The sequence below is a fragment of the Pelobates fuscus genome, unplaced genomic scaffold (assembly GCF_036172605.1).
Source record: "Pelobates fuscus isolate aPelFus1 unplaced genomic scaffold, aPelFus1.pri scaffold_24, whole genome shotgun sequence".
Lineage (NCBI taxonomy): Eukaryota > Metazoa > Chordata > Amphibia > Anura > Pelobatidae > Pelobates > Pelobates fuscus.
In genome coordinates, this window is record NW_026961888.1 from 222259 (window position 1) to 359988 (window position 137730).

The window sequence follows — 137730 nt, forward strand, 5'->3', positions numbered from 1 at the left end:
AATCAGGCTAAGTTAAGTAATGACATGCAATTAGCCGGCATAGATGTATCTGTGCCATGGAGTAATAAAACGAAAAAAAAAAAAAAAAAAAATAGATAATGCTGCTTCTATCTATAACAAGCTCGTGTTGGGATAAAGTCACCCTCACAGGCCAGCAGTATGCATAAGGGCTAGTACTCGTGTTCGCCAAGAGGGACAGTTAATGTCCAGGGTGTAGTAGCAGTTTGTGAGTACGTCTCTCAACAGTCATGCTGTCCCAGGGCCGGTCCGACCCTCAGCCTGTTCCCCGTCTGGGAGAGTGCAGCAGGTCTGTGCCAAGGTGCTGGTCATATCGGGTGTTGGGCATTGCATGATGGGTGACTACCTTCGGGTGGGCCCGCTGCGTCTCCGATTTCTCCGATGTAGGAGCCGCTTTAGAGGCTGTTGGCGGTCCCCGCTGTTTGGTAGGCATGTAAGGGGTACGGAGATGAGTGCACCCGCTTGTCAGCTCTGTGTCGGGACGCTTTGTGCGGCTTCCTCCTCCGCTTCCCCGCTTGTGTAGCGCCAGCTTTCCGCCCTGGCTGTGGTGGTTTGTCCCCGTTCTGTGGAGGGCTTGTTGCAGCCGTGGGTCTTGTTTGGCTCTGTTTAGCTTGTTCCCAGTATTGCTCCCAAAAGCGTTCAAATGCCAGGGCAATGGGATCCCTGGAGTCTGGGACAAACTTGGTCACGTGTTGGCGGCCATCTTTGCCCACTCCAAGCCGCACTCTTGCTGGGCTCATGTTTGGGTGAGACAGCTATACTCTGTGCAAGAGAGCTTAATCACTAGGACCCTGTTACAGGTTAGGAAAGTTTGGATAGACCCCAGCCAAGCTGCAGCGGGTAGGGGCTATAGCACTACTGGTGTCCCAGTGATAGCTAGGAAGCAAGCTTGGCAGAGGTGCCCAGTCAGGGTACCATGCAGTCCATCAAAGTGTGTCCAGGATTGTGTGTCCATGAATGGAGACCCCATGCTGGGGGTCTGTGTATAAATTCTGTGTGCCTTGCCTGAATAAACCAGATCTACTCCCAGCACTGGCGTACATACCGCGGTCGCAGGGGTTGCAGCTGCGACTGGGCCCGGCCCACCAGGGGGCCCGGCCACCTAGCGACTCGGTATGTACGCCAGTGTGGGCAGACTCTTCTACTGGGGGGACAAGGAGCTGGCCACATCAGGGCCCCCGAGGCCGGCCCTGGTGTTACCGGGCGCGCGCGCGCGAGGGAGCACTCTCCCCTGAGCGCTCTCTGATCAGCTCCCTTGCGCGCCCCGCACTTATGCTGCAGCCGGAATATGAAGTTATATTCTGGCTCCGGCATCAGTAAAAATGTGCGAGGGAGCTGGGCAGAGAGCGCTCAGGGGACAGTGTTCCCTCACGAGCCAGCAGGACCGGCCGCCGGGCAGCCCCTGGACTGGACTGGAAAGGGAGGCTGCGGGATTAAATCTGAAAAAAAAAACACACAAAAAACGTGTGTATGTGTGTTAGTGCTACAGTGTGTGTGTGTGTGTGTGTGTTAGTGCACATTTTTGTGCCAGTGTGTGTGTTACTGTGTCTGCTAGTGAGTGTCAGTGAGTGTGTTAGTTTTTGTTTGCGTGTGTTACTGTGTGTTAGTTGTGTGTGTCTGTTATTGAGTGTGTGTCTGTTAGTGAGTGTCAGTGTGTGTGTCTGTGTGTGAGTGAGTGTGTGTGTCTGTTACTGAGTGTGCTAGTTTGTGTGTGTCTGTTAGTGAGTCTGTTAGTGAGTCTAGTGAGTCTTAGGTTAGTGAGTCTAGTGAGTCTTAGGTGTCTTAGTGAGTGTGTGTTTGTCAGTGAGAGTGTGTGTTTTATAAGTGAGTGTGTATGTGTCTCTGTCTGTCACTGAGTGTGTCTTTGGCAGTAAATTTGTGTGTCTGTTAGCTAGTGTGTATGCGTCTGTTCGTGAGAGTGTGTGTGTGTTTTAAACCCCTTAAGCACTTACCTTTCTCCAGCGCCGGACTCCCTTGGCGCTTGGGATCCCTCCGCCCCGACCTGCCTCTCAGCTCCCAATGCGCATGCGTGGCAAGAGCCGCGCGCGCATTCAAACCGCCCATAGAAAAGCATTACTCAATGCTTTCCTATGGACGTCGAGCGTCTTCTCACTGTGATTTTCACAGGGAGAATCGCGGAAGCGCCTCTAGCCGCTGTCAGTGACACAGCCACTAGAGGCTGGATTAACCATCAGTGAAACATAGCAGTTTCTCTGAAACTGCTATGTATTCAGCTGCAGGGTTAAACTAGAGGGCCCTGGAACCCAGACCACTTCATTGAGCTGAAGTGATCTGGGTGTCTAAAGTGGTCCTTTAAGTGTATGTGTATCTGCATACACTTGCGTACATACCGCGGTCGCAGCCCTGCAGCCCTGCAACCCGGAGCCTGCCGCCATCTGTTGCCCGCGCAGAGTAAGTGCGGGGGGAAGGGCACGGATCAATTTTAGCACCGGGGCCCCATGGGTCGTGTGTACGCCACTGACTCCCAGCATTACGTTTAGACAAATGTATTTGTGGAAAGCTGTACTAGCTAATACAACGGGAAAGGGAATCCATGAAGGTGATACCCTGGTGGTCCGCCACACAGATCAACATGTTAGCTCCTAATTTGGTGCTAAAATCAGGACAATTTTTGCTGTCATGTTTTTATCATGATTTGAAATAGCATTGAAATGTTTTTGATGTTTTGGAAAAAAGTCCCTAGAGTGCGGAACTCATTGCTGTTGTTTACTGTGCCAGACCTACACCAGGCTTCATAAAGGATTTCCTGGAGAACACAGTGTGTGTGTTTTAATATAACTGGTCTTAGTTGTTGTTAGAGGGTAAACATAGATATATAACATACAATTATGTAATTATGTAATTTAAAAATTGCCACGACTAAGAGCTCTTCTGCTATGATCTTACTACATCCTACCTGAGCTACCTGTCTGAACAAACGAGGATCAAAATCCCTTTTCTCTGTTTCTTTACGACACGAGCTTCAACCCACCTTGATAACACGGGCCCCTTCCCTTTCTTGCATAAGAGTGAGAAAGAAAACCTTGGAATATATTCTTTTAATAGTTATCACAGTAATGTTTGTGGAGAACATCAGGCTCATCCCAAAGGAGATGTGTCAGCTTTCACCGGCTCTGCTAGATCGTGACAACCCTCGGGACCCATGGAGCTGCTAATGAATTCTTGGTTAGATAGTTTAGTACATTCCACGATAGATGGCATCGACCTCCGTCCTCTTATTTTACCTAAATGTATTCGTTTTATCCATTCGGAAACACAGTGTGAGAGCAGAGTGTGAAAAGATGGAGTAGGGACAGTGGAGGGTGTGTCATAAGACTGTATCCAATCAGAGCGTGGTTAGATCAGCCAATAAGATGCTAGCTGGAGATGTATAATTTGGAGGCTGCTGCGGGCGCGTATTATTGCTTGATCTTCATAGAGAATAGTGACCATGTCTGAAGCCGCCCCAGCTCCCGCCGCCGCACCTGCGGTAGAAAGCGCCTCCAAGAAGAAGCAGCCGGTGTCAAGAAAGCCGCTAAGCCCTCCGGTCCTAGCGTGTCCGAGCTCATTGTCAAAGCTGTGTCCGCTTCTAAAGAGCGCAGCGGGGTGTCCCTGGCAGCTCTGAAGAAGGCTTTGGCTGCTTCTGGTTATGATGTGGAAAAGAATAACAGCCGCCTCAAGCTGGCTCTCAAGGGCTTGGTGACTAAAAGCACTCTCGTCCAGGTCAAAGGAAGCGGAGCTTCCGGCTCCTTCAAGCTCAACAAAAAGCAGGCGGAGAGCAAGGACAAGGCTACCAAGAAAAAGGCACCGGCTAAAGTCAAGAAGCCTGCCCCGAAGAAAGCCACCAAGTCTCCAGCCAAACCTAAGAAGGTAGCTGCAAAGAGCCCGAAAAAGGCCAAAAAGCCGGCCGCCTCCGCTAAAAAGGCCACCAAAAGTCCGAAGAAAGTCAAAGCCGCCAAGCCCAAGAAGGTAGTGAAAAGCCCGGCTAAGAAGACCGTGAAGAGCCCTGCCAAAAAGGCAGCCAAACCCAAAGCCGCAAAGAGTCCTGCAAAGGCTAAAAAGGCAGCTCCCAAAAAGAAATAAGCCTTGCTCGCATTTAATTTTATTTTCCAAACCCCAAAGGCTCTTGTAAGAGCCACCACATTCTCATTTCAGAGCTATATATCAGTGATGGCAACGTGTTTGTTTTGGTGTCATGTCACACATATCGTTCCCCCTCCATCCCTCATTCTAAAGTCAGGAATAACCTAATGAATCCTGTAATCCCAGCATCTAGTGCTCGAAAAGATTACACAGGAATGTATCTTGTCGGTGTGGCTAAGTCCCCGTATACCAGTGCTACACTTGAGCGTTGATTTTTTTTATTTTTTTTGGCTTAGAAATTCCCTCCGTTCTAAGATACTGAGGGTGTTTCTTCATTAAATTGCGAAAGGCCAGTTTTAGTGAGAAACGCATATAATATATAGAATATCACACAGTGTCCTTCCAGACTAGATTTAATGTTATTGCCTTTTTCAGTAAGATAATAAAGCAGAACATATTTTAGGGATTGCGATTTTGTACATGGTGATAATAAAAGGGACTGTCCTCGTCCTCTCTCCACGTGTGAAACGGGCGCTTATTTCGATATTCAAAGAGTGATAAAGCCCAAGAAATGATACCTTGTGCAGTAGCTAAGCCGACTATCAAAGAAACACTAAAGACATGATAAAATGATTATACTTCAAAAGACTTCACGATTGTGAAATCTTTTGAAGCATAAACAGCTTTGGTTTTAAAAGCCAGAACCATTTCGAGCACGGAAGGAGAGGGTTAAGCATATTATTGAGAGGAAAAAAAAAAGTGAAGGGGCGTGTTTAAAACGCCCGCCTCCTTTGCTGCAGGTCCCCATACGGTCCGTCCGAGGAGTATATAAGGAAGAGCTTTGCAAAGCATCTCATATCGTTCGTGCAGAAAGAAGAGCAGAACCATGTCTGGCAGAGGCAAAGGAGGAAAGGGTCTCGGAAAAGGTGGCGCTAAGCGTCACAGGAAGGTTCTTCGTGACAACATCCAGGGCATTACCAAGCCTGCAATTCGTCGCCTTGCTCGCAGGGGAGGCGTGAAGCGTATTTCCGGCCTCATCTATGAGGAGACTCGCGGGGTGCTGAAGGTATTCCTGGAGAACGTCATCCGGGACGCCGTCACTTACACCGAGCATGCCAAGAGGAAGACTGTCACCGCCATGGACGTAGTTTATGCTCTTAAGCGCCAGGGCCGCACTCTCTATGGCTTCGGAGGTTAAAACTCGGGCTTGACTTTACCGCACACCCCATTAACCCAAAGGCCCTTTTCAGGGCCACCCACTTTTTCACTAAAAGACTGAACCTAATCACTTTAACCCCTTCCACACCTGATAAATTGCCTGCTATCTACATAGATACACCGAGAAGGAGATAGTAGTAGAGGCTGCTCCCAAACATCTAGACGGGAAAGGTTGCTAAACACTGTATTTGTAGACCGCATTTTTGAACCATCGGAGGATTTGGAGCCGCCTTCTGTTAATGGTAGGGGATGTAAAAAAATATGAGCAAGTACGTACACACACACTGTCAAGAAAGCTCTGGTTTTGGTGTATTGTTACTGTTGCCTACATTTAATACATGCTTGCAGCCACTTAAATAGAAACATTGTTACTAGCTTTGCATATGCACTCCTGTGTTAACTATGTATTCTCCTCTAAGCGAAAAAGTAGTCTTTTTCCTGCTGCCTCTCCACACGATGGATTCTAAATAGTGAAGTTATTGTAAAATCGCCAGTGAAATAGACCAGCAGAGATGATGGCTACATCGTTGCCTGACGTGAAAATGGGATATGTGGGGACATTTGAGCATTGTAGTGTGTGGGCTCCGTAGCTAGCCCGCTCAAAGTCACAGGCTAAAAGACACGTTTTTATGAATGTGTTGGAGCTCGTTCGAGTGCAGATTTGGTGGCTCTTAAAAGAGCCTTTGTGTTTTGTGTTAGCAGGTTTCAACTTAAGCACGTTCGCCTCGGATCCTACGAGCCAGCTGGATGTCTTTGGGCATGATTGTGACCCTCTTAGCGTGGATGGCGCACAAGTTGGTATCCTCAAAAAGACCAACCAGGTAAGCCTCGCTAGCCTCTTGCAGAGCCATGACAGCAGAGCTCTGGAAGCGCAGATCAGTCTTGAAATCCTGAGCGATCTCACGGACAAGGCGCTGGAAGGGCAGCTTGCGGATGAGCAGCTCGGTGGACTTCTGATAACGGCGGATCTCCCTGAGAGCCACAGTTCCTGGACGGTAACGGTGAGGCTTTTTCACTCCCCCGGTAGCTGGGGCGCTCTTTCTAGCAGCTTTGGTGGCTAGCTGCTTGCGGGGAGCCTTGCCTCCGGTCGACTTACGGGCTGTCTGCTTAGTTCTGGCCATTGTAGCAAAACGAAAGGGAATGAACGCTGCTCGCTGTAGCCTGGGCTTTATAGCCGATACGGCGTTTTCATTGGTTCATCAAGTGGGTGGTATGTTCTGATTGGCTGAAAACAAATAGTAAACCATTTCAAAATACCCGCTCAAATCAACTGCTTCTCATCCCCTCCCCCACATTCAAAATGCCCGCTCAAATCAACTGCTTCATCCCCTCCCCCCTCCTCCATCTATTGAGACCACGCGCCCAAAGAAGGGATCTAAGCCTTTAGTGACCCTTCCTGTCCTGACAGCATTTATTATAGACGCTACTAGTTGAAAGGAATGGCAGTGGGCAGTAATGGACGTATTCCTCCCAACATACTTATTAATAGCTGTATAGGCTTTATCGAGGGGGAGGGGTGCATGGGACATTGACCTCTTACACATGCAGAAAGGCCGCTTCTTTCGATGGGATAGAAGCCACGTCTGATAAAGGACTTTCACTCACAGGACGCTCAGTAGCCATACAAATGAGCTCCAGGAGACAGAGCAGCAGGAAATGTTACAAAGCATCCACTTATTGAAACAATGTTTTCAGCCGAGAGGCCAGGCTATTAAGGCTGCGTTAACTCATCCAGCAGCACAGACAACAGAGCTGTAGCGCCGCTAGGATTTGAACGCTCATAGTAGGTTTCACCCGGCATGTCCTCCAGACAGCGGGAGAGGGGGGAATCCTGAGAGTGAGCGACATGTAGAGATGCCCCGCTTAACAAAAGAGGACCTGTACACTATATACACTTGCCCCAATTGGTATTAATTTGCTGCTGCGTTTATCATAGACATGCATGGCAGCCATTGATTTTAACTAGTTCTATAGCTGGAATGTTGGACAGGATATGGACTGCAAATGGGACTCAGTCAGTGCTGTGACAGAAGCGCCCTAATATTTTAGCTTGCTTATGAGCTCCAAGCGTGGTGTGTGTGTGTGTGTGTATAGATACAAGGAACGGTTTGCGCGCAGCAGAACAATTAATCGGCTCTTTGTGGAGAACGTGGGTGGCTCTTAAAAGAGCCTTTGTGTTTGGTAGGTGAGGGAGGCAGGTGCAGCAGCTGTCCGCTTTACTTGCTCTTGGGCTTGTGGCTCTCGGTCTTCTTGGGCAGCAGCACAGCCTGGATGTTAGGCAGGACACCTCCCTGGGCGATAGTCACTCCTCCCAGCAGTTTGTTGAGCTCTTCATCGTTACGGACAGCGAGCTGGAGATGGCGGGGAATGATGCGGGTCTTTTTGTTGTCTCTAGCGGCATTCCCTGCCAGCTCCAGAATCTCAGCGGTCAGGTACTCCAGCACTGCAGCCAGATAGACGGGGGCACCGGCTCCCACACGCTCTGCATAATTGCCCTTCCTCAGCAAACGGTGGACTCTGCCGACTGGGAACTGAAGTCCCGCTCGGGATGAGCGAGTCTTCGCCTTTGCACGGGTCTTTCCACCTTGCTTTCCGCGGCCAGACATGTTTGTTCTTGATTGAATGCAAGAAGATGAAAACTCCTCCCCTACCACAGGCTATTTATAAACACACTGTGCTCTGTGATTGGATGACTTTACAAGCAGCCAATTAGAGACACGTTATACAGGGAACCAATCTATTGCTGGAGCTAGTGTTAAACAGCCGCTTCCTTACGTCATCTGACTTTAGCAACCAATCGCAGGAAGGGAAGCGGAAGGGCCTCATTTACATGGTCCGCCTATAAATAGAACCGCCGGAGCAAGCAGCTTGCTATTCGCTCGCGAGCTAACAGCGTTAATCATGCCTGATCCAGCAAAGTCCGCACCAGCCCCCAAGAAAGGCTCCAAAAAAGCCGTCACCAAGACTCAGAAGAAAGATGGCAAGAAGCGTAGAAAGAGCAGGAAGGAGAGCTATGCCATCTACGTGTACAAGGTGCTGAAGCAGGTCCATCCCGACACCGGCATCTCCTCCAAGGCAATGGGGATCATGAACTCCTTTGTCAATGATATCTTTGAGCGCATCGCAGGAGAAGCTTCTCGCCTGGCTCACTACAACAAGCGCTCCACCATCACCTCCCGGGAGATCCAGACTGCCGTGCGCCTGCTACTACCCGGAGAGCTGGCAAAGCACGCCGTGTCTGAGGGCACCAAGGCTGTCACAAAGTACACCAGCGCCAAGTAAATGTCCGCCTCCCTGACCACCCGCTAACACAAAGGCTCTTTTAAGAGCCACCCACACTGTCTCTCTCAGAGCTGGCATCACACCCATGCATCAACTCTACAGCTTACTTGCTGCCCACCACAAGCTCACGCAAACGTGTAGCTTTCCTTTCACTTAACCCTTTCCATGCTGTCCTGTAACTCTGAAGATCTCGAGCTGCTCGTGTTTGCACATTTTAGACACTTGTATCACTCACATGCTGATTTAGCCACCTAATGCTCAGTTTGCTCCGCTCTATTACTTTCAAGTCTACCTAGATACCGGACTTGATCTTAGAAGATATTCGTTGGGCGGCTGTATATCTAGTAACTGTAGATTAGGGACAGGCTTCTTATTCAGGGTAGCGCTTGAAGTCGCATTAGGGATATTATAAAAGCTGCTACTGTAGGAGATCTTATACCTAATACTTTACCAAATGGCTACATGGCCAGGGATTTCACTCGATAAGTGTATCCGTTTCTTTCTCTTTTGTTATAGCCTATTGAAACAATGTTTCACTTCATCCTGATACTGTCTATTACTATGTTGCAACTCATGGAAGCCTAGTATGTGGTTCTATCGTCTTTTTGCTCACGCTAGTATTTTACTAGACTTTAAAAGGTCTTTTTGACATATATACCTCAAAACAGCTAGTGTGCAATATCTAGCCTACCTACCCTATGTTCTATCATTTCCACTAGTTATGGGGAATGTGCGCAGGCTTACTTTGGAACATTTAGCAGGCTTTTCCCTTTATTGCACATTGGATATGTACGGATTTATTTTTGTAATTGTCTTTATTTTGTGTAAGTCTTGATATTGGTGACTTCTTTTGGGGTATCCCACCCCTTTAGCTTTATTCTTATTAAAGGTTTAGTTGTATCCATTTGTTCAGCCAACCCCCGACTGAATTAGATACCTGTCCTTAGAAAGTATCTACATTAGTCCACATACGATTGTTCATTACTTTTTGGATACATGGAAATCCTCCTTTTTTTTTTTTTTTTTTTTGATTTGGTGTTTGCCAGTAAAGAACAATTTAGACCATTGAGGCTTCATCTAAATATCAGCATGATGATTTCAGTGTCTGCAGACATGTTGAGCTTATTAAAGACAATCTGATAAGCCTGTTTTGATCTTAAAGACATAAGCATTTTATTTTTTTTGTAACTTGCCTTTTTTTCCTGTTTATTGCGCCAACACATTATACACTTTCTCACCAGATGTGCCTGTATACACTCAAACAGCGTTTTCCAATTGGTTTTCTGCAGGAACCTATGGTCCAGCGAGAACAAAACTGGAGTTCTGTAGTGATTTGCCCATTGGGTAGCCCATACACTTAAAGAAACCTGATGGGCATTGCTGCAGAGGGACTCGGTAAGCACTGTTTAATTGCCCAACGGAATCCCTGTAGCATGAGATGCTGGGAAGTGACTGACTATCATTACCTCCCAGCTTCAAATAGAAAATGCTGCACTGGAGGGAGAGAGACCGCAGTCGGCACTGAGCAGCGATTTAGGCGGCTGCCTAAGGCCTAACTCGCCATCGGGCAGGCATACTGTGTCAGGTACAAGGACCCCACACCTTGCCCGGTATGCTGCTGGTTGCGAGGTCCCTCCACTCTGTCCTGAGAAGCAGAAAGCCAGCACAGTCTGCAGCTCCGCTGACTATGCAGTGTCTCGCGATCTCTGGCCAATCAGACCGTCGCCGCGGGATACCACTTCAATGCTCTGTTTTCTGGATATTGTGAGGCACTGCACAATCTGCAGCTCACACCTGGTGGAGTTGCAGACTGTGCAGTCTCTCAGGGCAAATTGTAGAGAGAGCTTACTGGAGCACCAGGGATCAAAGACACCAGGGGCCACCAGTTGCAATCCCCTCCCTCACTTTCACACCACTGTGCAACCCGCTCCCTTACTGTGTCACCCCGTCTCTCCCTCAGGCACTCTACCACCGTTCAACCTCTACCACCGTGAGGTTGGAGTGCCTCGTGTCGCCTGCTGCGTTCAGATAGCTGGGGTGGTGATTGATGCCACAGTCTGTTCCCCCAGTGGGGACCGGGATAACCCCCACCGGTCCAGAGGGGGGGGGGGGGGGGTAGGAGACCTGTAGAGACGCTTGGTGTGTCTGGCGTCGGGGTGAGCGGCCGTCTCTCCCCGGCTCCAACTTTAGTAGGCCGCACTCGGCGTTTCGGTTTCCCTGCCTCGACGGGTTTCAGAGGGGTGTCCTTCGGTTCCGCAGTGCATTCCCAGCATGGGTAGCACAACCCGGTGAGTCTGCGGTCAGTGTAGCCGTTGAGTTTGACCCAAATTTGGCCCGTCAGGCGAGAGCTCGTGGTGCCCACGTCTGTACTGCTTGGCGGTCAGGCTCCGCCCCCTGGGTACGGATTTTTATTTAGCTTTCGGGTATTCACCTTTTTTCTCTACTCGCTGACACATATCAAAGGTTTGGCTATATCCCTGTATGATCCGATGATTCGCTTTCCAAATGTCTAATTGCCCTGCAAGGGGAATATCATGGCTGAGCTTCAAAATGCCCATTTGGTATAGTAGTCTTTGTGCCCTTAACGTAATCCTCTCGTTTGTTTGTTTTTCCGGTAGGTTTCCGGGGTTATATTGTATTGAACCATTCATTTCTCCTTGACCTTCTCGTATAGATGCATTTCCGATTCTGATACTGCTCGATATGCCTCTGCAGCTCTGCCGGACAATTTGCTAGTTAAAATAGGTGCCCGGTTGTTTGTTGAAACACTTGAATCCACAGACAAAAACAACCTAGACCTCACCACATATAAAACACTTTTGGATAAACGCTCAGAGCTAGCCACCCTTAATGGAACACAAATCAAGAAAAGTCTTCTTCTTACCAGACACCGGTACTATACCCAAGGGGGCAAAGGGGGACGACTATCAGCGCAAGCTCTAAAAACACAAAGACAAACCACATTTATCTCATCCATACAGACTCCACAAGGGACCAAGTCAAATCTGATGGCGGACATCATGCTAGCCTTCCAGGAGTTTTACCACAAACTTTACAACTTGAGGGACTCTCCCCCCAGATGTTACTGACATAAGAGCCTTCCTCAAACAAAGGATCGCCAAGACAATCCCACCCAACGTACAACAAAGACTTGACTCTCCCACAACTAAAGAGGAGTTAGAAGTAGTGATACACTCCCTCCCACTAGGAAAGAGCCCGGGCCCAGATGTCTTCACGGCCAAATACTACAAGAGCTTTTCCATCCAGCTCATACCCCCACTCCTAGACGCACTCAACTCCCTACTTAAAGACAATTCCATACCCCCACAGGCATCGGAAGCCACTATTGCACTCTACCCAAACCAGGTAAAGATTTGACCCAATGTGGGAGTTATTGGCCTATCTCACTTAAAAATATTGATTTAAAAAATGTTCACTAAAACACTAGCTAACCGCCTACGCCTCAAGCTCCCAGAGCTAATTCACCCAGACCAGGCTGGATTTATACAAGGCCGAGAAGCTAAAAAATAATATCACCAAACTCATTAATCTCATGCATCACTCTGAACACACAAACACCCAGACACTGTTACTCTCCAGAGATGCCGAAAAGGCTTTCAACAGGGTGGACTGGTCCCTGATGCTTGCCACCCTGGAACAGATGGGCTTTGGCCCAAACTGGCTAAGGTGGATGGGAGCTATATACTCCAGACCAACGGCTAGGCTACTCGTGAACGGCCAACTCTCACTCCCAGTACCCATCTCCAATAGCACCCCTCTTTGTTTCGTCCTGGTCCTGGAGCCATTCCTCCAGGGAGTTAGAGAAAATCCTAACATCAAGGGTTTCAAATTTGGATGGGCAGAACACAAAATATCAGCATTTGCAGATGACATGCTATTCACGGTCTCCGAACCCAGCTCCTCACTCCCTCATATACTGGAGGAGATGTCTCTCTATAGCAAAGTGTTCACCTTTCATGCCACTCTAGGTAAATGTGAACTCCTCCCACTGAAAGTACTAAACTCGACCAAAACACATCTACAATCAAACTTCCCATTCTCCTGGGGAACAGAGCATATAACATATCTGGGGGTAGCACTACCATCCGTTATCTCACGACTATATGAAACCACCCCCCACCCCCCTGCTAATCCAAGCTAGAACTAAAGATCTTACTAAATGGCACACTTTGCAGTTCAGCTGGTTTTGCAGGATAAATATCCTGAAAATTAGTATTCTCCCAAGAATATTATACTTGCTGCAAGTTCTCCCGATCACTCTACCCACAACCTTCTTTGCTGCCATACAAAAACTATTTACGACATTTATTTGGTCCCACAAACGCCCCAGGCTAGCCTATCAGCTGCTCACAAGATCAAAGACGGAGGGGGGTCTGGGGCTGCCAGATGTGGAACGATACCACAGTGCAGTACTATTGGCCAGGATTTATGACTGGACAGGCAAGAACACGACCAAACAATGGGTAGATGTAGAGAATAACATCTTCCGTGTCCCCATACACACAATACCATGGCACAACTCTGGCCAATCCTTCCTTATGCACAAACAACACCCGACCATTACTCCGACACTGAGAATGTGGTCACACATGAGTCATTGGCGGCGGACATATCACCATACCCATCACCGCTATATCCACTGACTCACAATCCGCTCTTCAAGCCTGGTGAATCGGGAGCGGCATACAGATAATATCATACCACAGCATACCTACCTTCACGAGACCTCCTTGACAATGAGGGAGTTAGGCCCCTGTCGTCCCTACACCCGCAGGGAACTCCCACGACCCTTCAAAAATTTCTCTACGATCAACTCATTCACTTTTTGCGGACCAACAAATACCCCCAACAAGGTCACCGAGCACTGACCAAATTCGAACTTACGTGCACCCAATGCACACTCAAAAAGAAACAGGTCAAAACCACATATGCCTACTACAGGACACTAGCCAACCAATCAACCTACTCTACAAAAAACACTGGGAACAAGAACTGCACTTATCTTTCGCAGATAATGACTGGAAGCAAATATTCCTCCTGACACAAAAATCATCCACCAGCTTAGCGACACAAGAAAGTAACTATAAGAAGATAGCTAGATGGCACTACACCCCATCCAAACTCAAACGGGCATTCCCAGGCACGTCCAATAACTGCTGTAGATGACTAGAGGCCATTGGGGACACGGCTCACATCTGGTGGTCATGCACGGTGAACCAAAAGTTCTGGTCACGGATCTCCAGTCTCATACACCTCATAACGGGAACCACCATACCCTACCCACCTTAAACACTCCTATATCTTATATTGCCTCCCTCCATACCAAGGGACACTAGGACCCTAGACATACATCTGCTCAAAGCAGCAAATCTGCTTATCACCCTCCACTGGAAAAAAAAAATATACATGACCTCCTGGGAACCCTAGTGTAACTTCATGAACACCAGTCAAACAGACCGATAGTGACACCCAGCTGGAGATAATATGAGACCTTGAACTACCAGCGAATCTATTTGAATATCAACACCCTTATTATTTTTGGTCTTCACTTCCCCTCTATGTCGACTACAAGTATTTCTGTTACTGAATGTGAACTTTGTACTAGACATTATGACTAAAGCAGCAATGTTATACACATTTTTGAAGTATCAATTGTTACATTTGCAAGAATTTTAAAATAAACAATTTCTAAAAAAAAAAGGAAAAAGGAAAAAAAGCCGAACAGACACTGCTTGATCCGTTTTAGGTCAGCTTTGGGATTTCTAGGTAGTCTCAGTAAAATCCATCCTGAGTTCTCCTTATAACCGGCAGAAAAAAAAAAAAAAAAAAATATATATATATATATATATATATATATCTGCGAGCGGTTCAACAGAACACTGCTTGCCGAGACTGGGAGCGACTCCTACCGCACTTCTTATGTGCATATTGGGAGGTGCCGCAGGAACTGCTTTGGACTATTATATGGGAGAAGATTACGAGGACCTCATCACAGTGCATTGGGATGGGGGAATGTGCTAAAACTCTGTGACCACATGGAACAGTTGGCTAAGTTGGTAAAAGAGAACCTCCAAGCTGACAAGGGGTGACAGAAAGTATGGTATGACCGGGGTACCCGACTGCGTAGTTTCCGTGTTGGACAAAAGATTAAACCGGTCTGACATGATTAATTACAGGCGGCATGGCAGGGTCCCTACAAGGTGGTGGAGCATATCTGCAATACCACCTATGTGGTAGCCAGCTGTGCAGATGAGAGAGTAAACTGCTCCTTCCACGTTAATATGCTTAAAGAGTACAAAAAAAGGAAGGACGATGTAACTGCAGTGTGCGCCCCAGCTTCTGAGGATCTAGACAGCCTCGCATTACCTGACTTGCTAGAGGGAGACTCCCAAGTTGACCTTATCGCTCAAGTCAAACTAGGAGACAAACTGACTGATAAAGAAATAGTTCAGGCCCACAAATTATTGAAAGCTAAACGAAAGACCTTCTCCCAAGACCCTGGGTACATCACCCTGGCTGTACACAACGTGGAAATCCCAGGACAAGCACCTATGAGGCAACCACCCCTACCACATTCTCGAGGCAGTCCGGTAAGAGATACGGAAGGATATACAGTAAATGCTGTGACTAGGAGTGATTGAGGCTTCAGACTTGGCTTGTAGTCCTAGTACCGAAGCGGGACGGAACAACACTCTTCTGCGTGGACTACAGGCGACTGAACGATCGGACTCTTACCAACTCTTATCCCATGCCCTGGAGGAACTATTTCATCATATAGCATGGGGACAGTATCTCGCCACAACAGACCTATGCAAGGGCTACTAGCAGATTCACCTGGCCGAGGAGGCTATCCCCAAGTCGGCATTCGTCACCCCGCTTGGCCTATTCCAATATCAGGTCATGCCGTTCTAGATGAAGAATGTCCCAGCCACCTTTCAACGTATGGTGGATAGGTTCCTCAATGGCTTCCAGGAATTTGCACGTGCGTACCTGGACAGCATAGCTATCAATTGTGACTCATAGGAGGAAGATTTCCCATGTAGGGAAGGTTATCGGCCGAATTAGAGCAGCTGGCTTAACTCTGAAGCCAGACAAGTGTCACATTGGTATGGCTGAAGTGCGGTATCTGGGACACAGAGTAGCTGGGAGACTTCTGCCCCTACCCGAGTGGCCACCACACACTGGATAACACAGTTCTACTTCACCCTTTACTAAGTCTTGGCTCGTGTTTTTTTTTAAATTCTTTATTTTATTTGTGCATGAAAAATCACATAAAGCACACAATGCCACAACAGCTAGAGCATGCAGAGCGTCATACATAGATTTACATTGGTTAGGCATTAAAACATAGCACAGTTTTATGGATTATTATCGCATGACAAAGAGTTATATCTAATAATATTATCAATAACAGCGTTAAACTAGGTTATCCAGGTTAGATTGTTATCAGCTATATATATCAGAGAATTTACAACATTGAAAACAGGTTAGACTACAATGTTAAACCGGTGAGCTATAAAACCACCTGGTAATCACGTTAATAGAGGTGAGATATCCCCAGCAGTACCTTTCTACATTAGTAAGCATGTTGGTAGCCTGGCTGTAATCAGGCTAAGTTAAGTAATGACATGCAATTAGCCGGCATAGATGTATCTGTGCCATGGAGTAATAAAACGAAAAAAAAAAAAAAAAAAAATAGATAATGCTGCTTCTATCTATAACAAGCTCGTGTTGGGATAAAGTCACCCTCACAGGCCAGCAGTATGCATAAGGGCTAGTACTCGTGTTCGCCAAGAGGGACAGTTAATGTCCAGGGTGTAGTAGCAGTTTGTGAGTACGTCTCTCAACAGTCATGCTGTCCCAGGGCCGGTCCGACCCTCAGCCTGTTCCCCGTCTGGGAGAGTGCAGCAGGTCTGTGCCAAGGTGCTGGTCATATCGGGTGTTGGGCATTGCATGATGGGTGACTACCTTCGGGTGGGCCCGCTGCGTCTCCGATTTCTCCGATGTAGGAGCCGCTTTAGAGGCTGTTGGCGGTCCCCGCTGTTTGGTAGGCATGTAAGGGGTACGGAGATGAGTGCACCCGCTTGTCAGCTCTGTGTCGGGACGCTTTGTGCGGCTTCCTCCTCCGCTTCCCCGCTTGTGTAGCGCCAGCTTTCCGCCCTGGCTGTGGTGGTTTGTCCCCGTTCTGTGGAGGGCTTGTTGCAGCCGTGGGTCTTGTTTGGCTCTGTTTAGCTTGTTCCCAGTATTGCTCCCAAAAGCGTTCAAATGCCAGGGCAATGGGATCCCTGGAGTCTGGGACAAACTTGGTCACGTGTTGGCGGCCATCTTTGCCCACTCCAAGCCGCACTCTTGCTGGGCTCATGTTTGGGTGAGACAGCTATACTCTGTGCAAGAGAGCTTAATCACTAGGACCCTGTTACAGGTTAGGAAAGTTTGGATAGACCCCAGCCAAGCTGCAGCGGGTAGGGGCTATAGCACTACTGGTGTCCCAGTGATAGCTAGGAAGCAAGCTTGGCAGAGGTGCCCAGTCAGGGTACCATGCAGTCCATCAAAGTGTGTCCAGGATTGTGTGTCCATGAATGGAGACCCCATGCTGGGGGTCTGTGTATAAATTCTGTGTGCCTTGCCTGAATAAACCAGATCTACTCCCAGCACTGGCGTACATACCGCGGTCGCAGGGGTTGCAGCTGCGACTGGGCCCGGCCCACCAGGGGGCCCGGCCACCTAGCGACTCGGTATGTACGCCAGTGTGGGCAGACTCTTCTACTGGGGGGACAAGGAGCTGGCCACATCAGGGCCCCCGAGGCCGGCCCTGGTGTTACCGGGCGCGTGCGCGCGAGGGAGCACTCTCCCCTGAGCGCTCTCTGATCAGCTCCCTTGCGCGCCCCGCACTTATGCTGCAGCCGGAATATGAAGTTATATTCTGGCTCCGGCATCAGTAAAAATGTGCGAGGGAGCTGGGCAGAGAGCGCTCAGGGGACAGTGTTCCCTCACGAGCCAGCAGGACCGGCCGCCGGGCAGCCCCTGGACTGGACTGGAAAGGGAGGCTGCGGGATTAAATCTGAAAAAAAAAACACACAAAAAACGTGTGTATGTGTGTTAGTGCTACAGTGTGTGTGTGTGTGTGTGTGTTAGTGCACATTTTTGTGCCAGTGTGTGTGTTACTGTGTCTGCTAGTGAGTGTCAGTGAGTGTGTTAGTTTTTGTTTGCGTGTGTTACTGTGTGTTAGTTGTGTGTGTCTGTTATTGAGTGTGTGTCTGTTAGTGAGTGTCAGTGTGTGTGTCTGTGTGTGAGTGAGTGTGTGTGTCTGTTACTGAGTGTGCTAGTTTGTGTGTGTCTGTTAGTGAGTCTGTTAGTGAGTCTAGTGAGTCTTAGGTTAGTGAGTCTAGTGAGTCTTAGGTGTCTTAGTGAGTGTGTGTTTGTCAGTGAGAGTGTGTGTTTTATAAGTGAGTGTGTATGTGTCTCTGTCTGTCACTGAGTGTGTCTTTGGCAGTAAATTTGTGTGTCTGTTAGCTAGTGTGTATGCGTCTGTTCGTGAGAGTGTGTGTGTGTTTTAAACCCCTTAAGCACTTACCTTTCTCCAGCGCCGGACTCCCTTGGCGCTTGGGATCCCTCCGCCCCGACCTGCCTCTCAGCTCCCAATGCGCATGCGTGGCAAGAGCCGCGCGCGCATTCAAACCGCCCATAGAAAAGCATTACTCAATGCTTTCCTATGGACGTCGAGCGTCTTCTCACTGTGATTTTCACAGGGAGAATCGCGGAAGCGCCTCTAGCCGCTGTCAGTGACACAGCCACTAGAGGCTGGATTAACCATCAGTGAAACATAGCAGTTTCTCTGAAACTGCTATGTATTCAGCTGCAGGGTTAAACTAGAGGGCCCTGGAACCCAGACCACTTCATTGAGCTGAAGTGATCTGGGTGTCTAAAGTGGTCCTTTAAGTGTATGTGTATCTGCATACACTTGCGTACATACCGCGGTCGCAGCCCTGCAGCCCTGCAACCCGGAGCCTGCCGCCATCTGTTGCCCGCGCAGAGTAAGTGCGGGGGGAAGGGCACGGATCAATTTTAGCACCGGGGCCCCATGGGTCGTGTGTACGCCACTGACTCCCAGCATTACGTTTAGACAAATGTATTTGTGGAAAGCTGTACTAGCTAATACAACGGGAAAGGGAATCCATGAAGGTGATACCCTGGTGGTCCGCCACACAGATCAACATGTTAGCTCCTAATTTGGTGCTAAAATCAGGACAATTTTTGCTGTCATGTTTTTATCATGATTTGAAATAGCATTGAAATGTTTTTGATGTTTTGGAAAAAAGTCCCTAGAGTGCGGAACTCATTGCTGTTGTTTACTGTGCCAGACCTACACCAGGCTTCATAAAGGATTTCCTGGAGAACACAGTGTGTGTGTTTTAATATAACTGGTCTTAGTTGTTGTTAGAGGGTAAACATAGATATATAACATACAATTATGTAATTATGTAATTTAAAAATTGCCACGACTAAGAGCTCTTCTGCTATGATCTTACTACATCCTACCTGAGCTACCTGTCTGAACAAACGAGGATCAAAATCCCTTTTCTCTGTTTCTTTACGACACGAGCTTCAACCCACCTTGATAACACGGGCCCCTTCCCTTTCTTGCATAAGAGTGAGAAAGAAAACCTTGGAATATATTCTTTTAATAGTTATCACAGTAATGTTTGTGGAGAACATCAGGCTCATCCCAAAGGAGATGTGTCAGCTTTCACCGGCTCTGCTAGATCGTGACAACCCTCGGGACCCATGGAGCTGCTAATGAATTCTTGGTTAGATAGTTTAGTACATTCCACGATAGATGGCATCGACCTCCGTCCTCTTATTTTACCTAAATGTATTCGTTTTATCCATTCGGAAACACAGTGTGAGAGCAGAGTGTGAAAAGATGGAGTAGGGACAGTGGAGGGTGTGTCATAAGACTGTATCCAATCAGAGCGTGGTTAGATCAGCCAATAAGATGCTAGCTGGAGATGTATAATTTGGAGGCTGCTGCGGGCGCGTATTATTGCTTGATCTTCATAGAGAATAGTGACCATGTCTGAAGCCGCCCCAGCTCCCGCCGCCGCACCTGCGGTAGAAAGCGCCTCCAAGAAGAAGCAGCCCAAGAAAGCAGCCGGTGTCAAGAAAGCCGCTAAGCCCTCCGGTCCTAGCGTGTCCGAGCTCATTGTCAAAGCTGTGTCCGCTTCTAAAGAGCGCAGCGGGGTGTCCCTGGCAGCTCTGAAGAAGGCTTTGGCTGCTTCTGGTTATGATGTGGAAAAGAATAACAGCCGCCTCAAGCTGGCTCTCAAGGGCTTGGTGACTAAAAGCACTCTCGTCCAGGTCAAAGGAAGCGGAGCTTCCGGCTCCTTCAAGCTCAACAAAAAGCAGGCGGAGAGCAAGGACAAGGCTACCAAGAAAAAGGCACCGGCTAAAGTCAAGAAGCCTGCCCCGAAGAAAGCCACCAAGTCTCCAGCCAAACCTAAGAAGGTAGCTGCAAAGAGCCCGAAAAAGGCCAAAAAGCCGGCCGCCTCCGCTAAAAAGGCCACCAAAAGTCCGAAGAAAGTCAAAGCCGCCAAGCCCAAGAAGGTAGTGAAAAGCCCGGCTAAGAAGACCGTGAAGAGCCCTGCCAAAAAGGCAGCCAAACCCAAAGCCGCAAAGAGTCCTGCAAAGGCTAAAAAGGCAGCTCCCAAAAAGAAATAAGCCTTGCTCGCATTTAATTTTATTTTCCAAACCCCAAAGGCTCTTGTAAGAGCCACCACATTCTCATTTCAGAGCTATATATCAGTGATGGCAACGTGTTTGTTTTGGTGTCATGTCACACATATCGTTCCCCCTCCATCCCTCATTCTAAAGTCAGGAATAACCTAATGAATCCTGTAATCCCAGCATCTAGTGCTCGAAAAGATTACACAGGAATGTATCTTGTCGGTGTGGCTAAGTCCCCGTATACCAGTGCTACACTTGAGCGTTGATTTTTTTTATTTTTTTTTGGCTTAGAAATTCCCTCCGTTCTAAGATACTGAGGGTGTTTCTTCATTAAATTGCGAAAGGCCAGTTTTAGTGAGAAACGCATATAATATATAGAATATCACACAGTGTCCTTCCAGACTAGATTTAATGTTATTGCCTTTTTCAGTAAGATAATAAAGCAGAACATATTTTAGGGATTGCGATTTTGTACATGGTGATAATAAAAGGGACTGTCCTCGTCCTCTCTCCACGTGTGAAACGGGCGCTTATTTCGATATTCAAAGAGTGATAAAGCCCAAGAAATGATACCTTGTGCAGTAGCTAAGCCGACTATCAAAGAAACACTAAAGACATGATAAAATGATTATACTTCAAAAGACTTCACGATTGTGAAATCTTTTGAAGCATAAACAGCTTTGGTTTTAAAAGCCAGAACCATTTCGAGCACGGAAGGAGAGGGTTAAGCATATTATTGAGAGGAAAAAAAAAAGTGAAGGGGCGTGTTTAAAACGCCCGCCTCCTTTGCTGCAGGTCCCCATACGGTCCGTCCGAGGAGTATATAAGGAAGAGCTTTGCAAAGCATCTCATATCGTTCGTGCAGAAAGAAGAGCAGAACCATGTCTGGCAGAGGCAAAGGAGGAAAGGGTCTCGGAAAAGGTGGCGCTAAGCGTCACAGGAAGGTTCTTCGTGACAACATCCAGGGCATTACCAAGCCTGCAATTCGTCGCCTTGCTCGCAGGGGAGGCGTGAAGCGTATTTCCGGCCTCATCTATGAGGAGACTCGCGGGGTGCTGAAGGTATTCCTGGAGAACGTCATCCGGGACGCCGTCACTTACACCGAGCATGCCAAGAGGAAGACTGTCACCGCCATGGACGTAGTTTATGCTCTTAAGCGCCAGGGCCGCACTCTCTATGGCTTCGGAGGTTAAAACTCGGGCTTGACTTTACCGCACACCCCATTAACCCAAAGGCCCTTTTCAGGGCCACCCACTTTTTCACTAAAAGACTGAACCTAATCACTTTAACCCCTTCCACACCTGATAAATTGCCTGCTATCTACATAGATACACCGAGAAGGAGATAGTAGTAGAGGCTGCTCCCAAACATCTAGACGGGAAAGGTTGCTAAACACTGTATTTGTAGACCGCATTTTTGAACCATCGGAGGATTTGGAGCCGCCTTCTGTTAATGGTAGGGGATGTAAAAAAATATGAGCAAGTACGTACACACACACTGTCAAGAAAGCTCTGGTTTTGGTGTATTGTTACTGTTGCCTACATTTAATACATGCTTGCAGCCACTTAAATAGAAACATTGTTACTAGCTTTGCATATGCACTCCTGTGTTAACTATGTATTCTCCTCTAAGCGAAAAAGTAGTCTTTTTCCTGCTGCCTCTCCACACGATGGATTCTAAATAGTGAAGTTATTGTAAAATCGCCAGTGAAATAGACCAGCAGAGATGATGGCTACATCGTTGCCTGACGTGAAAATGGGATATGTGGGGACATTTGAGCATTGTAGTGTGTGGGCTCCGTAGCTAGCCCGCTCAAAGTCACAGGCTAAAAGACACGTTTTTATGAATGTGTTGGAGCTCGTTCGAGTGCAGATTTGGTGGCTCTTAAAAGAGCCTTTGTGTTTTGTGTTAGCAGGTTTCAACTTAAGCACGTTCGCCTCGGATCCTACGAGCCAGCTGGATGTCTTTGGGCATGATTGTGACCCTCTTAGCGTGGATGGCGCACAAGTTGGTATCCTCAAAAAGACCAACCAGGTAAGCCTCGCTAGCCTCTTGCAGAGCCATGACAGCAGAGCTCTGGAAGCGCAGATCAGTCTTGAAATCCTGAGCGATCTCACGGACAAGGCGCTGGAAGGGCAGCTTGCGGATGAGCAGCTCGGTGGACTTCTGATAACGGCGGATCTCCCTGAGAGCCACAGTTCCTGGACGGTAACGGTGAGGCTTTTTCACTCCCCCGGTAGCTGGGGCGCTCTTTCTAGCAGCTTTGGTGGCTAGCTGCTTGCGGGGAGCCTTGCCTCCGGTCGACTTACGGGCTGTCTGCTTAGTTCTGGCCATTGTAGCAAAACGAAAGGGAATGAACGCTGCTCGCTGTAGCCTGGGCTTTATAGCCGATACGGCGTTTTCATTGGTTCATCAAGTGGGTGGTATGTTCTGATTGGCTGAAAACAAATAGTAAACCATTTCAAAATACCCGCTCAAATCAACTGCTTCTCATCCCCTCCCCCACATTCAAAATGCCCGCTCAAATCAACTGCTTCATCCCCTCCCCCCTCCTCCATCTATTGAGACCACGCGCCCAAAGAAGGGATCTAAGCCTTTAGTGACCCTTCCTGTCCTGACAGCATTTATTATAGACGCTACTAGTTGAAAGGAATGGCAGTGGGCAGTAATGGACGTATTCCTCCCAACATACTTATTAATAGCTGTATAGGCTTTATCGAGGGGGAGGGGTGCATGGGACATTGACCTCTTACACATGCAGAAAGGCCGCTTCTTTCGATGGGATAGAAGCCACGTCTGATAAAGGACTTTCACTCACAGGACGCTCAGTAGCCATACAAATGAGCTCCAGGAGACAGAGCAGCAGGAAATGTTACAAAGCATCCACTTATTGAAACAATGTTTTCAGCCGAGAGGCCAGGCTATTAAGGCTGCGTTAACTCATCCAGCAGCACAGACAACAGAGCTGTAGCGCCGCTAGGATTTGAACGCTCATAGTAGGTTTCACCCGGCATGTCCTCCAGACAGCGGGAGAGGGGGGAATCCTGAGAGTGAGCGACATGTAGAGATGCCCCGCTTAACAAAAGAGGACCTGTACACTATATACACTTGCCCCAATTGGTATTGATTTGCTGCTGCGTTTATCATAGACATGCATGGCAGCCATTGATTTTAACTAGTTCTATAGCTGGAATGTTGGACAGGATATGGACTGCAAATGGGACTCAGTCAGTGCTGTGACAGAAGCGCCCTAATATTTTAGCTTGCTTATGAGCTGCCAGCGTGGTGTGTGTGTAGATACAGGGAACGGTTTGCGCGCAGCAGAACAATTAATCGGCTCTTTGTGGAGAACGTGGGTGGCTCTTAAAAGAGCCTTTGTGTTTGGTAGGTGAGGGAGGCAGGTGCAGCAGCTGTCCGCTTTACTTGCTCTTGGGCTTGTGGCTCTCGGTCTTCTTGGGCAGCAGCACAGCCTGGATGTTAGGCAGGACACCTCCCTGGGCGATAGTCACTCCTCCCAGCAGTTTGTTGAGCTCTTCATCGTTACGGACAGCGAGCTGGAGATGGCGGGGAATGATGCGGGTCTTTTTGTTGTCTCTAGCGGCATTCCCTGCCAGCTCCAGAATCTCAGCGGTCAGGTACTCCAGCACTGCAGCCAGATAGACGGGGGCACCGGCTCCCACACGCTCTGCATAATTGCCCTTCCTCAGCAAACGGTGGACTCTGCCGACTGGGAACTGAAGTCCCGCTCGGGATGAGCGAGTCTTCGCCTTTGCACGGGTCTTTCCACCTTGCTTTCCGCGGCCAGACATGTTTGTTCTTGATTGAATGCAAGAAGATGAAAACTCCTCCCCTACCACAAGCTATTTATAAACACACTGTGCTCTGTGATTGGATGACTTTACAAGCAGCCAATTAGAGACACGTTATACAGGGAACCAATCTATTGCTGGAGCTAGTGTTAAACAGCCGCTTCCTTACGTCATCTGACTTTAGCAACCAATCGCAGGAAGGGAAGCGGAAGGGCCTCATTTACATGGTCCGCCTATAAATAGAACCGCCGGAGCAAGCAGCTTGCTATTCGCTCGCGAGCTAACAGCGTTAATCATGCCTGATCCAGCAAAGTCCGCACCAGCCCCCAAGAAAGGCTCCAAAAAAGCCGTCACCAAGACTCAGAAGAAAGATGGCAAGAAGCGTAGAAAGAGCAGGAAGGAGAGCTATGCCATCTACGTGTACAAGGTGCTGAAGCAGGTCCATCCCGACACCGGCATCTCCTCCAAGGCAATGGGGATCATGAACTCCTTTGTCAATGATATCTTTGAGCGCATCGCAGGAGAAGCTTCTCGCCTGGCTCACTACAACAAGCGCTCCACCATCACCTCCCGGGAGATCCAGACTGCCGTGCGCCTGCTACTACCCGGAGAGCTGGCAAAGCACGCCGTGTCTGAGGGCACCAAGGCTGTCACAAAGTACACCAGCGCCAAGTAAATGTCCGCCTCCCTGACCACCCGCTAACACAAAGGCTCTTTTAAGAGCCACCCACACTGTCTCTCTCAGAGCTGGCATCACACCCATGCATCAACTCTACAGCTTACTTGCTGCCCACCACAAGCTCACGCAAACGTGTAGCTTTCCTTTCACTTAACCCTTTCCATGCTGTCCTGTAACTCTGAAGATCTCGAGCTGCTCGTGTTTGCACATTTTAGACACTTGTATCACTCACATGCTGATTTAGCCACCTAATGCTCAGTTTGCTCCGCTCTATTACTTTCAAGTCTACCTAGATACCGGACTTGATCTTAGAAGATATTCGTTGGGCGGCTGTATATCTAGTAACTGTAGATTAGGGACAGGCTTCTTATTCAGGGTAGCGTTCGAAGTCGCATTAGGGATATTATAAAAGCTGCTACTGTAGGAGATCTTATACCTAATACTTTACCAAATGGCTACATGGCCAGGGATTTCACTCGATAAGTGTATCCGTTTCTTTCTCTTTTGTTATAGCCTATTGAAACAATGTTTCACTTCATCCTGATACTGTCTATTACTATGTTGCATGTTACATGAGTCATTGGCGGCGGACATATCACCATACCCATCACCGCTATATCCACTGACTCACAATCCGCTCTTCAAGCCTGGTGAATCGGGAGCGGCATACAGATAATATCATACCACAGCATACCTACCTTCACGAGACCTCCTTGACAATGAGGGAGTTAGGCCCCTGTCGTCCCTACACCCGCAGGGAACTCCCACGACCCTTCAAAAATTTCTCTACGATCAACTCATTCACTTTTTGCGGACCAACAAATACCCCCAACAAGGTCACCGAGCACTGACCAAATTCGAACTTACGTGCACCCAATGCACACTCAAAAAGAAACAGGTCAAAACCACATATGCCTACTACAGGACACTAGCCAACCAATCAACCTACTCTACAAAAAACACTGGGAACAAGAACTGCACTTATCTTTCGCAGATAATGACTGGAAGCAAATATTCCTCCTGACACAAAAATCATCCACCAGCTTAGCGACACAAGAAAGTAACTATAAGAAGATAGCTAGATGGCACTACACCCCATCCAAACTCAAACGGGCATTCCCAGGCACGTCCAATAACTGCTGTAGATGACTAGAGGCCATTGGGGACACGGCTCACATCTGGTGGTCATGCACGGTGAACCAAAAGTTCTGGTCACGGATCTCCAGTCTCATACACCTCATAACGGGAACCACCATACCCTACCCACCTTAAACACTCCTATATCTTATATTGCCTCCCTCCATACCAAGGGACACTAGGACCCTAGACATACATCTGCTCAAAGCAGCAAATCTGCTTATCACCCTCCACTGGAAAAAAAAAATATACATGACCTCCTGGGAACCCTAGTGTAACTTCATGAACACCAGTCAAACAGACCGATAGTGACACCCAGCTGGAGATAATATGAGACCTTGAACTACCAGCGAATCTATTTGAATATCAACACCCTTATTATTTTTGGTCTTCACTTCCCCTTTATGTCGACTACAAGTATTTCTGTTACTGAATGTGAACTTTGTACTAGACATTATGACTAAAGCAGCAATGTTATACACATTTTTGAAGTATCAATTGTTACATTTGCAAGAATTTTAAAATAAACAATTTCTAAAAAAAAAAGGAAAAAGGAAAAAAAGCCGAACAGACACTGCTTGATCCGTTTTAGGTCAGCTTTGGGATTTCTAGGTAGTCTCAGTAAAATCCATTCTGAGTTCTCCTTATAACCGGCAGAAAAAAAAAAAAAAAAAATATATATATATATATATATATATATATATATATATATATATATATATATATATATCTGCGAGCGGTTCAACAGAACACTGCTTGCCGAGACTGGGAGCGACTCCTACCGCACTTCTTATGTGCATATTGGGAGGTGCCGCAGGAACTGCTTTGGACTATTATATGGGAGAAGATTACGAGGACCTCATCACAGTGCATTGGGATGGGGGAATGTGCTAAAACTCTGTGACCACATGGAACAGTTGGCTAAGTTGGTAAAAGAGAACCTCCAAGCTGACAAGGGGTGACAGAAAGTATGGTATGACCGGGGTACCCGACTGCGTAGTTTCCGTGTTGGACAAAAGATTAAACCGGTCTGACATGATTAATTACAGGCGGCATGGCAGGGTCCCTACAAGGTGGTGGAGCATATCTGCAATACCACCTATGTGGTAGCCAGCTGTGCAGATGAGAGAGTAAACTGCTCCTTCCACGTTAATATGCTTAAAGAGTACAAAAAAAGGAAGGACGATGTAACTGCAGTGTGCGCCCCAGCTTCTGAGGATCTAGACAGCCTCGCATTAGCTGACTTGCTAGAGGGAGACTCCCAAGTTGACCTTATCGCTCAAGTCAAACTAGGAGACAAACTGACTGATAAAGAAATAGTTCAGGCCCACAAATTATTGAAAGCTAAACGAAAGACCTTCTCCCAAGACCCTGGGTACATCACCCTGGCTGTACACAACGTGGAAATCCCAGGACAAGCACCTATGAGGCAACCACCCCTACCACATTCTCGAGGCAGTCCGGTAAGAGATACGGAAGGATATACAGTAAATGCTGTGACTAGGAGTGATTGAGGCTTCAGACTTGGCTTGTAGTCCTAGTACCGAAGCGGGACGGAACAACACTCTTCTGCGTGGACTACAGGCGACTGAACGATCGGACTCTTACCAACTCTTATCCCATGCCCTGGAGGAACTATTTCATCATATAGCATGGGGACAGTATCTCGCCACAACAGACCTATGCAAGGGCTACTAGCAGATTCACCTGGCCGAGGAGGCTATCCCCAAGTCGGCATTCGTCACCCCGCTTGGCCTATTCCAATATCAGGTCATGCCGTTCTAGATGAAGAATGTCCCAGCCACCTTTCAACGTATGGTGGATAGGTTCCTCAATGGCTTCCAGGAATTTGCACGTGCGTACCTGGACAGCATAGCTATCAATTGTGACTCATAGGAGGAAGATTTCCCATGTAGGGAAGGTTATCGGCCGAATTAGAGCAGCTGGCTTAACTCTGAAGCCAGACAAGTGTCACATTGGTATGGCTGAAGTGCGGTATCTGGGACACAGAGTAGCTGGGAGACTTCTGCCCCTACCCGAGTGGCCACCACACACTGGATAACACAGTTCTACTTCACCCTTTACTAAGTCTTGGCTCGTGTTTTTTTTTAAATTCTTTATTTTATTTGTGCATGAAAAATCACATAAAGCACACAATGCCACAACAGCTAGAGCATGCAGAGCGTCATACATAGATTTACATTGGTTAGGCATTAAAACATAGCACAGTTTTATGGATTATTATCGCATGACAAAGAGTTATATCTAATAATATTATCAATAACAGCGTTAAACTAGGTTATCCAGGTTAGATTGTTATCAGCTATATATATATCAGAGAATTTACAACATTGAAAACAGGTTAGACTACAATGTTAAACCGGTGAGCTATAAAACCACCTGGTAAGCACGTTAATAGAGGTGAGATATCCCCAGCAGTACCTTTCTACATTAGTAAGCATGTTTGTAGCCTGGCTGTAATCAGGCTAAGTTAAGTAATGACATGCAATTAGCCGGCATAGATGTATCTGTGCCATGGAGTAATAAAACGAAAAAAATAAAAAACAAATAGATAATGCTGCTTCTATCTATAACAAGCTCGTGTTGGGATAAAGTCACCCTCACAGGCCAGCAGTATGCATAAGGGCTAGTACTCGTGTTCGCCAAGAGGGACAGTTAATGTCCAGGGTGTAGTAGCAGTTTGTGAGTACGTCTCTCAACAGTCATGCTGTCCCAGGGCCGGTCCGACCCTCAGCCTGTTCCCCGTCTGGGAGAGTGCAGCAGGTCTGTGCCAAGGTGCTGGTCATATCGGGTGTTGGGCAGTGCATGATGGGTGACTACCTTCGGGTGGGCCCGCTGCGTCTCCGATTTCTCCGATGTAGGAGCCGCTTTAGAGGCTGTTGGCGGTCCCCGCTGTTTGGTAGGCATGTAAGGGGTACGGATATGAGTGCACCCGCTTGTCAGCTCTGTGTCGGGACGCTTTGTGCGGCTTCCTCCTCCGCTTCCCCGCTTGTGTAGCGCCAGCTTTCCGCCCTGGCTGTGGTGGTTTGTCCCCGTTCTGTGGAGGGCTTGTTGCAGCCGTGGGTCTTGTTTGGCTCTGTTTAGCTTGTTCCCAGTATTGCTCCCAAAAGCGTTCAAATGCCAGGGCAATGGGATCCCTGGAGTCTGGGACACACTTGGTCACGTGTTGGCGGCCATCTTTGCCCACTCCAAGCCGCACTCTTGCTGGGCTCATGTTTGGGTGAGACAGCTATACTCTGTGCAAGAGAGCTTAATCACTAGGACCCTGTTACAGGTTAGGAAAGTTTGGATAGACCCCAGCCAAGCTGCAGCGGGTAGGGGCTATAGCACTACTGGTGTCCCAGTGATAGCTAGGAAGCAAGCTTGGCAGAGGTGCCCAGTCAGGGTACCATGCAGTCCATCAAAGTGTGTCCAGGATTGTGTGTCCATGAATGGAGACCCCATGCTGGGGGTCTGTGTATAAATTCTGTGTGCCTTGCCTGAATAAACCAGATCTACTCCCAGCACTGGCGTACATACCGCGGTCGCAGGGGTTGCAGCTGCGACTGGGCCCAGCCCACCAGGGGGCCCGGCCACCTAGCGACTCGGTATGTACGCCAGTGTGGGCAGACTCTTCTACTGGGGGGACAAGGAGCTGGCCACATCAGGGCCCCCGAGGCCGGCCCTGGTGTTACCGGGCGCGCGCGCGCGAGGGAGCACTCTCCCCTGAGCGCTCTCTGATCAGCTCCCTTGCGCGCCCCGCACTTATGCTGCAGCCGGAATATGAAGTTATATTCTGGCTCCGGCATCAGTAAAAATGTGCGAGGGAGCTGGGCAGAGAGCGCTCAGGGGACAGTGTTCCCTCACGAGCCAGCAGGACCGGCCGCCGGGCAGCCCCTGGACTGGACTGGAAAGGGAGGCTGCGGGATTTAATCTGAAAAAAAAAGCACACAAAAAACGTGTGTATGTGTGTTAGTGCTACAGTGTGTGTGTGTGTGTGTGTTAGTGCACATTTTTGTGCCAGTGTGTGTGTTACTGTGTCTGCTAGTGAGTGTCAGTGAGTGTGTTAGTTTTTGTTTGCGTGTGTTACTGTGTGTTAGTTGTGTGTGTCTGTTATTGAGTGTGTGTCTGTTAGTGAGTGTCAGTGTGTGTGTCTGTGTGTGAGTGAGTGTGTGTGTCTGTTACTGAGTGTGCTAGTTTGTGTGTGTCTGTTAGTGAGTCTGTTAGTGAGTCTAGTGAGTCTTAGGTTAGTGAGTCTAGTGAGTCTTAGGTGTCTTAGTGAGTGTGTGTTTGTCAGTGAGAGTGTGTGTTTTATAAGTGAGTGTGTATGTGTCTCTGTCTGTCACTGAGTGTGTCTTTGGCAGTAAATTTGTGTGTCTGTTAGCTAGTGTGTATGCGTCTGTTCGTGAGAGTGTGTGTGTGTTTTAAACCCCTTAAGCACTTACCTTTCTCCAGCGCCGGACTCCCTTGGCGCTGGGGATCCCTCCGCCCCGACCTGCCTCTCAGCTCCCAATGCGCATGCGTGGCAAGAGCCGCGCGCGCATTCAAACCGCCCATAGAAAAGCATTACTCAATGTAATGTCGTGTGTACGCCACTGACTCCCAGCATTACGTTTAGACAAATGTATTTGTGGAAAGCTGTACTAGCTAATACAACGGGAAAGGGAATCCATGAAGGTGATACCCTGGTGGTCCGCCACACAGATCAACATGTTAGCTCCTAATTTGGTGCTAAAATCAGGACAATTTTTGCTGTCATGTTTTTATCATGATTTGAAATAGCATTGAAATGTTTTTGATGTTTTGGAAAAAAGTCCCTAGAGTGCGGAACTCATTGCTGTTGTTTACTGTGCCAGACCTACACCAGGCTTCATAAAGGATTTCCTGGAGAACACAGTGTGTGTGTTTTTTTTTTTGAAACTTAAAGTTTATTTGTTTTTGTTTTTGTTTTGTTCACTTTTTCGCAAACATTGTGGGAGGGGGTAGGGTACAGAAAGGAAAAAGGGAAGGGTTCAGGTATAGGGATACATCAGTTGGTTTTATTTCAACTGTACAGGTAGTAATATTTCAACTTATTACAGCATTGTTCAGATCGACAGTGATGAGCATTGGTTTTGGTAGCATGGTTGTGTACTGCGGCGTACTTACGAGGTAATGTTTGTTTCTGGTTTGGTGTTATGTTGCTTTGCTCTGCGTCTTGGGGGGTTTTGTGCGTCTGAGGGCGGCTATGCCTTTACCAGTGTATGTACCTCTCCGGTGATTGCGGTCTAATGCTCGATACTCCTCCACGTATCTCTTTTTCTTTATTTATCAAGTAACTATTCAGTAATTATGTGATTTTGGGGACAGTCTCTCACCACACGGGCGTGTGGGGGTAGTTTGAGTCGGTGTCTCATTGGGTGTTGCTGAGCGTCCTAATTTTTCCCCACGTCTCGTGGGCCGTTCGGACGCTCGGGCGTGTGCCAAGCTGTGCCGTTGCCATTAGTTCATATGACCAGTTTTGATCAACCTGTTTCACCAGCTCGGTTATCGTTGGCGTGGTGGTTTTTTTCCAGAGCCTAGATATTAGTAGGTGGGCAGAAATCAGAGTGTGATATATAGTGATTTTAATATGTTTTGGGATGCCCCCTGGTATCATGAATAATAGGCATTCCTGTGGCTGGTCCAACCTTGTGTCAGGCAGTAATTTTTGGAGTAAATGAGTCACCGCTTCCCACAGTGGGCTTATTTTGTCACAGGACCACCAGACGTGGAGCATCGTGCCCACCGCCCTTCCGCATCTCCAGCATACATTGCTGGTGTGGGGCCATATTTTATGTAGCTTCGCTGGTACTAGGTACCATCGATACATGATTTTGCGTTGCAATTCTAGGTGGGTGGCGCAGGCAGTGAGCCCACGATGTGCCGAGTACGCCCTGTCCCACTCATCATTAGAAAATGTTTGGCCTATTTCCCCGTGCCATTCTCTTTTTATGTGCTCTAGTGTGTGTGTTTGTGCGGAGACTAGTTTTTGATACCCCCAAGACATTGTCTTTTTGAGAGGCGCCGCTCCCACGCATTGCCTTTCAAATATCGTCATTTCTTTACTGTCGCTGATACCTGTTTGGTGTTTCAGTTTGTCTGCTACATATGATTTGAGTTGTAGGTAGGAGAATGTGGTCTTGGTGGGCAGTGTGTATTCCTTCTGGATGTCTAGCAGTGTTTTTAGTTTTCCCCTGTCTATAACTTGGTATATGTGGTGTATACCCCCTTTCTTCCATGTTTCCCATGCGAATGTGGGGATTTCGATGCCTATTGTTTGTATTGGCGTGGCCATAGATAGTTTAGGGCTCGACATCATTTTATGTTTCATTGTGTCCCACATTCTTAACAGGTTCTGTGTGCTGGGTAGTAGGGCCTCACGTGTGTGCTTAGGGCATCTATGTAACCATAATATAGCTTTGAGGTCTTGTTGAGGTGCCCAGTGGGATTCTATTGTTACCCATTGTGGGGTTTGGGTCGGGAGGTTTATTTGTGCTATGTTATGGAGGTATGCTGCTCTACAGTACGCCGTTAGATTTGGCAGGCCCAACCCCCCTTTGCTCACTGGTTGTTGCAACGTTCCCGCTGCTACCCGTACCTTTTTTCCTTCCCATATGAATGTGTTAAGGGAATGTTGCATATTTTTTAGGAACTTTTTCGGGATGGGTATTTGCAATGTACGAAAGAGATATTGAATTTTGGGTATAAGTGTCATTTTTACCGCAGCTATGCGGCCTGTCCAGGATAGAAACTTTCCCTTCCATTTTTGTATGGTGTCCATGATCACTGTTCGGAGACTTTCGTAGTTTAGTTTAAATAGTCGTGCTGGGTTTCTGGGAATCTTAAGTCCCAGAAACGACACGTAGTCGTCCCTCCAGTCCAGTTGAAATGCCATTTTCAGCCTGTCCACTAGGTCACTATCCAAATTTATCCCCAAAGCTTGCGTCTTAGTGACATTTAACTTGTAGTACGAGACTGCCCCATACTCATGTATTTGTGCCATCAGGTTTGGTAAGGATATTAACGGTTGTGTAATTGTTACCAGGATATCATCCGCGAAGAGGTTTAATTTGTACTCTCTCTCTCCCAGGGTTATTCCCCGTATGGATCGGTCTGCTCTTATGGCTGCTGCCAGTGGTTCCAGCGCTAGAATGTATAGTAACGGGGATAAGGGACATCCCTGTCTCGACCCATTAGTTATCGTAATTTGTTTAGACATGAATCCAGCATTCAGTACCCTTGCCGTGGGACGGGAATACAGTGCTTTTACTGCACTCAAAAACCCCTGGGGGAATTTGTATTTGCGGAGCACAGCTTCCAGAAACGGCCAGGCAAGCCGATCAAAAGCTTTTTCGGCATCCAGGGAGAGTAGAACACCCCCTCCCCGGATCCGAAGCAGGCTGTGCACAAGGTCCACTACCTTCCTTGTGTTGTCGGATCCCTGTCTACCCGTGGTGAAGCCCACTTGGTCGTCATGTATCAGTGTGGGGATGATGTGGGTGAGCCTGGTGGCTTGGACTTTAGCATATAACTTGGTGTCAGTATTGAGCAGCGATATCGGTCTAAAGTTTTGGCTACACGTGGGGGATTTCCCTGGCTTGGGCAATGTAACAATATGCGCTTCTAGCATATCTGCGGGGGTTTTCTCTTTCTGCGTGGATACATTAAACAGGTTGGCTAGGTGTGGGGTCAAGGTGCTGGCAAATTTCTTATAGTAGGCGTTCGTGAGGCCATCCGGCCCTGGTGCTTTCCCAGGAGGGAGATGTGTGATGGCCTGCAGAATTTCGGCCTCGGTTATAGGGGCCTGTAGTGTGTTTATTTGTTCCTCTGTTAGTGAGGGTAGGGTTATTTTTTCCAGGTAGCGTTCTATGTTCCCAAGGGTTGGCTGTATGGTGTTTGGATCTTGCCCTAAATTGTACAGGGTCGTATAGTAGTCTGCAAATATGTCGCTGATGTCTTTGGGCGTTACTCTTTTCTCCCCATTGGAGTTTAGTAGGTACGGGATCTTTGTGTTCATGCTTTTTTGTGTTAGTCTTCTGGCTAGAAGTTTGCTCGCCCTATTGCCTTGTGTATATTGCGTCGCCTTGAGTTTTCTAAGGCTAAATCCCATTACTGCCAGGTCGTGTTCCCTAATGTCATTTAGTTGTTCCTTTATTTTCGTCTGTAGCATTGGTGACGGGGTCAGTTGGTTTTGTTTGTTGAGGCTATACAGTGTTTTCAGCCAGCTTTTCATTTTTGCCTGAGATTTCTGTTTCAGTGCGCTAGCTTTCCCTATGATTAATCCTCTGATTACTGGTTTGTGTGCTTGCCAGAGGGTTTCTGGGGAAATGTCTGGGTGTGTGTTCGTCTCAAAATACTGTTTAATGTCTTCCCCTAAACGCTCGCAGAAACGCTCATCATGTAGTATGGACTCATTCAGGCGCCAAGGGCTGCGATGTTTGTAGTCATAGGCATCCTGTAGTTCTAGGGTTATGGGGGCATGATCGGACCACGTGATGGTACCTATGGAGCAGGCCTTAAGCTGATTTAGGAATGAGCCTTTTATGTAAAACCCGTCTATGCGAGAATACGTGTTGTGTGCTTGAGAAAAGAAAGTATAATCTCTCTCTTCCGGGTGTAGCACCCTCCATGCGTCGTATAAGTCATGGTCTCTAAATAGTCGCGTTAGAGGTTTACATTCTCGTGTCAGTGTTGTGGACCTGGGTGTGTGTGGGGGGACCGTGGTGTCCCATCGCGGATCCAGAATGTGGTTCAGATCTCCACATATGGTGGTAACGCCTCTTTGAACCGGTGTGATTTGTGCAATCAGTTTATGCAAAAAATTTCTCTGATTTGTGTTGGGTGCATACATGTTGATTATCGTGTGTTCCAGATTATTAATTTCACACACTAGTATTATATATCTCCCTTGCGGGTCTATAGATTCGTATAACAGCTTAAAGGACACATCTCTACTGATTAAGATAGATACTCCCCTAGTTTTTGATGTGTAGGTGCTATGGTACTGCGTGGGGAATTGTGCCCGTGCTATGGTTATGGTCTGTTTAAGGTGGGTTTCTTGTAGGCATACAACATCGGGGTGTATTTTGTGCAGATCTCTGGTCAGGCAGTGGCGTTTCACCGGGGTATTCAACCCCTTTACATTATGACAGTATATTCTCATGTTCTATTGGGTATACTGGCGGTTGTTTCGTGGGTCATTGGGTGGCAAGATTTGTCTGTAGGTGCTACCTTCTTTAGTGAGTATCCTGATCCTAAGGGCTCGTGTAGCAGTCCCGCTGCTCATTCCCCATGTGACCAACTTTATTCTCTGGAGGTTCCCTGACATAGGTGTATGCTCTCCCTGATTTGCGCTTGTCTTGTGCTTAAGGGTTGACCTGCGGACTGGTCCCTGTTTGGAGGGTGAGGGTTGGAGAGGTGGGTATAGGTAGGGTGCAACAGTAATGCAGTCTTTTTCCATAACATAGGAAGAAAACATTACAACATTTAACATATATACAGTAAAATCAAGATCAGTGTACATTTCCCAATGAAGGGTGAGGCACTAACTAGATAGTGCCGGGTAGGAGCGTGGTAGTCGTGTGCGTGTATAAGAAGTAGAGATCAGTGGGTGAGCTCGCTAGGCCCGATATGTGCTGTCATTCATCACATGACAGCCATGTCCGTGTCGTGTGTTGATTACTTATCGGTAGATGCGGGTGAAGCCTGGGTTCTTTCTTCCCTTACAATGGCAGCCTGCTTCTACCAGTGTGTGCAACTACTTTTTTTTTTTTTTTTTTTGTTTTTTTTTTTTGTTTTGTTTGTAACGTGTCTCTGCCCTATCAATAGGCACTTTTTTACCCACGGGAACTATCTCTCGTTCCCGGTATCGTCTATACGTTGTTTCATCTGTTTGCATGTGTGTGGTGCAGCCTCATGGTATAGCCTTGTGTTATGCGGATGTGTGGTGTAATTATACTTGCGACTCGTTGGATGACCAGTCTTGGTCGGGACCTCGTTTGGTACCGCAACAGAGTCCATATATTTGTCAGTCAGTTCATTTTTTTTGCTTTTTCCACTCCGGTGGCATTCTGGCTCGTGGTGCAGCGTTCTTTCCCTCTGGGTTCGTTGCAATGTTCCAGCTGCGCAGGATTTTCCGACCCTCCTCTGGTGTGCTGGCCGTCGTCACCGTACCGTTTCTCCTTATTAGAAGGCGGATTGGGTATCCCCATCTGTATTGCACATCGTTCTGTCGCAGTGCTTCCGTGATGTCTTTGAATTCTTTTCTCTTTTGAAGTGTGGCCGCTGATAGATCAGTGAATACTTTGATGTGTCTGTATTTCTGTGGCAATTCACGTTCTCCCCTTGTGGCTTGTAGTAGTGCCTCTTTTACATGGAAGTAGTGCAGATGTGTGAGCACATCCCTGGGGGTATCTTGTGGTAGGAACGTTGGCTTTTGGACCCTGTGGTACCTGTCTAAAAGTAGTACCTCTGCGGGCAGGTCTGGTGCTAGTTCTTTAAAGTACCCTATCAGGAACGCATGGAGCTCCTGCTGCTTCACTTCTTCAGAGATGCCTCTTATTCGTAAGTTCTGGCGCCTAGAGCGATCCTCTAGGTCCATTACCTTGCGCTGTGTGAATTCCAATTGTTGCTGTACATGCTGCATCTGGTCAGCCATGTCATTATGTGCTGCAGCTTGGTCTTCCACTCTCTGTTCCACATGTGTTGTCCTGTCTCCCAGTTCTTGCACTTCTTTGCGAAGTTCCCGCAGGGTGCTATGGATTGAGGTGAGAATTTTGCTGGACATGTCGTCCAGACAGCTCTGCAGGAAATCCTGCGTGACAGGCAGGTTTTGCGGCCCAGGAGACGATTGCAGCGGCACTGTGTCATTCCCGCCGTCGCCATCTTGGTCCCGTTCCGTGAGGCCTGAAGTTTTAGGCGTCGATGTACGGGTCTGAAAAAAGTCGGATCGGTCCGTTTTTTCCGTTTGTTTTTTCTGCTTCGTGTTAGCCATGATGTTTCCCAGTAGTCAGGTCTTTTGGAGTCAGCGATAAGCTTTTTTCTTAGCTTTGTTGGGCCGGCGGCTTGCGGAGCTCAGATCAGTGCGACCATCCGCGTTGCTCGCTAGGCCACGCCCCCACAGTGTGTGTGTTTTAATATAACTGGTCTTAGTTGTTGTTAGAGGGTAAACATAGATATATAACATACAATTATGTAATTATGTAATTTAAAAATTGCCACGACTAAGAGCTCTTCTGCTATGATCTTACTACATCCTACCTGAGCTACCTGTCTGAACAAACGAGGATCAAAATCCCTTTTCTCTGTTTCTTTACGACACGAGCTTCAACCCACCTTGATAACACGGGCCCCTTCCCTTTCTTGCATAAGAGTGAGAAAGAAAACCTTGGAATATATTCTTTTAATAGTTATCACAGTAATGTTTGTGGAGAACATCAGGCTCATCCCAAAGGAGATGTGTCAGCTTTCACCGGCTCTGCTAGATCGTGACAACCCTCGGGACCCATGGAGCTGCTAATGAATTCTTGGTTAGATAGTTTAGTACATTCCACGATAGATGGCATCGACCTCCGTCCTCTTATTTTACCTAAATGTATTCGTTTTATCCATTCGGAAACACAGTGTGAGAGCAGAGTGTGAAAAGATGGAGTAGGGACAGTGGAGGGTGTGTCATAAGACTGTATCCAATCAGAGCGTGGTTAGATCAGCCAATAAGATGCTAGCTGGAGATGTATAATTTGGAGGCTGCTGCGGGCGCGTATTATTGCTTGATCTTCATAGAGAATAGTGACCATGTCTGAAGCCGCCCCAGCTCCCGCCGCCGCACCTGCGGTAGAAAGCGCCTCCAAGAAGAAGCAGCCCAAGAAAGCAGCCGGTGTCAAGAAAGCCGCTAAGCCCTCCGGTCCTAGCGTGTCCGAGCTCATTGTCAAAGCTGTGTCCGCTTCTAAAGAGCGCAGCGGGGTGTCCCTGGCAGCTCTGAAGAAGGCTTTGGCTGCTTCTGGTTATGATGTGGAAAAGAATAACAGCCGCCTCAAGCTGGCTCTCAAGGGCTTGGTGACTAAAAGCACTCTCGTCCAGGTCAAAGGAAGCGGAGCTTCCGGCTCCTTCAAGCTCAACAAAAAGCAGGCGGAGAGCAAGGACAAGGCTACCAAGAAAAAGGCACCGGCTAAAGTCAAGAAGCCTGCCCCGAAGAAAGCCACCAAGTCTCCAGCCAAACCTAAGAAGGTAGCTGCAAAGAGCCCGAAAAAGGCCAAAAAGCCGGCCGCCTCCGCTAAAAAGGCCACCAAAAGTCCGAAGAAAGTCAAAGCCGCCAAGCCCAAGAAGGTAGTGAAAAGCCCGGCTAAGAAGACCGTGAAGAGCCCTGCCAAAAAGGCAGCCAAACCCAAAGCCGCAAAGACTCCTGCAAAGGCTAAAAAGGCAGCTCCCAAAAAGAAATAAGCCTTGCTCGCATTTAATTTTATTTTCCAAACCCCAAAGGCTCTTGTAAGAGCCACCACATTCTCATTTCAGAGCTATATATCAGTGATGGCAACGTGTTTGTTTTGGTGTCATGTCACACATATCGTTCCCCCTCCATCCCTCATTCTAAAGTCAGGAATAACCTAATGAATCCTGTAATCCCAGCATCTAGTGCTCGAAAAGATTACACAGGAATGTATCTTGTCGGTGTGGCTAAGTCCCCGTATACCAGTGCTACACTTGAGCGTTGATTTTTTTTATTTTTTTTGGCTTAGAAATTCCCTCCGTTCTAAGATACTGAGGGTGTTTTTTCATTAAATTGCGAAAGGCCAGTTTTAGTGAGAAACGCATATAATATATAGAATATCACACAGTGTCCTTCCAGACTAGATTTAATGTTATTGCCTTTTTCAGTAAGATAATAAAGCAGAACATATTTTAGGGATTGCGATTTTGTACATGGTGATAATAAAAGGGACTGTCCTCGTCCTCTCTCCACGTGTGAAACGGGCGCTTATTTCGATATTCAAAGAGTGATAAAGCCCAAGAAATGATACCTTGTGCAGTAGCTAAGCCGACTATCAAAGAAACACTAAAGACATGATAAAATGATTATACTTCAAAAGACTTCACGATTGTGAAATCTTTTGAAGCATAAACAGCTTTGGTTTTAAAAGCCAGAACCATTTCGAGCACGGAAGGAGAGGGTTAAGCATATTATTGAGAGGAAAAAAAAAAGTGAAGGGGCGTGTTTAAAACGCCCGCCTCCTTTGCTGCAGGTCCCCATACGGTCCGTCCGAGGAGTATATAAGGAAGAGCTTTGCACAGCATCTCATATCGTTCGTGCAGAAAGAAGAGCAGAACCATGTCTGGCAGAGGCAAAGGAGGAAAGGGTCTCGGAAAAGGTGGCGCTAAGCGTCACAGGAAGGTTCTTCGTGACAACATCCAGGGCATTACCAAGCCTGCAATTCGTCGCCTTGCTCGCAGGGGAGGCGTGAAGCGTATTTCCGGCCTCATCTATGAGGAGACTCGCGGGGTGCTGAAGGTATTCCTGGAGAACGTCATCCGGGACGCCGTCACTTACACCGAGCATGCCAAGAGGAAGACTGTCACCGCCATGGACGTAGTTTATGCTCTTAAGCGCCAGGGCCGCACTCTCTATGGCTTCGGAGGTTAAAACTCGGGCTTGACTTTACCGCACACCCCATTAACCCAAAGGCCCTTTTCAGGGCCACCCACTTTTTCACTAAAAGACTGAACCTAATCACTTTAACCCCTTCCACACCTGATAAATTGCCTGCTATCTACATAGATACACCGAGAAGGAGATAGTAGTAGAGGCTGCTCCCAAACATCTAGACGGGAAAGGTTGCTAAACACTGTATTTGTAGACCGCATTTTTGAACCATCGGAGGATTTGGAGCCGCCTTCTGTTAATGGTAGGGGATGTAAAAAAATATGAGCAAGTACGTACACACACACTGTCAAGAAAGCTCTGGTTTTGGTGTATTGTTACTGTTGCCTACATTTAATACATGCTTGCAGCCACTTAAATAGAAACATTGTTACTAGCTTTGCATATGCACTCCTGTGTTAACTATGTATTCTCCTCTAAGCGAAAAAGTAGTCTTTTTCCTGCTGCCTCTCCACACGATGGATTCTAAATAGTGAAGTTATTGTAAAATCGCCAGTGAAATAGACCAGCAGAGATGATGGCTACATCGTTGCCTGACGTGAAAATGGGATATGTGGGGACATTTGAGCATTGTAGTGTGTGGGCTCCGTAGCTAGCCCGCTCAAAGTCACAGGCTAAAAGACACGTTTTTATGAATGTGTTGGAGCTCGTTCGAGTGCAGATTTGGTGGCTCTTAAAAGAGCCTTTGTGTTTTGTGTTAGCAGGTTTCAACTTAAGCACGTTCGCCTCGGATCCTACGAGCCAGCTGGATGTCTTTGGGCATGATTGTGACCCTCTTAGCGTGGATGGCGCACAAGTTGGTATCCTCAAAAAGACCAACCAGGTAAGCCTCGCTAGCCTCTTGCAGAGCCATGACAGCAGAGCTCTGGAAGCGCAGATCAGTCTTGAAATCCTGAGCGATCTCACGGACAAGGCGCTGGAAGGGCAGCTTGCGGATGAGCAGCTCGGTGGACTTCTGATAACGGCGGATCTCCCTGAGAGCCACAGTTCCTGGACGGTAACGGTGAGGCTTTTTCACTCCCCCGGTAGCTGGGGCGCTCTTTCTAGCAGCTTTGGTGGCTAGCTGCTTGCGGGGAGCCTTGCCTCCGGTCGACTTACGGGCTGTCTGCTTAGTTCTGGCCATTGTAGCAAAACGAAAGGGAATGAACGCTGCTCGCTGTAGCCTGGGCTTTATAGCCGATACGGCGTTTTCATTGGTTCATCAAGTGGGTGGTATGTTCTGATTGGCTGAAAACAAATAGTAAACCATTTCAAAATACCCGCTCAAATCAACTGCTTCTCATCCCCTCCCCCACATTCAAAATGCCCGCTCAAATCAACTGCTTCATCCCCTCCCCCCTCCTCCATCTATTGAGACCACGCGCCCAAAGAAGGGATCTAAGCCTTTAGTGACCCTTCCTGTCCTGACAGCATTTATTATAGACGCTACTAGTTGAAAGGAATGGCAGTGGGCAGTAATGGACGTATTCCTCCCAACATACTTATTAATAGCTGTATAGGCTTTATCGAGGGGGAGGGGTGCATGGGACATTGACCTCTTACACATGCAGAAAGGCCGCTTCTTTCGATGGGATAGAAGCCACGTCTGATAAAGGACTTTCACTCACAGGACGCTCAGTAGCCATACAAATGAGCTCCAGGAGACAGAGCAGCAGGAAATGTTACAAAGCATCCACTTATTGAAACAATGTTTTCAGCCGAGAGGCCAGGCTATTAAGGCTGCGTTAACTCATCCAGCAGCACAGACAACAGAGCTGTAGCGCCGCTAGGATTTGAACGCTCATAGTAGGTTTCACCCGGCATGTCCTCCAGACAGCGGGAGAGGGGGGAATCCTGAGAGTGAGCGACATGTAGAGATGCCCCGCTTAACAAAAGAGGACCTGTACACTATATACACTTGCCCCAATTGGTATTGATTTGCTGCTGCGTTTATCATAGACATGCATGGCAGCCATTGATTTTAACTAGTTCTATAGCTGGAATGTTGGACAGGATATGGACTGCAAATGGGACTCAGTCAGTGCTGTGACAGAAGCGCCCTAATATTTTAGCTTGCTTATGAGCTCCAAGCGTGGTGTGTGTGTAGATACAGGGAACGGTTTGCGCGCAGCAGAACAATTAATCGGCTCTTTGTGGAGAACGTGGGTGGCTCTTAAAAGAGCCTTTGTGTTTGGTAGGTGAGGGAGGCAGGTGCAGCAGCTGTCCGCTTTACTTGCTCTTGGGCTTGTGGCTCTCGGTCTTCTTGGGCAGCAGCACAGCCTGGATGTTAGGCAGGACACCTCCCTGGGCGATAGTCACTCCTCCCAGCAGTTTGTTGAGCTCTTCATCGTTACGGACAGCGAGCTGGAGATGGCGGGGAATGATGCGGGTCTTTTTGTTGTCTCTAGCGGCATTCCCTGCCAGCTCCAGAATCTCAGCGGTCAGGTACTCCAGCACTGCAGCCAGATAGACGGGGGCACCGGCTCCCACACGCTCTGCATAATTGCCCTTCCTCAGCAAACGGTGGACTCTGCCGACTGGGAACTGAAGTCCCGCTCGGGATGAGCGAGTCTTCGCCTTTGCACGGGTCTTTCCACCTTGCTTTCCGCGGCCAGACATGTTTGTTCTTGATTGAATGCAAGAAGATGAAAACTCCTCCCCTACCACAAGCTATTTATAAACACACTGTGCTCTGTGATTGGATGACTTTACAAGCAGCCAATTAGAGACACGTTATACAGGGAACCAATCTATTGCTGGAGCTAGTGTTAAACAGCCGCTTCCTTACGTCATCTGACTTTAGCAACCAATCGCAGGAAGGGAAGCGGAAGGGCCTCATTTACATGGTCCGCCTATAAATAGAACCGCCGGAGCAAGCAGCTTGCTATTCGCTCGCGAGCTAACAGCGTTAATCATGCCTGATCCAGCAAAGTCCGCACCAGCCCCCAAGAAAGGCTCCAAAAAAGCCGTCACCAAGACTCAGAAGAAAGATGGCAAGAAGCGTAGAAAGAGCAGGAAGGAGAGCTATGCCATCTACGTGTACAAGGTGCTGAAGCAGGTCCATCCCGACACCGGCATCTCCTCCAAGGCAATGGGGATCATGAACTCCTTTGTCAATGATATCTTTGAGCGCATCGCAGGAGAAGCTTCTCGCCTGGCTCACTACAACAAGCGCTCCACCATCACCTCCCGGGAGATCCAGACTGCCGTGCGCCTGCTACTACCCGGAGAGCTGGCAAAGCACGCCGTGTCTGAGGGCACCAAGGCTGTCACAAAGTACACCAGCGCCAAGTAAATGTCCGCCTCCCTGACCACCCGCTAACACAAAGGCTCTTTTAAGAGCCACCCACACTGTCTCTCTCAGAGCTGGCATCACACCCATGCATCAACTCTACAGCTTACTTGCTGCCCACCACAAGCTCACGCAAACGTGTAGCTTTCCTTTCACTTAACCCTTTCCATGCTGTCCTGTAACTCTGAAGATCTCGAGCTGCTCGTGTTTGCACATTTTAGACACTTGTATCACTCACATGCTGATTTAGCCACCTAATGCTCAGTTTGCTCCGCTCTATTACTTTCAAGTCTACCTAGATACCGGACTTGATCTTAGAAGATATTCGTTGGGCGGCTGTATATCTAGTAACTGTAGATTAGGGACAGGCTTCTTATTCAGGGTAGCGTTCGAAGTCGCATTAGGGATATTATAAAAGCTGCTACTGTAGGAGATCTTATACCTAATACTTTACCAAATGGCTACATGGCCAGGGATTTCACTCGATAAGTGTATCCGTTTCTTTCTCTTTTGTTATAGCCTATTGAAACAATGTTTCACTTCATCCTGATACTGTCTATTACTATGTTGCATGTTACATGAGTCATTGGCGGCGGACATATCACCATACCCATCACCGCTATATCCACTGACTCACAATCCGCTCTTCAAGCCTGGTGAATCGGGAGCGGCATACAGATAATATCATACCACAGCATACCTACCTTCACGAGACCTCCTTGACAATGAGGGAGTTAGGCCCCTGTCGTCCCTACACCCGCAGGGAACTCCCACGACCCTTCAAAAATTTCTCTACGATCAACTCATTCACTTTTTGCGGACCAACAAATACCCCCAACAAGGTCACCGAGCACTGACCAAATTCGAACTTACGTGCACCCAATGCACACTCAAAAAGAAACAGGTCAAAACCACATATGCCTACTACAGGACACTAGCCAACCAATCAACCTACTCTACAAAAAACACTGGGAACAAGAACTGCACTTATCTTTCGCAGATAATGACTGGAAGCAAATATTCCTCCTGACACAAAAATCATCCACCAGCTTAGCGACACAAGAAAGTAACTATAAGAAGATAGCTAGATGGCACTACACCCCATCCAAACTCAAACGGGCATTCCCAGGCACGTCCAATAACTGCTGTAGATGACTAGAGGCCATTGGGGACACGGCTCACATCTGGTGGTCATGCACGGTGAACCAAAAGTTCTGGTCACGGATCTCCAGTCTCATACACCTCATAACGGGAACCACCATACCCTACCCACCTTAAACACTCCTATATCTTATATTGCCTCCCTCCATACCAAGGGACACTAGGACCCTAGACATACATCTGCTCAAAGCAGCAAATCTGCTTATCACCCTCCACTGGAAAAAAAAAATATACATGACCTCCTGGGAACCCTAGTGTAACTTCATGAACACCAGTCAAACAGACCGATAGTGACACCCAGCTGGAGATAATATGAGACCTTGAACTACCAGCGAATCTATTTGAATATCAACACCCTTATTATTTTTGGTCTTCACTTCCCCTCTATGTCGACTACAAGTATTTCTGTTACTGAATGTGAACTTTGTACTAGACATTATGACTAAAGCAGCAATGTTATACACATTTTTGAAGTATCAATTGTTACATTTGCAAGAATTTTAAAATAAACAATTTCTAAAAAAAAAAGGAAAAAGGAAAAAAAGCCGAACAGACACTGCTTGATCCGTTTTAGGTCAGCTTTGGGATTTCTAGGTAGTCTCAGTAAAATCCATTCTGAGTTCTCCTTATAACCGGCAGAAAAAAAAAAAAAATATATATATATATATATATATATATATATATATATATATATATATATATATATATATATATATATCTGCGAGCGGTTCAACAGAACACTGCTTGCCGAGACTGGGAGCGACTCCTACCGCACTTCTTATGTGCATATTGGGAGGTGCCGCAGGAACTGCTTTGGACTATTATATGGGAGAAGATTACGAGGACCTCATCACAGTGCATTGGGATGGGGGAATGTGCTAAAACTCTGTGACCACATGGAACAGTTGGCTAAGTTGGTAAAAGAGAACCTCCAAGCTGACAAGGGGTGACAGAAAGTATGGTATGACCGGGGTACCCGACTGCGTAGTTTCCGTGTTGGACAAAAGATTAAACCGGTCTGACATGATTAATTACAGGCGGCATGGCAGGGTCCCTACAAGGTGGTGGAGCATATCTGCAATACCACCTATGTGGTAGCCAGCTGTGCAGATGAGAGAGTAAACTGCTCCTTCCACGTTAATATGCTTAAAGAGTACAAAAAAAGGAAGGACGATGTAACTGCAGTGTGCGCCCCAGCTTCTGAGGATCTAGACAGCCTCGCATTACCTGACTTGCTAGAGGGAGACTCCCAAGTTGACCTTATCGCTCAAGTCAAACTAGGAGACAAACTGACTGATAAAGAAATAGTTCAGGCCCACAAATTATTGAAAGCTAAACGAAAGACCTTCTCCCAAGACCCTGGGTACATCACCCTGGCTGTACACAACGTGGAAATCCCAGGACAAGCACCTATGAGGCAACCACCCCTACCACATTCTCGAGGCAGTCCGGTAAGAGATACGGAAGGATATACAGTAAATGCTGTGACTAGGAGTGATTGAGGCTTCAGACTTGGCTTGTAGTCCTAGTACCGAAGCGGGACGGAACAACACTCTTCTGCGTGGACTACAGGCGACTGAACGATCGGACTCTTACCAACTCTTATCCCATGCCCTGGAGGAACTATTTCATCATATAGCATGGGGACAGTATCTCGCCACAACAGACCTATGCAAGGGCTACTAGCAGATTCACCTGGCCGAGGAGGCTATCCCCAAGTCGGCATTCGTCACCCCGCTTGGCCTATTCCAATATCAGGTCATGCCGTTCTAGATGAAGAATGTCCCAGCCACCTTTCAACGTATGGTGGATAGGTTCCTCAATGGCTTCCAGGAATTTGCACGTGCGTACCTGGACAGCATAGCTATCAATTGTGACTCATAGGAGGAAGATTTCCCATGTAGGGAAGGTTATCGGCCGAATTAGAGCAGCTGGCTTAACTCTGAAGCCAGACAAGTGTCACATTGGTATGGCTGAAGTGCGGTATCTGGGACACAGAGTAGCTGGGAGACTTCTGCCCCTACCCGAGTGGCCACCACACACTGGATAACACAGTTCTACTTCACCCTTTACTAAGTCTTGGCTCGTGTTTTTTTTTAAATTCTTTATTTTATTTGTGCATGAAAAATCACATAAAGCACACAATGCCACAACAGCTAGAGCATGCAGAGCGTCATACATAGATTTACATTGGTTAGGCATTAAAACATAGCACAGTTTTATGGATTATTATCGCATGACAAAGAGTTATATCTAATAATATTATCAATAACAGCGTTAAACTAGGTTATCCAGGTTAGATTGTTATCAGCTATATATATATCAGAGAATTTACAACATTGAAAACAGGTTAGACTACAATGTTAAACCGGTGAGCTATAAAACCACCTGGTAAGCACGTTAATAGAGGTGAGATATCCCCAGCAGTACCTTTCTACATTAGTAAGCATGTTGGTAGCCTGGCTGTAATCAGGCTAAGTTAAGTAATGACATGCAATTAGCCGGCATAGATGTATCTGTGCCATGGAGTAATAAAACGAAAAAAAAAAAAAACAAATAGATAATGCTGCTTCTATCTATAACAAGCTCGTGTTGGGATAAAGTCACCCTCACAGGCCAGCAGTATGCATAAGGGCTAGTACTCGTGTTCGCCAAGAGGGACAGTTAATGTCCAGGGTGTAGTAGCAGTTTGTGAGTACGTCTCTCAACAGTCATGCTGTCCCAGGGCCGGTCCGACCCTCAGCCTGTTCCCCGTCTGGGAGAGTGCAGCAGGTCTGTGCCAAGGTGCTGGTCATATCGGGTGTTGGGCAGTGCATGATGGGTGACTACCTTCGGGTGGGCCCGCTGCGTCTCCGATTTCTCCGATGTAGGAGCCGCTTTAGAGGCTGTTGGCGGTCCCCGCTGTTTGGTAGGCATGTAAGGGGTACGGATATGAGTGCACCCGCTTGTCAGCTCTGTGTCGGGACGCTTTGTGCGGCTTCCTCCTCCGCTTCCCCGCTTGTGTAGCGCCAGCTTTCCGCCCTGGCTGTGGTGGTTTGTCCCCGTTCTGTGGAGGGCTTGTTGCAGCCGTGGGTCTTGTTTGGCTCTGTTTAGCTTGTTCCCAGTATTGCTCCCAAAAGCGTTCAAATGCCAGGGCAATGGGATCCCTGGAGTCTGGGACACACTTGGTCACGTGTTGGCGGCCATCTTTGCCCACTCCAAGCCGCACTCTTGCTGGGCTCATGTTTGGGTGAGACAGCTATACTCTGTGCAAGAGAGCTTAATCACTAGGACCCTGTTACAGGTTAGGAAAGTTTGGATAGACCCCAGCCAAGCTGCAGCGGGTAGGGGCTATAGCACTACTGGTGTCCCAGTGATAGCTAGGAAGCAAGCTTGGCAGAGGTGCCCAGTCAGGGTACCATGCAGTCCATCAAAGTGTGTCCAGGATTGTGTGTCCATGAATGGAGACCCCATGCTGGGGGTCTGTGTATAAATTCTGTGTGCCTTGCCTGAATAAACCAGATCTACTCCCAGCACTGGCGTACATACCGCGGTCGCAGGGGTTGCAGCTGCGACTGGGCCCAGCCCACCAGGGGGCCCGGCCACCTAGCGACTCGGTATGTACGCCAGTGTGGGCAGACTCTTCTACTGGGGGGACAAGGAGCTGGCCACATCAGGGCCCCCGAGGCCGGCCCTGGTGTTACCGGGCGCGCGCGCGCGAGGGAGCACTCTCCCCTGAGCGCTCTCTGATCAGCTCCCTTGCGCGCCCCGCACTTATGCTGCAGCCGGAATATGAAGTTATATTCTGGCTCCGGCATCAGTAAAAATGTGCGAGGGAGCTGGGCAGAGAGCGCTCAGGGGACAGTGTTCCCTCACGAGCCAGCAGGACCGGCCGCCGGGCAGCCCCTGGACTGGACTGGAAAGGGAGGCTGCGGGATTAAATCTGAAAAAAAAAGCACACAAAAAACGTGTGTATGTGTGTTAGTGCTACAGTGTGTGTGTGTGTGTGTGTTAGTGCACATTTTTGTGCCAGTGTGTGTGTTAATGTGTCTGCTAGTGAGTGTCAGTGAGTGTGTTAGTTTTTGTTTGCGTGTGTTACTGTGTGTTAGTTGTGTGTGTCTGTTATTGAGTGTGTGTCTGTTAGTGAGTGTCAGTGTGTGTGTCTGTGTGTGAGTGAGTGTGTGTGTCTGTTACTGAGTGTGCTAGTTTGTGTGTGTCTGTTAGTGAGTCTGTTAGTGAGTCTAGTGAGTCTTAGGTTAGTGAGTCTAGTGAGTCTTAGGTGTCTTAGTGAGTGTGTGTTTGTCAGTGAGAGTGTGTGTTTTATAAGTGAGTGTGTATGTGTCTCTGTCTGTCACTGAGTGTGTCTTTGGCAGTAAATTTGTGTGTCTGTTAGCTAGTGTGTATGCGTCTGTTCGTGAGAGTGTGTGTGTGTTTTAAACCCCTTAAGCACTTACCTTTCTCCAGCGCCGGACTCCCTTGGCGCTGGGGATCCCTCCGCCCCGACCTGCCTCTCAGCTCCCAATGCGCATGCGTGGCAAGAGCCGCGCGCGCATTCAAACCGCCCATAGAAAAGCATTACTCAATGTAATGTCGTGTGTACGCCACTGACTCCCAGCATTACGTTTAGACAAATGTATTTGTGGAAAGCTGTACTAGCTAATACAACGGGAAAGGGAATCCATGAAGGTGATACCCTGGTGGTCCGCCACACAGATCAACATGTTAGCTCCTAATTTGGTGCTAAAATCAGGACAATTTTTGCTGTCATGTTTTTATCATGATTTGAAATAGCATTGAAATGTTTTTGATGTTTTGGAAAAAAGTCCCTAGAGTGCGGAACTCATTGCTGTTGTTTACTGTGCCAGACCTACACCAGGCTTCATAAAGGATTTCCTGGAGAACACAGTGTGTGTGTTTTTTTTTTTGAAACTTAAAGTTTATTTGTTTTTGTTTTTGTTTTGTTCACTTTTTCGCAAACATTGTGGGAGGGGGTAGGGTACAGAAAGGAAAAAGGGAAGGGTTCAGGTATAGGGATACATCAGTTGGTTTTATTTCAACTGTACAGGTAGTAATATTTCAACTTATTACAGCATTGTTCAGATCGACAGTGATGAGCATTGGTTTTGGTAGCATGGTTGTGTACTGCGGCGTACTTACGAGGTAATGTTTGTTTCTGGTTTGGTGTTATGTTGCTTTGCTCTGCGTCTTGGGGGGTTTTGTGCGTCTGAGGGCGGCTATGCCTTTACCAGTGTATGTACCTCTCCGGTGATTGCGGTCTAATGCTCGATACTCCTCCACGTATCTCTTTTTCTTTATTTATCAAGTAACTATTCAGTAATTATGTGATTTTGGGGACAGTCTCTCACCACACGGGCGTGTGGGGGTAGTTTGAGTCGGTGTCTCATTGGGTGTTGCTGAGCGTCCTAATTTTTCCCCACGTCTCGTGGGCCGTTCGGACGCTCGGGCGTGTGCCAAGCTGTGCCGTTGCCATTAGTTCATATGACCAGTTTTGATCAACCTGTTTCACCAGCTCGGTTATCGTTGGCGTGGTGGTTTTTTTCCAGAGCCTAGATATTAGTAGGTGGGCAGAAATCAGAGTGTGATATATAGTGATTTTAATATGTTTTGGGATGCCCCCTGGTATCATGAATAATAGGCATTCCTGTGGCTGGTCCAACCTTGTGTCAGGCAGTAATTTTTGGAGTAAATGAGTCACCGCTTCCCACAGTGGGCTTATTTTGTCACAGGACCACCAGACGTGGAGCATCGTGCCCACCGCCCTTCCGCATCTCCAGCATACATTGCTGGTGTGGGGCCATATTTTATGTAGCTTCGCTGGTACTAGGTACCATCGATACATGATTTTGCGTTGCAATTCTAGGTGGGTGGCGCAGGCAGTGAGCCCACGATGTGCCGAGTACGCCCTGTCCCACTCATCATTAGAAAATGTTTGGCCTATTTCCCCGTGCCATTCTCTTTTTATGTGCTCTAGTGTGTGTGTTTGTGCGGAGACTAGTTTTTGATACCCCCAAGACATTGTCTTTTTGAGAGGCGCCGCTCCCACGCATTGCCTTTCAAATATCGTCATTTCTTTACTGTCGCTGATACCTGTTTGGTGTTTCAGTTTGTCTGCTACATATGATTTGAGTTGTAGGTAGGAGAATGTGGTCTTGGTGGGCAGTGTGTATTCCTTCTGGATGTCTAGCAGTGTTTTTAGTTTTCCCCTGTCTATAACTTGGTATATGTGGTGTATACCCCCTTTCTTCCATGTTTCCCATGCGAATGTGGGGATTTCGATGCCTATTGTTTGTATTGGCGTGGCCATAGATAGTTTAGGGCTCGACATCATTTTATGTTTCATTGTGTCCCACATTCTTAACAGGTTCTGTGTGCTGGGTAGTAGGGCCTCATGTGTGTGCTTAGGGCATCTATGTAACCATAATATAGCTTTGAGGTCTTGTTGAGGTGCCCAGTGGGATTCTATTGTTACCCATTGTGGGGTTTGGGTCGGGAGGTTTATTTGTGCTATGTTATGGAGGTATGCTGCTCTACAGTACGCCGTTAGATTTGGCAGGCCCAACCCCCCTTTGCTCACTGGTTGTTGCAACGTTCCCGCTGCTACCCGTACCTTTTTTCCTTCCCATATGAATGTGTTAAGGGAATGTTGCATATTTTTTAGGAACTTTTTCGGGATGGGTATTTGCAATGTACGAAAGAGATATTGAATTTTGGGTATAAGTGTCATTTTTACCGCAGCTATGCGGCCTGTCCAGGATAGAAACTTTCCCTTCCATTTTTGTATGGTGTCCATGATCACTGTTCGGAGACTTTCGTAGTTTAGTTTAAATAGTCGTGCTGGGTTTCTGGGAATCTTAAGTCCCAGAAACGACACGTAGTCGTCCCTCCAGTCCAGTTGAAATGCCATTTTCAGCCTGTCCACTAGGTCACTATCCAAATTTATCCCCAAAGCTTGCGTCTTAGTGACATTTAACTTGTAGTACGAGACTGCCCCATACTCATGTATTTGTGCCATCAGGTTTGGTAAGGATATTAACGGTTGTGTAATTGTTACCAGGATATCATCCGCGAAGAGGTTTAATTTGTACTCTCTCTCTCCCAGGGTTATTCCCCGTATGGATCGGTCTGCTCTTATGGCTGCTGCCAGTGGTTCCAGCGCTAGAATGTATAGTAACGGGGATAAGGGACATCCCTGTCTCGACCCATTAGTTATCGTAATTTGTTTAGACATGAATCCAGCATTCAGTACCCTTGCCGTGGGACGGGAATACAGTGCTTTTACTGCACTCAAAAACCCCTGGGGGAATTTGTATTTGCGGAGCACAGCTTCCAGAAACGGCCAGGCAAGCCGATCAAAAGCTTTTTCGGCATCCAGGGAGAGTAGAACACCCCCTCCCCGGATCCGAAGCAGGCTGTGCACAAGGTCCACTACCTTCCTTGTGTTGTCGGATCCCTGTCTACCCGTGGTGAAGCCCACTTGGTCGTCATGTATCAGTGTGGGGATGATGTGGGTGAGCCTGGTGGCTTGGACTTTAGCATATAACTTGGTGTCAGTATTGAGCAGCGATATCGGTCTAAAGTTTTGGCTACACGTGGGGGATTTCCCTGGCTTGGGCAATGTAACAATATGCGCTTCTAGCATATCTGCGGGGGTTTTCTCTTTCTGCGTGGATACATTAAACAGGTTGGCTAGGTGTGGGGTCAAGGTGCTGGCAAATTTCTTATAGTAGGCGTTCGTGAGGCCATCCGGCCCTGGTGCTTTCCCAGGAGGGAGATGTGTGATGGCCTGCAGAATTTCGGCCTCGGTTATAGGGGCCTGTAGTGTGTTTATTTGTTCCTCTGTTAGTGAGGGTAGGGTTATTTTTTCCAGGTAGCGTTCTATGTTCCCAAGGGTTGGCTGTATGGTGTTTGGATCTTGCCCTAAATTGTACAGGGTCGTATAGTAGTCTGCAAATATGTCGCTGATGTCTTTGGGCGTTACTCTTTTCTCCCCATTGGAGTTTAGTAGGTACGGGATCTTTGTGTTCATGCTTTTTTGTGTTAGTCTTCTGGCTAGAAGTTTGCTCGCCCTATTGCCTTGTGTATATTGCGTCGCCTTGAGTTTTCTAAGGCTAAATCCCATTACTGCCAGGTCGTGTTCCCTAATGTCATTTAGTTGTTCCTTTATTTTCGTCTGTAGCATTGGTGACGGGGTCAGTTGGTTTTGTTTGTTGAGGCTATACAGTGTTTTCAGCCAGCTTTTCATTTTTGCCTGAGATTTCTGTTTCAGTGCGCTAGCTTTCCCTATGATTAATCCTCTGATTACTGGTTTGTGTGCTTGCCAGAGGGTTTCTGGGGAAATGTCTGGGTGTGTGTTCGTCTCAAAATACTGTTTAATGTCTTCCCCTAAACGCTCGCAGAAACGCTCATCATGTAGTATGGACTCATTCAGGCGCCAAGGGCTGCGATGTTTGTAGTCATAGGCATCCTGTAGTTCTAGGGTTATGGGGGCATGATCGGACCACGTGATGGTACCTATGGAGCAGGCCTTAAGCTGATTTAGGAATGAGCCTTTTATGTAAAACCCGTCTATGCGAGAATACGTGTTGTGTGCTTGAGAAAAGAAAGTATAATCTCTCTCTTCCGGGTGTAGCACCCTCCATGCGTCGTATAAGTCATGGTCTCTAAATAGTCGCGTTAGAGGTTTACATTCTCGTGTCAGTGTTGTGGACCTGGGTGTGTGTGGGGGGACCGTGGTGTCCCATCGCGGATCCAGAATGTGGTTCAGATCTCCACATATGGTGGTAACGCCTCTTTGAACCGGTGTGATTTGTGCAATCAGTTTATGCAAAAAATTTCTCTGATTTGTGTTGGGTGCATACATGTTGATTATCGTGTGTTCCAGATTATTAATTTCACACACTAGTATTATATATCTCCCTTGCGGGTCTATAGATTCGTATAACAGCTTAAAGGACACATCTCTACTGATTAAGATAGATACTCCCCTAGTTTTTGATGTGTAGGTGCTATGGTACTGCGTGGGGAATTGTGCCCGTGCTATGGTTATGGTCTGTTTAAGGTGGGTTTCTTGTAGGCATACAACATCGGGGTGTATTTTGTGCAGATCTCTGGTCAGGCAGTGGCGTTTCACCGGGGTATTCAACCCCTTTACATTATGACAGTATATTCTCATGTTCTATTGGGTATACTGGCGGTTGTTTCGTGGGTCATTGGGTGGCAAGATTTGTCTGTAGGTGCTACCTTCTTTAGTGAGTATCCTGATCCTAAGGGCTCGTGTAGCAGTCCCGCTGCTCATTCCCCATGTGACCAACTTTATTCTCTGGAGGTTCCCTGACATAGGTGTATGCTCTCCCTGATTTGCGCTTGTCTTGTGCTTAAGGGTTGACCTGCGGACTGGTCCCTGTTTGGAGGGTGAGGGTTGGAGAGGTGGGTATAGGTAGGGTGCAACAGTAATGCAGTCTTTTTCCATAACATAGGAAGAAAACATTACAACATTTAACATATATACAGTAAAATCAAGATCAGTGTACATTTCCCAATGAAGGGTGAGGCACTAACTAGATAGTGCCGGGTAGGAGCGTGGTAGTCGTGTGCGTGTATAAGAAGTAGAGATCAGTGGGTGAGCTCGCTAGGCCCGATATGTGCTGTCATTCATCACATGACAGCCATGTCCGTGTCGTGTGTTGATTACTTATCGGTAGATGCGGGTGAAGCCTGGGTTCTTTCTTCCCTTACAATGGCAGCCTGCTTCTACCAGTGTGTGCAACTACTTTTTTTTTTTTTTTTTTTGTTTTTTTTTTTTGTTTTGTTTGTAACGTGTCTCTGCCCTATCAATAGGCACTTTTTTACCCACGGGAACTATCTCTCGTTCCCGGTATCGTCTATACGTTGTTTCATCTGTTTGCATGTGTGTGGTGCAGCCTCATGGTATAGCCTTGTGTTATGCGGATGTGTGGTGTAATTATACTTGCGACTCGTTGGATGACCAGTCTTGGTCGGGACCTCGTTTGGTACCGCAACAGAGTCCATATATTTGTCAGTCAGTTCATTTTTTTTGCTTTTTCCACTCCGGTGGCATTCTGGCTCGTGGTGCAGCGTTCTTTCCCTCTGGGTTCGTTGCAATGTTCCAGCTGCGCAGGATTTTCCGACCCTCCTCTGGTGTGCTGGCCGTCGTCACCGTACCGTTTCTCCTTATTAGAAGGCGGATTGGGTATCCCCATCTGTATTGCACATCGTTCTGTCGCAGTGCTTCCGTGATGTCTTTGAATTCTTTTCTCTTTTGAAGTGTGGCCGCTGATAGATCAGTGAATACTTTGATGTGTCTGTATTTCTGTGGCAATTCACGTTCTCCCCTTGTGGCTTGTAGTAGTGCCTCTTTTACATGGAAGTAGTGCAGATGTGTGAGCACATCCCTGGGGGTATCTTGTGGTAGGAACGTTGGCTTTTGGACCCTGTGGTACCTGTCTAAAAGTAGTACCTCTGCGGGCAGGTCTGGTGCTAGTTCTTTAAAGTACCCTATCAGGAACGCATGGAGCTCCTGCTGCTTCACTTCTTCAGAGATGCCTCTTATTCGTAAGTTCTGGCGCCTAGAGCGATCCTCTAGGTCCATTACCTTGCGCTGTGTGAATTCCAATTGTTGCTGTACATGCTGCATCTGGTCAGCCATGTCATTATGTGCTGCAGCTTGGTCTTCCACTCTCTGTTCCACATGTGTTGTCCTGTCTCCCAGTTCTTGCACTTCTTTGCGAAGTTCCCGCAGGGTGCTATGGATTGAGGTGAGAATTTTGCTGGACATGTCGTCCAGACAGCTCTGCAGGAAATCCTGCGTGACAGGCAGGTTTTGCGGCCCAGGAGACGATTGCAGCGGCACTGTGTCATTCCCGCCGTCGCCATCTTGGTCCCGTTCCGTGAGGCCTGAAGTTTTAGGCGTCGATGTACGGGTCTGAAAAAAGTCGGATCGGTCCGTTTTTTCCGTTTGTTTTTTCTGCTTCGTGTTAGCCATGATGTTTCCCAGTAGTCAGGTCTTTTGGAGTCAGCGATAAGCTTTTTTCTTAGCTTTGTTGGGCCGGCGGCTTGCGGAGCTCAGATCAGTGCGACCATCCGCGTTGCTCGCTAGGCCACGCCCCCACAGTGTGTGTGTTTTAATATAACTGGTCTTAGTTGTTGTTAGAGGGTAAACATAGATATATAACATACAATTATGTAATTATGTAATTTAAAAATTGCCACGACTAAGAGCTCTTCTGCTATGATCTTACTACATCCTACCTGAGCTACCTGTCTGAACAAACGAGGATCAAAATCCCTTTTCTCTGTTTCTTTACGACACGAGCTTCAACCCACCTTGATAACACGGGCCCCTTCCCTTTCTTGCATAAGAGTGAGAAAGAAAACCTTGGAATATATTCTTTTAATAGTTATCACAGTAATGTTTGTGGAGAACATCAGGCTCATCCCAAAGGAGATGTGTCAGCTTTCACCGGCTCTGCTAGATCGTGACAACCCTCGGGACCCATGGAGCTGCTAATGAATTCTTGGTTAGATAGTTTAGTACATTCCACGATAGATGGCATCGACCTCCGTCCTCTTATTTTACCTAAATGTATTCGTTTTATCCATTCGGAAACACAGTGTGAGAGCAGAGTGTGAAAAGATGGAGTAGGGACAGTGGAGGGTGTGTCATAAGACTGTATCCAATCAGAGCGTGGTTAGATCAGCCAATAAGATGCTAGCTGGAGATGTATAATTTGGAGGCTGCTGCGGGCGCGTATTATTGCTTGATCTTCATAGAGAATAGTGACCATGTCTGAAGCCGCCCCAGCTCCCGCCGCCGCACCTGCGGTAGAAAGCGCCTCCAAGAAGAAGCAGCCCAAGAAAGCAGCCGGTGTCAAGAAAGCCGCTAAGCCCTCCGGTCCTAGCGTGTCCGAGCTCATTGTCAAAGCTGTGTCCGCTTCTAAAGAGCGCAGCGGGGTGTCCCTGGCAGCTCTGAAGAAGGCTTTGGCTGCTTCTGGTTATGATGTGGAAAAGAATAACAGCCGCCTCAAGCTGGCTCTCAAGGGCTTGGTGACTAAAAGCACTCTCGTCCAGGTCAAAGGAAGCGGAGCTTCCGGCTCCTTCAAGCTCAACAAAAAGCAGGCGGAGAGCAAGGACAAGGCTACCAAGAAAAAGGCACCGGCTAAAGTCAAGAAGCCTGCCCCGAAGAAAGCCACCAAGTCTCCAGCCAAACCTAAGAAGGTAGCTGCAAAGAGCCCGAAAAAGGCCAAAAAGCCGGCCGCCTCCGCTAAAAAGGCCACCAAAAGTCCGAAGAAAGTCAAAGCCGCCAAGCCCAAGAAGGTAGTGAAAAGCCCGGCTAAGAAGACCGTGAAGAGCCCTGCCAAAAAGGCAGCCAAACCCAAAGCCGCAAAGACTCCTGCAAAGGCTAAAAAGGCAGCTCCCAAAAAGAAATAAGCCTTGCTCGCATTTAATTTTATTTTCCAAACCCCAAAGGCTCTTGTAAGAGCCACCACATTCTCATTTCAGAGCTATATATCAGTGATGGCAACGTGTTTGTTTTGGTGTCATGTCACACATATCGTTCCCCCTCCATCCCTCATTCTAAAGTCAGGAATAACCTAATGAATCCTGTAATCCCAGCATCTAGTGCTCGAAAAGATTACACAGGAATGTATCTTGTCGGTGTGGCTAAGTCCCCGTATACCAGTGCTACACTTGAGCGTTGATTTTTTTTATTTTTTTTGGCTTAGAAATTCCCTCCGTTCTAAGATACTGAGGGTGTTTTTTCATTAAATTGCGAAAGGCCAGTTTTAGTGAGAAACGCATATAATATATAGAATATCACACAGTGTCCTTCCAGACTAGATTTAATGTTATTGCCTTTTTCAGTAAGATAATAAAGCAGAACATATTTTAGGGATTGCGATTTTGTACATGGTGATAATAAAAGGGACTGTCCTCGTCCTCTCTCCACGTGTGAAACGGGCGCTTATTTCGATATTCAAAGAGTGATAAAGCCCAAGAAATGATACCTTGTGCAGTAGCTAAGCCGACTATCAAAGAAACACTAAAGACATGATAAAATGATTATACTTCAAAAGACTTCACGATTGTGAAATCTTTTGAAGCATAAACAGCTTTGGTTTTAAAAGCCAGAACCATTTCGAGCACGGAAGGAGAGGGTTAAGCATATTATTGAGAGGAAAAAAAAAAGTGAAGGGGCGTGTTTAAAACGCCCGCCTCCTTTGCTGCAGGTCCCCATACGGTCCGTCCGAGGAGTATATAAGGAAGAGCTTTGCACAGCATCTCATATCGTTCGTGCAGAAAGAAGAGCAGAACCATGTCTGGCAGAGGCAAAGGAGGAAAGGGTCTCGGAAAAGGTGGCGCTAAGCGTCACAGGAAGGTTCTTCGTGACAACATCCAGGGCATTACCAAGCCTGCAATTCGTCGCCTTGCTCGCAGGGGAGGCGTGAAGCGTATTTCCGGCCTCATCTATGAGGAGACTCGCGGGGTGCTGAAGGTATTCCTGGAGAACGTCATCCGGGACGCCGTCACTTACACCGAGCATGCCAAGAGGAAGACTGTCACCGCCATGGACGTAGTTTATGCTCTTAAGCGCCAGGGCCGCACTCTCTATGGCTTCGGAGGTTAAAACTCGGGCTTGACTTTACCGCACACCCTATTAACCCAAAGGCCCTTTTCAGGGCCACCCACTTTTTCACTAAAAGACTGAACCTAATCACTTTAACCCCTTCCACACCTGATAAATTGCCTGCTATCTACATAGATACACCGAGAAGGAGATAGTAGTAGAGGCTGCTCCCAAACATCTAGACGGGAAAGGTTGCTAAACACTGTATTTGTAGACCGCATTTTTGAACCATCGGAGGATTTGGAGCCGCCTTCTGTTAATGGTAGGGGATGTAAAAAAATATGAGCAAGTACGTACACACACACTGTCAAGAAAGCTCTGGTTTTGGTGTATTGTTACTGTTGCCTACATTTAATACATGCTTGCAGCCACTTAAATAGAAACATTGTTACTAGCTTTGCATATGCACTCCTGTGTTAACTATGTATTCTCCTCTAAGCGAAAAAGTAGTCTTTTTCCTGCTGCCTCTCCACACGATGGATTCTAAATAGTGAAGTTATTGTAAAATCGCCAGTGAAATAGACCAGCAGAGATGATGGCTACATCGTTGCCTGACGTGAAAATGGGATATGTGGGGACATTTGAGCATTGTAGTGTGTGGGCTCCGTAGCTAGCCCGCTCAAAGTCACAGGCTAAAAGACACGTTTTTATGAATGTGTTGGAGCTCGTTCGAGTGCAGATTTGGTGGCTCTTAAAAGAGCCTTTGTGTTTTGTGTTAGCAGGTTTCAACTTAAGCACGTTCGCCTCGGATCCTACGAGCCAGCTGGATGTCTTTGGGCATGATTGTGACCCTCTTAGCGTGGATGGCGCACAAGTTGGTATCCTCAAAAAGACCAACCAGGTAAGCCTCGCTAGCCTCTTGCAGAGCCATGACAGCAGAGCTCTGGAAGCGCAGATCAGTCTTGAAATCCTGAGCGATCTCACGGACAAGGCGCTGGAAGGGCAGCTTGCGGATGAGCAGCTCGGTGGACTTCTGATAACGGCGGATCTCCCTGAGAGCCACAGTTCCTGGACGGTAACGGTGAGGCTTTTTCACTCCCCCGGTAGCTGGGGCGCTCTTTCTAGCAGCTTTGGTGGCTAGCTGCTTGCGGGGAGCCTTGCCTCCGGTCGACTTACGGGCTGTCTGCTTAGTTCTGGCCATTGTAGCAAAACGAAAGGGAATGAACGCTGCTCGCTGTAGCCTGGGCTTTATAGCCGATACGGCGTTTTCATTGGTTCATCAAGTGGGTGGTATGTTCTGATTGGCTGAAAACAAATAGTAAACCATTTCAAAATACCCGCTCAAATCAACTGCTTCTCATCCCCTCCCCCACATTCAAAATGCCCGCTCAAATCAACTGCTTCATCCCCTCCCCCCTCCTCCATCTATTGAGACCACGCGCCCAAAGAAGGGATCTAAGCCTTTAGTGACCCTTCCTGTCCTGACAGCATTTATTATAGACGCTACTAGTTGAAAGGAATGGCAGTGGGCAGTAATGGACGTATTCCTCCCAACATACTTATTAATAGCTGTATAGGCTTTATCGAGGGGGAGGGGTGCATGGGACATTGACCTCTTACACATGCAGAAAGGCCGCTTCTTTCGATGGGATAGAAGCCACGTCTGATAAAGGACTTTCACTCACAGGACGCTCAGTAGCCATACAAATGAGCTCCAGGAGACAGAGCAGCAGGAAATGTTACAAAGCATCCACTTATTGAAACAATGTTTTCAGCCGAGAGGCCAGGCTATTAAGGCTGCGTTAACTCATCCAGCAGCACAGACAACAGAGCTGTAGCGCCGCTAGGATTTGAACGCTCATAGTAGGTTTCACCCGGCATGTCCTCCAGACAGCGGGAGAGGGGGGAATCCTGAGAGTGAGCGACATGTAGAGATGCCCCGCTTAACAAAAGAGGACCTGTACACTATATACACTTGCCCCAATTGGTATTGATTTGCTGCTGCGTTTATCATAGACATGCATGGCAGCCATTGATTTTAACTAGTTCTATAGCTGGAATGTTGGACAGGATATGGACTGCAAATGGGACTCAGTCAGTGCTGTGACAGAAGCGCCCTAATATTTTAGCTTGCTTATGAGCTGCCAGCGTGGTGTGTGTGTAGATACAGGGAACGGTTTGCGCGCAGCAGAACAATTAATCGGCTCTTTGTGGAGAACGTGGGTGGCTCTTAAAAGAGCCTTTGTGTTTGGTAGGTGAGGGAGGCAGGTGCAGCAGCTGTCCGCTTTACTTGCTCTTGGGCTTGTGGCTCTCGGTCTTCTTGGGCAGCAGCACAGCCTGGATGTTAGGCAGGACACCTCCCTGGGCGATAGTCACTCCTCCCAGCAGTTTGTTGAGCTCTTCATCGTTACGGACAGCGAGCTGGAGATGGCGGGGAATGATGCGGGTCTTTTTGTTGTCTCTAGCGGCATTCCCTGCCAGCTCCAGAATCTCAGCGGTCAGGTACTCCAGCACTGCAGCCAGATAGACGGGGGCACCGGCTCCCACACGCTCTGCATAATTGCCCTTCCTCAGCAAACGGTGGACTCTGCCGACTGGGAACTGAAGTCCCGCTCGGGATGAGCGAGTCTTCGCCTTTGCACGGGTCTTTCCACCTTGCTTTCCGCGGCCAGACATGTTTGTTCTTGATTGAATGCAAGAAGATGAAAACTCCTCCCCTACCACAAGCTATTTATAAACACACTGTGCTCTGTGATTGGATGACTTTACAAGCAGCCAATTAGAGACACGTTATACAGGGAACCAATCTATTGCTGGAGCTAGTGTTAAACAGCCGCTTCCTTACGTCATCTGACTTTAGCAACCAATCGCAGGAAGGGAAGCGGAAGGGCCTCATTTACATGGTCCGCCTATAAATAGAACCGCCGGAGCAAGCAGCTTGCTATTCGCTCGCGAGCTAACAGCGTTAATCATGCCTGATCCAGCAAAGTCCGCACCAGCCCCCAAGAAAGGCTCCAAAAAAGCCGTCACCAAGACTCAGAAGAAAGATGGCAAGAAGCGTAGAAAGAGCAGGAAGGAGAGCTATGCCATCTACGTGTACAAGGTGCTGAAGCAGGTCCATCCCGACACCGGCATCTCCTCCAAGGCAATGGGGATCATGAACTCCTTTGTCAATGATATCTTTGAGCGCATCGCAGGAGAAGCTTCTCGCCTGGCTCACTACAACAAGCGCTCCACCATCACCTCCCGGGAGATCCAGACTGCCGTGCGCCTGCTACTACCCGGAGAGCTGGCAAAGCACGCCGTGTCTGAGGGCACCAAGGCTGTCACAAAGTACACCAGCGCCAAGTAAATGTCCGCCTCCCTGACCACCCGCTAACACAAAGGCTCTTTTAAGAGCCACCCACACTGTCTCTCTCAGAGCTGGCATCACACCCATGCATCAACTCTACAGCTTACTTGCTGCCCACCACAAGCTCACGCAAACGTGTAGCTTTCCTTTCACTTAACCCTTTCCATGCTGTCCTGTAACTCTGAAGATCTCGAGCTGCTCGTGTTTGCACATTTTAGACACTTGTATCACTCACATGCTGATTTAGCCACCTAATGCTCAGTTTGCTCCGCTCTATTACTTTCAAGTCTACCTAGATACCGGACTTGATCTTAGAAGATATTCGTTGGGCGGCTGTATATCTAGTAACTGTAGATTAGGGACAGGCTTCTTATTCAGGGTAGCGTTCGAAGTCGCATTAGGGATATTATAAAAGCTGCTACTGTAGGAGATCTTATACCTAATACTTTACCAAATGGCTACATGGCCAGGGATTTCACTCGATAAGTGTATCCGTTTCTTTCTCTTTTGTTATAGCCTATTGAAACAATGTTTCACTTCATCCTGATACTGTCTATTACTATGTTGCATGTTACATGAGTCATTGGCGGCGGACATATCACCATACCCATCACCGCTATATCCACTGACTCACAATCCGCTCTTCAAGCCTGGTGAATCGGGAGCGGCATACAGATAATATCATACCACAGCATACCTACCTTCACGAGACCTCCTTGACAATGAGGGAGTTAGGCCCCTGTCGTCCCTACACCCGCAGGGAACTCCCACGACCCTTCAAAAATTTCTCTACGATCAACTCATTCACTTTTTGCGGACCAACAAATACCCCCAACAAGGTCACCGAGCACTGACCAAATTCGAACTTACGTGCACCCAATGCACACTCAAAAAGAAACAGGTCAAAACCACATATGCCTACTACAGGACACTAGCCAACCAATCAACCTACTCTACAAAAAACACTGGGAACAAGAACTGCACTTATCTTTCGCAGATAATGACTGGAAGAAAATATTCCTCCTGACACAAAAATCATCCACCAGCTTAGCGACACAAGAAAGTAACTATAAGAAGATAGCTAGATGGCACTACACCCCATCCAAACTCAAACGGGCATTCCCAGGCACGTCCAATAACTGCTGTAGATGACTAGAGGCCATTGGGGACACGGCTCACATCTGGTGGTCATGCACGGTGAACCAAAAGTTCTGGTCACGGATCTCCAGTCTCATACACCTCATAACGGGAACCACCATACCCTACCCACCTTAAACACTCCTATATCTTATATTGCCTCCCTCCATACCAAGGGACACTAGGACCCTAGACATACATCTGCTCAAAGCAGCAAATCTGCTTATCACCCTCCACTGGAAAAAAAAAATATACATGACCTCCTGGGAACCCTAGTGTAACTTCATGAACACCAGTCAAACAGACCGATAGTGACACCCAGCTGGAGATAATATGAGACCTTGAACTACCAGCGAATCTATTTGAATATCAACACCCTTATTATTTTTGGTCTTCACTTCCCCTCTATGTCGACTACAAGTATTTCTGTTACTGAATGTGAACTTTGTACTAGACATTATGACTAAAGCAGCAATGTTATACACATTTTTGAAGTATCAATTGTTACATTTGCAAGAATTTTAAAATAAACAATTTCTAAAAAAAAAAGGAAAAAGGAAAAAAAGCCGAACAGACACTGCTTGATCCGTTTTAGGTCAGCTTTGGGATTTCTAGGTAGTCTCAGTAAAATCCATTCTGAGTTCTCCTTATAACCGGCAGAAAAAAAAAAAAAATATATATATATATATATATATATATATATATATATATATATATATATATATATATATATATATATATATATATATATATATATATATATATATATCTGCGAGCGGTTCAACAGAACACTGCTTGCCGAGACTGGGAGCGACTCCTACCGCACTTCTTATGTGCATATTGGGAGGTGCCGCAGGAACTGCTTTGGACTATTATATGGGAGAAGATTACGAGGACCTCATCACAGTGCATTGGGATGGGGGAATGTGCTAAAACTCTGTGACCACATGGAACAGTTGGCTAAGTTGGTAAAAGAGAACCTCCAAGCTGACAAGGGGTGACAGAAAGTATGGTATGACCGGGGTACCCGACTGCGTAGTTTCCGTGTTGGACAAAAGATTAAACCGGTCTGACATGATTAATTACAGGCGGCATGGCAGGGTCCCTACAAGGTGGTGGAGCATATCTGCAATACCACCTATGTGGTAGCCAGCTGTGCAGATGAGAGAGTAAACTGCTCCTTCCACGTTAATATGCTTAAAGAGTACAAAAAAAGGAAGGACGATGTAACTGCAGTGTGCGCCCCAGCTTCTGAGGATCTAGACAGCCTCGCATTACCTGACTTGCTAGAGGGAGACTCCCAAGTTGACCTTATCGCTCAAGTCAAACTAGGAGACAAACTGACTGATAAAGAAATAGTTCAGGCCCACAAATTATTGAAAGCTAAACGAAAGACCTTCTCCCAAGACCCTGGGTACATCACCCTGGCTGTACACAACGTGGAAATCCCAGGACAAGCACCTATGAGGCAACCACCCCTACCACATTCTCGAGGCAGTCCGGTAAGAGATACGGAAGGATATACAGTAAATGCTGTGACTAGGAGTGATTGAGGCTTCAGACTTGGCTTGTAGTCCTAGTACCGAAGCGGGACGGAACAACACTCTTCTGCGTGGACTACAGGCGACTGAACGATCGGACTCTTACCAACTCTTATCCCATGCCCTGGAGGAACTATTTCATCATATAGCATGGGGACAGTATCTCGCCACAACAGACCTATGCAAGGGCTACTAGCAGATTCACCTGGCCGAGGAGGCTATCCCCAAGTCGGCATTCGTCACCCCGCTTGGCCTATTCCAATATCAGGTCATGCCGTTCTAGATGAAGAATGTCCCAGCCACCTTTCAACGTATGGTGGATAGGTTCCTCAATGGCTTCCAGGAATTTGCACGTGCGTACCTGGACAGCATAGCTATCAATTGTGACTCATAGGAGGAAGATTTCCCATGTAGGGAAGGTTATCGGCCGAATTAGAGCAGCTGGCTTAACTCTGAAGCCAGACAAGTGTCACATTGGTATGGCTGAAGTGCGGTATCTGGGACACAGAGTAGCTGGGAGACTTCTGCCCCTACCCGAGTGGCCACCACACACTGGATAACACAGTTCTACTTCACCCTTTACTAAGTCTTGGCTCGTGTTTTTTTTTAAATTCTTTATTTTATTTGTGCATGAAAAATCACATAAAGCACACAATGCCACAACAGCTAGAGCATGCAGAGCGTCATACATAGATTTACATTGGTTAGGCATTAAAACATAGCACAGTTTTATGGATTATTATCGCATGACAAAGAGTTATATCTAATAATATTATCAATAACAGCGTTAAACTAGGTTATCCAGGTTAGATTGTTATCAGCTATATATATATCAGAGAATTTACAACATTGAAAACAGGTTAGACTACAATGTTAAACCGGTGAGCTATAAAACCACCTGGTAAGCACGTTAATAGAGGTGAGATATCCCCAGCAGTACCTTTCTACATTAGTAAGCATGTTGGTAGCCTGGCTGTAATCAGGCTAAGTTAAGTAATGACATGCAATTAGCCGGCATAGATGTATCTGTGCCATGGAGTAATAAAACGAAAAAAATAAAAAACAAATAGATAATGCTGCTTCTATCTATAACAAGCTCGTGTTGGGATAAAGTCACCCTCACAGGCCAGCAGTATGCATAAGGGCTAGTACTCGTGTTCGCCAAGAGGGACAGTTAATGTCCAGGGTGTAGTAGCAGTTTGTGAGTACGTCTCTCAACAGTCATGCTGTCCCAGGGCCGGTCCGACCCTCAGCCTGTTCCCCGTCTGGGAGAGTGCAGCAGGTCTGTGCCAAGGTGCTGGTCATATCGGGTGTTGGGCAGTGCATGATGGGTGACTACCTTCGGGTGGGCCCGCTGCGTCTCCGATTTCTCCGATGTAGGAGCCGCTTTAGAGGCTGTTGGCGGTCCCCGCTGTTTGGTAGGCATGTAAGGGGTACGGATATGAGTGCACCCGCTTGTCAGCTCTGTGTCGGGACGCTTTGTGCGGCTTCCTCCTCCGCTTCCCCGCTTGTGTAGCGCCAGCTTTCCGCCCTGGCTGTGGTGGTTTGTCCCCGTTCTGTGGAGGGCTTGTTGCAGCCGTGGGTCTTGTTTGGCTCTGTTTAGCTTGTTCCCAGTATTGCTCCCAAAAGCGTTCAAATGCCAGGGCAATGGGATCCCTGGAGTCTGGGACACACTTGGTCACGTGTTGGCGGCCATCTTTGCCCACTCCAAGCCGCACTCTTGCTGGGCTCATGTTTGGGTGAGACAGCTATACTCTGTGCAAGAGAGCTTAATCACTAGGACCCTGTTACAGGTTAGGAAAGTTTGGATAGACCCCAGCCAAGCTGCAGCGGGTAGGGGCTATAGCACTACTGGTGTCCCAGTGATAGCTAGGAAGCAAGCTTGGCAGAGGTGCCCAGTCAGGGTACCATGCAGTCCATCAAAGTGTGTCCAGGATTGTGTGTCCATGAATGGAGACCCCATGCTGGGGGTCTGTGTATAAATTCTGTGTGCCTTGCCTGAATAAACCAGATCTACTCCCAGCACTGGCGTACATACCGCGGTCGCAGGGGTTGCAGCTGCGACTGGGCCCAGCCCACCAGGGGGCCCGGCCACCTAGCGACTCGGTATGTACGCCAGTGTGGGCAGACTCTTCTACTGGGGGGACAAGGAGCTGGCCACATCAGGGCCCCCGAGGCCGGCCCTGGTGTTACCGGGCGCGCGCGCGCGAGGGAGCACTCTCCCCTGAGCGCTCTCTGATCAGCTCCCTTGCGCGCCCCGCACTTATGCTGCAGCCGGAATATGAAGTTATATTCTGGCTCCGGCATCAGTAAAAATGTGCGAGGGAGCTGGGCAGAGAGCGCTCAGGGGACAGTGTTCCCTCACGAGCCAGCAGGACCGGCCGCCGGGCAGCCCCTGGACTGGACTGGAAAGGGAGGCTGCGGGATTTAATCTGAAAAAAAAAGCACACAAAAAACGTGTGTATGTGTGTTAGTGCTACAGTGTGTGTGTGTGTGTGTGTTAGTGCACATTTTTGTGCCAGTGTGTGTGTTACTGTGTCTGCTAGTGAGTGTCAGTGAGTGTGTTAGTTTTTGTTTGCGTGTGTTACTGTGTGTTAGTTGTGTGTGTCTGTTATTGAGTGTGTGTCTGTTAGTGAGTGTCAGTGTGTGTGTCTGTGTGTGAGTGAGTGTGTGTGTCTGTTACTGAGTGTGCTAGTTTGTGTGTGTCTGTTAGTGAGTCTGTTAGTGAGTCTAGTGAGTCTTAGGTTAGTGAGTCTAGTGAGTCTTAGGTGTCTTAGTGAGTGTGTGTTTGTCAGTGAGAGTGTGTGTTTTATAAGTGAGTGTGTATGTGTCTCTGTCTGTCACTGAGTGTGTCTTTGGCAGTAAATTTGTGTGTCTGTTAGCTAGTGTGTATGCGTCTGTTCGTGAGAGTGTGTGTGTGTTTTAAACCCCTTAAGCACTTACCTTTCTCCAGCGCCGGACTCCCTTGGCGCTGGGGATCCCTCCGCCCCGACCTGCCTCTCAGCTCCCAATGCGCATGCGTGGCAAGAGCCGCGCGCGCATTCAAACCGCCCATAGAAAAGCATTACTCAATGTAATGTCGTGTGTACGCCACTGACTCCCAGCATTACGTTTAGACAAATGTATTTGTGGAAAGCTGTACTAGCTAATACAACGGGAAAGGGAATCCATGAAGGTGATACCCTGGTGGTCCGCCACACAGATCAACATGTTAGCTCCTAATTTGGTGCTAAAATCAGGACAATTTTTGCTGTCATGTTTTTATCATGATTTGAAATAGCATTGAAATGTTTTTGATGTTTTGGAAAAAAGTCCCTAGAGTGCGGAACTCATTGCTGTTGTTTACTGTGCCAGACCTACACCAGGCTTCATAAAGGATTTCCTGGAGAACACAGTGTGTGTGTTTTTTTTTTTGAAACTTAAAGTTTATTTGTTTTTGTTTTTGTTTTGTTCACTTTTTCGCAAACATTGTGGGAGGGGGTAGGGTACAGAAAGGAAAAAGGGAAGGGTTCAGGTATAGGGATACATCAGTTGGTTTTATTTCAACTGTACAGGTAGTAATATTTCAACTTATTACAGCATTGTTCAGATCGACAGTGATGAGCATTGGTTTTGGTAGCATGGTTGTGTACTGCGGCGTACTTACGAGGTAATGTTTGTTTCTGGTTTGGTGTTATGTTGCTTTGCTCTGCGTCTTGGGGGGTTTTGTGCGTCTGAGGGCGGCTATGCCTTTACCAGTGTATGTACCTCTCCGGTGATTGCGGTCTAATGCTCGATACTCCTCCACGTATCTCTTTTTCTTTATTTATCAAGTAACTATTCAGTAATTATGTGATTTTGGGGACAGTCTCTCACCACACGGGCGTGTGGGGGTAGTTTGAGTCGGTGTCTCATTGGGTGTTGCTGAGCGTCCTAATTTTTCCCCACGTCTCGTGGGCCGTTCGGACGCTCGGGCGTGTGCCAAGCTGTGCCGTTGCCATTAGTTCATATGACCAGTTTTGATCAACCTGTTTCACCAGCTCGGTTATCGTTGGCGTGGTGGTTTTTTTCCAGAGCCTAGATATTAGTAGGTGGGCAGAAATCAGAGTGTGATATATAGTGATTTTAATATGTTTTGGGATGCCCCCTGGTATCATGAATAATAGGCATTCCTGTGGCTGGTCCAACCTTGTGTCAGGCAGTAATTTTTGGAGTAAATGAGTCACCGCTTCCCACAGTGGGCTTATTTTGTCACAGGACCACCAGACGTGGAGCATCGTGCCCACCGCCCTTCCGCATCTCCAGCATACATTGCTGGTGTGGGGCCATATTTTATGTAGCTTCGCTGGTACTAGGTACCATCGATACATGATTTTGCGTTGCAATTCTAGGTGGGTGGCGCAGGCAGTGAGCCCACGATGTGCCGAGTACGCCCTGTCCCACTCATCATTAGAAAATGTTTGGCCTATTTCCCCGTGCCATTCTCTTTTTATGTGCTCTAGTGTGTGTGTTTGTGCGGAGACTAGTTTTTGATACCCCCAAGACATTGTCTTTTTGAGAGGCGCCGCTCCCACGCATTGCCTTTCAAATATCGTCATTTCTTTACTGTCGCTGATACCTGTTTGGTGTTTCAGTTTGTCTGCTACATATGATTTGAGTTGTAGGTAGGAGAATGTGGTCTTGGTGGGCAGTGTGTATTCCTTCTGGATGTCTAGCAGTGTTTTTAGTTTTCCCCTGTCTATAACTTGGTATATGTGGTGTATACCCCCTTTCTTCCATGTTTCCCATGCGAATGTGGGGATTTCGATGCCTATTGTTTGTATTGGCGTGGCCATAGATAGTTTAGGGCTCGACATCATTTTATGTTTCATTGTGTCCCACATTCTTAACAGGTTCTGTGTGCTGGGTAGTAGGGCCTCACGTGTGTGCTTAGGGCATCTATGTAACCATAATATAGCTTTGAGGTCTTGTTGAGGTGCCCAGTGGGATTCTATTGTTACCCATTGTGGGGTTTGGGTCGGGAGGTTTATTTGTGCTATGTTATGGAGGTATGCTGCTCTACAGTACGCCGTTAGATTTGGCAGGCCCAACCCCCCTTTGCTCACTGGTTGTTGCAACGTTCCCGCTGCTACCCGTACCTTTTTTCCTTCCCATATGAATGTGTTAAGGGAATGTTGCATATTTTTTAGGAACTTTTTCGGGATGGGTATTTGCAATGTACGAAAGAGATATTGAATTTTGGGTATAAGTGTCATTTTTACCGCAGCTATGCGGCCTGTCCAGGATAGAAACTTTCCCTTCCATTTTTGTATGGTGTCCATGATCACTGTTCGGAGACTTTCGTAGTTTAGTTTAAATAGTCGTGCTGGGTTTCTGGGAATCTTAAGTCCCAGAAACGACACGTAGTCGTCCCTCCAGTCCAGTTGAAATGCCATTTTCAGCCTGTCCACTAGGTCACTATCCAAATTTATCCCCAAAGCTTGCGTCTTAGTGACATTTAACTTGTAGTACGAGACTGCCCCATACTCATGTATTTGTGCCATCAGGTTTGGTAAGGATATTAACGGTTGTGTAATTGTTACCAGGATATCATCCGCGAAGAGGTTTAATTTGTACTCTCTCTCTCCCAGGGTTATTCCCCGTATGGATCGGTCTGCTCTTATGGCTGCTGCCAGTGGTTCCAGCGCTAGAATGTATAGTAACGGGGATAAGGGACATCCCTGTCTCGACCCATTAGTTATCGTAATTTGTTTAGACATGAATCCAGCATTCAGTACCCTTGCCGTGGGACGGGAATACAGTGCTTTTACTGCACTCAAAAACCCCTGGGGGAATTTGTATTTGCGGAGCACAGCTTCCAGAAACGGCCAGGCAAGCCGATCAAAAGCTTTTTCGGCATCCAGGGAGAGTAGAACACCCCCTCCCCGGATCCGAAGCAGGCTGTGCACAAGGTCCACTACCTTCCTTGTGTTGTCGGATCCCTGTCTACCCGTGGTGAAGCCCACTTGGTCGTCATGTATCAGTGTGGGGATGATGTGGGTGAGCCTGGTGGCTTGGACTTTAGCATATAACTTGGTGTCAGTATTGAGCAGCGATATCGGTCTAAAGTTTTGGCTACACGTGGGGGATTTCCCTGGCTTGGGCAATGTAACAATATGCGCTTCTAGCATATCTGCGGGGGTTTTCTCTTTCTGCGTGGATACATTAAACAGGTTGGCTAGGTGTGGGGTCAAGGTGCTGGCAAATTTCTTATAGTAGGCGTTCGTGAGGCCATCCGGCCCTGGTGCTTTCCCAGGAGGGAGATGTGTGATGGCCTGCAGAATTTCGGCCTCGGTTATAGGGGCCTGTAGTGTGTTTATTTGTTCCTCTGTTAGTGAGGGTAGGGTTATTTTTTCCAGGTAGCGTTCTATGTTCCCAAGGGTTGGCTGTATGGTGTTTGGATCTTGCCCTAAATTGTACAGGGTCGTATAGTAGTCTGCAAATATGTCGCTGATGTCTTTGGGCGTTACTCTTTTCTCCCCATTGGAGTTTAGTAGGTACGGGATCTTTGTGTTCATGCTTTTTTGTGTTAGTCTTCTGGCTAGAAGTTTGCTCGCCCTATTGCCTTGTGTATATTGCGTCGCCTTGAGTTTTCTAAGGCTAAATCCCATTACTGCCAGGTCGTGTTCCCTAATGTCATTTAGTTGTTCCTTTATTTTCGTCTGTAGCATTGGTGACGGGGTCAGTTGGTTTTGTTTGTTGAGGCTATACAGTGTTTTCAGCCAGCTTTTCATTTTTGCCTGAGATTTCTGTTTCAGTGCGCTAGCTTTCCCTATGATTAATCCTCTGATTACTGGTTTGTGTGCTTGCCAGAGGGTTTCTGGGGAAATGTCTGGGTGTGTGTTCGTCTCAAAATACTGTTTAATGTCTTCCCCTAAACGCTCGCAGAAACGCTCATCATGTAGTATGGACTCATTCAGGCGCCAAGGGCTGCGATGTTTGTAGTCATAGGCATCCTGTAGTTCTAGGGTTATGGGGGCATGATCGGACCACGTGATGGTACCTATGGAGCAGGCCTTAAGCTGATTTAGGAATGAGCCTTTTATGTAAAACCCGTCTATGCGAGAATACGTGTTGTGTGCTTGAGAAAAGAAAGTATAATCTCTCTCTTCCGGGTGTAGCACCCTCCATGCGTCGTATAAGTCATGGTCTCTAAATAGTCGCGTTAGAGGTTTACATTCTCGTGTCAGTGTTGTGGACCTGGGTGTGTGTGGGGGGACCGTGGTGTCCCATCGCGGATCCAGAATGTGGTTCAGATCTCCACATATGGTGGTAACGCCTCTTTGAACCGGTGTGATTTGTGCAATCAGTTTATGCAAAAAATTTCTCTGATTTGTGTTGGGTGCATACATGTTGATTATCGTGTGTTCCAGATTATTAATTTCACACACTAGTATTATATATCTCCCTTGCGGGTCTATAGATTCGTATAACAGCTTAAAGGACACATCTCTACTGATTAAGATAGATACTCCCCTAGTTTTTGATGTGTAGGTGCTATGGTACTGCGTGGGGAATTGTGCCCGTGCTATGGTTATGGTCTGTTTAAGGTGGGTTTCTTGTAGGCATACAACATCGGGGTGTATTTTGTGCAGATCTCTGGTCAGGCAGTGGCGTTTCACCGGGGTATTCAACCCCTTTACATTATGACAGTATATTCTCATGTTCTATTGGGTATACTGGCGGTTGTTTCGTGGGTCATTGGGTGGCAAGATTTGTCTGTAGGTGCTACCTTCTTTAGTGAGTATCCTGATCCTAAGGGCTCGTGTAGCAGTCCCGCTGCTCATTCCCCATGTGACCAACTTTATTCTCTGGAGGTTCCCTGACATAGGTGTATGCTCTCCCTGATTTGCGCTTGTCTTGTGCTTAAGGGTTGACCTGCGGACTGGTCCCTGTTTGGAGGGTGAGGGTTGGAGAGGTGGGTATAGGTAGGGTGCAACAGTAATGCAGTCTTTTTCCATAACATAGGAAGAAAACATTACAACATTTAACATATATACAGTAAAATCAAGATCAGTGTACATTTCCCAATGAAGGGTGAGGCACTAACTAGATAGTGCCGGGTAGGAGCGTGGTAGTCGTGTGCGTGTATAAGAAGTAGAGATCAGTGGGTGAGCTCGCTAGGCCCGATATGTGCTGTCATTCATCACATGACAGCCATGTCCGTGTCGTGTGTTGATTACTTATCGGTAGATGCGGGTGAAGCCTGGGTTCTTTCTTCCCTTACAATGGCAGCCTGCTTCTACCAGTGTGTGCAACTACTTTTTTTTTTTTTTTTTTTGTTTTTTTTTTTTGTTTTGTTTGTAACGTGTCTCTGCCCTATCAATAGGCACTTTTTTACCCACGGGAACTATCTCTCGTTCCCGGTATCGTCTATACGTTGTTTCATCTGTTTGCATGTGTGTGGTGCAGCCTCATGGTATAGCCTTGTGTTATGCGGATGTGTGGTGTAATTATACTTGCGACTCGTTGGATGACCAGTCTTGGTCGGGACCTCGTTTGGTACCGCAACAGAGTCCATATATTTGTCAGTCAGTTCATTTTTTTTGCTTTTTCCACTCCGGTGGCATTCTGGCTCGTGGTGCAGCGTTCTTTCCCTCTGGGTTCGTTGCAATGTTCCAGCTGCGCAGGATTTTCCGACCCTCCTCTGGTGTGCTGGCCGTCGTCACCGTACCGTTTCTCCTTATTAGAAGGCGGATTGGGTATCCCCATCTGTATTGCACATCGTTCTGTCGCAGTGCTTCCGTGATGTCTTTGAATTCTTTTCTCTTTTGAAGTGTGGCCGCTGATAGATCAGTGAATACTTTGATGTGTCTGTATTTCTGTGGCAATTCACGTTCTCCCCTTGTGGCTTGTAGTAGTGCCTCTTTTACATGGAAGTAGTGCAGATGTGTGAGCACATCCCTGGGGGTATCTTGTGGTAGGAACGTTGGCTTTTGGACCCTGTGGTACCTGTCTAAAAGTAGTACCTCTGCGGGCAGGTCTGGTGCTAGTTCTTTAAAGTACCCTATCAGGAACGCATGGAGCTCCTGCTGCTTCACTTCTTCAGAGATGCCTCTTATTCGTAAGTTCTGGCGCCTAGAGCGATCCTCTAGGTCCATTACCTTGCGCTGTGTGAATTCCAATTGTTGCTGTACATGCTGCATCTGGTCAGCCATGTCATTATGTGCTGCAGCTTGGTCTTCCACTCTCTGTTCCACATGTGTTGTCCTGTCTCCCAGTTCTTGCACTTCTTTGCGAAGTTCCCGCAGGGTGCTATGGATTGAGGTGAGAATTTTGCTGGACATGTCGTCCAGACAGCTCTGCAGGAAATCCTGCGTGACAGGCAGGTTTTGCGGCCCAGGAGACGATTGCAGCGGCACTGTGTCATTCCCGCCGTCGCCATCTTGGTCCCGTTCCGTGAGGCCTGAAGTTTTAGGCGTCGATGTACGGGTCTGAAAAAAGTCGGATCGGTCCGTTTTTTCCGTTTGTTTTTTCTGCTTCGTGTTAGCCATGATGTTTCCCAGTAGTCAGGTCTTTTGGAGTCAGCGATAAGCTTTTTTCTTAGCTTTGTTGGGCCGGCGGCTTGCGGAGCTCAGATCAGTGCGACCATCCGCGTTGCTCGCTAGGCCACGCCCCCACAGTGTGTGTGTTTTAATATAACTGGTCTTAGTTGTTGTTAGAGGGTAAACATAGATATATAACATACAATTATGTAATTATGTAATTTAAAAATTGCCACGACTAAGAGCTCTTCTGCTATGATCTTACTACATCCTACCTGAGCTACCTGTCTGAACAAACGAGGATCAAAATCCCTTTTCTCTGTTTCTTTACGACACGAGCTTCAACCCACCTTGATAACACGGGCCCCTTCCCTTTCTTGCATAAGAGTGAGAAAGAAAACCTTGGAATATATTCTTTTAATAGTTATCACAGTAATGTTTGTGGAGAACATCAGGCTCATCCCAAAGGAGATGTGTCAGCTTTCACCGGCTCTGCTAGATCGTGACAACCCTCGGGACCCATGGAGCTGCTAATGAATTCTTGGTTAGATAGTTTAGTACATTCCACGATAGATGGCATCGACCTCCGTCCTCTTATTTTACCTAAATGTATTCGTTTTATCCATTCGGAAACACAGTGTGAGAGCAGAGTGTGAAAAGATGGAGTAGGGACAGTGGAGGGTGTGTCATAAGACTGTATCCAATCAGAGCGTGGTTAGATCAGCCAATAAGATGCTAGCTGGAGATGTATAATTTGGAGGCTGCTGCGGGCGCGTATTATTGCTTGATCTTCATAGAGAATAGTGACCATGTCTGAAGCCGCCCCAGCTCCCGCCGCCGCACCTGCGGTAGAAAGCGCCTCCAAGAAGAAGCAGCCCAAGAAAGCAGCCGGTGTCAAGAAAGCCGCTAAGCCCTCCGGTCCTAGCGTGTCCGAGCTCATTGTCAAAGCTGTGTCCGCTTCTAAAGAGCGCAGCGGGGTGTCCCTGGCAGCTCTGAAGAAGGCTTTGGCTGCTTCTGGTTATGATGTGGAAAAGAATAACAGCCGCCTCAAGCTGGCTCTCAAGGGCTTGGTGACTAAAAGCACTCTCGTCCAGGTCAAAGGAAGCGGAGCTTCCGGCTCCTTCAAGCTCAACAAAAAGCAGGCGGAGAGCAAGGACAAGGCTACCAAGAAAAAGGCACCGGCTAAAGTCAAGAAGCCTGCCCCGAAGAAAGCCACCAAGTCTCCAGCCAAACCTAAGAAGGTAGCTGCAAAGAGCCCGAAAAAGGCCAAAAAGCCGGCCGCCTCCGCTAAAAAGGCCACCAAAAGTCCGAAGAAAGTCAAAGCCGCCAAGCCCAAGAAGGTAGTGAAAAGCCCGGCTAAGAAGACCGTGAAGAGCCCTGCCAAAAAGGCAGCCAAACCCAAAGCCGCAAAGACTCCTGCAAAGGCTAAAAAGGCAGCTCCCAAAAAGAAATAAGCCTTGCTCGCATTTAATTTTATTTTCCAAACCCCAAAGGCTCTTGTAAGAGCCACCACATTCTCATTTCAGAGCTATATATCAGTGATGGCAACGTGTTTGTTTTGGTGTCATGTCACACATATCGTTCCCCCTCCATCCCTCATTCTAAAGTCAGGAATAACCTAATGAATCCTGTAATCCCAGCATCTAGTGCTCGAAAAGATTACACAGGAATGTATCTTGTCGGTGTGGCTAAGTCCCCGTATACCAGTGCTACACTTGAGCGTTGATTTTTTTTATTTTTTTTGGCTTAGAAATTCCCTCCGTTCTAAGATACTGAGGGTGTTTTTTCATTAAATTGCGAAAGGCCAGTTTTAGTGAGAAACGCATATAATATATAGAATATCACACAGTGTCCTTCCAGACTAGATTTAATGTTATTGCCTTTTTCAGTAAGATAATAAAGCAGAACATATTTTAGGGATTGCGATTTTGTACATGGTGATAATAAAAGGGACTGTCCTCGTCCTCTCTCCACGTGTGAAACGGGCGCTTATTTCGATATTCAAAGAGTGATAAAGCCCAAGAAATGATACCTTGTGCAGTAGCTAAGCCGACTATCAAAGAAACACTAAAGACATGATAAAATGATTATACTTCAAAAGACTTCACGATTGTGAAATCTTTTGAAGCATAAACAGCTTTGGTTTTAAAAGCCAGAACCATTTCGAGCACGGAAGGAGAGGGTTAAGCATATTATTGAGAGGAAAAAAAAAAGTGAAGGGGCGTGTTTAAAACGCCCGCCTCCTTTGCTGCAGGTCCCCATACGGTCCGTCCGAGGAGTATATAAGGAAGAGCTTTGCACAGCATCTCATATCGTTCGTGCAGAAAGAAGAGCAGAACCATGTCTGGCAGAGGCAAAGGAGGAAAGGGTCTCGGAAAAGGTGGCGCTAAGCGTCACAGGAAGGTTCTTCGTGACAACATCCAGGGCATTACCAAGCCTGCAATTCGTCGCCTTGCTCGCAGGGGAGGCGTGAAGCGTATTTCCGGCCTCATCTATGAGGAGACTCGCGGGGTGCTGAAGGTATTCCTGGAGAACGTCATCCGGGACGCCGTCACTTACACCGAGCATGCCAAGAGGAAGACTGTCACCGCCATGGACGTAGTTTATGCTCTTAAGCGCCAGGGCCGCACTCTCTATGGCTTCGGAGGTTAAAACTCGGGCTTGACTTTACCGCACACCCTATTAACCCAAAGGCCCTTTTCAGGGCCACCCACTTTTTCACTAAAAGACTGAACCTAATCACTTTAACCCCTTCCACACCTGATAAATTGCCTGCTATCTACATAGATACACCGAGAAGGAGATAGTAGTAGAGGCTGCTCCCAAACATCTAGACGGGAAAGGTTGCTAAACACTGTATTTGTAGACCGCATTTTTGAACCATCGGAGGATTTGGAGCCGCCTTCTGTTAATGGTAGGGGATGTAAAAAAATATGAGCAAGTACGTACACACACACTGTCAAGAAAGCTCTGGTTTTGGTGTATTGTTACTGTTGCCTACATTTAATACATGCTTGCAGCCACTTAAATAGAAACATTGTTACTAGCTTTGCATATGCACTCCTGTGTTAACTATGTATTCTCCTCTAAGCGAAAAAGTAGTCTTTTTCCTGCTGCCTCTCCACACGATGGATTCTAAATAGTGAAGTTATTGTAAAATCGCCAGTGAAATAGACCAGCAGAGATGATGGCTACATCGTTGCCTGACGTGAAAATGGGATATGTGGGGACATTTGAGCATTGTAGTGTGTGGGCTCCGTAGCTAGCCCGCTCAAAGTCACAGGCTAAAAGACACGTTTTTATGAATGTGTTGGAGCTCGTTCGAGTGCAGATTTGGTGGCTCTTAAAAGAGCCTTTGTGTTTTGTGTTAGCAGGTTTCAACTTAAGCACGTTCGCCTCGGATCCTACGAGCCAGCTGGATGTCTTTGGGCATGATTGTGACCCTCTTAGCGTGGATGGCGCACAAGTTGGTATCCTCAAAAAGACCAACCAGGTAAGCCTCGCTAGCCTCTTGCAGAGCCATGACAGCAGAGCTCTGGAAGCGCAGATCAGTCTTGAAATCCTGAGCGATCTCACGGACAAGGCGCTGGAAGGGCAGCTTGCGGATGAGCAGCTCGGTGGACTTCTGATAACGGCGGATCTCCCTGAGAGCCACAGTTCCTGGACGGTAACGGTGAGGCTTTTTCACTCCCCCGGTAGCTGGGGCGCTCTTTCTAGCAGCTTTGGTGGCTAGCTGCTTGCGGGGAGCCTTGCCTCCGGTCGACTTACGGGCTGTCTGCTTAGTTCTGGCCATTGTAGCAAAACGAAAGGGAATGAACGCTGCTCGCTGTAGCCTGGGCTTTATAGCCGATACGGCGTTTTCATTGGTTCATCAAGTGGGTGGTATGTTCTGATTGGCTGAAAACAAATAGTAAACCATTTCAAAATACCCGCTCAAATCAACTGCTTCTCATCCCCTCCCCCACATTCAAAATGCCCGCTCAAATCAACTGCTTCATCCCCTCCCCCCTCCTCCATCTATTGAGACCACGCGCCCAAAGAAGGGATCTAAGCCTTTAGTGACCCTTCCTGTCCTGACAGCATTTATTATAGACGCTACTAGTTGAAAGGAATGGCAGTGGGCAGTAATGGACGTATTCCTCCCAACATACTTATTAATAGCTGTATAGGCTTTATCGAGGGGGAGGGGTGCATGGGACATTGACCTCTTACACATGCAGAAAGGCCGCTTCTTTCGATGGGATAGAAGCCACGTCTGATAAAGGACTTTCACTCACAGGACGCTCAGTAGCCATACAAATGAGCTCCAGGAGACAGAGCAGCAGGAAATGTTACAAAGCATCCACTTATTGAAACAATGTTTTCAGCCGAGAGGCCAGGCTATTAAGGCTGCGTTAACTCATCCAGCAGCACAGACAACAGAGCTGTAGCGCCGCTAGGATTTGAACGCTCATAGTAGGTTTCACCCGGCATGTCCTCCAGACAGCGGGAGAGGGGGGAATCCTGAGAGTGAGCGACATGTAGAGATGCCCCGCTTAACAAAAGAGGACCTGTACACTATATACACTTGCCCCAATTGGTATTGATTTGCTGCTGCGTTTATCATAGACATGCATGGCAGCCATTGATTTTAACTAGTTCTATAGCTGGAATGTTGGACAGGATATGGACTGCAAATGGGACTCAGTCAGTGCTGTGACAGAAGCGCCCTAATATTTTAGCTTGCCTATGAGCTGCCAGCGTGGTGTGTGTGTGTGTGTGTGTGTAGATACAGGGAACGGTTTGCGCGCAGCAGAACAATTAATCGGCTCTTTGTGGAGAACGTGGGTGGCTCTTAAAAGAGCCTTTGTGTTTGGTAGGTGAGGGAGGCAGGTGCAGCAGCTGTCCGCTTTACTTGCTCTTGGGCTTGTGGCTCTCGGTCTTCTTGGGCAGCAGCACAGCCTGGATGTTAGGCAGGACACCTCCCTGGGCGATAGTCACTCCTCCCAGCAGTTTGTTGAGCTCTTCATCGTTACGGACAGCGAGCTGGAGATGGCGGGGAATGATGCGGGTCTTTTTGTTGTCTCTAGCGGCATTCCCTGCCAGCTCCAGAATCTCAGCGGTCAGGTACTCCAGCACTGCAGCCAGATAGACGGGGGCACCGGCTCCCACACGCTCTGCATAATTGCCCTTCCTCAGCAAACGGTGGACTCTGCCGACTGGGAACTGAAGTCCCGCTCGGGATGAGCGAGTCTTCGCCTTTGCACGGGTCTTTCCACCTTGCTTTCCGCGGCCAGACATGTTTGTTCTTGATTGAATGCAAGAAGATGAAAACTCCTCCCCTACCACAGGCTATTTATAAACACACTGTGCTCTGTGATTGGATGACTTTACAAGCAGCCAATTAGAGACACGTTATACAGGGAACCAATCTATTGCTGGAGCTAGTGTTAAACAGCCGCTTCCTTACGTCATCTGACTTTAGCAACCAATCGCAGGAAGGGAAGCGGAAGGGCCTCATTTACATGGTCCGCCTATAAATAGAACCGCCGGAGCAAGCAGCTTGCTATTCGCTCGCGAGCTAACAGCGTTAATCATGCCTGATCCAGCAAAGTCCGCACCAGCCCCCAAGAAAGGCTCCAAAAAAGCCGTCACCAAGACTCAGAAGAAAGATGGCAAGAAGCGTAGAAAGAGCAGGAAGGAGAGCTATGCCATCTACGTGTACAAGGTGCTGAAGCAGGTCCATCCCGACACCGGCATCTCCTCCAAGGCAATGGGGATCATGAACTCCTTTGTCAATGATATCTTTGAGCGCATCGCAGGAGAAGCTTCTCGCCTGGCTCACTACAACAAGCGCTCCACCATCACCTCCCGGGAGATCCAGACTGCCGTGCGCCTGCTACTACCCGGAGAGCTGGCAAAGCACGCCGTGTCTGAGGGCACCAAGGCTGTCACAAAGTACACCAGCGCCAAGTAAATGTCCGCCTCCCTGACCACCCGCTAACACAAAGGCTCTTTTAAGAGCCACCCACACTGTCTCTCTCAGAGCTGGCATCACACCCATGCATCAACTCTACAGCTTACTTGCTGCCCACCACAAGCTCACGCAAACGTGTAGCTTTCCTTTCACTTAACCCTTTCCATGCTGTCCTGTAACTCTGAAGATCTCGAGCTGCTCGTGTTTGCACATTTTAGACACTTGTATCACTCACATGCTGATTTAGCCACCTAATGCTCAGTTTGCTCCGCTCTATTACTTTCAAGTCTACCTAGATACCGGACTTGATCTTAGAAGATATTCGTTGGGCGGCTGTATATCTAGTAACTGTAGATTAGGGACAGGCTTCTTATTCAGGGTAGCGCTTGAAGTCGCATTAGGGATATTATAAAAGCTGCTACTGTAGGAGATCTTATACCTAATACTTTACCAAATGGCTACATGGCCAGGGATTTCACTCGATAAGTGTATCCGTTTCTTTCTCTTTTGTTATAGCCTATTGAAACAATGTTTCACTTCATCCTGATACTGTCTATTACTATGTTGCAACTCATGGAAGCCTAGTATGTGGTTCTATCGTCTTTTTGCTCACGCTAGTATTTTACTAGACTTTAAAAGGTCTTTTTGACATATATACCTCAAAACAGCTAGTGTGCAATATCTAGCCTACCTACCCTATGTTCTATCATTTCCACTAGTTATGGGGAATGTGCGCAGGCTTACTTTGGAACATTTAGCAGGCTTTTCCCTTTATTGCACATTGGATATGTACGGATTTATTTTTGTAATTGTCTTTATTTTGTGTAAGTCTTGATATTGGTGACTTCTTTTGGGGTATCCCACCCCTTTAGCTTTATTCTTATTAAAGGTTTAGTTGTATCCATTTGTTCAGCCAACCCCCGACTGAATTAGATACCTGTCCTTAGAAAGTATCTACATTAGTCCACATACGATTGTTCATTACTTTTTGGATACATGGAAATCCTCCTTTTTTTTTTTTTTTTTTTTGATTTGGTGTTTGCCAGTAAAGAACAATTTAGACCATTGAGGCTTCATCTAAATATCAGCATGATGATTTCAGTGTCTGCAGACATGTTGAGCTTATTAAAGACAATCTGATAAGCCTGTTTTGATCTTAAAGACATAAGCATTTTATTTTTTTTGTAACGCCTTTTTTTCCTGTTTATTGCGCCAACACATTATACACTTTCTCACCAGATGTGCCTGTATACACTCAAACAGCGTTTTCCAATTGGTTTTCTGCAGGAACCTATGGTCCAGCGAGAACAAAACTGGAGTTCTGTAGTGATTTGCCCATTGGGTAGCCCATACACTTAAAGAAACCTGATGGGCATTGCTGCAGAGGGACTCGGTAAGCACTGTTTAATTGCCCAACGGAATCCCTGTAGCATGAGATGCTGGGAAGTGACTGACTATCATTACCTCCCAGCTTCAAATAGAAAATGCTGCACTGGAGGGAGAGAGACCGCAGTCGGCACTGAGCAGCGATTTAGGCGGCTGCCTAAGGCCTAACTCGCCATCGGGCAGGCATACTGTGTCAGGTACAAGGACCCAACACCTTGCCCGGTATGCTGCTGGTTGCGAGGTCCCTCCACTCTGTCCTGAGAAGCAGAAAGCCAGCACAGTCTGCAGCTCCGCTGACTATGCAGTGTCTCGCGATCTCTGGCCAATCAGACCGTCGCCGCGGGATACCACTTCAATGCTCTGTTTTCTGGATATTGTGAGGCACTGCACAATCTGCAGCTCACACCTGGTGGAGTTGCAGACTGTGCAGTCTCTCAGGGCAAATTGTAGAGAGAGCTTACTGGAGCACCAGGGATCAAAGACACCAGGGGCCACCAGTTGCAATCCCCTCCCTCACTTTCACACCACTGTGCAACCCGCTCCCTTACTGTGTCACCCCGTCTCTCCCTCAGGCACTCTACCACCGTTCAACCTCTACCACCGTGAGGTTGGAGTGCCTCGTGTCGCCTGCTGCGTTCAGATAGCTGGGGTGGTGATTGATGCCACAGTCTGTTCCCCCAGTGGGGACCGGGATAACCCCCACCGGTCCAGAGGGGGGGGGGGGGTAGGAGACCTGTAGAGACGCTTGGTGTGTCTGGCGTCGGGGTGAGCGGCCGTCTCTCCCCGGCTCCAACTTTAGTAGGCCGCACTCGGCGTTTCGGTTTCCCTGCCTCGACGGGTTTCAGAGGGGTGTCCTTCGGTTCCGCAGTGCATTCCCAGCATGGGTAGCACAACCCGGTGAGTCTGCGGTCAGTGTAGCCGTTGAGTTTGACCCAAATTTGGCCCGTCAGGCGAGAGCTCGTGGTGCCCACGTCTGTACTGCTTGGCGGTCAGGCTCCGCCCCCTGGGTACGGATTTTTATTTAGCTTTCGGGTATTCACCTTTTTTCTCTACTCGCTGACACATATCAAAGGTTTGGCTATATCCCTGTATGATCCGATGATTCGCTTTCCAAATGCCTAATTGCCCTGCAAGGGGAATATCATGGCTGAGCTTCAAAATGCCCATTTGGTATAGTAGTCTTTGTGCCCTTAACGTAATCCTCTAGTTTGTTTGTTTGTCCGGTAGGTTTCCGGGGTTATATTGTATTGAACCATTCATTTCTCCTTGACCTTCTCGTATAGATGCATTTCTGATACTGCTCGATATGCCTCTGCCGGACAATTTGCTAGTTAAAATAGGTGCCCGGTTGTTTGTTGAAACACTTGAATCCACAGACAAAAACAACCTAGACCTCACCACATATAAAACACTTTTGGATAAACGCTCAGAGCTAGCCACCCTTAATGGAACACAAATCAAGAAAAGTCTTCTTCTTACCAGACACCGGTACTATACCCAAGGGGGCAAAGGGGGACGACTATCAGCGCAAGCTCTAAAAACACAAAGACAAACCACATTTATCTCATCCATACAGACTCCACAAGGGACCAAGTCAAATCTGATGGCGGACATCATGCTAGCCTTCCAGGAGTTTTACCACAAACTTTACAACTTGAGGGACTCTCCCCCCAGATGTTACTGACATAAGAGCCTTCCTCAAACAAAGGATCGCCAAGACAATCCCACCCAACGTACAACAAAGACTTGACTCTCCCACAACTAAAGAGGAGTTAGAAGTAGTGATACACTCCCTCCCACTAGGAAAGAGCCCGGGCCCAGATGTCTTCACGGCCAAATACTACAAGAGCTTTTCCATCCAGCTCATACCCCCACTCCTAGACGCACTCAACTCCCTACTTAAAGACAATTCCATACCCCCACAGGCATCGGAAGCCACTATTGCACTCTACCCAAACCAGGTAAAGATTTGACCCAATGTGGGAGTTATTGGCCTATCTCACTTAAAAATATTGATTTAAAAAATGTTCACTAAAACACTAGCTAACCGCCTACGCCTCAAGCTCCCAGAGCTAATTCACCCAGACCAGGCTGGATTTATACAAGGCCGAGAAGCTAAAAAATAATATCACCAAACTCATTAATCTCATGCATCACTCTGAACACACAAACACCCAGACACTGTTACTCTCCAGAGATGCCGAAAAGGCTTTCAACAGGGTGGACTGGTCCCTGATGCTTGCCACCCTGGAACAGATGGGCTTTGGCCCAAACTGGCTAAGGTGGATGGGAGCTATATACTCCAGACCAACGGCTAGGCTACTCGTGAACGGCCAACTCTCACTCCCAGTACCCATCTCCAATAGCACCCCTCTTTGTTTCGTCCTGGTCCTGGAGCCATTCCTCCAGGGAGTTAGAGAAAATCCTAACATCAAGGGTTTCAAATTTGGATGGGCAGAACACAAAATATCAGCATTTGCAGATGACATGCTATTCACGGTCTCCGAACCCAGCTCCTCACTCCCTCATATACTGGAGGAGATGTCTCTCTATAGCAAAGTGTTCACCTTTCATGCCACTCTAGGTAAATGTGAACTCCTCCCACTGAAAGTACTAAACTCGACCAAAACACATCTACAATCAAACTTCCCATTCTCCTGGGGAACAGAGCATATAACATATCTGGGGGTAGCACTACCATCCGTTATCTCACGACTATATGAAACCACCCCCCACCCCCCTGCTAATCCAAGCTAGAACTAAAGATCTTACTAAATGGCACACTTTGCAGTTCAGCTGGTTTTGCAGGATAAATATCCTGAAAATTAGTATTCTCCCAAGAATATTATACTTGCTGCAAGTTCTCCCGATCACTCTACCCACAACCTTCTTTGCTGCCATACAAAAACTATTTACGACATTTATTTGGTCCCACAAACGCCCCAGGCTAGCCTATCAGCTGCTCACAAGATCAAAGACGGAGGGGGGTCTGGGGCTGCCAGATGTGGAACGATACCACAGTGCAGTACTATTGGCCAGGATTTATGACTGGACAGGCAAGAACACGACCAAACAATGGGTAGATGTAGAGAATAACATCTTCCGTGTCCCCATACACACAATACCATGGCACAACTCTGGCCAATCCTTCCTTATGCACAAACAACACCCGACCATTACTCCGACACTGAGAATGTGGTCACACATGAGTCATTGGCGGCGGACATATCACCATACCCATCACCGCTATATCCACTGACTCACAATCCGCTCTTCAAGCCTGGTGAATCGGGAGCGGCATACAGATAATATCATACCACAGCATACCTACCTTCACGAGACCTCCTTGACAATGAGGGAGTTAGGCCCCTGTCGTCCCTACACCCGCAGGGAACTCCCACGACCCTTCAAAAATTTCTCTACGATCAACTCATTCACTTTTTGCGGACCAACAAATACCCCCAACAAGGTCACCGAGCACTGACCAAATTCGAACTTACGTGCACCCAATGCACACTCAAAAAGAAACAGGTCAAAACCACATATGCCTACTACAGGACACTAGCCAACCAATCAACCTACTCTACAAAAAACACTGGGAACAAGAACTGCACTTATCTTTCGCAGATAATGACTGGAAGCAAATATTCCTCCTGACACAAAAATCATCCACCAGCTTAGCGACACAAGAAAGTAACTATAAGAAGATAGCTAGATGGCACTACACCCCATCCAAACTCAAACGGGCATTCCCAGGCACGTCCAATAACTGCTGTAGATGACTAGAGGCCATTGGGGACACGGCTCACATCTGGTGGTCATGCACGGTGAACCAAAAGTTCTGGTCACGGATCTCCAGTCTCATACACCTCATAACGGGAACCACCATACCCTACCCACCTTAAACACTCCTATATCTTATATTGCCTCCCTCCATACCAAGGGACACTAGGACCCTAGACATACATCTGCTCAAAGCAGCAAATCTGCTTATCACCCTCCACTGGAAAAAAAAAAATATACATGACCTCCTGGGAACCCTAGTGTAACTTCATGAACACCAGTCAAACAGACCGATAGTGACACCCAGCTGGAGATAATATGAGACCTTGAACTACCAGCGAATCTATTTGAATATCAACACCCTTATTATTTTTGGTCTTCACTTCCCCTCTATGTCGACTACAAGTATTTCTGTTACTGAATGTGAACTTTGTACTAGACATTATGACTAAAGCAGCAATGTTATACACATTTTTGAAGTATCAATTGTTACATTTGCAAGAATTTTAAAATAAACAATTTCTAAAAAAAAAAGGAAAAAGGAAAAAAAGCCGAACAGACACTGCTTGATCCGTTTTAGGTCAGCTTTGGGATTTCTAGGTAGTCTCAGTAAAATCCATTCTGAGTTCTCCTTATAACCGGCAGAAAAAAAAAAAAAAAATATATATATATATATATATATATATATATATATATATATCTGCGAGCGGTTCAACAGAACACTGCTTGCCGAGACTGGGAGCGACTCCTACCGCACTTCTTATGTGCATATTGGGAGGTGCCGCAGGAACTGCTTTGGACTATTATATGGGAGAAGATTACGAGGACCTCATCACAGTGCATTGGGATGGGGGAATGTGCTAAAACTCTGTGACCACATGGAACAGTTGGCTAAGTTGGTAAAAGAGAACCTCCAAGCTGACAAGGGGTGACAGAAAGTATGGTATGACCGGGGTACCCGACTGCGTAGTTTCCGTGTTGGACAAAAGATTAAACCGGTCTGACATGATTAATTACAGGCGGCATGGCAGGGTCCCTACAAGGTGGTGGAGCATATCTGCAATACCACCTATGTGGTAGCCAGCTGTGCAGATGAGAGAGTAAACTGCTCCTTCCACGTTAATATGCTTAAAGAGTACAAAAAAAGGAAGGACAATGTAACTGCAGTGTGCACCCCAGCTTCTGAGGATCTAGACAGCCTCGCATTACCTGACTTGCTAGAGGGAGACTCCCAAGTTGACCTTATCGCTCAAGTCAAACTAGGAGACAAACTGACTGATAAAGAAATAGTTCAGGCCCACAAATTATTGAAAGCTAAACGAAAGACCTTCTCCCAAGACCCTGGGTACATCACCCTGGCTGTACACAACGTGGAAATCCCAGGACAAGCACCTATGAGGCAACCACCCCTACCACATTCTCGAGGCAGTCCGGTAAGAGATACGGAAGGATATACAGTAAATGCTGTGACTAGGAGTGATTGAGGCTTCAGACTTGGCTTGTAGTCCTAGTACCGAAGCGGGACGGAACAACACTCTTCTGCGTGGACTACAGGCGACTGAACGATCGGACTCTTACCAACTCTTATCCCATGCCCTGGAGGAACTATTTCATCATATAGCATGGGGACAGTATCTCGCCACAACAGACCTATGCAAGGGCTACTAGCAGATTCACCTGGCCGAGGAGGCTATCCCCAAGTCGGCATTCGTCACCCCGCTTGGCCTATTCCAATATCAGGTCATGCCGTTCTAGATGAAGAATGTCCCAGCCACCTTTCAACGTATGGTGGATAGGTTCCTCAATGGCTTCCAGGAATTTGCACGTGCGTACCTGGACAGCATAGCTATCAATTGTGACTCATAGGAGGAAGATTTCCCATGTAGGGAAGGTTATCGGCCGAATTAGAGCAGCTGGCTTAACTCTGAAGCCAGACAAGTGTCACATTGGTATGGCTGAAGTGCGGTATCTGGGACACAGAGTAGCTGGGAGACTTCTGCCCCTACCCGAGTGGCCACCACACACTGGATAACACAGTTCTACTTCACCCTTTACTAAGTCTTGGCTCGTGTTTTTTTTTAAATTCTTTATTTTATTTGTGCATGAAAAATCACATAAAGCACACAATGCCACAACAGCTAGAGCATGCAGAGCGTCATACATAGATTTACATTGGTTAGGCATTAAAACATAGCACAGTTTTATGGATTATTATCGCATGACAAAGAGTTATATCTAATAATATTATCAATAACAGCGTTAAACTAGGTTATCCAGGTTAGATTGTTATCAGCTATATATATCAGAGAATTTACAACATTGAAAACAGGTTAGACTACAATGTTAAACCGGTGAGCTATAAAACCACCTGGTAAGCACGTTAATAGAGGTGAGATATCCCCAGCAGTACCTTTCTACATTAGTAAGCATGTTGGTAGCCTGGCTGTAATCAGGCTAAGTTAAGTAATGACATGCAATTAGCCGGCATAGATGTATCTGTGCCATGGAGTAATAAAACGAAAAAAAAAAAAAAAAAAAATAGATAATGCTGCTTCTATCTATAACAAGCTCGTGTTGGGATAAAGTCACCCTCACAGGCCAGCAGTATGCATAAGGGCTAGTACTCGTGTTCGCCAAGAGGGACAGTTAATGTCCAGGGTGTAGTAGCAGTTTGTGAGTACGTCTCTCAACAGTCATGCTGTCCCAGGGCCGGTCCGACCCTCAGCCTGTTCCCCGTCTGGGAGAGTGCAGCAGGTCTGTGCCAAGGTGCTGGTCATATCGGGTGTTGGGCATTGCATGATGGGTGACTACCTTCGGGTGGGCCCGCTGCGTCTCCGATTTCTCCGATGTAGGAGCCGCTTTAGAGGCTGTTGGCGGTCCCCGCTGTTTGGTAGGCATGTAAGGGGTACGGAGATGAGTGCACCCGCTTGTCAGCTCTGTGTCGGGACGCTTTGTGCGGCTTCCTCCTCCGCTTCCCCGCTTGTGTAGCGCCAGCTTTCCGCCCTGGCTGTGGTGGTTTGTCCCCGTTCTGTGGAGGGCTTGTTGCAGCCGTGGGTCTTGTTTGGCTCTGTTTAGCTTGTTCCCAGTATTGCTCCCAAAAGCGTTCAAATGCCAGGGCAATGGGATCCCTGGAGTCTGGGACAAACTTGGTCACGTGTTGGCGGCCATCTTTGCCCACTCCAAGCCGCACTCTTGCTGGGCTCATGTTTGGGTGAGACAGCTATACTCTGTGCAAGAGAGCTTAATCACTAGGACCCTGTTACAGGTTAGGAAAGTTTGGATAGACCCCAGCCAAGCTGCAGCGGGTAGGGGCTATAGCACTACTGGTGTCCCAGTGATAGCTAGGAAGCAAGCTTGGCAGAGGTGCCCAGTCAGGGTACCATGCAGTCCATCAAAGTGTGTCCAGGATTGTGTGTCCATGAATGGAGACCCCATGCTGGGGGTCTGTGTATAAATTCTGTGTGCCTTGCCTGAATAAACCAGATCTACTCCCAGCACTGGCGTACATACCGCGGTCGCAGGGGTTGCAGCTGCGACTGGGCCCGGCCCACCAGGGGGCCCGGCCACCTAGCGACTCGGTATGTACGCCAGTGTGGGCAGACTCTTCTACTGGGGGGACAAGGAGCTGGCCACATCAGGGCCCCCGAGGCCGGCCCTGGTGTTACCGGGCGCGCGCGCGCGAGGGAGCACTCTCCCCTGAGCGCTCTCTGATCAGCTCCCTTGCGCGCCCCGCACTTATGCTGCAGCCGGAATATGAAGTTATATTCTGGCTCCGGCATCAGTAAAAATGTGCGAGGGAGCTGGGCAGAGAGCGCTCAGGGGACAGTGTTCCCTCACGAGCCAGCAGGACCGGCCGCCGGGCAGCCCCTGGACTGGACTGGAAAGGGAGGCTGCGGGATTAAATCTGAAAAAAAAAACACACAAAAAACGTGTGTATGTGTGTTAGTGCTACAGTGTGTGTGTGTGTGTGTGTGTTAGTGCACATTTTTGTGCCAGTGTGTGTGTTACTGTGTCTGCTAGTGAGTGTCAGTGAGTGTGTTAGTTTTTGTTTGCGTGTGTTACTGTGTGTTAGTTGTGTGTGTCTGTTATTGAGTGTGTGTCTGTTAGTGAGTGTCAGTGTGTGTGTCTGTGTGTGAGTGAGTGTGTGTGTCTGTTACTGAGTGTGCTAGTTTGTGTGTGTCTGTTAGTGAGTCTGTTAGTGAGTCTAGTGAGTCTTAGGTTAGTGAGTCTAGTGAGTCTTAGGTGTCTTAGTGAGTGTGTGTTTGTCAGTGAGAGTGTGTGTTTTATAAGTGAGTGTGTATGTGTCTCTGTCTGTCACTGAGTGTGTCTTTGGCAGTAAATTTGTGTGTCTGTTAGCTAGTGTGTATGCGTCTGTTCGTGAGAGTGTGTGTGTGTTTTAAACCCCTTAAGCACTTACCTTTCTCCAGCGCCGGACTCCCTTGGCGCTTGGGATCCCTCCGCCCCGACCTGCCTCTCAGCTCCCAATGCGCATGCGTGGCAAGAGCCGCGCGCGCATTCAAACCGCCCATAGAAAAGCATTACTCAATGCTTTCCTATGGACGTCGAGCGTCTTCTCACTGTGATTTTCACAGGGAGAATCGCGGAAGCGCCTCTAGCCGCTGTCAGTGACACAGCCACTAGAGGCTGGATTAACCATCAGTGAAACATAGCAGTTTCTCTGAAACTGCTATGTATTCAGCTGCAGGGTTAAACTAGAGGGCCCTGGAACCCAGACCACTTCATTGAGCTGAAGTGATCTGGGTGTCTAAAGTGGTCCTTTAAGTGTATGTGTATCTGCATACACTTGCGTACATACCGCGGTCGCAGCCCTGCAGCCCTGCAACCCGGAGCCTGCCGCCATCTGTTGCCCGCGCAGAGTAAGTGCGGGGGGAAGGGCACGGATCAATTTTAGCACCGGGGCCCCATGGGTCGTGTGTACGCCACTGACTCCCAGCATTACGTTTAGACAAATGTATTTGTGGAAAGCTGTACTAGCTAATACAACGGGAAAGGGAATCCATGAAGGTGATACCCTGGTGGTCCGCCACACAGATCAACATGTTAGCTCCTAATTTGGTGCTAAAATCAGGACAATTTTTGCTGTCATGTTTTTATCATGATTTGAAATAGCATTGAAATGTTTTTGATGTTTTGGAAAAAAGTCCCTAGAGTGCGGAACTCATTGCTGTTGTTTACTGTGCCAGACCTACACCAGGCTTCATAAAGGATTTCCTGGAGAACACAGTGTGTGTGTTTTAATATAACTGGTCTTAGTTGTTGTTAGAGGGTAAACATAGATATATAACATACAATTATGTAATTATGTAATTTAAAAATTGCCACGACTAAGAGCTCTTCTGCTATGATCTTACTACATCCTACCTGAGCTACCTGTCTGAACAAACGAGGATCAAAATCCCTTTTCTCTGTTTCTTTACGACACGAGCTTCAACCCACCTTGATAACACGGGCCCCTTCCCTTTCTTGCATAAGAGTGAGAAAGAAAACCTTGGAATATATTCTTTTAATAGTTATCACAGTAATGTTTGTGGAGAACATCAGGCTCATCCCAAAGGAGATGTGTCAGCTTTCACCGGCTCTGCTAGATCGTGACAACCCTCGGGACCCATGGAGCTGCTAATGAATTCTTGGTTAGATAGTTTAGTACATTCCACGATAGATGGCATCGACCTCCGTCCTCTTATTTTACCTAAATGTATTCGTTTTATCCATTCGGAAACACAGTGTGAGAGCAGAGTGTGAAAAGATGGAGTAGGGACAGTGGAGGGTGTGTCATAAGACTGTATCCAATCAGAGCGTGGTTAGATCAGCCAATAAGATGCTAGCTGGAGATGTATAATTTGGAGGCTGCTGCGGGCGCGTATTATTGCTTGATCTTCATAGAGAATAGTGACCATGTCTGAAGCCGCCCCAGCTCCCGCCGCCGCACCTGCGGTAGAAAGCGCCTCCAAGAAGAAGCAGCCCAAGAAAGCAGCCGGTGTCAAGAAAGCCGCTAAGCCCTCCGGTCCTAGCGTGTCCGAGCTCATTGTCAAAGCTGTGTCCGCTTCTAAAGAGCGCAGCGGGGTGTCCCTGGCAGCTCTGAAGAAGGCTTTGGCTGCTTCTGGTTATGATGTGGAAAAGAATAACAGCCGCCTCAAGCTGGCTCTCAAGAGCTTGGTGACTAAAAGCACTCTCGTCCAGGTCAAAGGAAGCGGAGCTTCCGGCTCCTTCAAGCTCAACAAAAAGCAGGCGGAGAGCAAGGACAAGGCTACCAAGAAAAAGGCACCGGCTAAAGTCAAGAAGCCTGCCCCGAAGAAAGCCACCAAGTCTCCAGCCAAACCTAAGAAGGTAGCTGCAAAGAGCCCGAAAAAGGCCAAAAAGCCGGCCGCCTCCGCTAAAAAGGCCACCAAAAGTCCGAAGAAAGTCAAAGCCGCCAAGCCCAAGAAGGTAGTGAAAAGCCCGGCTAAGAAGACCGTGAAGAGCCCTGCCAAAAAGGCAGCCAAACCCAAAGCCGCAAAGAGTCCTGCAAAGGCTAAAAAGGCAGCTCCCAAAAAGAAATAAGCCTTGCTCGCATTTAATTTTATTTTCCAAACCCCAAAGGCTCTTGTAAGAGCCACCACATTCTCATTTCAGAGCTATATATCAGTGATGGCAACGTGTTTGTTTTGGTGTCATGTCACACATATCGTTCCCCCTCCATCCCTCATTCTAAAGTCAGGAATAACCTAATGAATCCTGTAATCCCAGCATCTAGTGCTCGAAAAGATTACACAGGAATGTATCTTGTCGGTGTGGCTAAGTCCCCGTATACCAGTGCTACACTTGAGCGTTGATTTTTTTTATTTTTTTTTGGCTTAGAAATTCCCTCCGTTCTAAGATACTGAGGGTGTTTCTTCATTAAATTGCGAAAGGCCAGTTTTAGTGAGAAACGCATATAATATATAGAATATCACACAGTGTCCTTCCAGACTAGATTTAATGTTATTGCCTTTTTCAGTAAGATAATAAAGCAGAACATATTTTAGGGATTGCGATTTTGTACATGGTGATAATAAAAGGGACTGTCCTCGTCCTCTCTCCACGTGTGAAACGGGCGCTTATTTCGATATTCAAAGAGTGATAAAGCCCAAGAAATGATACCTTGTGCAGTAGCTAAGCCGACTATCAAAGAAACACTAAAGACATGATAAAATGATTATACTTCAAAAGACTTCACGATTGTGAAATCTTTTGAAGCATAAACAGCTTTGGTTTTAAAAGCCAGAACCATTTCGAGCACGGAAGGAGAGGGTTAAGCATATTATTGAGAGGAAAAAAAAAAGTGAAGGGGCGTGTTTAAAACGCCCGCCTCCTTTGCTGCAGGTCCCCATACGGTCCGTCCGAGGAGTATATAAGGAAGAGCTTTGCAAAGCATCTCATATCGTTCGTGCAGAAAGAAGAGCAGAACCATGTCTGGCAGAGGCAAAGGAGGAAAGGGTCTCGGAAAAGGTGGCGCTAAGCGTCACAGGAAGGTTCTTCGTGACAACATCCAGGGCATTACCAAGCCTGCAATTCGTCGCCTTGCTCGCAGGGGAGGCGTGAAGCGTATTTCCGGCCTCATCTATGAGGAGACTCGCGGGGTGCTGAAGGTATTCCTGGAGAACGTCATCCGGGACGCCGTCACTTACACCGAGCATGCCAAGAGGAAGACTGTCACCGCCATGGACGTAGTTTATGCTCTTAAGCGCCAGGGCCGCACTCTCTATGGCTTCGGAGGTTAAAACTCGGGCTTGACTTTACCGCACACCCCATTAACCCAAAGGCCCTTTTCAGGGCCACCCACTTTTTCACTAAAAGACTGAACCTAATCACTTTAACCCCTTCCACACCTGATAAATTGCCTGCTATCTACATAGATACACCGAGAAGGAGATAGTAGTAGAGGCTGCTCCCAAACATCTAGACGGGAAAGGTTGCTAAACACTGTATTTGTAGACCGCATTTTTGAACCATCGGAGGATTTGGAGCCGCCTTCTGTTAATGGTAGGGGATGTAAAAAAATATGAGCAAGTACGTACACACACACTGTCAAGAAAGCTCTGGTTTTGGTGTATTGTTACTGTTGCCTACATTTAATACATGCTTGCAGCCACTTAAATAGAAACATTGTTACTAGCTTTGCATATGCACTCCTGTGTTAACTATGTATTCTCCTCTAAGCGAAAAAGTAGTCTTTTTCCTGCTGCCTCTCCACACGATGGATTCTAAATAGTGAAGTTATTGTAAAATCGCCAGTGAAATAGACCAGCAGAGATGATGGCTACATCGTTGCCTGACGTGAAAATGGGATATGTGGGGACATTTGAGCATTGTAGTGTGTGGGCTCCGTAGCTAGCCCGCTCAAAGTCACAGGCTAAAAGACACGTTTTTATGAATGTGTTGGAGCTCGTTCGAGTGCAGATTTGGTGGCTCTTAAAAGAGCCTTTGTGTTTTGTGTTAGCAGGTTTCAACTTAAGCACGTTCGCCTCGGATCCTACGAGCCAGCTGGATGTCTTTGGGCATGATTGTGACCCTCTTAGCGTGGATGGCGCACAAGTTGGTATCCTCAAAAAGACCAACCAGGTAAGCCTCGCTAGCCTCTTGCAGAGCCATGACAGCAGAGCTCTGGAAGCGCAGATCAGTCTTGAAATCCTGAGCGATCTCACGGACAAGGCGCTGGAAGGGCAGCTTGCGGATGAGCAGCTCGGTGGACTTCTGATAACGGCGGATCTCCCTGAGAGCCACAGTTCCTGGACGGTAACGGTGAGGCTTTTTCACTCCCCCGGTAGCTGGGGCGCTCTTTCTAGCAGCTTTGGTGGCTAGCTGCTTGCGGGGAGCCTTGCCTCCGGTCGACTTACGGGCTGTCTGCTTAGTTCTGGCCATTGTAGCAAAACGAAAGGGAATGAACGCTGCTCGCTGTAGCCTGGGCTTTATAGCCGATACGGCGTTTTCATTGGTTCATCAAGTGGGTGGTATGTTCTGATTGGCTGAAAACAAATAGTAAACCATTTCAAAATACCCGCTCAAATCAACTGCTTCTCATCCCCTCCCCCACATTCAAAATGCCCGCTCAAATCAACTGCTTCATCCCCTCCCCCCTCCTCCATCTATTGAGACCACGCGCCCAAAGAAGGGATCTAAGCCTTTAGTGACCCTTCCTGTCCTGACAGCATTTATTATAGACGCTACTAGTTGAAAGGAATGGCAGTGGGCAGTAATGGACGTATTCCTCCCAACATACTTATTAATAGCTGTATAGGCTTTATCGAGGGGGAGGGGTGCATGGGACATTGACCTCTTACACATGCAGAAAGGCCGCTTCTTTCGATGGGATAGAAGCCACGTCTGATAAAGGACTTTCACTCACAGGACGCTCAGTAGCCATACAAATGAGCTCCAGGAGACAGAGCAGCAGGAAATGTTACAAAGCATCCACTTATTGAAACAATGTTTTCAGCCGAGAGGCCAGGCTATTAAGGCTGCGTTAACTCATCCAGCAGCACAGACAACAGAGCTGTAGCGCCGCTAGGATTTGAACGCTCATAGTAGGTTTCACCCGGCATGTCCTCCAGACAGCGGGAGAGGGGGGAATCCTGAGAGTGAGCGACATGTAGAGATGCCCCGCTTAACAAAAGAGGACCTGTACACTATATACACTTGCCCCAATTGGTATTGATTTGCTGCTGCGTTTATCATAGACATGCATGGCAGCCATTGATTTTAACTAGTTCTATAGCTGGAATGTTGGACAGGATATGGACTGCAAATGGGACTCAGTCAGTGCTGTGACAGAAGCGCCCTAATATTTTAGCTTGCTTATGAGCTGCCAGCGTGGTGTGTGTGTAGATACAGGGAACGGTTTGCGCGCAGCAGAACAATTAATCGGCTCTTTGTGGAGAACGTGGGTGGCTCTTAAAAGAGCCTTTGTGTTTGGTAGGTGAGGGAGGCAGGTGCAGCAGCTGTCCGCTTTACTTGCTCTTGGGCTTGTGGCTCTCGGTCTTCTTGGGCAGCAGCACAGCCTGGATGTTAGGCAGGACACCTCCCTGGGCGATAGTCACTCCTCCCAGCAGTTTGTTGAGCTCTTCATCGTTACGGACAGCGAGCTGGAGATGGCGGGGAATGATGCGGGTCTTTTTGTTGTCTCTAGCGGCATTCCCTGCCAGCTCCAGAATCTCAGCGGTCAGGTACTCCAGCACTGCAGCCAGATAGACGGGGGCACCGGCTCCCACACGCTCTGCATAATTGCCCTTCCTCAGCAAACGGTGGACTCTGCCGACTGGGAACTGAAGTCCCGCTCGGGATGAGCGAGTCTTCGCCTTTGCACGGGTCTTTCCACCTTGCTTTCCGCGGCCAGACATGTTTGTTCTTGATTGAATGCAAGAAGATGAAAACTCCTCCCCTACCACAGGCTATTTATAAACACACTGTGCTCTGTGATTGGATGACTTTACAAGCAGCCAATTAGAGACACGTTATACAGGGAACCAATCTATTGCTGGAGCTAGTGTTAAACAGCCGCTTCCTTACGTCATCTGACTTTAGCAACCAATCGCAGGAAGGGAAGCGGAAGGGCCTCATTTACATGGTCCGCCTATAAATAGAACCGCCGGAGCAAGCAGCTTGCTATTCGCTCGCGAGCTAACAGCGTTAATCATGCCTGATCCAGCAAAGTCCGCACCAGCCCCCAAGAAAGGCTCCAAAAAAGCCGTCACCAAGACTCAGAAGAAAGATGGCAAGAAGCGTAGAAAGAGCAGGAAGGAGAGCTATGCCATCTACGTGTACAAGGTGCTGAAGCAGGTCCATCCCGACACCGGCATCTCCTCCAAGGCAATGGGGATCATGAACTCCTTTGTCAATGATATCTTTGAGCGCATCGCAGGAGAAGCTTCTCGCCTGGCTCACTACAACAAGCGCTCCACCATCACCTCCCGGGAGATCCAGACTGCCGTGCGCCTGCTACTACCCGGAGAGCTGGCAAAGCACGCCGTGTCTGAGGGCACCAAGGCTGTCACAAAGTACACCAGCGCCAAGTAAATGTCCGCCTCCCTGACCACCCGCTAACACAAAGGCTCTTTTAAGAGCCACCCACACTGTCTCTCTCAGAGCTGGCATCACACCCATGCATCAACTCTACAGCTTACTTGCTGCCCACCACAAGCTCACGCAAACGTGTAGCTTTCCTTTCACTTAACCCTTTCCATGCTGTCCTGTAACTCTGAAGATCTCGAGCTGCTCGTGTTTGCACATTTTAGACACTTGTATCACTCACATGCTGATTTAGCCACCTAATGCTCAGTTTGCTCCGCTCTATTACTTTCAAGTCTACCTAGATACCGGACTTGATCTTAGAAGATATTCGTTGGGCGGCTGTATATCTAGTAACTGTAGATTAGGGACAGGCTTCTTATTCAGGGTAGCGCTTGAAGTCGCATTAGGGATATTATAAAAGCTGCTACTGTAGGAGATCTTATACCTAATACTTTACCAAATGGCTACATGGCCAGGGATTTCACTCGATAAGTGTATCCGTTTCTTTCTCTTTTGTTATAGCCTATTGAAACAATGTTTCACTTCATCCTGATACTGTCTATTACTATGTTGCAACTCATGGAAGCCTAGTATGTGGTTCTATCGTCTTTTTGCTCACGCTAGTATTTTACTAGACTTTAAAAGGTCTTTTTGACATATATACCTCAAAACAGCTAGTGTGCAATATCTAGCCTACCTACCCTATGTTCTATCATTTCCACTAGTTATGGGGAATGTGCGCAGGCTTACTTTGGAACATTTAGCAGGCTTTTCCCTTTATTGCACATTGGATATGTACGGATTTATTTTTGTAATTGTCTTTATTTTGTGTAAGTCTTGATATTGGTGACTTCTTTTGGGGTATCCCACCCCTTTAGCTTTATTCTTATTAAAGGTTTAGTTGTATCCATTTGTTCAGCCAACCCCCGACTGAATTAGATACCTGTCCTTAGAAAGTATCTACATTAGTCCACATACGATTGTTCATTACTTTTTGGATACATGGAAATCCTCCTTTTTTTTTTTTTTTTTTTTGATTTGGTGTTTGCCAGTAAAGAACAATTTAGACCATTGAGGCTTCATCTAAATATCAGCATGATGATTTCAGTGTCTGCAGACATGTTGAGCTTATTAAAGACAATCTGATAAGCCTGTTTTGATCTTAAAGACATAAGCATTTTATTTTTTTTTGTAACTTGCCTTTTTTTCCTGTTTATTGCGCCAACACATTATACACTTTCTCACCAGATGTGCCTGTATACACTCAAACAGCGTTTTCCAATTGGTTTTCTGCAGGAACCTATGGTCCAGCGAGAACAAAACTGGAGTTCTGTAGTGATTTGCCCATTGGGTAGCCCATACACTTAAAGAAACCTGATGGGCATTGCTGCAGAGGGACTCGGTAAGCACTGTTTAATTGCCCAACGGAATCCCTGTAGCATGAGATGCTGGGAAGTGACTGACTATCATTACCTCCCAGCTTCAAATAGAAAATGCTGCACTGGAGGGAGAGAGACCGCAGTCGGCACTGAGCAGCGATTTAGGCGGCTGCCTAAGGCCTAACTCGCCATCGGGCAGGCATACTGTGTCAGGTACAAGGACCCCACACCTTGCCCGGTATGCTGCTGGTTGCGAGGTCCCTCCACTCTGTCCTGAGAAGCAGAAAGCCAGCACAGTCTGCAGCTCCGCTGACTATGCAGTGTCTCGCGATCTCTGGCCAATCAGACCGTCGCCGCGGGATACCACTTCAATGCTCTGTTTTCTGGATATTGTGAGGCACTGCACAATCTGCAGCTCACACCTGGTGGAGTTGCAGACTGTGCAGTCTCTCAGGGCAAATTGTAGAGAGAGCTTACTGGAGCACCAGGGATCAAAGACACCAGGGGCCACCAGTTGCAATCCCCTCCCTCACTTTCACACCACTGTGCAACCCGCTCCCTTACTGTGTCACCCCGTCTCTCCCTCAGGCACTCTACCACCGTTCAACCTCTACCACCGTGAGGTTGGAGTGCCTCGTGTCGCCTGCTGCGTTCAGATAGCTGGGGTGGTGATTGATGCCACAGTCTGTTCCCCCAGTGGGGACCGGGATAACCCCCACCGGTCCAGAGGGGGGGGGGGGGGGTAGGAGACCTGTAGAGACGCTTGGTGTGTCTGGCGTCGGGGTGAGCGGCCGTCTCTCCCCGGCTCCAACTTTAGTAGGCCGCACTCGGCGTTTCGGTTTCCCTGCCTCGACGGGTTTCAGAGGGGTGTCCTTCGGTTCCGCAGTGCATTCCCAGCATGGGTAGCACAACCCGGTGAGTCTGCGGTCAGTGTAGCCGTTGAGTTTGACCCAAATTTGGCCCGTCAGGCGAGAGCTCGTGGTGCCCACGTCTGTACTGCTTGGCGGTCAGGCTCCGCCCCCTGGGTACGGATTTTTATTTAGCTTTCGGGTATTCACCTTTTTTCTCTACTCGCTGACACATATCAAAGGTTTGGCTATATCCCTGTATGATCCGATGATTCGCTTTCCAAATGCCTAATTGCCCTGCAAGGGGAATATCATGGCTGAGCTTCAAAATGCCCATTTGGTATAGTAGTCTTTGTGCCCTTAACGTAATCCTCTAGTTTGTTTGTTTGTCCGGTAGGTTTCCGGGGTTATATTGTATTGAACCATTCATTTCTCCTTGACCTTCTCGTATAGATGCATTTCTGATACTGCTCGATATGCCTCTGCCGGACAATTTGCTAGTTAAAATAGGTGCCCGGTTGTTTGTTGAAACACTTGAATCCACAGACAAAAACAACCTAGACCTCACCACATATAAAACACTTTTGGATAAACGCTCAGAGCTAGCCACCCTTAATGGAACACAAATCAAGAAAAGTCTTCTTCTTACCAGACACCGGTACTATACCCAAGGGGGCAAAGGGGGACGACTATCAGCGCAAGCTCTAAAAACACAAAGACAAACCACATTTATCTCATCCATACAGACTCCACAAGGGACCAAGTCAAATCTGATGGCGGACATCATGCTAGCCTTCCAGGAGTTTTACCACAAACTTTACAACTTGAGGGACTCTCCCCCCAGATGTTACTGACATAAGAGCCTTCCTCAAACAAAGGATCGCCAAGACAATCCCACCCAACGTACAACAAAGACTTGACTCTCCCACAACTAAAGAGGAGTTAGAAGTAGTGATACACTCCCTCCCACTAGGAAAGAGCCCGGGCCCAGATGTCTTCACGGCCAAATACTACAAGAGCTTTTCCATCCAGCTCATACCCCCACTCCTAGACGCACTCAACTCCCTACTTAAAGACAATTCCATACCCCCACAGGCATCGGAAGCCACTATTGCACTCTACCCAAACCAGGTAAAGATTTGACCCAATGTGGGAGTTATTGGCCTATCTCACTTAAAAATATTGATTTAAAAAATGTTCACTAAAACACTAGCTAACCGCCTACGCCTCAAGCTCCCAGAGCTAATTCACCCAGACCAGGCTGGATTTATACAAGGCCGAGAAGCTAAAAAATAATATCACCAAACTCATTAATCTCATGCATCACTCTGAACACACAAACACCCAGACACTGTTACTCTCCAGAGATGCCGAAAAGGCTTTCAACAGGGTGGACTGGTCCCTGATGCTTGCCACCCTGGAACAGATGGGCTTTGGCCCAAACTGGCTAAGGTGGATGGGAGCTATATACTCCAGACCAACGGCTAGGCTACTCGTGAACGGCCAACTCTCACTCCCAGTACCCATCTCCAATAGCACCCCTCTTTGTTTCGTCCTGGTCCTGGAGCCATTCCTCCAGGGAGTTAGAGAAAATCCTAACATCAAGGGTTTCAAATTTGGATGGGCAGAACACAAAATATCAGCATTTGCAGATGACATGCTATTCACGGTCTCCGAACCCAGCTCCTCACTCCCTCATATACTGGAGGAGATGTCTCTCTATAGCAAAGTGTTCACCTTTCATGCCACTCTAGGTAAATGTGAACTCCTCCCACTGAAAGTACTAAACTCGACCAAAACACATCTACAATCAAACTTCCCATTCTCCTGGGGAACAGAGCATATAACATATCTGGGGGTAGCACTACCATCCGTTATCTCACGACTATATGAAACCACCCCCCACCCCCCTGCTAATCCAAGCTAGAACTAAAGATCTTACTAAATGGCACACTTTGCAGTTCAGCTGGTTTTGCAGGATAAATATCCTGAAAATTAGTATTCTCCCAAGAATATTATACTTGCTGCAAGTTCTCCCGATCACTCTACCCACAACCTTCTTTGCTGCCATACAAAAACTATTTACGACATTTATTTGGTCCCACAAACGCCCCAGGCTAGCCTATCAGCTGCTCACAAGATCAAAGACGGAGGGGGGTCTGGGGCTGCCAGATGTGGAACGATACCACAGTGCAGTACTATTGGCCAGGATTTATGACTGGACAGGCAAGAACACGACCAAACAATGGGTAGATGTAGAGAATAACATCTTCCGTGTCCCCATACACACAATACCATGGCACAACTCTGGCCAATCCTTCCTTATGCACAAACAACACCCGACCATTACTCCGACACTGAGAATGTGGTCACACATGAGTCATTGGCGGCGGACATATCACCATACCCATCACCGCTATATCCACTGACTCACAATCCGCTCTTCAAGCCTGGTGAATCGGGAGCGGCATACAGATAATATCATACCACAGCATACCTACCTTCACGAGACCTCCTTGACAATGAGGGAGTTAGGCCCCTGTCGTCCCTACACCCGCAGGGAACTCCCACGACCCTTCAAAAATTTCTCTACGATCAACTCATTCACTTTTTGCGGACCAACAAATACCCCCAACAAGGTCACCGAGCACTGACCAAATTCGAACTTACGTGCACCCAATGCACACTCAAAAAGAAACAGGTCAAAACCACATATGCCTACTACAGGACACTAGCCAACCAATCAACCTACTCTACAAAAAACACTGGGAACAAGAACTGCACTTATCTTTCGCAGATAATGACTGGAAGCAAATATTCCTCCTGACACAAAAATCATCCACCAGCTTAGCGACACAAGAAAGTAACTATAAGAAGATAGCTAGATGGCACTACACCCCATCCAAACTCAAACGGGCATTCCCAGGCACGTCCAATAACTGCTGTAGATGACTAGAGGCCATTGGGGACACGGCTCACATCTGGTGGTCATGCACGGTGAACCAAAAGTTCTGGTCACGGATCTCCAGTCTCATACACCTCATAACGGGAACCACCATACCCTACCCACCTTAAACACTCCTATATCTTATATTGCCTCCCTCCATACCAAGGGACACTAGGACCCTAGACATACATCTGCTCAAAGCAGCAAATCTGCTTATCACCCTCCACTGGAAAAAAAAAAATATACATGACCTCCTGGGAACCCTAGTGTAACTTCATGAACACCAGTCAAACAGACCGATAGTGACACCCAGCTGGAGATAATATGAGACCTTGAACTACCAGCGAATCTATTTGAATATCAACACCCTTATTATTTTTGGTCTTCACTTCCCCTCTATGTCGACTACAAGTATTTCTGTTACTGAATGTGAACTTTGTACTAGACATTATGACTAAAGCAGCAATGTTATACACATTTTTGAAGTATCAATTGTTACATTTGCAAGAATTTTAAAATAAACAATTTCTAAAAAAAAAAGGAAAAAGGAAAAAAAGCCGAACAGACACTGCTTGATCCGTTTTAGGTCAGCTTTGGGATTTCTAGGTAGTCTCAGTAAAATCCATTCTGAGTTCTCCTTATAACCGGCAGAAAAAAAATAAAAAATATATATATATATATATATATATATATATATATATATCTGCGAGCGGTTCAACAGAACACTGCTTGCCGAGACTGGGAGCGACTCCTACCGCACTTCTTATGTGCATATTGGGAGGTGCCGCAGGAACTGCTTTGGACTATTATATGGGAGAAGATTACGAGGACCTCATCACAGTGCATTGGGATGGGGGAATGTGCTAAAACTCTGTGACCACATGGAACAGTTGGCTAAGTTGGTAAAAGAGAACCTCCAAGCTGACAAGGGGTGACAGAAAGTATGGTATGACCGGGGTACCCGACTGCGTAGTTTCCGTGTTGGACAAAAGATTAAACCGGTCTGACATGATTAATTACAGGCGGCATGGCAGGGTCCCTACAAGGTGGTGGAGCATATCTGCAATACCACCTATGTGGTAGCCAGCTGTGCAGATGAGAGAGTAAACTGCTCCTTCCACGTTAATATGCTTAAAGAGTACAAAAAAAGGAAGGACGATGTAACTGCAGTGTGCGCCCCAGCTTCTGAGGATCTAGACAGCCTCGCATTACCTGACTTGCTAGAGGGAGACTCCCAAGTTGACCTTATCGCTCAAGTCAAACTAGGAGACAAACTGACTGATAAAGAAATAGTTCAGGCCCACAAATTATTGAAAGCTAAACGAAAGACCTTCTCCCAAGACCCTGGGTACATCACCCTGGCTGTACACAACGTGGAAATCCCAGGACAAGCACCTATGAGGCAACCACCCCTACCACATTCTCGAGGCAGTCCGGTAAGAGATACGGAAGGATATACAGTAAATGCTGTGACTAGGAGTGATTGAGGCTTCAGACTTGGCTTGTAGTCCTAGTACCGAAGCGGGACGGAACAACACTCTTCTGCGTGGACTACAGGCGACTGAACGATCGGACTCTTACCAACTCTTATCCCATGCCCTGGAGGAACTATTTCATCATATAGCATGGGGACAGTATCTCGCCACAACAGACCTATGCAAGGGCTACTAGCAGATTCACCTGGCCGAGGAGGCTATCCCCAAGTCGGCATTCGTCACCCCGCTTGGCCTATTCCAATATCAGGTCATGCCGTTCTAGATGAAGAATGTCCCAGCCACCTTTCAACGTATGGTGGATAGGTTCCTCAATGGCTTCCAGGAATTTGCACGTGCGTACCTGGACAGCATAGCTATCAATTGTGACTCATAGGAGGAAGATTTCCCATGTAGGGAAGGTTATCGGCCGAATTAGAGCAGCTGGCTTAACTCTGAAGCCAGACAAGTGTCACATTGGTATGGCTGAAGTGCGGTATCTGGGACACAGAGTAGCTGGGAGACTTCTGCCCCTACCCGAGTGGCCACCACACACTGGATAACACAGTTCTACTTCACCCTTTACTAAGTCTTGGCTCGTGTTTTTTTTTAAATTCTTTATTTTATTTGTGCATGAAAAATCACATAAAGCACACAATGCCACAACAGCTAGAGCATGCAGAGCGTCATACATAGATTTACATTGGTTAGGCATTAAAACATAGCACAGTTTTATGGATTATTATCGCATGACAAAGAGTTATATCTAATAATATTATCAATAACAGCGTTAAACTAGGTTATCCAGGTTAGATTGTTATCAGCTATATATATATCAGAGAATTTACAACATTGAAAACAGGTTAGACTACAATGTTAAACCGGTGAGCTATAAAACCACCTGGTAAGCACGTTAATAGAGGTGAGATATCCCCAGCAGTACCTTTCTACATTAGTAAGCATGTTGGTAGCCTGGCTGTAATCAGGCTAAGTTAAGTAATGACATGCAATTAGCCGGCATAGATGTATCTGTGCCATGGAGTAATAAAACGAAAAAAAAAAAAAAAAAAAATAGATAATGCTGCTTCTATCTATAACAAGCTCGTGTTGGGATAAAGTCACCCTCACAGGCCAGCAGTATGCATAAGGGCTAGTACTCGTGTTCGCCAAGAGGGACAGTTAATGTCCAGGGTGTAGTAGCAGTTTGTGAGTACGTCTCTCAACAGTCATGCTGTCCCAGGGCCGGTCCGACCCTCAGCCTGTTCCCCGTCTGGGAGAGTGCAGCAGGTCTGTGCCAAGGTGCTGGTCATATCGGGTGTTGGGCATTGCATGATGGGTGACTACCTTCGGGTGGGCCCGCTGCGTCTCCGATTTCTCCGATGTAGGAGCCGCTTTAGAGGCTGTTGGCGGTCCCCGCTGTTTGGTAGGCATGTAAGGGGTACGGAGATGAGTGCACCCGCTTGTCAGCTCTGTGTCGGGACGCTTTGTGCGGCTTCCTCCTCCGCTTCCCCGCTTGTGTAGCGCCAGCTTTCCGCCCTGGCTGTGGTGGTTTGTCCCCGTTCTGTGGAGGGCTTGTTGCAGCCGTGGGTCTTGTTTGGCTCTGTTTAGCTTGTTCCCAGTATTGCTCCCAAAAGCGTTCAAATGCCAGGGCAATGGGATCCCTGGAGTCTGGGACAAACTTGGTCACGTGTTGGCGGCCATCTTTGCCCACTCCAAGCCGCACTCTTGCTGGGCTCATGTTTGGGTGAGACAGCTATACTCTGTGCAAGAGAGCTTAATCACTAGGACCCTGTTACAGGTTAGGAAAGTTTGGATAGACCCCAGCCAAGCTGCAGCGGGTAGGGGCTATAGCACTACTGGTGTCCCAGTGATAGCTAGGAAGCAAGCTTGGCAGAGGTGCCCAGTCAGGGTACCATGCAGTCCATCAAAGTGTGTCCAGGATTGTGTGTCCATGAATGGAGACCCCATGCTGGGGGTCTGTGTATAAATTCTGTGTGCCTTGCCTGAATAAACCAGATCTACTCCCAGCACTGGCGTACATACCGCGGTCGCAGGGGTTGCAGCTGCGACTGGGCCCGGCCCACCAGGGGGCCCGGCCACCTAGCGACTCGGTATGTACGCCAGTGTGGGCAGACTCTTCTACTGGGGGGACAAGGAGCTGGCCACATCAGGGCCCCCGAGGCCGGCCCTGGTGTTACCGGGCGCGCGCGCGCGAGGGAGCACTCTCCCCTGAGCGCTCTCTGATCAGCTCCCTTGCGCGCCCCGCACTTATGCTGCAGCCGGAATATGAAGTTATATTCTGGCTCCGGCATCAGTAAAAATGTGCGAGGGAGCTGGGCAGAGAGCGCTCAGGGGACAGTGTTCCCTCACGAGCCAGCAGGACCGGCCGCCGGGCAGCCCCTGGACTGGACTGGAAAGGGAGGCTGCGGGATTAAATCTGAAAAAAAAAACACACAAAAAACGTGTGTATGTGTGTTAGTGCTACAGTGTGTGTGTGTGTGTGTGTGTTAGTGCACATTTTTGTGCCAGTGTGTGTGTTACTGTGTCTGCTAGTGAGTGTCAGTGAGTGTGTTAGTTTTTGTTTGCGTGTGTTACTGTGTGTTAGTTGTGTGTGTCTGTTATTGAGTGTGTGTCTGTTAGTGAGTGTCAGTGTGTGTGTCTGTGTGTGAGTGAGTGTGTGTGTCTGTTACTGAGTGTGCTAGTTTGTGTGTGTCTGTTAGTGAGTCTGTTAGTGAGTCTAGTGAGTCTTAGGTTAGTGAGTCTAGTGAGTCTTAGGTGTCTTAGTGAGTGTGTGTTTGTCAGTGAGAGTGTGTGTTTTATAAGTGAGTGTGTATGTGTCTCTGTCTGTCACTGAGTGTGTCTTTGGCAGTAAATTTGTGTGTCTGTTAGCTAGTGTGTATGCGTCTGTTCGTGAGAGTGTGTGTGTGTTTTAAACCCCTTAAGCACTTACCTTTCTCCAGCGCCGGACTCCCTTGGCGCTGGGGATCCCTCCGCCCCGACCTGCCTCTCAGCTCCCAATGCGCATGCGTGGCAAGAGCCGCGCGCGCATTCAAACCGCCCATAGAAAAGCATTACTCAATGCTTTCCTATGGACGTCGAGCGTCTTCTCACTGTGATTTTCACAGGGAGAATCGCGGAAGCGCCTCTAGCCGCTGTCAGTGACACAGCCACTAGAGGCTGGATTAACCATCAGTGAAACATAGCAGTTTCTCTGAAACTGCTATGTATTCAGCTGCAGGGTTAAACTAGAGGGCCCTGGAACCCAGACCACTTCATTGAGCTGAAGTGATCTGGGTGTCTAAAGTGGTCCTTTAAGTGTATGTGTATCTGCATACACTTGCGTACATACCGCGGTCGCAGCCCTGCAGCCCTGCAACCCGGAGCCTGCCGCCATCTGTTGCCCGCGCAGAGTAAGTGCGGGGGGAAGGGCACGGATCAATTTTAGCACCGGGGCCCCATGGGTCGTGTGTACGCCACTGACTCCCAGCATTACGTTTAGACAAATGTATTTGTGGAAAGCTGTACTAGCTAATACAACGGGAAAGGGAATCCATGAAGGTGATACCCTGGTGGTCCGCCACACAGATCAACATGTTAGCTCCTAATTTGGTGCTAAAATCAGGACAATTTTTGCTGTCATGTTTTTATCATGATTTGAAATAGCATTGAAATGTTTTTGATGTTTTGGAAAAAAGTCCCTAGAGTGCGGAACTCATTGCTGTTGTTTACTGTGCCAGACCTACACCAGGCTTCATAAAGGATTTCCTGGAGAACACAGTGTGTGTGTTTTAATATAACTGGTCTTAGTTGTTGTTAGAGGGTAAACATAGATATATAACATACAATTATGTAATTATGTAATTTAAAAATTGCCACGACTAAGAGCTCTTCTGCTATGATCTTACTACATCCTACCTGAGCTACCTGTCTGAACAAACGAGGATCAAAATCCCTTTTCTCTGTTTCTTTACGACACGAGCTTCAACCCACCTTGATAACACTGGCCCCTTCCCTTTCTTGCATAAGAGTGAGAAAGAAAACCTTGGAATATATTCTTTTAATAGTTATCACAGTAATGTTTGTGGAGAACATCAGGCTCATCCCAAAGGAGATGTGTCAGCTTTCACCGGCTCTGCTAGATCGTGACAACCCTCGGGACCCATGGAGCTGCTAATGAATTCTTGGTTAGATAGTTTAGTACATTCCACGATAGATGGCATCGACCTCCGTCCTCTTATTTTACCTAAATGTATTCGTTTTATCCATTCGGAAACACAGTGTGAGAGCAGAGTGTGAAAAGATGGAGTAGGGACAGTGGAGGGTGTGTCATAAGACTGTATCCAATCAGAGCGTGGTTAGATCAGCCAATAAGATGCTAGCTGGAGATGTATAATTTGGAGGCTGCTGCGGGCGCGTATTATTGCTTGATCTTCATAGAGAATAGTGACCATGTCTGAAGCCGCCCCAGCTCCCGCCGCCGCACCTGCGGTAGAAAGCGCCTCCAAGAAGAAGCAGCCGGTGTCAAGAAAGCCGCTAAGCCCTCCGGTCCTAGCGTGTCCGAGCTCATTGTCAAAGCTGTGTCCGCTTCTAAAGAGCGCAGCGGGGTGTCCCTGGCAGCTCTGAAGAAGGCTTTGGCTGCTTCTGGTTATGATGTGGAAAAGAATAACAGCCGCCTCAAGCTGGCTCTCAAGGGCTTGGTGACTAAAAGCACTCTCGTCCAGGTCAAAGGAAGCGGAGCTTCCGGCTCCTTCAAGCTCAACAAAAAGCAGGCGGAGAGCAAGGACAAGGCTACCAAGAAAAAGGCACCGGCTAAAGTCAAGAAGCCTGCCCCGAAGAAAGCCACCAAGTCTCCAGCCAAACCTAAGAAGGTAGCTGCAAAGAGCCCGAAAAAGGCCAAAAAGCCGGCCGCCTCCGCTAAAAAGGCCACCAAAAGTCCGAAGAAAGTCAAAGCCGCCAAGCCCAAGAAGGTAGTGAAAAGCCCGGCTAAGAAGACCGTGAAGAGCCCTGCCAAAAAGGCAGCCAAACCCAAAGCCGCAAAGAGTCCTGCAAAGGCTAAAAAGGCAGCTCCCAAAAAGAAATAAGCCTTGCTCGCATTTAATTTTATTTTCCAAACCCCAAAGGCTCTTGTAAGAGCCACCACATTCTCATTTCAGAGCTATATATCAGTGATGGCAACGTGTTTGTTTTGGTGTCATGTCACACATATCGTTCCCCCTCCATCCCTCATTCTAAAGTCAGGAATAACCTAATGAATCCTGTAATCCCAGCATCTAGTGCTCGAAAAGATTACACAGGAATGTATCTTGTCGGTGTGGCTAAGTCCCCGTATACCAGTGCTACACTTGAGCGTTGATTTTTTTTATTTTTTTTGGCTTAGAAATTCCCTCCGTTCTAAGATACTGAGGGTGTTTCTTCATTAAATTGCGAAAGGCCAGTTTTAGTGAGAAACGCATATAATATATAGAATATCACACAGTGTCCTTCCAGACTAGATTTAATGTTATTGCCTTTTTCAGTAAGATAATAAAGCAGAACATATTTTAGGGATTGCGATTTTGTACATGGTGATAATAAAAGGGACTGTCCTCGTCCTCTCTCCACGTGTGAAACGGGCGCTTATTTCGATATTCAAAGAGTGATAAAGCCCAAGAAATGATACCTTGTGCAGTAGCTAAGCCGACTATCAAAGAAACACTAAAGACATGATAAAATGATTATACTTCAAAAGACTTCACGATTGTGAAATCTTTTGAAGCATAAACAGCTTTGGTTTTAAAAGCCAGAACCATTTCGAGCACGGAAGGAGAGGGTTAAGCATATTATTGAGAGGAAAAAAAAAAGTGAAGGGGCGTGTTTAAAACGCCCGCCTCCTTTGCTGCAGGTCCCCATACGGTCCGTCCGAGGAGTATATAAGGAAGAGCTTTGCAAAGCATCTCATATCGTTCGTGCAGAAAGAAGAGCAGAACCATGTCTGGCAGAGGCAAAGGAGGAAAGGGTCTCGGAAAAGGTGGCGCTAAGCGTCACAGGAAGGTTCTTCGTGACAACATCCAGGGCATTACCAAGCCTGCAATTCGTCGCCTTGCTCGCAGGGGAGGCGTGAAGCGTATTTCCGGCCTCATCTATGAGGAGACTCGCGGGGTGCTGAAGGTATTCCTGGAGAACGTCATCCGGGACGCCGTCACTTACACCGAGCATGCCAAGAGGAAGACTGTCACCGCCATGGACGTAGTTTATGCTCTTAAGCGCCAGGGCCGCACTCTCTATGGCTTCGGAGGTTAAAACTCGGGCTTGACTTTACCGCACACCCCATTAACCCAAAGGCCCTTTTCAGGGCCACCCACTTTTTCACTAAAAGACTGAACCTAATCACTTTAACCCCTTCCACACCTGATAAATTGCCTGCTATCTACATAGATACACCGAGAAGGAGATAGTAGTAGAGGCTGCTCCCAAACATCTAGACGGGAAAGGTTGCTAAACACTGTATTTGTAGACCGCATTTTTGAACCATCGGAGGATTTGGAGCCGCCTTCTGTTAATGGTAGGGGATGTAAAAAAATATGAGCAAGTACGTACACACACACTGTCAAGAAAGCTCTGGTTTTGGTGTATTGTTACTGTTGCCTACATTTAATACATGCTTGCAGCCACTTAAATAGAAACATTGTTACTAGCTTTGCATATGCACTCCTGTGTTAACTATGTATTCTCCTCTAAGCGAAAAAGTAGTCTTTTTCCTGCTGCCTCTCCACACGATGGATTCTAAATAGTGAAGTTATTGTAAAATCGCCAGTGAAATAGACCAGCAGAGATGATGGCTACATCGTTGCCTGACGTGAAAATGGGATATGTGGGGACATTTGAGCATTGTAGTGTGTGGGCTCCGTAGCTAGCCCGCTCAAAGTCACAGGCTAAAAGACACGTTTTTATGAATGTGTTGGAGCTCGTTCGAGTGCAGATTTGGTGGCTCTTAAAAGAGCCTTTGTGTTTTGTGTTAGCAGGTTTCAACTTAAGCACGTTCGCCTCGGATCCTACGAGCCAGCTGGATGTCTTTGGGCATGATTGTGACCCTCTTAGCGTGGATGGCGCACAAGTTGGTATCCTCAAAAAGACCAACCAGGTAAGCCTCGCTAGCCTCTTGCAGAGCCATGACAGCAGAGCTCTGGAAGCGCAGATCAGTCTTGAAATCCTGAGCGATCTCACGGACAAGGCGCTGGAAGGGCAGCTTGCGGATGAGCAGCTCGGTGGACTTCTGATAACGGCGGATCTCCCTGAGAGCCACAGTTCCTGGACGGTAACGGTGAGGCTTTTTCACTCCCCCGGTAGCTGGGGCGCTCTTTCTAGCAGCTTTGGTGGCTAGCTGCTTGCGGGGAGCCTTGCCTCCGGTCGACTTACGGGCTGTCTGCTTAGTTCTGGCCATTGTAGCAAAACGAAAGGGAATGAACGCTGCTCGCTGTAGCCTGGGCTTTATAGCCGATACGGCGTTTTCATTGGTTCATCAAGTGGGTGGTATGTTCTGATTGGCTGAAAACAAATAGTAAACCATTTCAAAATACCCGCTCAAATCAACTGCTTCTCATCCCCTCCCCCACATTCAAAATGCCCGCTCAAATCAACTGCTTCATCCCCTCCCCCCTCCTCCATCTATTGAGACCACGCGCCCAAAGAAGGGATCTAAGCCTTTAGTGACCCTTCCTGTCCTGACAGCATTTATTATAGACGCTACTAGTTGAAAGGAATGGCAGTGGGCAGTAATGGACGTATTCCTCCCAACATACTTATTAATAGCTGTATAGGCTTTATCGAGGGGGAGGGGTGCATGGGACATTGACCTCTTACACATGCAGAAAGGCCGCTTCTTTCGATGGGATAGAAGCCACGTCTGATAAAGGACTTTCACTCACAGGACGCTCAGTAGCCATACAAATGAGCTCCAGGAGACAGAGCAGCAGGGAATGTTACAAAGCATCCACTTATTGAAACAATGTTTTCAGCCGAGAGGCCAGGCTATTAAGGCTGCGTTAACTCATCCAGCAGCACAGACAACAGAGCTGTAGCGCCGCTAGGATTTGAACGCTCATAGTAGGTTTCACCCGGCATGTCCTCCAGACAGCGGGAGAGGGGGGAATCCTGAGAGTGAGCGACATGTAGAGATGCCCCGCTTAACAAAAGAGGACCTGTACACTATATACACTTGCCCCAATTGGTATTGATTTGCTGCTGCGTTTATCATAGACATGCATGGCAGCCATTGATTTTAACTAGTTCTATAGCTGGAATGTTGGACAGGATATGGACTGCAAATGGGACTCAGTCAGTGCTGTGACAGAAGCGCCCTAATATTTTAGCTTGCTTATGAGCTGCCAGCGTGGTGTGTGTGTAGATACAGGGAACGGTTTGCGCGCAGCAGAACAATTAATCGGCTCTTTGTGGAGAACGTGGGTGGCTCTTAAAAGAGCCTTTGTGTTTGGTAGGTGAGGGAGGCAGGTGCAGCAGCTGTCCGCTTTACTTGCTCTTGGGCTTGTGGCTCTCGGTCTTCTTGGGCAGCAGCACAGCCTGGATGTTAGGCAGGACACCTCCCTGGGCGATAGTCACTCCTCCCAGCAGTTTGTTGAGCTCTTCATCGTTACGGACAGCGAGCTGGAGATGGCGGGGAATGATGCGGGTCTTTTTGTTGTCTCTAGCGGCATTCCCTGCCAGCTCCAGAATCTCAGCGGTCAGGTACTCCAGCACTGCAGCCAGATAGACGGGGGCACCGGCTCCCACACGCTCTGCATAATTGCCCTTCCTCAGCAAACGGTGGACTCTGCCGACTGGGAACTGAAGTCCCGCTCGGGATGAGCGAGTCTTCGCCTTTGCACGGGTCTTTCCACCTTGCTTTCCGCGGCCAGACATGTTTGTTCTTGATTGAATGCAAGAAGATGAAAACTCCTCCCCTACCACAAGCTATTTATAAACACACTGTGCTCTGTGATTGGATGACTTTACAAGCAGCCAATTAGAGACACGTTATACAGGGAACCAATCTATTGCTGGAGCTAGTGTTAAACAGCCGCTTCCTTACGTCATCTGACTTTAGCAACCAATCGCAGGAAGGGAAGCGGAAGGGCCTCATTTACATGGTCCGCCTATAAATAGAACCGCCGGAGCAAGCAGCTTGCTATTCGCTCGCGAGCTAACAGCGTTAATCATGCCTGATCCAGCAAAGTCCGCACCAGCCCCCAAGAAAGGCTCCAAAAAAGCCGTCACCAAGACTCAGAAGAAAGATGGCAAGAAGCGTAGAAAGAGCAGGAAGGAGAGCTATGCCATCTACGTGTACAAGGTGCTGAAGCAGGTCCATCCCGACACCGGCATCTCCTCCAAGGCAATGGGGATCATGAACTCCTTTGTCAATGATATCTTTGAGCGCATCGCAGGAGAAGCTTCTCGCCTGGCTCACTACAACAAGCGCTCCACCATCACCTCCCGGGAGATCCAGACTGCCGTGCGCCTGCTACTACCCGGAGAGCTGGCAAAGCACGCCGTGTCTGAGGGCACCAAGGCTGTCACAAAGTACACCAGCGCCAAGTAAATGTCCGCCTCCCTGACCACCCGCTAACACAAAGGCTCTTTTAAGAGCCACCCACACTGTCTCTCTCAGAGCTGGCATCACACCCATGCATCAACTCTACAGCTTACTTGCTGCCCACCACAAGCTCACGCAAACGTGTAGCTTTCCTTTCACTTAACCCTTCCCATGCTGTCCTGTAACTCTGAAGATCTCGAGCTGCTAGTGTTTGCACATTTTAGACACTTGTATCACTCACATGCTGATTTAGCCACCTAATGCTCAGTTTGCTCCGCTCTATTACTTTCAAGTCTACCTAGATACCGGACTTGATCTTAGAAGATATTCGTTGGGCGGCTGTATATCTAGTAACTGTAGATTAGGGACAGGCTTCTTATTCAGGGTAGCGCTTGAAGTCACATTAGGGATATTATAAAAGCTGCTACTGTAGGAGATCTTATACCTAATCCTTTACCAAATGGCTACATGGCCAGGGATTTCACTCGATAAGTGTATCCCTTTCTTTCTCTCTTTTGTTATAGCCTATTGAAACAATGTTTCACTTCATCCTGATACTGTCTATTACTATGTTGCAACTCATGGAAGCCTAGTATGTGGTTCTAGCGTCTTTTTGCTCACGCTAGTATTTTACTAGACTTTAAAAGGTCTTTTTGACATATATACCTCAAAACAGCTAGTGTGCAATATCTAGCCTACCTACCCTATTTTCTATCATTTCCACTAGTTATGGGGAATGTGCGCAGGCTTACTTTGGAACATTTAGCAGGCTTTTCCCTTTATTGCACATTGGATATGTACGGATTTATTTTTGTAATTGTCTTTATTTTGTGTAAGTCTTGATATTGGTGACTTCTTTTGGGGTATCCCACCCCTTTAGCTTTATTCTTATTAAAGGTTTAGTTGTATCCATTTGTTCAGCCAACCCCCGACTGAATTAGATACCTGTCCTTAGAAAGTATCTACATTAGTCCACATACGATTACTTTTTGGATACATGGAAATCCTCTTTTTTTTTTTTTTTTTTTTGATTTGGTGTTTGCCAGTAAAGAACAATTTAGACCATTGAGGCTTCATCTAAATATCAGCATGATGATTTTAGTGTCTGCAGAAATGTTGAGCTTATTAAAGACAATCTGATAAGCCTGTTTTGATCTTAAAGACATAAGCATTTTTTTTTTTTTTTTGTAACTTGCCTTTTTTCCTGTTTATTGCGCCAACACATTATACACTTTCTCACCAGATGTGCCTGTATACACTCAAACAGCGTTTTTCCAATTGGTTTTCTGCAGGAACCTATGGTCCAGCGAGAACAAAATGCTGCTACTGTAGGAGATCTTATACCTAATACTTTACCAAATGGCTACATGGCCAGGGATTTCACTCGATAAGTGTATCCGTTTCTTTCTCTTTTGTTATAGCCTATTGAAACAATGTTTCACTTCATCCTGATACTGTCTATTACTATGTTGCATGTTACATGAGTCATTGGCGGCGGACATATCACCATACCCATCACCGCTATATCCACTGACTCACAATCCGCTCTTCAAGCCTGGTGAATCGGGAGCGGCATACAGATAATATCATACCACAGCATACCTACCTTCACGAGACCTCCTTGACAATGAGGGAGTTAGGCCCCTGTCGTCCCTACACCCGCAGGGAACTCCCACGACCCTTCAAAAATTTCTCTACGATCAACTCATTCACTTTTTGCGGACCAACAAATACCCCCAACAAGGTCACCGAGCACTGACCAAATTCGAACTTACGTGCACCCAATGCACACTCAAAAAGAAACAGGTCAAAACCACATATGCCTACTACAGGACACTAGCCAACCAATCAACCTACTCTACAAAAAACACTGGGAACAAGAACTGCACTTATCTTTCGCAGATAATGACTGGAAGCAAATATTCCTCCTGACACAAAAATCATCCACCAGCTTAGCGACACAAGAAAGTAACTATAAGAAGATAGCTAGATGGCACTACACCCCATCCAAACTCAAACGGGCATTCCCAGGCACGTCCAATAACTGCTGTAGATGACTAGAGGCCATTGGGGACACGGCTCACATCTGGTGGTCATGCACGGTGAACCAAAAGTTCTGGTCACGGATCTCCAGTCTCATACACCTCATAACGGGAACCACCATACCCTACCCACCTTAAACACTCCTATATCTTATATTGCCTCCCTCCATACCAAGGGACACTAGGACCCTAGACATACATCTGCTCAAAGCAGCAAATCTGCTTATCACCCTCCACTGGAAAAAAAAAATATACATGACCTCCTGGGAACCCTAGTGTAACTTCATGAACACCAGTCAAACAGACCGATAGTGACACCCAGCTGGAGATAATATGAGACCTTGAACTACCAGCGAATCTATTTGAATATCAACACCCTTATTATTTTTGGTCTTCACTTCCCCTCTATGTCGACTACAAGTATTTCTGTTACTGAATGTGAACTTTGTACTAGACATTATGACTAAAGCAGCAATGTTATACACATTTTTGAAGTATCAATTGTTACATTTGCAAGAATTTTAAAATAAACAATTTCTAAAAAAAAAAGGAAAAAGGAAAAAAAGCCGAACAGACACTGCTTGATCCGTTTTAGGTCAGCTTTGGGATTTCTAGGTAGTCTCAGTAAAATCCATTCTGAGTTCTCCTTATAACCGGCAGAAAAAAAAAAAAAATATATATATATATATATATATATATATATATATATATATATATATATATATATATATATATATATCTGCGAGCGGTTCAACAGAACACTGCTTGCCGAGACTGGGAGCGACTCCTACCGCACTTCTTATGTGCATATTGGGAGGTGCCGCAGGAACTGCTTTGGACTATTATATGGGAGAAGATTACGAGGACCTCATCACAGTGCATTGGGATGGGGGAATGTGCTAAAACTCTGTGACCACATGGAACAGTTGGCTAAGTTGGTAAAAGAGAACCTCCAAGCTGACAAGGGGTGACAGAAAGTATGGTATGACCGGGGTACCCGACTGCGTAGTTTCCGTGTTGGACAAAAGATTAAACCGGTCTGACATGATTAATTACAGGCGGCATGGCAGGGTCCCTACAAGGTGGTGGAGCATATCTGCAATACCACCTATGTGGTAGCCAGCTGTGCAGATGAGAGAGTAAACTGCTCCTTCCACGTTAATATGCTTAAAGAGTACAAAAAAAGGAAGGACGATGTAACTGCAGTGTGCGCCCCAGCTTCTGAGGATCTAGACAGCCTCGCATTACCTGACTTGCTAGAGGGAGACTCCCAAGTTGACCTTATCGCTCAAGTCAAACTAGGAGACAAACTGACTGATAAAGAAATAGTTCAGGCCCACAAATTATTGAAAGCTAAACGAAAGACCTTCTCCCAAGACCCTGGGTACATCACCCTGGCTGTACACAACGTGGAAATCCCAGGACAAGCACCTATGAGGCAACCACCCCTACCACATTCTCGAGGCAGTCCGGTAAGAGATACGGAAGGATATACAGTAAATGCTGTGACTAGGAGTGATTGAGGCTTCAGACTTGGCTTGTAGTCCTAGTACCGAAGCGGGACGGAACAACACTCTTCTGCGTGGACTACAGGCGACTGAACGATCGGACTCTTACCAACTCTTATCCCATGCCCTGGAGGAACTATTTCATCATATAGCATGGGGACAGTATCTCGCCACAACAGACCTATGCAAGGGCTACTAGCAGATTCACCTGGCCGAGGAGGCTATCCCCAAGTCGGCATTCGTCACCCCGCTTGGCCTATTCCAATATCAGGTCATGCCGTTCTAGATGAAGAATGTCCCAGCCACCTTTCAACGTATGGTGGATAGGTTCCTCAATGGCTTCCAGGAATTTGCACGTGCGTACCTGGACAGCATAGCTATCAATTGTGACTCATAGGAGGAAGATTTCCCATGTAGGGAAGGTTATCGGCCGAATTAGAGCAGCTGGCTTAACTCTGAAGCCAGACAAGTGTCACATTGGTATGGCTGAAGTGCGGTATCTGGGACACAGAGTAGCTGGGAGACTTCTGCCCCTACCCGAGTGGCCACCACACACTGGATAACACAGTTCTACTTCACCCTTTACTAAGTCTTGGCTCGTGTTTTTTTTTAAATTCTTTATTTTATTTGTGCATGAAAAATCACATAAAGCACACAATGCCACAACAGCTAGAGCATGCAGAGCGTCATACATAGATTTACATTGGTTAGGCATTAAAACATAGCACAGTTTTATGGATTATTATCGCATGACAAAGAGTTATATCTAATAATATTATCAATAACAGCGTTAAACTAGGTTATCCAGGTTAGATTGTTATCAGCTATATATATATCAGAGAATTTACAACATTGAAAACAGGTTAGACTACAATGTTAAACCGGTGAGCTATAAAACCACCTGGTAAGCACGTTAATAGAGGTGAGATATCCCCAGCAGTACCTTTCTACATTAGTAAGCATGTTGGTAGCCTGGCTGTAATCAGGCTAAGTTAAGTAATGACATGCAATTAGCCGGCATAGATGTATCTGTGCCATGGAGTAATAAAACGAAAAAAAAAAAAAAACAAATAGATAATGCTGCTTCTATCTATAACAAGCTCGTGTTGGGATAAAGTCACCCTCACAGGCCAGCAGTATGCATAAGGGCTAGTACTCGTGTTCGCCAAGAGGGACAGTTAATGTCCAGGGTGTAGTAGCAGTTTGTGAGTACGTCTCTCAACAGTCATGCTGTCCCAGGGCCGGTCCGACCCTCAGCCTGTTCCCCGTCTGGGAGAGTGCAGCAGGTCTGTGCCAAGGTGCTGGTCATATCGGGTGTTGGGCAGTGCATGATGGGTGACTACCTTCGGGTGGGCCCGCTGCGTCTCCGATTTCTCCGATGTAGGAGCCGCTTTAGAGGCTGTTGGCGGTCCCCGCTGTTTGGTAGGCATGTAAGGGGTACGGATATGAGTGCACCCGCTTGTCAGCTCTGTGTCGGGACGCTTTGTGCGGCTTCCTCCTCCGCTTCCCCGCTTGTGTAGCGCCAGCTTTCCGCCCTGGCTGTGGTGGTTTGTCCCCGTTCTGTGGAGGGCTTGTTGCAGCCGTGGGTCTTGTTTGGCTCTGTTTAGCTTGTTCCCAGTATTGCTCCCAAAAGCGTTCAAATGCCAGGGCAATGGGATCCCTGGAGTCTGGGACACACTTGGTCACGTGTTGGCGGCCATCTTTGCCCACTCCAAGCCGCACTCTTGCTGGGCTCATGTTTGGGTGAGACAGCTATACTCTGTGCAAGAGAGCTTAATCACTAGGACCCTGTTACAGGTTAGGAAAGTTTGGATAGACCCCAGCCAAGCTGCAGCGGGTAGGGGCTATAGCACTACTGGTGTCCCAGTGATAGCTAGGAAGCAAGCTTGGCAGAGGTGCCCAGTCAGGGTACCATGCAGTCCATCAAAGTGTGTCCAGGATTGTGTGTCCATGAATGGAGACCCCATGCTGGGGGTCTGTGTATAAATTCTGTGTGCCTTGCCTGAATAAACCAGATCTACTCCCAGCACTGGCGTACATACCGCGGTCGCAGGGGTTGCAGCTGCGACTGGGCCCGGCCCACCAGGGGGCCCGGCCACCTAGCGACTCGGTATGTACGCCAGTGTGGGCAGACTCTTCTACTGGGGGGACAAGGAGCTGGCCACATCAGGGCCCCCGAGGCCGGCCCTGGTGTTACCGGGCGCGCGCGCGCGAGGGAGCACTCTCCCCTGAGCGCTCTCTGATCAGCTCCCTTGCGCGCCCCGCACTTATGCTGCAGCCGGAATATGAAGTTATATTCTGGCTCCGGCATCAGTAAAAATGTGCGAGGGAGCTGGGCAGAGAGCGCTCAGGGGACAGTGTTCCCTCACGAGCCAGCAGGACCGGCCGCCGGGCAGCCCCTGGACTGGACTGGAAAGGGAGGCTGCGGGATTAAATCTGAAAAAAAAAGCACACAAAAAACGTGTGTATGTGTGTTAGTGCTACAGTGTGTGTGTGTGTGTGTGTTAGTGCACATTTTTGTGCCAGTGTGTGTGTTACTGTGTCTGCTAGTGAGTGTCAGTGAGTGTGTTAGTTTTTGTTTGCGTGTGTTACTGTGTGTTAGTTGTGTGTGTCTGTTATTGAGTGTGTGTCTGTTAGTGAGTGTCAGTGTGTGTGTCTGTGTGTGAGTGAGTGTGTGTGTCTGTTACTGAGTGTGCTAGTTTGTGTGTGTCTGTTAGTGAGTCTGTTAGTGAGTCTAGTGAGTCTTAGGTTAGTGAGTCTAGTGAGTCTTAGGTGTCTTAGTGAGTGTGTGTTTGTCAGTGAGAGTGTGTGTTTTATAAGTGAGTGTGTATGTGTCTCTGTCTGTCACTGAGTGTGTCTTTGGCAGTAAATTTGTGTGTCTGTTAGCTAGTGTGTATGCGTCTGTTCGTGAGAGTGTGTGTGTGTTTTAAACCCCTTAAGCACTTACCTTTCTCCAGCGCCGGACTCCCTTGGCGCTGGGGATCCCTCCGCCCCGACCTGCCTCTCAGCTCCCAATGTGCATGCGTGGCAAGAGCCGCGCGCGCATTCAAACCGCCCATAGAAAAGCATTACTCAATGTAATGTCGTGTGTACGCCACTGACTCCCAGCATTACGTTTAGACAAATGTATTTGTGGAAAGCTGTACTAGCTAATACAACGGGAAAGGGAATCCATGAAGGTGATACCCTGGTGGTCCGCCACACAGATCAACATGTTAGCTCCTAATTTGGTGCTAAAATCAGGACAATTTTTGCTGTCATGTTTTTATCATGATTTGAAATAGCATTGAAATGTTTTTGATGTTTTGGAAAAAAGTCCCTAGAGTGCGGAACTCATTGCTGTTGTTTACTGTGCCAGACCTACACCAGGCTTCATAAAGGATTTCCTGGAGAACACAGTGTGTGTGTTTTTTTTTTTGAAACTTAAAGTTTATTTGTTTTTGTTTTTGTTTTGTTCACTTTTTCGCAAACATTGTGGGAGGGGGTAGGGTACAGAAAGGAAAAAGGGAAGGGTTCAGGTATAGGGATACATCAGTTGGTTTTATTTCAACTGTACAGGTAGTAATATTTCAACTTATTACAGCATTGTTCAGATCGACAGTGATGAGCATTGGTTTTGGTAGCATGGTTGTGTACTGCGGCGTACTTACGAGGTAATGTTTGTTTCTGGTTTGGTGTTATGTTGCTTTGCTCTGCGTCTTGGGGGGTTTTGTGCGTCTGAGGGCGGCTATGCCTTTACCAGTGTATGTACCTCTCCGGTGATTGCGGTCTAATGCTCGATACTCCTCCACGTATCTCTTTTTCTTTATTTATCAAGTAACTATTCAGTAATTATGTGATTTTGGGGACAGTCTCTCACCACACGGGCGTGTGGGGGTAGTTTGAGTCGGTGTCTCATTGGGTGTTGCTGAGCGTCCTAATTTTTCCCCACGTCTCGTGGGCCGTTCGGACGCTCGGGCGTGTGCCAAGCTGTGCCGTTGCCATTAGTTCATATGACCAGTTTTGATCAACCTGTTTCACCAGCTCGGTTATCGTTGGCGTGGTGGTTTTTTTCCAGAGCCTAGATATTAGTAGGTGGGCAGAAATCAGAGTGTGATATATAGTGATTTTAATATGTTTTGGGATGCCCCCTGGTATCATGAATAATAGGCATTCCTGTGGCTGGTCCAACCTTGTGTCAGGCAGTAATTTTTGGAGTAAATGAGTCACCGCTTCCCACAGTGGGCTTATTTTGTCACAGGACCACCAGACGTGGAGCATCGTGCCCACCGCCCTTCCGCATCTCCAGCATACATTGCTGGTGTGGGGCCATATTTTATGTAGCTTCGCTGGTACTAGGTACCATCGATACATGATTTTGCGTTGCAATTCTAGGTGGGTGGCGCAGGCAGTGAGCCCACGATGTGCCGAGTACGCCCTGTCCCACTCATCATTAGAAAATGTTTGGCCTATTTCCCCGTGCCATTCTCTTTTTATGTGCTCTAGTGTGTGTGTTTGTGCGGAGACTAGTTTTTGATACCCCCAAGACATTGTCTTTTTGAGAGGCGCCGCTCCCACGCATTGCCTTTCAAATATCGTCATTTCTTTACTGTCGCTGATACCTGTTTGGTGTTTCAGTTTGTCTGCTACATATGATTTGAGTTGTAGGTAGGAGAATGTGGTCTTGGTGGGCAGTGTGTATTCCTTCTGGATGTCTAGCAGTGTTTTTAGTTTTCCCCTGTCTATAACTTGGTATATGTGGTGTATACCCCCTTTCTTCCATGTTTCCCATGCGAATGTGGGGATTTCGATGCCTATTGTTTGTATTGGCGTGGCCATAGATAGTTTAGGGCTCGACATCATTTTATGTTTCATTGTGTCCCACATTCTTAACAGGTTCTGTGTGCTGGGTAGTAGGGCCTCACGTGTGTGCTTAGGGCATCTATGTAACCATAATATAGCTTTGAGGTCTTGTTGAGGTGCCCAGTGGGATTCTATTGTTACCCATTGTGGGGTTTGGGTCGGGAGGTTTATTTGTGCTATGTTATGGAGGTATGCTGCTCTACAGTACGCCGTTAGATTTGGCAGGCCCAACCCCCCTTTGCTCACTGGTTGTTGCAACGTTCCCGCTGCTACCCGTACCTTTTTTCCTTCCCATATGAATGTGTTAAGGGAATGTTGCATATTTTTTAGGAACTTTTTCGGGATGGGTATTTGCAATGTACGAAAGAGATATTGAATTTTGGGTATAAGTGTCATTTTTACCGCAGCTATGCGGCCTGTCCAGGATAGAAACTTTCCCTTCCATTTTTGTATGGTGTCCATGATCACTGTTCGGAGACTTTCGTAGTTTAGTTTAAATAGTCGTGCTGGGTTTCTGGGAATCTTAAGTCCCAGAAACGACACGTAGTCGTCCCTCCAGTCCAGTTGAAATGCCATTTTCAGCCTGTCCACTAGGTCACTATCCAAATTTATCCCCAAAGCTTGCGTCTTAGTGACATTTAACTTGTAGTACGAGACTGCCCCATACTCATGTATTTGTGCCATCAGGTTTGGTAAGGATATTAACGGTTGTGTAATTGTTACCAGGATATCATCCGCGAAGAGGTTTAATTTGTACTCTCTCTCTCCCAGGGTTATTCCCCGTATGGATCGGTCTGCTCTTATGGCTGCTGCCAGTGGTTCCAGCGCTAGAATGTATAGTAACGGGTAAAGGGACATCCCTGTCTCGACCCATTAGTTATCGTAATTTGTTTAGACATGAATCCAGCATTCAGTACCCTTGCCGTGGGACGGGAATACAGTGCTTTTACTGCACTCAAAAACCCCTGGGGGAATTTGTATTTGCGGAGCACAGCTTCCAGAAACGGCCAGGCAAGCCGATCAAAAGCTTTTTCGGCATCCAGGGAGAGTAGAACACCCCCTCCCCGGATCCGAAGCAGGCTGTGCACAAGGTCCACTACCTTCCTTGTGTTGTCGGATCCCTGTCTACCCGTGGTGAAGCCCACTTGGTCGTCATGTATCAGTGTGGGGATGATGTGGGTGAGCCTGGTGGCTTGGACTTTAGCATATAACTTGGTGTCAGTATTGAGCAGCGATATCGGTCTAAAGTTTTGGCTACACGTGGGGGATTTCCCTGGCTTGGGCAATGTAACAATATGCGCTTCTAGCATATCTGCGGGGGTTTTCTCTTTCTGCGTGGATACATTAAACAGGTTGGCTAGGTGTGGGGTCAAGGTGCTGGCAAATTTCTTATAGTAGGCGTTCGTGAGGCCATCCGGCCCTGGTGCTTTCCCAGGAGGGAGATGTGTGATGGCCTGCAGAATTTCGGCCTCGGTTATAGGGGCCTGTAGTGTGTTTATTTGTTCCTCTGTTAGTGAGGGTAGGGTTATTTTTTCCAGGTAGCGTTCTATGTTCCCAAGGGTTGGCTGTATGGTGTTTGGATCTTGCCCTAAATTGTACAGGGTCGTATAGTAGTCTGCAAATATGTCGCTGATGTCTTTGGGCGTTACTCTTTTCTCCCCATTGGAGTTTAGTAGGTACGGGATCTTTGTGTTCATGCTTTTTTGTGTTAGTCTTCTGGCTAGAAGTTTGCTCGCCCTATTGCCTTGTGTATATTGCGTCGCCTTGAGTTTTCTAAGGCTAAATCCCATTACTGCCAGGTCGTGTTCCCTAATGTCATTTAGTTGTTCCTTTATTTTCGTCTGTAGCATTGGTGACGGGGTCAGTTGGTTTTGTTTGTTGAGGCTATACAGTGTTTTCAGCCAGCTTTTCATTTTTGCCTGAGATTTCTGTTTCAGTGCGCTAGCTTTCCCTATGATTAATCCTCTGATTACTGGTTTGTGTGCTTGCCAGAGGGTTTCTGGGGAAATGTCTGGGTGTGTGTTCGTCTCAAAATACTGTTTAATGTCTTCCCCTAAACGCTCGCAGAAACGCTCATCATGTAGTATGGACTCATTCAGGCGCCAAGGGCTGCGATGTTTGTAGTCATAGGCATCCTGTAGTTCTAGGGTTATGGGGGCATGATCGGACCACGTGATGGTACCTATGGAGCAGGCCTTAAGCTGATTTAGGAATGAGCCTTTTATGTAAAACCCGTCTATGCGAGAATACGTGTTGTGTGCTTGAGAAAAGAAAGTATAATCTCTCTCTTCCGGGTGTAGCACCCTCCATGCGTCGTATAAGTCATGGTCTCTAAATAGTCGCGTTAGAGGTTTACATTCTCGTGTCAGTGTTGTGGACCTGGGTGTGTGTGGGGGGACCGTGGTGTCCCATCGCGGATCCAGAATGTGGTTCAGATCTCCACATATGGTGGTAACGCCTCTTTGAACCGGTGTGATTTGTGCAATCAGTTTATGCAAAAAATTTCTCTGATTTGTGTTGGGTGCATACATGTTGATTATCGTGTGTTCCAGATTATTAATTTCACACACTAGTATTATATATCTCCCTTGCGGGTCTATAGATTCGTATAACAGCTTAAAGGACACATCTCTACTGATTAAGATAGATACTCCCCTAGTTTTTGATGTGTAGGTGCTATGGTACTGCGTGGGGAATTGTGCCCGTGCTATGGTTATGGTCTGTTTAAGGTGGGTTTCTTGTAGGCATACAACATCGGGGTGTATTTTGTGCAGATCTCTGGTCAGGCAGTGGCGTTTCACCGGGGTATTCAACCCCTTTACATTATGACAGTATATTCTCATGTTCTATTGGGTATACTGGCGGTTGTTTCGTGGGTCATTGGGTGGCAAGATTTGTCTGTAGGTGCTACCTTCTTTAGTGAGTATCCTGATCCTAAGGGCTCGTGTAGCAGTCCCGCTGCTCATTCCCCATGTGACCAACTTTATTCTCTGGAGGTTCCCTGACATAGGTGTATGCTCTCCCTGATTTGCGCTTGTCTTGTGCTTAAGGGTTGACCTGCGGACTGGTCCCTGTTTGGAGGGTGAGGGTTGGAGAGGTGGGTATAGGTAGGGTGCAACAGTAATGCAGTCTTTTTCCATAACATAGGAAGAAAACATTACAACATTTAACATATATACAGTAAAATCAAGATCAGTGTACATTTCCCAATGAAGGGTGAGGCACTAACTAGATAGTGCCGGGTAGGAGCGTGGTAGTCGTGTGCGTGTATAAGAAGTAGAGATCAGTGGGTGAGCTCGCTAGGCCCGATATGTGCTGTCATTCATCACATGACAGCCATGTCCGTGTCGTGTGTTGATTACTTATCGGTAGATGCGGGTGAAGCCTGGGTTCTTTCTTCCCTTACAATGGCAGCCTGCTTCTACCAGTGTGTGCAACTACTTTTTTTTTTTTTTTTTTTGTTTTTTTTTTTTGTTTTGTTTGTAACGTGTCTCTGCCCTATCAATAGGCACTTTTTTACCCACGGGAACTATCTCTCGTTCCCGGTATCGTCTATACGTTGTTTCATCTGTTTGCATGTGTGTGGTGCAGCCTCATGGTATAGCCTTGTGTTATGCGGATGTGTGGTGTAATTATACTTGCGACTCGTTGGATGACCAGTCTTGGTCGGGACCTCGTTTGGTACCGCAACAGAGTCCATATATTTGTCAGTCAGTTCATTTTTTTTGCTTTTTCCACTCCGGTGGCATTCTGGCTCGTGGTGCAGCGTTCTTTCCCTCTGGGTTCGTTGCAATGTTCCAGCTGCGCAGGATTTTCCGACCCTCCTCTGGTGTGCTGGCCGTCGTCACCGTACCGTTTCTCCTTATTAGAAGGCGGATTGGGTATCCCCATCTGTATTGCACATCGTTCTGTCGCAGTGCTTCCGTGATGTCTTTGAATTCTTTTCTCTTTTGAAGTGTGGCCGCTGATAGATCAGTGAATACTTTGATGTGTCTGTATTTCTGTGGCAATTCACGTTCTCCCCTTGTGGCTTGTAGTAGTGCCTCTTTTACATGGAAGTAGTGCAGATGTGTGAGCACATCCCTGGGGGTATCTTGTGGTAGGAACGTTGGCTTTTGGACCCTGTGGTACCTGTCTAAAAGTAGTACCTCTGCGGGCAGGTCTGGTGCTAGTTCTTTAAAGTACCCTATCAGGAACGCATGGAGCTCCTGCTGCTTCACTTCTTCAGAGATGCCTCTTATTCGTAAGTTCTGGCGCCTAGAGCGATCCTCTAGGTCCATTACCTTGCGCTGTGTGAATTCCAATTGTTGCTGTACATGCTGCATCTGGTCAGCCATGTCATTATGTGCTGCAGCTTGGTCTTCCACTCTCTGTTCCACATGTGTTGTCCTGTCTCCCAGTTCTTGCACTTCTTTGCGAAGTTCCCGCAGGGTGCTCTGGATTGAGGTGAGAATTTTGCTGGACATGTCGTCCAGACAGCTCTGCAGGAAATCCTGCGTGACAGGCAGGTTTTGCGGCCCAGGAGACGATTGCAGCGGCACTGTGTCATTCCCGCCGTCGCCATCTTGGTCCCGTTCCGTGAGGCCTGAAGTTTTAGGCGTCGATGTACGGGTCTGAAAAAAGTCGGATCGGTCCGTTTTTTCCGTTTGTTTTTTCTGCTTCGTGTTAGCCATGATGTTTCCCAGTAGTCAGGTCTTTTGGAGTCAGCGATAAGCTTTTTTCTTAGCTTTGTTGGGCCGGCGGCTTGCGGAGCTCAGATCAGTGCGACCATCCGCGTTGCTCGCTAGGCCACGCCCCCACAGTGTGTGTGTTTTAATATAACTGGTCTTAGTTGTTGTTAGAGGGTAAACATAGATATATAACATACAATTATGTAATTATGTAATTTAAAAATTGCCACGACTAAGAGCTCTTCTGCTATGATCTTACTACATCCTACCTGAGCTACCTGTCTGAACAAACGAGGATCAAAATCCCTTTTCTCTGTTTCTTTACGACACGAGCTTCAACCCACCTTGATAACACGGGCCCCTTCCCTTTCTTGCATAAGAGTGAGAAAGAAAACCTTGGAATATATTCTTTTAATAGTTATCACAGTAATGTTTGTGGAGAACATCAGGCTCATCCCAAAGGAGATGTGTCAGCTTTCACCGGCTCTGCTAGATCGTGACAACCCTCGGGACCCATGGAGCTGCTAATGAATTCTTGGTTAGATAGTTTAGTACATTCCACGATAGATGGCATCGACCTCCGTCCTCTTATTTTACCTAAATGTATTCGTTTTATCCATTCGGAAACACAGTGTGAGAGCAGAGTGTGAAAAGATGGAGTAGGGACAGTGGAGGGTGTGTCATAAGACTGTATCCAATCAGAGCGTGGTTAGATCAGCCAATGAGATGCTAGCTGGAGATGTATAATTTGGAGGCTGCTGCGGGCGCGTATTATTGCTTGATCTTCATAGAGAATAGTGACCATGTCTGAAGCCGCCCCAGCTCCCGCCGCCGCACCTGCGGTAGAAAGCGCCTCCAAGAAGAAGCAGCCCAAGAAAGCAGCCGGTGTCAAGAAAGCCGCTAAGCCCTCCGGTCCTAGCGTGTCCGAGCTCATTGTCAAAGCTGTGTCCGCTTCTAAAGAGCGCAGCGGGGTGTCCCTGGCAGCTCTGAAGAAGGCTTTGGCTGCTTCTGGTTATGATGTGGAAAAGAATAACAGCCGCCTCAAGCTGGCTCTCAAGGGCTTGGTGACTAAAAGCACTCTCGTCCAGGTCAAAGGAAGCGGAGCTTCCGGCTCCTTCAAGCTCAACAAAAAGCAGGCGGAGAGCAAGGACAAGGCTACCAAGAAAAAGGCACCGGCTAAAGTCAAGAAGCCTGCCCCGAAGAAAGCCACCAAGTCTCCAGCCAAACCTAAGAAGGTAGCTGCAAAGAGCCCGAAAAAGGCCAAAAAGCCGGCCGCCTCCGCTAAAAAGGCCACCAAAAGTCCGAAGAAAGTCAAAGCCGCCAAGCCCAAGAAGGTAGTGAAAAGCCCGGCTAAGAAGACCGTGAAGAGCCCTGCCAAAAAGGCAGCCAAACCCAAAGCCGCAAAGAGTCCTGCAAAGGCTAAAAAGGCAGCTCCCAAAAAGAAATAAGCCTTGCTCGCATTTAATTTTATTTTCCAAACCCCAAAGGCTCTTGTAAGAGCCACCACATTCTCATTTCAGAGCTATATATCAGTGATGGCAACGTGTTTGTTTTGGTGTCATGTCACACATATCGTTCCCCCTCCATCCCTCATTCTAAAGTCAGGAATAACCTAATGAATCCTGTAATCCCAGCATCTAGTGCTCGAAAAGATTACACAGGAATGTATCTTGTCGGTGTGGCTAAGTCCCCGTATACCAGTGCTACACTTGAGCGTTGATTTTTTTTATTTTTTTTGGCTTAGAAATTCCCTCCGTTCTAAGATACTGAGGGTGTTTCTTCATTAAATTGCGAAAGGCCAGTTTTAGTGAGAAACGCATATAATATATAGAATATCACACAGTGTCCTTCCAGACTAGATTTAATGTTATTGCCTTTTTCAGTAAGATAATAAAGCAGAACATATTTTAGGGATTGCGATTTTGTACATGGTGATAATAAAAGGGACTGTCCTCGTCCTCTCTCCACGTGTGAAACGGGCGCTTATTTCGATATTCAAAGAGTGATAAAGCCCAAGAAATGATACCTTGTGCAGTAGCTAAGCCGACTATCAAAGAAACACTAAAGACATGATAAAATGATTATACTTCAAAAGACTTCACGATTGTGAAATCTTTTGAAGCATAAACAGCTTTGGTTTTAAAAGCCAGAACCATTTCGAGCACGGAAGGAGAGGGTTAAGCATATTATTGAGAGGAAAAAAAAAAGTGAAGGGGCGTGTTTAAAACGCCCGCCTCCTTTGCTGCAGGTCCCCATACGGTCCGTCCGAGGAGTATATAAGGAAGAGCTTTGCAAAGCATCTCATATCGTTCGTGCAGAAAGAAGAGCAGAACCATGTCTGGCAGAGGCAAAGGAGGAAAGGGTCTCGGAAAAGGTGGCGCTAAGCGTCACAGGAAGGTTCTTCGTGACAACATCCAGGGCATTACCAAGCCTGCAATTCGTCGCCTTGCTCGCAGGGGAGGCGTGAAGCGTATTTCCGGCCTCATCTATGAGGAGACTCGCGGGGTGCTGAAGGTATTCCTGGAGAACGTCATCCGGGACGCCGTCACTTACACCGAGCATGCCAAGAGGAAGACTGTCACCGCCATGGACGTAGTTTATGCTCTTAAGCGCCTGGGGGGAATCTAGGATTGTGGGATATTGGGAAGTAGGGTGAAGGTGTCGGGACAAAGTCTTTGTACGTGCGTATGGTTTTCCATACTTGGAGGGTAGTTGCGATGGTCGGTAGGTCTTTAGTTAAGTTCTCATTGTCTATGGGCAGGGACCAGGGGAGTGATCTTAATGGAATTTGTATTTGTGCTTGTTCAATGTGCACCCACGCCTTCCTAGATTTCCCCTCCCGTGACCACTCTAGGATTCGTCCCAGGTGAATTGCTTTGTGGTATCTTTGTATATTGGGGCATCCCAGCCCCCCCCCCTCTTTAGGTTTGGTCAATAAATTGAAGGCAATCCTCGGACGTTTATGGGCCCATATGAATTTGGTGAGCAGCGATTGTATATTCCTGAAGAAAATCCCCGGGATATGTATAGGGATGGTGTTCAGGAGGTATAGAATGCGTGGTAGGACATTCATTGAAATGATGTTAATCCTACCCATCCATCTGAAATGTGGTTTGTCCCATCTATTTAAGTCCCTTTGGATTGCTGCTAATAGGTCCGGGAAATTTTCTTTATATAGGGTTTTATGTGTATTGGTAACTTTGATCCCTAGGTATGTAATGGAGTGGTTGGCCCATTGGAAGGGGTATCTTTGTTTTAATTTCTTTACTTGATCTGGAGGTGTAGTGATATTGAGGATTTCGCACTTGTCTGCGTTAATTTTGAAATTTGAGTGTGTACTGTATTCGTCTATGGTTTGAATTAATTTGGGTAGGCTGAGAATGGGGTGTTCTATGGTGAAGAGTAAGTCATCTGCAAATGCAGATACTTTATATTCCGTTTGTTGGACTGAGATACCTTTAATGTCGGGATGGTTTCTTACTGCTTGTAAAAGGGGTTCTAATGTTAGGATGAATAGTAGTGGGGATAACGGGCACCCCTGACGTGTGCCATTGCTTATCGTGAATGGTTTGGAAAGTTGGCCGTTTACTTTAAGTCTGGCTGTCGGGACGGAATAAATCGCCTTGATCCATTTTATCCATCTTTGCCCAAATCCCAGCATTTCTAGAGTATTGAACATGAAGGACCAATCGACTCTATCGAATGCTTTTTCAGCATCGATTGCTAGGAGCAGGGTTGGATTTTTGGTGTACTTCGTGTTATGTATTAAGTTTATAATTTTTGATGTATTGTCTTTTGCTTCTCTGGCTGGGACGAATCCTGTCTGGTCCGGGTGGATGAGGTTTTGTAGGAATGGTCTGAGTCTAGTTGCTAGCATTTTGGTGAAAATTTTTATATCTACGTTGATTAGGGATATTGGTCTATAGCTGGTGCATTTCTCAATGTCTTTCCCTGGTTTGGGTATGAGGGTTATTGTTGCCTCTAATGTCTGTTTTGGGATGTATTCTTTTTGTGGGATAGAGTTGATTGCCTCTAGTAGGTGTTGGGTTAGTTCTGTTTGGAATAATTTATAATATGAGGCTGAGAACCCATCGGGGCCTGGACTTTTATTATGTGGGGTCTGTTTTACAGCTGTGTTAATTTCGTCTATAGTGAATGGTTCTTCCAAGGACCTTGTAGCAGCTGCTGGGAGGATAGTGTCGAATTTGGTTTCTAGGTATGATTGAATTCTTTCTGTGTTGTTTTCCTTGTCTTTTAGGTTATATAGAGATGTATAGTAGGTATGAAAGGTGTCTGCTATTTCTTCCGTGGTGTGTGCGTAGGTCTCATCTGAGCGTTTGATTTTAGGTATGTATGTGAGCAGTTGTTTTTGTTTTAAGGCTTTTGCTAGAAATTTACCACTTCTGTCCCCGTGAGCGTAATGGAGCTGTTTTGTCCAGAGAATCGCTTTTTTCGCTTTATCTTGGAGGAGTGATTTTAAATCGGTTCTAAGGGCTAGGAGTTTGCAATAGGCCTTGTCTGTCATGTATAGTTTGTGTTCTTCCTCTAGTTTTGATATTTCTTTATGTAGGTCGTTGATTTTTTTGTTTTTCTCTCTTTTGAGTTGAGCGCCCCACTTGATCAGTTCCCCTCTAATTACTGCTTTGTGTGCTTCCCATTGTGTAAAAGCGGAGGTATCTGGGGTTTTATTTTCGTGGAAGTAATGTTTTATCGACTTTTCTATGGAGTCCTTCACTTTTGGTGTCTGTAACAAAAAGGGGTTTAATTTCCACGTTCCTTTGGGGCGTGGGAGTGAAGGGATAGATATTGTGAGATATATTGGCGAGTGGTCGGACCAGGTCATTGGGCCTATCGACGTGTCTGATATCAGACTTAAGTCTCTATGTTCTATGAGAAAAAAGTCTATTCTGGAGTATGATTTGTTCGGGATGGAGTAGTGGGTATAGTCTTTTGTCGTCGGGTGGAATACCCTCCAGCAGTCTGATAGTTGGTGGGTTTTGATGATGTGTTGCATTTGAAGTCTGGTGGCGTTAAGATGGGTACTATGTGTTGATGTGCTGTCTCTATTGGCATCTAGTGATATATTAAAGTCTCCTCCTATTATGAGGATGCCCTTAGTATTTTGCTTTATTTTTGCCATTATCTTCCTCATTGCCCCGCATTGATGTTTATTGGGTAGGTATATTGCCACAAGGGTTATAGGTTCCACCCCCACTGTGCCCTGTAGGATAATGAATCTACCTGATTCGTCCGTGATATGTGTTGAGTACGTGAATGGGACTTGTTTCCCAATTAATATTGCTACGCCTCGTGACTTACTCTGGTTGTAGTTATTGTAATACACATGGGGGAATTGATGATGCTTGAGTTTTGGGGCTTCTGCACCTTTTAGGTGTGTTTCTTCCAAGAACACTATGTCTGCTTTGGTTTTTGCTACGTCTGTTAGGACCATCTTCCTCTTCTCTGGCGTGTTTAGCCCCCTAACATTAATGGAACATATTTTCAGTGAGCCCATTGTTGAGTGTTGTATTGGCGTTTTGTCTCTTCGATAGTTGGGATGACTGTATGGGAGTCTATTACTGTGTAAATGCGTTGGGTTTGGTCGATTGGTGGAGTAAATGTTCGGGAATGTTCGTGTGTGTGTAACACTGCTAGTATACAGGCAAACAGAATAAGTACATTAACGAATAAACAATATAACATCAACTATTTACAGGTATTTTTCAATGAGGTCGCGGGTATGAAGTACTACGAAGGGGAGTTCTGGAGGAACTTTGGACCCTTCGTGTGGTTATAGAGATCTACCTTTAGATGGGTTGTGGTAAAGTGAGAAGTTAGAATATGGGTAAATCTCTAAATAGGAGACGGTACTCTCTTCTGGGTTAGTCTAGCAGTAGGTGCTAGCCCAGATGAATTTTAGAATTGTGGCTAGGTAGTGAAGTAAGTGTTGGTACCGCTCTTGGCCTTCAGGGCCGTGGGTTGTGTCCTAAGTGAACTGGAGCACTATATCACTGTGTACAGTGCTATTAATTCTTTGCCTCCGGTACTGAGTTAACTCTCCGGATGGCGGCCATTTTGACGCTTGTCGTCCTTAACTGGCTTTGAACAGGTGTAGTTTAGGCGGATGTTTTAGATAGGCATCAATGTGACAGGTACTAAAAATAATATGGAGTTTTGACCCTTCCGGTTGAAATTATATATCAAGTCATTTACTTAATAACAACATGTCAAATGCATACATTATAATCCATATACATATGGGTCAGCAGCTAATTATTTTATCATAGTGCAGTAACAAATGTATTCTTAATTGGCTGGTTGGTATAGTTATGATTTACATTTACATATCACATTACTTATCGGCATTATCTGAGTATAATTACCCTTCCCTTAGTCGATGATTAGGTGGGTGGGCAAGTCCAATAATACTTTAGGCAATTATATGTCTCTTTTAACTTTAGGAGTTGTGTCCTTTTTGCTTCTAGGCCTTGTTTCAGTTTATTTTCCTAGGAGTCATTGGATTTTTCCTTGATCTTAGGAATGGTGAGGCTGGCGGGGTCTTCCATGAAGTTCTTCTCCGCGTGTCCAATACTTGTCCCGTCTGTCTTATGTTTTGCGGTTTGGTCTTTTCAGGTTCCGATATATCGTACCAGTCCGGTATCTCTATGTTAGGTATGTTTAGGCGTTGGGTGAAAGCTTCTACTTCTGCTGCTGAAGTTAGGGTGGCTTGAATTCCTTGGTGGGAGGCCGTGAGTGCAAAGGGGAATCCCCATCTATATTTTATATTAGCTTGTTGCAGAGCTAACGTTAATGGTCTCAGCGCTCGTCTGCCCCTTAGGGTTAGCCATGCCAGGTCAGGGAGAATCAGTATTTTCGCATTGTTAAACATTATGTCTGAAGATTCTCTGGCGTTTCTCATAATGTCCTCTTTTTCAGTGTAATAGTGAACTCTGCATATTATGTCCCTGGGGGAGTCTTGTGGTAAGCCTTTGGGTCTTAAGGCCCTGTGCGCTCTATCTAATAGAATTGGGGTATCTTCTGGCCTCTGTAGAATCTTGTTAAACAGAGATTGTAGTATATTATGTAGGTTTTCAGGGTTTTCCTGTGATTCTGGTAACCCTCTTATCCTAATATTGTTTCTTCTGCCTCTATTGTCGAGGTCTTCAGTGTTCCTCATAATGTATAGGGTTCTGGTGTCTCTGTTTTTTTGTTGATGTTCTAGGGTGAGGAGTCTGTCTAAAATTTGATCTCTGTCCTCTTCCAGGTCTCCCACCCTCGTGTTTACTTGCCTGATGTCTGCAGAAATGGCGGATACTTGATCTTGCACGGAGGATTCGAGCTTCGCTATCATGCTAGCCAGTTCCTCCCTGGAAGGTAGATGTGCGAGAGTTTCTCTAATGTTTGCTAGTCCATCTGCGATGCTGGTTGATGGGGAGATCCCTTCTCCTGTCTCGCTGGGGTCAGGCGTTTTGCGCGGGCAAGATGGCGTCGCCATGTTGTCCGTTAGGCCTTCTCCGAGTACTTTTACTGTATCTCGGAAATACTTATCGAGACCGCTCGAGTTTCTTGGCGTGCCCGATTCTTGGGTGTATAAGGGCTGAGTCTGTTTCCTTTTGTTGCCCATTAAATAGATAATATCAGTTTTTTATGCCAGTATTGTTGCCGCCGGCCGGGAGCTCACAGCACTTGCGACCGTTCACATCGGATGTCAGGACACGCCCCTTTGTTTTTGTTTTGTTCACTTTTTCGCAAACATTGTGGGAGGGGGTAGGGTACAGAAAGGAAAAAGGGAAGGGTTCAGGTATAGGGATACATCAGTTGGTTTTATTTCAACTGTACAGGTAGTAATATTTCAACTTATTACAGCATTGTTCAGATCGACAGTGATGAGCATTGGTTTTGGTAGCATGGTTGTGTACTGCGGCGTACTTACGAGGTAATGTTTGTTTCTGGTTTGGTGTTATGTTGCTTTGCTCTGCGTCTTGGGGGGTTTTGTGCGTCTGAGGGCGGCTATGCCTTTACCAGTGTATGTACCTCTCCGGTGATTGCGGTCTAATGCTCGATACTCCTCCACGTATCTCTTTTTCTTTATTTATCAAGTAACTATTCAGTAATTATGTGATTTTGGGGACAGTCTCTCACCACACGGGCGTGTGGGGGTAGTTTGAGTCGGTGTCTCATTGGGTGTTGCTGAGCGTCCTAATTTTTCCCCACGTCTCGTGGGCCGTTCGGACGCTCGGGCGTGTGCCAAGCTGTGCCGTTGCCATTAGTTCATATGACCAGTTTTGATCAACCTGTTTCACCAGCTCGGTTATCGTTGGCGTGGTGGTTTTTTTCCAGAGCCTAGATATTAGTAGGTGGGCAGAAATCAGAGTGTGATATATAGTGATTTTAATATGTTTTGGGATGCCCCCTGGTATCATGAATAATAGGCATTCCTGTGGCTGGTCCAACCTTGTGTCAGGCAGTAATTTTTGGAGTAAATGAGTCACCGCTTCCCACAGTGGGCTTATTTTGTCACAGGACCACCAGACGTGGAGCATCGTGCCCACCGCCCTTCCGCATCTCCAGCATACATTGCTGGTGTGGGGCCATATTTTATGTAGCTTCGCTGGTACTAGGTACCATCGATACATGATTTTGCGTTGCAATTCTAGGTGGGTGGCGCAGGCAGTGAGCCCACGATGTGCCGAGTACGCCCTGTCCCACTCATCATTAGAAAATGTTTGGCCTATTTCCCCGTGCCATTCTCTTTTTATGTGCTCTAGTGTGTGTGTTTGTGCGGAGACTAGTTTTTGATACCCCCAAGACATTGTCTTTTTGAGAGGCGCCGCTCCCACGCATTGCCTTTCAAATATCGTCATTTCTTTACTGTCGCTGATACCTGTTTGGTGTTTCAGTTTGTCTGCTACATATGATTTGAGTTGTAGGTAGGAGAATGTGGTCTTGGTGGGCAGTGTGTATTCCTTCTGGATGTCTAGCAGTGTTTTTAGTTTTCCCCTGTCTATAACTTGGTATATGTGGTGTATACCCCCTTTCTTCCATGTTTCCCATGCGAATGTGGGGATTTCGATGCCTATTGTTTGTATTGGCGTGGCCATAGATAGTTTAGGGCTCGACATCATTTTATGTTTCATTGTGTCCCACATTCTTAACAGGTTCTGTGTGCTGGGTAGTAGGGCCTCACGTGTGTGCTTAGGGCATCTATGTAACCATAATATAGCTTTGAGGTCTTGTTGAGGTGCCCAGTGGGATTCTATTGTTACCCATTGTGGGGTTTGGGTCGGGAGGTTTATTTGTGCTATGTTATGGAGGTATGCTGCTCTACAGTACGCCGTTAGATTTGGCAGGCCCAACCCCCCTTTGCTCACTGGTTGTTGCAACGTTCCCGCTGCTACCCGTACCTTTTTTCCTTCCCATATGAATGTGTTAAGGGAATGTTGCATATTTTTTAGGAACTTTTTCGGGATGGGTATTTGCAATGTACGAAAGAGATATTGAATTTTGGGTATAAGTGTCATTTTTACCGCAGCTATGCGGCCTGTCCAGGATAGAAACTTTCCCTTCCATTTTTGTATGGTGTCCATGATCACTGTTCGGAGACTTTCGTAGTTTAGTTTAAATAGTCGTGCTGGGTTTCTGGGAATCTTAAGTCCCAGAAACGACACGTAGTCGTCCCTCCAGTCCAGTTGAAATGCCATTTTCAGCCTGTCCACTAGGTCACTATCCAAATTTATCCCCAAAGCTTGCGTCTTAGTGACATTTAACTTGTAGTACGAGACTGCCCCATACTCATGTATTTGTGCCATCAGGTTTGGTAAGGATATTAACGGTTGTGTAATTGTTACCAGGATATCATCCGCGAAGAGGTTTAATTTGTACTCTCTCTCTCCCAGGGTTATTCCCCGTATGGATCGGTCTGCTCTTATGGCTGCTGCCAGTGGTTCCAGCGCTAGAATGTATAGTAACGGGGATAAGGGACATCCCTGTCTCGACCCATTAGTTATCGTAATTTGTTTAGACATGAATCCAGCATTCAGTACCCTTGCCGTGGGACGGGAATACAGTGCTTTTACTGCACTCAAAAACCCCTGGGGGAATTTGTATTTGCGGAGCACAGCTTCCAGAAACGGCCAGGCAAGCCGATCAAAAGCTTTTTCGGCATCCAGGGAGAGTAGAACACCCCCTCCCCGGATCCGAAGCAGGCTGTGCACAAGGTCCACTACCTTCCTTGTGTTGTCGGATCCCTGTCTACCCGTGGTGAAGCCCACTTGGTCGTCATGTATCAGTGTGGGGATGATGTGGGTGAGCCTGGTGGCTTGGACTTTAGCATATAACTTGGTGTCAGTATTGAGCAGCGATATCGGTCTAAAGTTTTGGCTACACGTGGGGGATTTCCCTGGCTTGGGCAATGTAACAATATGCGCTTCTAGCATATCTGCGGGGGTTTTCTCTTTCTGCGTGGATACATTAAACAGGTTGGCTAGGTGTGGGGTCAAGGTGCTGGCAAATTTCTTATAGTAGGCGTTCGTGAGGCCATCCGGCCCTGGTGCTTTCCCAGGAGGGAGATGTGTGATGGCCTGCAGAATTTCGGCCTCGGTTATAGGGGCCTGTAGTGTGTTTATTTGTTCCTCTGTTAGTGAGGGTAGGGTTATTTTTTCCAGGTAGCGTTCTATGTTCCCAAGGGTTGGCTGTATGGTGTTTGGATCTTGCCCTAAATTGTACAGGGTCGTATAGTAGTCTGCAAATATGTCGCTGATGTCTTTGGGCGTTACTCTTTTCTCCCCATTGGAGTTTAGTAGGTACGGGATCTTTGTGTTCATGCTTTTTTGTGTTAGTCTTCTGGCTAGAAGTTTGCTCGCCCTATTGCCTTGTGTATATTGCGTCGCCTTGAGTTTTCTAAGGCTAAATCCCATTACTGCCAGGTCGTGTTCCCTAATGTCATTTAGTTGTTCCTTTATTTTCGTCTGTAGCATTGGTGACGGGGTCAGTTGGTTTTGTTTGTTGAGGCTATACAGTGTTTTCAGCCAGCTTTTCATTTTTGCCTGAGATTTCTGTTTCAGTGCGCTAGCTTTCCCTATGATTAATCCTCTGATTACTGGTTTGTGTGCTTGCCAGAGGGTTTCTGGGGAAATGTCTGGGTGTGTGTTCGTCTCAAAATACTGTTTAATGTCTTCCCCTAAACGCTCGCAGAAACGCTCATCATGTAGTATGGACTCATTCAGGCGCCAAGGGCTGCGATGTTTGTAGTCATAGGCATCCTGTAGTTCTAGGGTTATGGGGGCATGATCGGACCACGTGATGGTACCTATGGAGCAGGCCTTAAGCTGATTTAGGAATGAGCCTTTTATGTAAAACCCGTCTATGCGAGAATACGTGTTGTGTGCTTGAGAAAAGAAAGTATAATCTCTCTCTTCCGGGTGTAGCACCCTCCATGCGTCGTATAAGTCATGGTCTCTAAATAGTCGCGTTAGAGGTTTACATTCTCGTGTCAGTGTTGTGGACCTGGGTGTGTGTGGGGGGACCGTGGTGTCCCATCGCGGATCCAGAATGTGGTTCAGATCTCCACATATGGTGGTAACGCCTCTTTGAACCGGTGTGATTTGTGCAATCAGTTTATGCAAAAAATTTCTCTGATTTGTGTTGGGTGCATACATGTTGATTATCGTGTGTTCCAGATTATTAATTTCACACACTAGTATTATATATCTCCCTTGCGGGTCTATAGATTCGTATAACAGCTTAAAGGACACATCTCTACTGATTAAGATAGATACTCCCCTAGTTTTTGATGTGTAGGTGCTATGGTACTGCGTGGGGAATTGTGCCCGTGCTATGGTTATGGTCTGTTTAAGGTGGGTTTCTTGTAGGCATACAACATCGGGGTGTATTTTGTGCAGATCTCTGGTCAGGCAGTGGCGTTTCACCGGGGTATTCAACCCCTTTACATTATGACAGTATATTCTCATGTTCTATTGGGTATACTGGCGGTTGTTTCGTGGGTCATTGGGTGGCAAGATTTGTCTGTAGGTGCTACCTTCTTTAGTGAGTATCCTGATCCTAAGGGCTCGTGTAGCAGTCCCGCTGCTCATTCCCCATGTGACCAACTTTATTCTCTGGAGGTTCCCTGACATAGGTGTATGCTCTCCCTGATTTGCGCTTGTCTTGTGCTTAAGGGTTGACCTGCGGACTGGTCCCTGTTTGGAGGGTGAGGGTTGGAGAGGTGGGTATAGGTAGGGTGCAACAGTAATGCAGTCTTTTTCCATAACATAGGAAGAAAACATTACAACATTTAACATATATACAGTAAAATCAAGATCAGTGTACATTTCCCAATGAAGGGTGAGGCACTAACTAGATAGTGCCGGGTAGGAGCGTGGTAGTCGTGTGCGTGTATAAGAAGTAGAGATCAGTGGGTGAGCTCGCTAGGCCCGATATGTGCTGTCATTCATCACATGACAGCCATGTCCGTGTCGTGTGTTGATTACTTATCGGTAGATGCGGGTGAAGCCTGGGTTCTTTCTTCCCTTACAATGGCAGCCTGCTTCTACCAGTGTGTGCAACTACTTTTTTTTTTTTTTTTTTTGTTTTTTTTTTTTGTTTTGTTTGTAACGTGTCTCTGCCCTATCAATAGGCACTTTTTTACCCACGGGAACTATCTCTCGTTCCCGGTATCGTCTATACGTTGTTTCATCTGTTTGCATGTGTGTGGTGCAGCCTCATGGTATAGCCTTGTGTTATGCGGATGTGTGGTGTAATTATACTTGCGACTCGTTGGATGACCAGTCTTGGTCGGGACCTCGTTTGGTACCGCAACAGAGTCCATATATTTGTCAGTCAGTTCATTTTTTTTGCTTTTTCCACTCCGGTGGCATTCTGGCTCGTGGTGCAGCGTTCTTTCCCTCTGGGTTCGTTGCAATGTTCCAGCTGCGCAGGATTTTCCGACCCTCCTCTGGTGTGCTGGCCGTCGTCACCGTACCGTTTCTCCTTATTAGAAGGCGGATTGGGTATCCCCATCTGTATTGCACATCGTTCTGTCGCAGTGCTTCCGTGATGTCTTTGAATTCTTTTCTCTTTTGAAGTGTGGCCG

The 137730-nt window shown here is 47.2% G+C and overlaps 23 protein-coding genes across 23 annotated transcripts; 12 read left to right on the top strand and 11 right to left on the bottom strand.

Annotated features, from left to right (window-relative positions):
- The first annotated feature begins 3469 nt into the window (after positions 1–3469).
- On the top strand, positions 3470–4101 carry LOC134584853 (histone H1-like). The gene is made up of 2 exons (XM_063440670.1): positions 3470–3508; positions 3547–4101. The coding sequence occupies exons 1-2, from the start codon at positions 3470–3472 to the stop codon at positions 4099–4101; spliced, it is 594 nt and encodes a 197-aa protein (XP_063296740.1).
- Positions 4102–6029: 1928 nt separating this feature from the next.
- LOC134584822 (histone H3) lies at positions 6030–6440 on the bottom strand. Its single transcript, XM_063440643.1, has one exon. It carries the CDS (start codon positions 6438–6440, stop codon positions 6030–6032), a length of 411 nt encoding a protein of 136 aa, XP_063296713.1.
- A 1095-nt stretch (positions 6441–7535) lies between these two features.
- Positions 7536–7925, bottom strand: LOC134584734 (histone H2A type 2-B-like). The gene has a single exon (XM_063440568.1). It carries the CDS (start codon positions 7923–7925, stop codon positions 7536–7538), a length of 390 nt encoding a protein of 129 aa, XP_063296638.1.
- Positions 7926–8220: 295 nt separating this feature from the next.
- On the top strand, positions 8221–8601 carry LOC134584776 (histone H2B 1.1-like). The gene has a single exon (XM_063440603.1). The coding sequence runs from the start codon at positions 8221–8223 to the stop codon at positions 8599–8601; it is 381 nt and encodes a 126-aa protein (XP_063296673.1).
- Positions 8602–19692: 11091 nt separating this feature from the next.
- LOC134584834 (histone H1B-like) lies at positions 19693–20340 on the top strand. Its single transcript, XM_063440653.1, has one exon. The coding sequence runs from the start codon at positions 19696–19698 to the stop codon at positions 20338–20340; it is 645 nt and encodes a 214-aa protein (XP_063296723.1). The 5' UTR covers positions 19693–19695.
- Positions 20341–22269: 1929 nt separating this feature from the next.
- On the bottom strand, positions 22270–22680 carry LOC134584845 (histone H3). Its single transcript, XM_063440663.1, has one exon. It carries the CDS (start codon positions 22678–22680, stop codon positions 22270–22272), a length of 411 nt encoding a protein of 136 aa, XP_063296733.1.
- Positions 22681–23765: 1085 nt separating this feature from the next.
- Positions 23766–24155, bottom strand: LOC134584846 (histone H2A type 2-B-like). Its single transcript, XM_063440664.1, has one exon. It carries the CDS (start codon positions 24153–24155, stop codon positions 23766–23768), a length of 390 nt encoding a protein of 129 aa, XP_063296734.1.
- Positions 24156–24450: 295 nt separating this feature from the next.
- Positions 24451–24831, top strand: LOC134584847 (histone H2B 1.1-like). Its single transcript, XM_063440665.1, has one exon. It carries the CDS (start codon positions 24451–24453, stop codon positions 24829–24831), a length of 381 nt encoding a protein of 126 aa, XP_063296735.1.
- Positions 24832–37782: 12951 nt separating this feature from the next.
- Positions 37783–38430, top strand: LOC134584849 (histone H1B-like). The gene has a single exon (XM_063440666.1). It carries the CDS (start codon positions 37786–37788, stop codon positions 38428–38430), a length of 645 nt encoding a protein of 214 aa, XP_063296736.1. The 5' UTR covers positions 37783–37785.
- A 1928-nt stretch (positions 38431–40358) lies between these two features.
- On the bottom strand, positions 40359–40769 carry LOC134584819 (histone H3). Its single transcript, XM_063440640.1, has one exon. The coding sequence runs from the start codon at positions 40767–40769 to the stop codon at positions 40359–40361; it is 411 nt and encodes a 136-aa protein (XP_063296710.1).
- A 1085-nt stretch (positions 40770–41854) lies between these two features.
- LOC134584752 (histone H2A type 2-B-like) lies at positions 41855–42244 on the bottom strand. Its single transcript, XM_063440582.1, has one exon. It carries the CDS (start codon positions 42242–42244, stop codon positions 41855–41857), a length of 390 nt encoding a protein of 129 aa, XP_063296652.1.
- A 295-nt stretch (positions 42245–42539) lies between these two features.
- On the top strand, positions 42540–42920 carry LOC134584777 (histone H2B 1.1-like). Its single transcript, XM_063440604.1, has one exon. The coding sequence runs from the start codon at positions 42540–42542 to the stop codon at positions 42918–42920; it is 381 nt and encodes a 126-aa protein (XP_063296674.1).
- Positions 42921–55877: 12957 nt separating this feature from the next.
- LOC134584763 (histone H1B-like) lies at positions 55878–56525 on the top strand. Its single transcript, XM_063440592.1, has one exon. The coding sequence runs from the start codon at positions 55881–55883 to the stop codon at positions 56523–56525; it is 645 nt and encodes a 214-aa protein (XP_063296662.1). The 5' UTR covers positions 55878–55880.
- A 1928-nt stretch (positions 56526–58453) lies between these two features.
- Positions 58454–58864, bottom strand: LOC134584755 (histone H3). Its single transcript, XM_063440585.1, has one exon. The coding sequence runs from the start codon at positions 58862–58864 to the stop codon at positions 58454–58456; it is 411 nt and encodes a 136-aa protein (XP_063296655.1).
- Positions 58865–59949: 1085 nt separating this feature from the next.
- Positions 59950–60339, bottom strand: LOC134584756 (histone H2A type 2-B-like). Its single transcript, XM_063440586.1, has one exon. It carries the CDS (start codon positions 60337–60339, stop codon positions 59950–59952), a length of 390 nt encoding a protein of 129 aa, XP_063296656.1.
- A 295-nt stretch (positions 60340–60634) lies between these two features.
- LOC134584757 (histone H2B 1.1-like) lies at positions 60635–61015 on the top strand. Its single transcript, XM_063440587.1, has one exon. The coding sequence runs from the start codon at positions 60635–60637 to the stop codon at positions 61013–61015; it is 381 nt and encodes a 126-aa protein (XP_063296657.1).
- Positions 61016–74002: 12987 nt separating this feature from the next.
- LOC134584759 (histone H1B-like) lies at positions 74003–74650 on the top strand. Its single transcript, XM_063440588.1, has one exon. It carries the CDS (start codon positions 74006–74008, stop codon positions 74648–74650), a length of 645 nt encoding a protein of 214 aa, XP_063296658.1. The 5' UTR covers positions 74003–74005.
- Positions 74651–76578: 1928 nt separating this feature from the next.
- Positions 76579–76989, bottom strand: LOC134584828 (histone H3). Its single transcript, XM_063440648.1, has one exon. The coding sequence runs from the start codon at positions 76987–76989 to the stop codon at positions 76579–76581; it is 411 nt and encodes a 136-aa protein (XP_063296718.1).
- A 13245-nt stretch (positions 76990–90234) lies between these two features.
- Positions 90235–90882, top strand: LOC134584839 (histone H1-like). Its single transcript, XM_063440658.1, has one exon. The coding sequence runs from the start codon at positions 90238–90240 to the stop codon at positions 90880–90882; it is 645 nt and encodes a 214-aa protein (XP_063296728.1). The 5' UTR covers positions 90235–90237.
- Positions 90883–92811: 1929 nt separating this feature from the next.
- On the bottom strand, positions 92812–93222 carry LOC134584779 (histone H3). Its single transcript, XM_063440606.1, has one exon. It carries the CDS (start codon positions 93220–93222, stop codon positions 92812–92814), a length of 411 nt encoding a protein of 136 aa, XP_063296676.1.
- Positions 93223–106462: 13240 nt separating this feature from the next.
- Positions 106463–107094, top strand: LOC134584778 (histone H1-like). The gene is made up of 2 exons (XM_063440605.1): positions 106463–106501; positions 106540–107094. Exons 1-2 carry the CDS (start codon positions 106463–106465, stop codon positions 107092–107094), a joined length of 594 nt encoding a protein of 197 aa, XP_063296675.1.
- Positions 107095–109022: 1928 nt separating this feature from the next.
- LOC134584810 (histone H3) lies at positions 109023–109433 on the bottom strand. The gene has a single exon (XM_063440633.1). The coding sequence runs from the start codon at positions 109431–109433 to the stop codon at positions 109023–109025; it is 411 nt and encodes a 136-aa protein (XP_063296703.1).
- Positions 109434–125440: 16007 nt separating this feature from the next.
- Positions 125441–126088, top strand: LOC134584838 (histone H1B-like). Its single transcript, XM_063440657.1, has one exon. It carries the CDS (start codon positions 125444–125446, stop codon positions 126086–126088), a length of 645 nt encoding a protein of 214 aa, XP_063296727.1. The 5' UTR covers positions 125441–125443.
- The last annotated feature ends 11642 nt before the right edge of the window (positions 126089–137730 follow it).

Bases quoted from the DNA above. Each gene is read 5' to 3' on its own strand.
- LOC134584734 (XM_063440568.1), bottom strand. From the start codon at position 7,925: ATGTCTGGCCGCGGAAAGCAAGGTGGAAAGACCCGTGCAAAGGCGAAG.
- LOC134584849 (XM_063440666.1), top strand. From the start codon at position 37,786: ATGTCTGAAGCCGCCCCAGCTCCCGCCGCCGCACCTGCGGTAGAAAGC.
- LOC134584822 (XM_063440643.1), bottom strand. From the start codon at position 6,440: ATGGCCAGAACTAAGCAGACAGCCCGTAAGTCGACCGGAGGCAAGGCT.
- LOC134584752 (XM_063440582.1), bottom strand. From the start codon at position 42,244: ATGTCTGGCCGCGGAAAGCAAGGTGGAAAGACCCGTGCAAAGGCGAAG.
- LOC134584757 (XM_063440587.1), top strand. From the start codon at position 60,635: ATGCCTGATCCAGCAAAGTCCGCACCAGCCCCCAAGAAAGGCTCCAAA.
- LOC134584756 (XM_063440586.1), bottom strand. From the start codon at position 60,339: ATGTCTGGCCGCGGAAAGCAAGGTGGAAAGACCCGTGCAAAGGCGAAG.
- LOC134584819 (XM_063440640.1), bottom strand. From the start codon at position 40,769: ATGGCCAGAACTAAGCAGACAGCCCGTAAGTCGACCGGAGGCAAGGCT.
- LOC134584778 (XM_063440605.1), top strand. From the start codon at position 106,463: ATGTCTGAAGCCGCCCCAGCTCCCGCCGCCGCACCTGCG. The intron at 106,502-106,539 runs GTAGAAAGCGCC...GCCGGTGTCAAG, and splicing joins CTCCCGCCGCCGCACCTGCG to AAAGCCGCTAAGCCCTCCGG.
- LOC134584845 (XM_063440663.1), bottom strand. From the start codon at position 22,680: ATGGCCAGAACTAAGCAGACAGCCCGTAAGTCGACCGGAGGCAAGGCT.
- LOC134584776 (XM_063440603.1), top strand. From the start codon at position 8,221: ATGCCTGATCCAGCAAAGTCCGCACCAGCCCCCAAGAAAGGCTCCAAA.
- LOC134584828 (XM_063440648.1), bottom strand. From the start codon at position 76,989: ATGGCCAGAACTAAGCAGACAGCCCGTAAGTCGACCGGAGGCAAGGCT.
- LOC134584847 (XM_063440665.1), top strand. From the start codon at position 24,451: ATGCCTGATCCAGCAAAGTCCGCACCAGCCCCCAAGAAAGGCTCCAAA.
- LOC134584838 (XM_063440657.1), top strand. From the start codon at position 125,444: ATGTCTGAAGCCGCCCCAGCTCCCGCCGCCGCACCTGCGGTAGAAAGC.
- LOC134584853 (XM_063440670.1), top strand. From the start codon at position 3,470: ATGTCTGAAGCCGCCCCAGCTCCCGCCGCCGCACCTGCG. The intron at 3,509-3,546 runs GTAGAAAGCGCC...GCCGGTGTCAAG, and splicing joins CTCCCGCCGCCGCACCTGCG to AAAGCCGCTAAGCCCTCCGG.
- LOC134584759 (XM_063440588.1), top strand. From the start codon at position 74,006: ATGTCTGAAGCCGCCCCAGCTCCCGCCGCCGCACCTGCGGTAGAAAGC.
- LOC134584763 (XM_063440592.1), top strand. From the start codon at position 55,881: ATGTCTGAAGCCGCCCCAGCTCCCGCCGCCGCACCTGCGGTAGAAAGC.
- LOC134584834 (XM_063440653.1), top strand. From the start codon at position 19,696: ATGTCTGAAGCCGCCCCAGCTCCCGCCGCCGCACCTGCGGTAGAAAGC.
- LOC134584810 (XM_063440633.1), bottom strand. From the start codon at position 109,433: ATGGCCAGAACTAAGCAGACAGCCCGTAAGTCGACCGGAGGCAAGGCT.
- LOC134584839 (XM_063440658.1), top strand. From the start codon at position 90,238: ATGTCTGAAGCCGCCCCAGCTCCCGCCGCCGCACCTGCGGTAGAAAGC.
- LOC134584779 (XM_063440606.1), bottom strand. From the start codon at position 93,222: ATGGCCAGAACTAAGCAGACAGCCCGTAAGTCGACCGGAGGCAAGGCT.
- LOC134584777 (XM_063440604.1), top strand. From the start codon at position 42,540: ATGCCTGATCCAGCAAAGTCCGCACCAGCCCCCAAGAAAGGCTCCAAA.
- LOC134584846 (XM_063440664.1), bottom strand. From the start codon at position 24,155: ATGTCTGGCCGCGGAAAGCAAGGTGGAAAGACCCGTGCAAAGGCGAAG.
- LOC134584755 (XM_063440585.1), bottom strand. From the start codon at position 58,864: ATGGCCAGAACTAAGCAGACAGCCCGTAAGTCGACCGGAGGCAAGGCT.